Source organism: Microtus pennsylvanicus, chromosome 8 (genome assembly GCF_037038515.1).
Source record: "Microtus pennsylvanicus isolate mMicPen1 chromosome 8, mMicPen1.hap1, whole genome shotgun sequence".
NCBI lineage: Eukaryota > Metazoa > Chordata > Mammalia > Rodentia > Cricetidae > Microtus > Microtus pennsylvanicus.
The window spans coordinates 73,597,199-73,741,377 of NC_134586.1; the positions used below are offsets into that span (position 1 = coordinate 73,597,199).

Here is a 144,179-nt window from a genome sequence, read left to right on the forward strand (position 1 = left end):
TGTTTATCTGGGAGGCAAAACCCTAACTGAGAAACTGCCTCCATTATATTAGCCTATGGACAAGGCTGTAGGGTATTTTCTTGATCAATGATTTATAGGGGCGGGGAGCCCATTGTGAGCAGTGCCATCCCCTAAGCAGGTGGTTCTGGAGGGTATAAGAAAGAAGGCTGAGCAAGCCATGGGGATCCTCCATGGCTTCAGCTTCAGATCCTGCCTCCAGGTGGCTGCCTCGAGTTCCTGCCCTGACTTCCCTTAGTGATAAACTATAAAAAAAAAAACCAAACAGGACCTGGAGAGATGGCTCAGCAATTAAGAGCACTGGCTGCTCTTCCAGAAGACATAGGTTCAATTCCTAGCACTCATTTGACAGCTCATAACTGTCTATAACTCAGGTTGCAGGGGATCCAGCACCCTCACACAGATGTACATGCAGGCAAAACACCAGTGTACATAAAATACAAATAAATATTTAAAAACAAACAAAATAAACCCTTCCCTCCCCAATTATCTTAGTCATGGTCTTTCTCACAGCAGTTGAAAACAAACAGAAAAACTTGTGGTTCGAATAAGAATGGCTCCCATAGGCTCATTTAGGCTCTTGTAGACCAGGCTGGTCTTGAACTCACAGAGATCCGCCTGCCCCTGCCTCCTGAGTGCTGGGATTAAAGGCGTGTGCCACCACCGCCCTCCATAGGCTCGTATGTTTGAATACTTGATCCCCAGCTGGTGAAACTGTTTGGGAAGGATTAAGAGGATTCGGTTAGGGTTTCTATCGCTGTAGTGAAACACCATGATCAAGAAGCAAGTTGGGGAGAAAAGTGTTTATTTGGCTTACACTTCTACATTGCTGTTCATCACCAAAGGAAGTCAGGACAGGAACTCAAACAAGGCAGGAACCTGGAGGCAAGAGCTGATGCGGAGGACATGGAGAGGAGCTGCTTACTGACTTGATTCCCTTGGTTTGCTCACCCTGCTTTCTTATAGAATCCTGGACCACCAGCCCAGGGATGGCACCACCCCCAGTGGGTTAGACCCTCCCCCATTGGTCACTAACTGAGAAAATGCCTTACAGCTGGATCTTATAGAGAAATTTTCTCAGTTGAGGTTCCTTCCTCTCTGATGACTCTAGATGACATTAGACCAATTAGTACAGGAGGTATGGCCTTATTGAAGGAAGTGTGGTACTGCTGGTGGCCTTGGGGTTTCAATACACACACACACACACACACACACACACACACACACGCATACACACACACACGCACACACACACACACACACCCTTCTCTCTCTCTGCCTCCTGCTTGTGCATCAGACGCGAGCTCTCAGCTACTGCTCCAGCACCATCCCTGCCATGCCTTCCTGCTGCCATGTTCTCTGCCATGATAGTCATGGACTCTAACCTTCTAGATCCATGAACCCCAAATAAAATGCTTTATTTTACAAGTTGACTTAGTCGTGATGTTTTGTCCTAGTAGTAGAAAAGTAAGAGAACACTTATGAGACGTGGAATTGCTTTTCTTGTTTCCCGAGTCCCCTGTATGTGGCCTGTCTGATATGCAGTGCCCAGGAGGATGTTCCTTTCTCTGGTCTAGCATTAGATGGGAATCTCTGGGCTAAGCAACACTTGCCACTTAGGGAAGTGGATTTTCCTAGTGACCAGTCTGGGTGAATGGTGACATTACCCCCTCTGGTGATCCCAGTGAGAACAGAATAGGGACCCAAACCGGCTTGCACTGTGCCAGGGAGACACAGGAGGCATCACCCTGTGCTCCTGACATGCATTGCCAATCCAGAGACAGGTCCAGTTGGTGAATGTGGCCTGGTTCCCCTGCTCACATCTCCTTCCTCCTCCTCTCCACCAACACACACATGAATACATGCATATAAATACAGTTCTAAAGATGGAAACAATCAGCAAAGGACACTGTTAAAAAGGGTCAAGGGCAAACATACGTAGAGAATTGCTAAGTGCTAGCTATACCATGATACTCAGGAGAATTCCACAGTTTAAAGTCAGCCTGAGCTACACAGCAAATTCCAGACCAAGACTACATAGTGAGAACATCAAGAAAACTCCCTCTCCCCCCTCTAATCCAACTGATCCAATAGATCTCTCATCTATCTATCTATCTATCTATCTATCTATCTATCTATCTATCTATCATCTATCTATCTATCTATCTATCTATCATCTATCTATCTATCTATCATCTATCTATCTATCTATCTATCTATCTATCTATCTATCTATCATCTATCTATCTATATATCATCTATCTATCTATCTATCATCTATCTATCTATCATCTATCTATCTATCATCTATCTATCTATCTATCTATCTATCATCTATCTATCTATCTATCTATCTATCTATCTATCTATCTATCTATCATCTATCTATCTATATATCATCTATCTATCATCTATCTATCTATCTATCTATCTATCTATCTATCTATCTATCTATCTATCATCGTCTAGACACACGTCAGTTCATCTGGGAAAAGGGAATCTCAGTTGAGAAAATGCCTCTACCGGATGTAGGTGGTGCCACCCCTAGGCAGGTGGTCCTGGGTGGAGAAAGAAGAAAACTGAACAAACCTCGAGGAGCAGATCAGGAAGCAGTGCCCCTCATGGCCTCCACTTCAGTTCCTGTCTTGTGTTCCTGCCCCGACTTCCCTCAGTGATGGACTGTGAGCAGGAACTGTAGGCCAAAGAAAGCCTTTCCTCCCCAAGCTGCTTTTGGTCGTGGTCTTTCTCACCCTACAGAAGGCAAACTAGGGCATGAGGCAGTGACAGACACGGAGAGCAGCTGGGGAAGAGTGCTGGACTCCCCTGTACTTTGCACTTTTCTATGAATTTCTAATTATTTCAAAATAAGACAATAAAAACAAAAATCCCTTTAGCCCTCCTCCCCCAAAGAGGTATGCCCTGAGGACCATTCTGTGCACAGGCATTCATGTATGGAGGCCCACATCAGTCCTTCGAGATGCTCCCGAGATGGTTGTCTCCAGTAACGGGCTGAGGGGCCACCCTGCCCATGGTGGCTGTAGAACACCGAGAAAGCCACCTGCATATGGTGAGTGATTTTGTCTGGTCACAGTTTCCTATGAGGAGCCTTTGGGAACAAGGACATTAGAAGTTTGGCTTGGCTAAGGAAGGGTAGAAAAGTCCTGTGATGTCATTGTTGTGTATTAGATCACCTGTTTCGTCCCAGCCTGGGGACAGCTCTGGTAGCGAAGGTGTCACAGATGCCGGTTTCCAGGCAGTGGGGTACCGGTGCCCCGCAATGTGTCACTTGAAGTCATCAGTGAGTTCTGCTTAGGTTTCCAGCCACCACACATTTGCACACGTGCACACGTGCACACGTGCACACGTGCTTGGTTTCCAGGGCCTCTGGTCTTTAAAGGAGCGGAGCCCTGCCTGATCTGAGCTGGGTACTGAGGCTACAGTGCTCAGAGCATGAGTGGCCCTGGAAGATAAGGGGTCAGTCCCCTGAGAGTGGTGTGTCCAGAGCTGCAACACTGACCCCTTCACACCCAGGCAGTGTCTAGTCCTCCTTTCTCCATCAGAGCTGACACACCTTGCCTGTAGCCCTGGCTTATGTCAAGAGTGGCTGGGAGACACAACCCGCTACTGCCGCCAGTAGCCTGAATGCCCCCCCCCCCAGTGTGTGTGTGTGGGGGGGGAGGGGGGAATCTGTGCTAAGCTAAAGTGGGATCCTTGACTGCACCACAGAAAAGAATTTCAAGGCAAGGCAGAGTGAATCGGTGAGTTCATTAAAAAGGAGTTAAGAGGTAATACATTAAGACTGACTAGGCAGAGGAGGAGGGAAGGAGGGGAGGGAGGGAGGAGAGAGAGAGACTCCGAATGGCCACTAGGAAAAGCAAGTCCCCACCTAAGATTCTCAGAGTGGGTTTTCTAGAGGAAGTCACACTACCGCATCAGGACAGTGGCCTGATGTACAATCCTGCGGGTTCCTAAATTATGCCATTCAAGGGAGGCTGCTCACCACAAGCCTTAAAGATTAAGCAGGGTTTAAAACTTAAGTAAGGTTTAAGATGGGTGTGGTGGCTCATGTCCCCCTGTAATCTCAACACTTGGGGAGGCGGAGGCAGGAAGATCAGGAGTTCAAACCTCAATTGCACGGAGAGTTCTCAGCCAGCTTGGGGTCCTCGTGCCCTGGCCGCCCTGCTGTCACTCCCCCCCCCCCCCATCACTTTAAAAAGTGGCTTACTTCGGGGACTGCCTTTTGTGAATGAGTTTTGAGGTGGTGTTGTGAGGCATGTTTAGATTAGAGGTGAGGGAAAGCGCAGATCCAGTTAACCGGAAGGCCACAGGCCTCTACCCCAAATGCTCACCGTTGGTGTCTCCATCACTCCTGCTTGCCACCGATGCAGGAAGACAAGCCCAACCTCAGCTGGCAGTTCTGGCTGTATCGATTGTGCTGCAGTTTCTGTTCTCAGCCAGCAGGCCCGGCACACTGGATCCCAGTCTGAGGGACTCTTCCTTTCCCAAGACATTATTTTTTTTTTTGTTTCTATCCTGACTCACACATTCATATGTTGGAACTAGAGCTGCAGATAGGAGTAGACACACAGAGACACACAGAGACACATAGAGACACACACACAGACACACAGAGACACATAGAGACACACACACAGACACACAGAGACAGACACAGAGACATACACAGAGACACACACAGACACACAGAGACACACACACAGACACACACACAGACACACACAGATACAAATACACAGACACACACAGACACGCACAGACACAAACACAGAAACACAGACACACACACAGACACACAGACACACACACAGACACACACACAGACATACACACAGACACACACAGAGACACACACACAGAGACACACACAGATACACACACAGAGAGACACACAGAGAGACACACACAGACACACACACAGAGACACACACACAGACACACACACAGAGACACTCACACAGAGACACACACACAGAGACACACACAGAGACACACACAGATACACAAACACACACAGAGAGACACACACAGACATACATACAGACACACACACAGACACACACAGACACACACACAGACACACACACAGAGATACACATACAGACACACACAGACACACACAGATACACAAACACACACATAGAGACACACATAGACACATACAGATACACAAACACACACACAGACACAAACACAGACACACAGACACACACAGAGACACATACACAGACACACACTGATACAAATACACAGACACACAGACACACACTGATACAAATACACAGACACGCACAGACACAAACACACAGACACACACACAGAGACACATACACAGACACACACAGATACAAATACACAGACACACACAGACACACTGATACAAATACACAGACACGCACAGACACAAACACAGACACACACACACACACACACACACCTTTGGGCTATTCAGAGGACAGAACTTCAACTCAGAGAGGGTTAGTGAGCTGTGCAGACTCACACAGCTCAAGGACAAGGTGTTTTCACGCTGGGGATGGGGGTTGGTACTTAAAAGTCAGAGACCAGAAGTGCCCTTAGCACCCACCTCTCCAGACACCAGGTCTATCCTCCCAGCCACAAGGAACCTTCTCTCTCCAGCTTCTACCACTGTCCCGATGAACATGGGAAAGCTTCCCGGGCTCTGGGGGAAGAAAGGGGTCACGCAGTTACGCCTTCGCCTCTCCCCACGAGTGCACCCCAGCCCCTGAGGTTTGCTCAGAGGCAGATCAGCCAAGCTCCTGGCAGGCTGGGCCATTTGCGTGTGGGCGCTTCAGAGTCCCCTCCCCGCCCGCGTCCCCTTGCCCCCGCAGCTGGCGCCTTCTCCGTGCTTCCACCCACCCCCCTACAGCTTCCCTCCCGCCATCCGCCCCTCCTTGCATGGTCCCCCCACCCCACCCCAGGCGCCCTGGTCCCTGTGTGGGCTTTGACTCAGCGCCGGGAGCCTGGCTTAGGCAAACCACGCCGCACTGGACGCCGTTCAAGCTTTTACAGGCCCTCAAATTGGGGCTGGAGCCGGAGAGGAAATACTAAAATCCTGGGTACACAACTTCTGTCTGTGCGCGCCCGGGTTCCAGGAGAATCCAGGGACACATTTGCGCTCTGTGTAAGGGCTCCTTCCCCCACCCCAGCTTTTAACAGGAGAACCAGGACTCCTGGGTGTGGGGGAGGGGAGGGTCAGCAGAACTGATGAGCCAGCAGATTGGGGTGAGGAGCGCTGATGCCCACGTGTCCTGTTCCAAACCTCCAGAGCCATCAGCCAGAGACCTGCATGGCCCAGGCCCGTTCCCCAGTGGGTCTTTGGAAGCTGGGAGGTAAATAAACCGCTCATCACCTTGGCCCTCTGTGACTGGGGCAAGGACCTCTACTTGCTTATCTGTAACACTGGGACAAAATGGTAAGCCAAATATTTATGTTTGTTCCCATAGATCAGTTCGGCTTTCAGCCTTGGCCAGAGAAGCTTCTGCCCTGGGTGGAGACGAGTCTGGAGACTTAGAGAGGCTACGTGACGACCGAGGACGCAATCCTAAATAGGTCCATCACAGCAACCTCCTCCCCAAGGCTCAGAGGACATGACAGAAGAAGGGGAGGAAAGAACGTGATGCTGAGGGCGGGGAGGAGAGCTGGGAGGTGCTGGCTTCTGGAACCGGGGGCTTGGCTCGGGGTTCCCTGAACAAGACCAAGCCAACAAGACCAGCCAGTATTCCAGCAGGCAGCCCTAATTAAACTCAGTGGGTTACAAATTAATAATCATAATTTGAAAATTTGAGAGGCCATGAGGATGGGAGGCAGTGATTGGATACATTGTATACATGTGTGAAATTGTCAAAGAATAAATATAAAGTATTTTTTAAAATGGTCAGCAACGTTGGGGTTGCCTGTGAAGGTCTGAGATGACCGAGGTAGGAAAACAGCTGGGGTCCGGACAGAACAAGAGCTCATTAAATGTCAGTGTTGTGATTTATGTGAAACTGATCCCTGTGAGCCAGTTCTATATGCTGAGTGTGGGCTAAAAAGCTGCCTGTAGTGCAGTGAATCCTCATAGTAGCCTGGTGAATAACACGTTAGCACCATTATAGAAAAACTAGGATCCCTGGGAACAGAATGACTCACCCAAGGCCACCCAACTAAACAGTTGTACCCATGCAGTCTTCACAGCCCCGATGTGTTCGGGCACCATGAAACTGTAAGCCAAGAGGAGCTAATGGTTAGAGATGCTGAGCAGGCACATAGCCCTCACACCTGGGCCCACCCCACCATCCCCCACACCTGGGCCCACCCCACCATCCCCCACACCTGAATCCATCCCACCATCCCCCACACCTGGGCCCCCCACACACACCTGGGCCCACCCCACCATCCCCCACACCTCACATCCCCCACACCTGCCCCCCCACACCTGGCCCCATCCAGCTTCATGCCTGTCAAGTGTCCCCCACTATCTCTCCTTTTCCCCTAGTCCACAGCTGGGGCTGCTGGGAGGTACCCACCCTGCTACCCTCTCCAGACAGGATCTTCCTCCTCCCAGCTGCTCAAGACTCTCTGCTCCCTGCGCCTTCTCTCTCATCCTCTTGACCTTGACCAGGATAAGTTATTCTCATCATTATGACTTCTCCTCCGGACTCCTGCAGACTCTGTCCAGTCTCACACAAAACCGTGCCTGTCTTTTCTGAAAATGGGTTTTGTCTGGTGGTAAATCTGGGGGGTTGGTAACATTCCTCCGTCTGCTGATCCCAGTCAGAAGAACAGAAAAGGGACCAAAGCCAGCCCGCACTGTGTCAGGGAGGCACAGGGGGACATCAGCACATGCCCCCATACCTGCTGTCAACCCCAGGAACTGCTCCAGTCAGGGACACAGGGGGACATCAGCACATGCCCCTATACCTGCTGTCAACCCCAGGAACTGCTCCAGTCAGTGACACAGGGGGACATCAGTACATGCCCCTATACCTGCTGTCAACCCCAGGAACTGCTCCAGTCAGTGACACAGGATGACATCAGTACATGCCCCCATACCTGCTGTCAACCCCAGGAACTGCTCCAGTCAGTGACACAGGGGGACATCAGCACATGCCCCCATACCTGCTGTCAACCCCAGGAACTGCTCCAGTCAGTGAGTGCGGATGGCTCCCTCGACAGCCCCTCCTTTCCTTCCCTTTCTCCTCAATTGTCCCCTGATCAGGACCTGCCAGAGGGCTGTGTTTAGTCATAGGTAAAGGCTGACACCTCCCCGGGGTATCTGAGTGCCTTCTGGTAAGCTACCCATCCTGGAATTAGGGGAACTCCTGTCCATGCCCACACAATACTCATATGATCTGTGTCCCTGGACCCAGTCTGTGCCCACACAGTGGCTCTCCTAGACTTCTTCTGGATGGCACGAGCTGCTATCCTGTCCTCCCAATGGCCTGAAACCTAGAAATTCACTGCCAGGAGGCTCACTGGAGTTCAGTGATAGGCTGTCACTGCCAGGAGGCTCACTGGAGTTCAGTGATAGGCTGTCACTCCTGGCACTGTGCATCACTGAGGTCTGGGGTGACTCACTTCTCTCTCCTCAGTTTCCCCCACACAATTGCTGTGTCGACCTCAGTTCCTCAGGGCTGAGAGGCACGAGACGTTTGGAGCTGTAGGCACACACGGGGAACTGCAGGGTTTGTTTTTGTAGCAGCCGCAGTTGGGACGACTGTACCAAGCCTACCAACAAGGCCGAGTAGCTAAGCTTGACCGGATGGCTGACCCTGAGGTCGGAGAAATCAGCAGCATTGGGGAGGTTGGCGTGCCTTGATTTGGCACCTGCAGGCTTTGTAGCTTGTTGGCCCTCACCTCTACCCTGACTACTTTGTAGCTTTGACATTCTGGAGGACAGCCCATATCCAGGAAAAGGTTTTCTAAGCCTAGCACATCCTGTTGTGGACACTCCTAATGCTCAATAGAACTACAGGCGTGCCTTGTGGACCCACAGGGCTTCCCAGGCTCCCAGAAGGGCCCAACGCTGAGGACCTGTTGCTTGGGAGCCCAGGGGTACAGAGAATCTTGGAATATAACTCTGGTGCTCACACATTGGTGACCCAAGACCCTGCCGGTTCTACTGGGAAGGAAGGACAGCTTCCAGCCAGACACTGAGTTAGTAGCCTTCAAGTTAGTGGGCTTGGAGCGGGGAAAGTCTTCATGGTGTGGCAGTGCCATCTGCTGGCCAGGATGGGAAGTGCAGGAGACGTGCTACAGGAGGAGGTGATCTTAATGACAGACTTACCAGGGCAAACCCGCTGGGATTCTCTGGCCCTCCTGAACCCTGGAAAGACCTGGCAGGTGGAAAACTCTCTCTTACTTTACAGACAAGATGCTTTGATAAGCTCAGAAAAGTAATGGAAGACACTCAGGACTCCTCAGTCTTCAGATGGCCAAGCCAGCCCTGGCTTTGTAATGCTTCTCAGAACTCCACATAGGATTGTCTTGTGAAGGGCTGGGGATGTGGTAGATTGCCTGCCTAGTACTCATAGGTTCTATTCCCAGCACTGCGTCAACGGGGTGTGGTAGTGCAGCTTGGAATCAGTATTCAGAAAGAGGGGCTGGGAGTGGTTAGAAGTAGGCAGATCATCATTAGTTTCTTAGGCTGGACTAAGGCATGAGAGTCACTCGTGTGTGTGTGTGTGTGTGTGCGTGCGCGTGTGTGCATGCAAGCATGTACGTGTGTGTGCGTGTGTGAGTTTGTGAGAATGTAATAGGACACTTAGCATTTAAAATTTCATTAAAATCACAGTATGGTGATGCATGCATGTCTTTAATCCCAGTTGCAAGAAAGAGGCAGGTAGATTTGTGTGAGTCTGAAGTTGTCAGTCTGGTATATGAAGCAAGTTCCAGAACAGCCAGGGCTACATAGCCAGACCCTGGCTCAAAAAATAAAGGAAAGAAAGGAGAGAGGGAGGGAGGAAGAAGGGGAGGAAGAGAGGGAAGAGGAGTTAAAACCAAATTCAACCTGACTCACTGCGCTGGGCCTTTCTTACTAGCTTTGAGAAGTGGGAATATATGGACTCTTTTTTTTCCCCAGGCTGTGGAATACCCAAGATCCTGACACAGGGAATAAGGTGAGGAGGTGTGTTTAAGTCTTCACAGGGCTCACTGTAAGCTCAGGGAGGCTGCTTCCTGTGGTGATTGACAGCCTGAGACCTGGCCCGTGCCCACTGCTGGCCTTGCTGCCCCCACCCCGCCCCCCACAGCTGTTGCCTGTGGCTACTGAATGAGCGGCTTTCTCCTTTCCCAATCCCCTCGAGGTTCTGGGAAATGAAATCAGGAAAGGAAGATTGACCAGGGGAAGGAAAATGGGTGAGGACCAAAGCCAAGCGGTCACCCTGGAGAAGCTCCTGCTCCGGGCGGGGTTACAGCAGGAGTCAATGGGACAGCATGGGTCCAGGAATGACCCTGCGTGGGAGCTGAAGCTGGGACACACACCTCTGACAAGCCAGTGCTCGCCTCCTTCTAAAGATACTCGGATCTGGATAAGGAATGATATTCTGCTGTTATATTCTGGCCCTAGAATCTCCTAATAAGCTGGGCTTGGCTACCTGCCTTTAATTGGCTAATTCATCAGATAAGTAACAGGGGAAGAGGAAGCAGGTGATATATTCAGTATAGCCACATGTGGAAGAGGAACAAAGAGCTCCGGTGGTACCTACACCCTCCCCAACTTCTTCAGGGTCCCAAGGTTGAGGTTTCAATAGGAAAGCAAGAGATGTGTCTAACTAAGCAGTCTTGGTCAAGTTCCAGTCCCCGCATCATCACCACCCAGTCCCCGCATCATCACCACCCAGTCCTCTTATCATCACCACCCAGTACCCCCATCATCACCACCCAGTCCCCCTATGATCACCACCCATTCCTCTCATCATCACCTCCCAGTCCTCTCATCATCACCACCCATTCCTCTCATCATCACCTCCCAGTCCTCTCATCATCACCACCCATTCCTCTCATCATCACCACCCAGTCCTCTCATCATCACCACCCAGTCCCCACATCATCACCTCCGAGTCCCTCATCATTATCTCCCAGTCCTCTCATCATCACCTCCCAGTCTTCTCATCATCACCTCCCAGTCCCTCCATCATCACCTCCCAGTCCTCTCATCATCACCACCCAGTCCCCACATCATCACCTCCGAGTCCCTCATCATTATCTCCCAGTCCTCTCATCATCACCTCCCAGTCCTCTCATCATCACCTCCCAGTCTTCTCATCATCACCTCCCAGTCCCTCCATCATCACCTCCCAGTCCTCTCATCATCACCACCCAGTCCCCGCATCATCACCTCCCAGTCCTCTCATCATCACCTCCCAGTCCCCTCATCATCACCTCCCAGTCCTCTCATCATCACCTCCCAGTCCCGCATCATCACCTCCCAGTCCCTGCATCATCACCTCCCAGTCCCCACATCATCACCTCCCAGTCCTCTCATCATCACCTCCCAGTCCTCTCATCATCACCACCCAGTCCCCGCATCATCACCACCCAGTCCTCTCATCATCACCTCCCAGTCCCTCCATCATCACCTCCCAGTCCTCTCATCATCACCTCCCAGTCCCTCCATCATCACCTCCCAGTCCCCACATCATCACCTCCCAGTCCCTCCATCATCACCTCCCAGTCCCTCCATCATCACCTCCCAGTCCCTCCATCATCACCTCCCAGTCCCCGCATCATCACCTCCCAGTCCCGCATCATCATCACCTCCCAGTCCCTCCATCATCACCTCCCAGTCCCTCCATCATCACCACCCAGTCCTCTCATCATCACCTCCCAGTCCCTCCATCATCACCTCCCAGTCCCTCCATCATCACCACCCAGTCCTCTCATCATCACCTCCCAGTCCCGCATCATCATCACCTCCCAGTCCCTCCATCATCACCACCCAGTCCTCTCATCATCACCTCCCAGTCCCGCATCATCATCACCTCCCAGTCCTCTCATCATCACCTCCCAGTCCTCTCATCATCACCTCCCAGTCCTCTCATCATCACCTCCCAGTCCCTCCATCATCACCTCCCAGTCCTCTCATCATCACCTCCCAGTCCCTCCATCATCACCTCCCAGTCCTCTCATCATCACCTCCCAGTCCTCTCATCATCACCTCCCAGTCCCACATCATCACCTCCCAGTCCTCTCATCATCACCTCCCAGTCCCCACATCATCACCTCCCAGTCCCCACATCATCATGTCCCAGTACCCACATCATCACCTCCCAGTCCCCACATCATCACCTCCCAGTCCCCTCATCATCACCTCCCAGTCCCTGCATCATCACCTCCTAGTCCCCACATCATCACCTCCCAGTCCCTGCATCATCACCTCCCAGTCCCCACATCATCACCTCTCAGTCCCCGCATCATCACCTTCCAGTCCCCTCATCATCACTTCCAAGTCCTCTCATCATCACCTCCCAACCCGCATCATCACTACCCCATCCTCCTCTGCAAGGTGGCCCATGGAGTTGGTTGTCTCCTACCTTTTGGCGGGTTGTGGAGATTGTACTCAGGTCACAAGGCTTGTGTCAGGCCTGTGAGGCAAGTGCCATATCCACTGGGCTATCACACCAGCCCAAAGAGGCCAGACAGGTTGTCAGAGTGGGAAATCTCCCCCAGGATTGGTATCAAGGACCCAGCTTTTCCTTCTTCCAACATGAGACTCCTGAGGAAATTCCCCTCCCTGTGGACCAGTGTCTCAATCGTCTGATGCCAGTGGGAGGGACACAATGGATTCTTTAATATTTTCATTCCTGTCGGGATGGGTATAATGTGAGCCTCCCTAATGAGCAAGGGTTATGTGCCCAGGAAGTCAGGGTCACAGTGCTGATCTTGTCTGTCCTCTAATTGTAACTACACAGAGAACCTAGCGGGTCCTTCTGGTCACTGTGGCAGCCAGGTTAACAAATCCTGGATTTTGACTCTCTGACCAAAGGGCACTGCAGGGTGACGAGAGCATTGTGTGTCCAAGGCCAGCAGTCCCCAGGCCTCTTGGCCTGCTGGAGGCAGTTCATGGTGTATTTGAGAGCCCTCTTCTCCCCTAGGGAAGTTTAACTGTGCCAGCTGTGAGCAAGCAAAGCCCTTGGCAACCAAAACTTTCCACGTTAGGTTTGGGAGCGATCTCTGTGTTAAAATACTGTTCACAGCATATTAAGGATGGACCGATTGCTGATATTTCCAGTTTTTAATAAGTTAATGCATGGAAGTGTGTGTGTGTGTGTGTGTGTGTGTGTGTGTGTGTGTGTTCGCGTGCAGGCATGCATATACAGGTACACATGGAGAGGCCAGAGGATACAGGGTCTCTCACTAGCCTGGAACTCACCAAGTAGGCACAACTGGCTGACAAGTGACCCCCAGGGACCTACCTGTCTCCATCCCTCCATTGCTGGGAAGTCAAGAGTTATCACAGCAAGCTTCTTAAAAACGTGGATTCTGGGGGACAGAACTCAGGTCCCTTTGCTTGCGGGGCAAGGTCTTTACTGACCATCTTCCCCGCTCTCATTCTTCCCGATTCAAATGGAAATACAATTGAGACTTGTAATTTTGAGCAGAAGAGAAAGAAAACTTGACTCATTTTTGTACCTCTCCTCGGACTTTTGAAGAAAACTGGTCCTTCACTGTAGCCCTAAGCTTTGCTTCCTAGGTTTCCAGCTGAATGCTTGAAGGGCTTTGCTTGCTAAGGTCGTGGTTTTGCTTTGTTTGACAACTGAAGTACTTGCGCGAGAGAGGCAGCGTGCTAAATTTATAATGCAGTTCAAAGTGTTTAAGGGAATTAAATGTAATTCATTACATTTGCAAATGATCTCTAAGGGATTCCTGTGTCTTCAAGGCAAGCTAATTGCTCATTAGCTGGAGAACATTGAAGCACATTGTTCTTATGGTTCTGATTATAAACAGAACAAGATCCGCAGAGAGAACACAGCAACTTGAGGAGAACTGGGTCACGTCTATCTTAATGAATGCATCACTAACGGAAGACGTAGTCCTTTCTGGACTCGCCTTGGACGTAAGAAACCAATTCCCGGTGGCAGCTATGGAGACTAATGGCCACCCTGGTGAAGCACTTTACCCTGAAAGGCTCATTTCATCCTGCGTACAGCAGAGAAACTCAGGAGCTTAGGGACTTGCACAGCTGGGCAGATACTCAAGCTGGACATGAGCTTGGATCCTTGACCCCAGATGGTCTGTGTGTTTTGTTTCTTGACCACATTGGAGATCCCTGGAGAAGAGGCTGACTTCCAAACATCTGCACTCTTTGGTACTCTCAGGGGATTGGTTCTTGGATCCTAGGAGATGCCGAAGTCTACACTCAAGTTCCTTAAATAAAATGATGTACTATTTGCACATAACCGATGTGTGTTCTCATATGTGTGTTTATTTTATTATTTGCTATTATTTTTATTTTATTCTAAGTGAATGAGTGTTTTGCCTGTGTGTGTGTGTGTGTGTGTGTGTGTGTGTGTGTGTGTGTGTGTGTGAACCCTCTTCTGGCCTCCTCAGGTCCCAAAAATCAGATCCTCTGGAACCGGAGCTACAGATGATATGATTCACCAACCATGTGGGGTGCTAGGAATTGAACCCAGGCCCTCTGGAAGAGCAGTCAGTACTCCTAACTACTTAACCATCTTTCCAGCCCCATATTTTACTATATTTTGTGTGTGTGTGTGTGTGACCCCTCATGTGTCAGTACTACATAGCTAGTTGATGTTCTGTGTTGCTTATGTGATAACGAGGCATGGCCTCTACATGGTCAGTACCCACACAGTCATAGTAGGCCTGAATGAACAGTGTGCCCACATGACTCACGGCAAACGATGCTAAAACAGGACTGCTGGAGAGAGATGGAGAAATGGAGGGTCTGTGAGATGGCAGGAAGCTCCAGCAGGGTTTGCCCACACAGCTCTTCGCTGTACGAGTTAGGATTTTACCATGATTGGTTGTCGTGGAGACAGTCTCATGCATCCTAGACTGGCCTCCATCTCACTGAAGATGAGCTCTCTTCCTCCTGCCTTCACCTCCCAAGCACTGAGATGACCATTTTGGCCACCATATGTAGCTCATAAGGATTTTTGAGAACACAAAAGTTGAGGTCATTCGCCCGACTCTACCTGTGGCCTCTCTTACAAACCGGTCACTTGGGGAAGGATTCCTCTTAGGTATCCAAATACTTGTGCTTTTGCTCTTTGCTCACGTACATCTTACTTTAGTTATATCTCCTACACCTACATTTATGACCTCATCCCTACTTCTCTCTCTCCCATTGTTATGCTTTGTAAAAATGTCCTGCATTTATTTGTGTTGTATACATGATAGAACAGGTACACATGAGCCAGTAGGAGTCAGTTCTCTTCTTCCACCATGATGAGGGTCCCAGGGATGGACCCCAGCTCATCAGACTTGGCAGCAAGTGCCTTTACTCATGAGCCATTTTGCCTGCCTAAGGTTGTCGTGGTTTCTAAGCTGTTACTTCTTGTAGGCCCTGTAACTTGTACTTCCTTATGCCATTTAACAGCATCACTGCTGCCGTCCTGATCTGAGCCTGTGTCCAGAGCCTGCTATCCTCGGGTGTCAACTTCCAGGGCCAGGTACCATCCTATAGGTGGGCATTCCCCCTCTCGCAGTCACTAATGGAGTCGATTTGAAGGATTGGGTAACAGAATTCAATCATCAGGTGTGATGAGATGGCCTACTCGAGGGTAAGAGAACTGGGGACTGGACGCATGTCTCTGGTCTCACTGCAGAGAAGCCATGGTGAGTTGCCTTCTTGCTGGGGACTTAATTATTTCACCTGGGAACTGAGTTGTCCTGAGCTTTTAGAGTTTTATTGTCATGAGTTACAAAGTATCTGGTAGAGGTGTTGTGGCTTATAAACTGTTGTGTGACATCATGTCTGGGGAGACACAGCACGAATGTCTATTTATTCAAAGAGGAAAACAATGGCAGACCAAAATGATGATATAACAAAAGCCCAGTTTGACTAATTAATAAATTTATTGGGGTCATTAACAGGAATATGGATGAGGGGCTACTTACAGGACTATGGGGCGACTTCAGAGCAGCTGTATTCTGGACAGTTTGCCCCCCCCCCACAGAAGTGAGAACTCGTGAAAACTGGAACCTGGGGGCTCACTGTATGAGTTGCCAGTGGGTCAGAGATCCTCTCTCCTAGACTGCTCAGCTGGTTTCTGTCCCCAGCACAAACCTTGTGCACCTGGTGAGTTTCAGGGACTTCCTGAGACTTCTGAGTAGTTTCCTTCCTAACTTCCATTAGAATTTCTTAATGCTCCCTTCTTTCTTAGTGAGTTAGAATTTCTTCTAAAATTTAAATCTAATGTGGTGATTAGGAGAACATTTAAAACGACCCCCTTTTTAAAACTTCCCTAGTATTAACAAGCCTTTCTCTGATGCTTTCTGGGTTTTCATGAGGCTCCCGTCTCTGAAGAAAATGCTGCACAACATAAACATAGTTTCTGTACTGTGTCTCTGGCCATGTGGATCTATAAGCCACTGAAAATGCCATGGGAGTTCAGACTTCTTGGTTCCTAACCTGTTCACAGGGAGTCAGATCCCAAGAACCCATTTCTCTCGTCCTCTGTGTGTCTCTGAGGTTTGTTCTCTTTCTGGAGCCCCGTGCTGTCCCTGGTGTTGGCAGACACACTTTCCCACTTCCTACTTGTACTTCTACTCATCTGCCTAGCTCAAAAGTAGCAGCATTAGGGGGACTTCCTGGTTCAGCTTTGTCATGGAAAGAGCTTAGACGTCAGGCTTCCCCAGGCTGGAGATGTGGTAAAGCACTTCCTCAGCACATAGCCTTGGGGTGAGTCCCCAGTACCACATAAATTTAGGCACAATGGTGTAGGTCTAAATCACAGCATTTGGAAGAATCAGTTCAGGCCATTCTTGAACTACACAGCTATTCTGAGGCCAGCCTGGGCTACATGAGACTCTATTCTCTCTCTCTCTAAAAAAAAATTGTTGTATCCTCTCCTGTGCATAAATAGTGTGACCAGAATACAGGAGAGGACAGAGAGAAAGGAACCATAGAAGTCATCATGGCGAAGAATTTTAAAAACTTGAGGACAGATGTGAACAGCTCACACCCAGATGCTCACATGGCACTAGCAGTATAAACAGCAGTGGCTGCGTGGATTCTATGCTTCAGTCTATTGTATAAGTACAGACAACCAACAAGAAGCACAAAACCTTCAAGAGGCTGAGAAGCGAGGGTGTCAGAGAATACAAAGGAACGCTTTAGAGGAAATGGGTGGCAACTGCATCAGACTTCTCAAAGGAAGCCTGTAGTGTGGAGGCTGCTTGTTTGTTCCCAAGCACCCTCCCTCCGCTGTTTGTTTTCCCAGCTGCCCAGACTCCTAAAATAACCACACAGAAGCTGTATTAATTAAACCACTGCTTGGCCAATTACTTAAGCATATTGCTAGCTAGCTCTTACATCTAGAATTAACCCATCTCCATTATTTTATATTTTACCATGAGGCTCATGGCCTATCGACAAGGTTTCAGCATGCCTGTCTCTGGCCGTGGCTCCATGGCATTTCCCTGACTCCACCTTCCTTCTCCCAGCATTCAGTTTAGTTTTCCCCACCTAGGTCTGTTCTACCCTATGAGACCATGCCAATTTCTTTATTAACCAATGGTATTCACAGCCTACAGATGGGAATCCCACATCAGAAGCCAGCCAAGTAGACAATAATGATATAAAATATTTAAGTTTTTGAAAGAAAGCACAACCACTAGCATACCTTTTAGATTTATTTATTTAGTGTATATATTTGTGTTTGTGTGAGTTTAAGTGTACCGTATGGATGCAGGAGCCTGCAGAGGTCAGAGGGTGTCAGGTTCCCTAGAACTGGAGTGACAAGTGGTTGAGACCTGGGTAGGACCTGAACCTTGGTCGTCTCTTAAGAGCAGTAAGTGCTCATATCGGCCAAGGCACCTCTCTAGCCCAAGCCATTGGTTTGGTTGGTGTGTTATGGTGTATACGTGCACTAGCCTGGCAAAACTAATGTGGTGAAGCCTTGATGACCAGTGTAGTCTTCAGAATGGGGCTTTGGGGAACTGATTGAATCATGAAGATGAATTAATTTGTTATTAATCATTGGATCAATGTTTTAATGGAGTCATGGTTTGAGGGCATTATTGGAAGACGGTGGGGGGACGAGGAGGCAATACCTCACTGGTGGATGTAGTTCATTGAGGGTGAGATGCTTTTGAAAGGTACGTCTTGTCTCCACATGCCCTACCCTTCCTCTGTCTCTTTTTCCCTCTCCCTGTCTCTCACATCCCCCCTCTGCTTACTGGCCACTATGACCCAAAATAAACCTTTTCTCTTGCATTGGCTACTTTTCTTGTTGTGACCCAATACCTGAGGGAAATAACTCAAGGGAAAACAGGCTTGTTTTGGCTTAGAATTCTAGGAGATACATGCCATGATGGTTGGAGAGGCATGGTGGCGCTAAAGGGGGCAGCTGGTCACATTGCATCCACAGTCAGGAAGCAGATACTGAGCAGAGGTCTGCCCTGGTGACCTACTTCCTCTAGTGAGGCTGCATCACGTAAAGGTTTCACAAACTGTCCGAAACAGTGCCACCAGCTGGTGCCCAAGCCCTAAAACAATGGGAGACTCTCCACTTCAAAGGGCATCTTCTACATATGACAGGGGAGCTACCTGTGTGATCTCAACAATATGGCTGCCGAAACAAGACCTGAATAATGACAACTTCGGTTGACATACCAATGTAGATGGGCAAAATATCACAGGGCCCCAAACCCCAGACAAAGAGCTGCAGGCATTCAAAAACATTCAGAAAGGAAGAACTAATCTTTCCCAGGGATGAGGATATAGCTGGTTATTCAATACCAAGTGGTCAGTTCTAAACACACACACACAAAACACTAAATGAACACAGCAAGTCAGCAATTTGCATTATGTATATATAACACAATAATAATTCTAACAAAAACCAATAATTATTAAAGAAAAAGAGGTCATGAATTTGAGAGGAAATGAAAAGGACTTGGGAAAGGTTGGTGGGGGAGGAAAGAAGAAGGGAAATTATATAATTAAGTTAATTAAAATAAATTATTAACTAATAATCCAGTAAACTGCAGCATCTTTGAAGATGATTTTCTGTGTTTTGTTACAGTGATGAAAAAGTGACTGAAACAAGCATGACTCAAGATTCGACACAGGGACTGGAGAGATGCTCAGTCGAGAGATAATCTCAGTGGAGAGATGCTCAGTCGAGAGATAATCTCAGTGGAGAGATGCTCAGTCGAGAGATAATCTCAGTGGAGAGATGCTCAGTTGAGAGATAAAATCAGTGGAGAGATGCTCTCAGTGCAGAGATGCTCAGTGGAGAGATGCTCTCAGTGCAGAGATGCTCTCAGTGGAGAGATGCTCTCAGTGCAGAGATACTCAGTGCAGAGATGCTCTGTGGAGAGATGATCTCAGTGCAGAGATGCTCAGTGGAGAAATGCTCTCAGTGCAGAGATGCTCAGTGCAGAGATGCTCAGTGGAAAGATGCTCTCAGTGGAGAGATGCTCTCAGTGCAGAGATACTCAGTGCAGAGATGCTCTGTGGAGAGATGATCTCAGTGCAGAGATGCTCAGTGGAGAGATGCTCTCAGTGCAGAGATGCTCAGTGCAGAGATGCTCAGTGGAAAGATGCTCTCAGTGGAGAGATGCTCAGTGGAGAGATGTTCTCAGTGGAGAGATGCTCAGTGCAGAGATGCTCTCAGTGCAGAGATGCTCAGTGGAGAGATGCTCTCAGTGCAGAGATGCTCTCAGTGCAGAGATGCTCTCAGTGCAGAGATGCTCAGTGCAGAGATACTCAGTGGAGAGATGCTCTCAGTGCAGAGATGCTCAGTGCAGAGATGCTCAGTGGAGAGATGCTCTCAGTGCAGAGATGCTCAGTGCAGAGATGCTCAGTGGAGAGATGCTCTCAGTGGAGAGATACTCAGTGGAGAGATACTCAGTGCAGAGATGCTCTGTGGAGAGATGCTCAGTGGAGAGATGCTCTTAGTGGAGAGAAGCTCAGTGGAGAGATGCTCTCAGTGCAGAGATGCTCTCAGTGGAGAGATGATCTCAGTGGAGAGATGCTCTCAGTGGAGAGATGCTCTCAGTGGAGAGATGATCTCAGTGGAGAGATGCTCTCAGTGCAGAGATGCTCAGTGGAGAGATGCTCTCAGTGCAGAGATGCTCTCAGTGGAGAGATGCTCTCAGTGCAGAGATGCTCTCAGTGGAGAGATGATCTCAGTGGAGAGATGCTCTCAGTGGAGAGATGCTCTCAGTGGAGAGATGATCTCAGTGGAGAGATGCTCTCAGTGCAGAGATGCTCAGTGGAGAGATGCTCTCAGTGCAGAGATGCTCAGTGGAGAGATGCTCTCGGTGCAGAGATGCTCAGTGCAGAGATGCTCTCAGTGCAGAGATGCTCTCAGTGCAGAGATGCTCTCAGTGCAGAGATGCTCTCAGAGGAACGAAGATCAGTGGTTAAAACTTCATCCTGTTCTTGTGGTGGTCCTGAGTTCAGTTTCCGGGACCCTCATCCAGCTGTTCTCAATCTCCTGTAATCTAGGCCCAGGGAGATCAGATTCCTCTGAGAGCACCTGCACTGACATGTACAACACTCCCTGCTACACACACATACACACAATTAATAGAGAATCTTAACAAAAGGCAACACTATGGAACGTACATAAGTTCACAGGTTCGGAGGCACCCAGACCAACCTGTGTTCAGTTTTCTTTGCATCTTCCCTCCTGCTGTGGACAGTTTCTAAGATGCCCGGTGTTGGTGTTTTCTGTGCTCCTAGAGGCCCTAAAGCACTTACGGTGAGAGATGATTTGGAGCACCAAGTCCCTTGTGAAGGTATTGTGGCCTTGTCACTTGTTTTTCAGAAGCTGGTTGCATTTCTGTGACTCTGTGGTCATGGTCTCTCTGGTATCCTCTCATGCTTTGACAGATTGATCCAGCCTCTTAGATCTTTATGATAAACACACCGTAGCTCTCTTGCTTCTTGGTAAAAAGGAAATAGCCAGTTTCTAGGCTGTGCTGGTTGGATTTTTGTCAAATTGGCACAACCTTCAGGAATTTGGGAAGAGGGAGTTTCAAGAGAAAATGCCTCCATCAGGTTGCCTTGTAGGCAAGCCTATTCGGGGCATTTTCTGGATGGATGATTGATGAGGGCGGTGCCACCCCTGGGCGGGTCATCCTGGGTATATAAAGAAAGCAGGCTAACCAAGCCATGAAGAATGTGATGGCTATTCATGATTACCAACTTAACATCTGGAATTAACTAAAACCCCCAAACAGAGGACACACCTGTGAGGAATTTTTGCTTAATTTGAAATAGGAAGATATCTACTTCTAATGAAGCAGGAACACACACCTTTAACCCAGACTGAACTGGGGAAACCCACATCTAATCTGAGCCACACCTTCTGTTGGAAGCCTATATAAGGACATGGAATACGTGGGGGCCCACAGATGTGAGTCCTGTTCCACCTTGACTAAATGTCAGAGAGTCTGATCTTATTTTAACTCTTTCGAAGTTGTGACAACAGGCGTGGCTACAAACAAGAGATCCTGTCTAGGGGTGCTTACTTGGTGTTTGGAACATTGAGATGGACCACAGAGGTGGATCTGCTCCACCCTGACCAAAGGTCAGAGAATTCAAACCTATTCCTGCTCCTTCATTTTAAAACAGGGTTGACATAGAAGTGGCTGCCTACAGGATACTTGGTCTAAGGCATATTCACTGCACATTCTGCCCAAAACATCAGATTGCTTAACTCAGGAAGCAGTGGCTTGATGTCTCAAGTATTGAAGCCAGCAACTGTTCTGGTGTTCCTTGTGTCATGTTAAAGTGACCTTCGCCTTCTTCCCCACCCACCTTTGAACTGGAGTATATAAGCCTGTGGGAAATAAATACGGGCAGATTCAGCATTCAGTATTCACCGAGTTGCCCTCCTGATACTGTCCTATGTCTCTGTATTTCTTTGGTATCTCTGTCTATTCTGCCTAACATTTTAAATCCACACACCTCTACCCTGGGACATTCACACTCGTCGAGGCTAGACCTCGACAAAAAAGGATGCATTTGCTGTTTGTCTGCTTGCTTTCACCTTTCCAGCAGGTTCATCCCTTACTGGCATTAGAGTCTACTTCTTCAGGATTCCAGTGTAGACTGAAGATCAAGCTTTGCAGACTGAGCAACTGCTGGATTCCTGGGACTTTCCATTCATTGCCAGCCATTGTTGGATTAGCTGGACCACAGACGGTAAGTCATTTCAGTAAATTTTCTCTCTCTCTCTCCATATATAAAAGTTGGCTGAATTACAGCAAAAATTCAAGTCCCTGCTTCAGAGGGTGTCAGCGGTTAAAGTAAGGGCATTAATTGGTATGGAACAGGGTCCTGTAACTTGGAAAGCGATGTGTGGGAGGACCCTAGAGAGGCTGAGACCTTTGAACCCTTAGATTCTCAAGGGTTCATCTCATCAGAGGAGGCAGTTTCTTCACCTTCTGCTCCAGCCCGTAAAATATTTCCCTTTTCACCTTTGACCGAGGAAATTAATCCTTCATAGTTCTCTAAACCAGCACCAACTTTCTCTGAAGAAGATGCCAGGCAAGACAACACTGTTGTCCCCCATGGCACACCAAAGTTACCTCTTGGCGCTCAGATATAAGCTAAGCAGACTCCTAGAGGGAGGTGGTCCGTGAAGAGGTTACCACACACTACAGAGCTTAATGAGCTTGCTAATCCATTCAAGCAGCAGTCTGGGGAACATGTGTAGGAATGGACTGTTACTTGGAAGTATAAGATGAAATAAACTCTGTCTTCCCCAAGATGCTTTTGGTCAATTGATGGCAGAAGTCACAAAATAATCCCACACTAGTTCAAAATTATGACTAATAAAGGATTATTTATTTAGGAGAGACTTACAGATCACTGTCCTAGATAACAGTCCTCTGCACAAACAGGGAACAGGAACAGAGTCTAGCAGCCAGAAGCAAGAGAGTGGAGTGCATGCTTTATGGAGTGCATTTAGCGTAAGAGACCACACCCAAGTGGACTGGTATCTTAAAGGCTATTGGCTGAAGGTGCAGAAGGAGCTCTCACAGTACCTCCCCCTTTGTTTAAATAAGAGTTCCAAACCCAATACAAAACTATATACACTAGGAACAGATACCAAGTATAAGATTAGAATTACAACCAGCATAAACAATATTAAGCAAGGAATGTATGCTAAATCTTTTAATAAATATACTATCCTAAGGAGTTTAAGTCTTGTATTGGAAATGGCTTGGCTAGATCATAAGAGGACGGTAACTATGACTATCTAATCCTCAACCCCATCAAAAGCCTGAGAAGGGAGATAATATTACTTGAGTAGGCAGTCAAGCACCTTCCAAACTATGAAGCAGATGACAGAGACAACTGGCTGCCTGAGCAATCACCCAAAGTTTTATTTTCAATGTTGAAGCAATCAACTTTGGCTAATGCCTAGAGTAATTGTAGACCATTTCTAGAGGCAGGAAGTTTTTCAAAATTGTCTTACCCTGTCTTTGCAAGATATTACAGTCTTTTTTTTTGTATCCTGCTTGTCCAGTCAAGACATCGTGGACTCTGTCAGTGGTCGAAGCATGGGCAGTTTCTTGCCCAAAGGCCAGTTATGCCAAGAAGAAGACAAACTTCAAGTGGAATGTCTTTGGTGCTCAAATCTCAGGAATAGATCAGTTCTGCCAGGAGCAATCATGTCTCACGTCAACAGAATCCTAAGTTATTTAAATGACATGTTCTACAGATCTTTGAAGTCATTGAAGGTTACCTATCTATGAAGAATACAATCAATATGTATCTAAAGAACCTCATTAGTCTGACTAAAAGTATAACAAACATGAATGACTATTGACCTATAATGCTTAACTTAAAGATTAAGACTTCATATCAGAATATTAAACAATCTTTTTTTTTTTTTGATTTTTCGAGGCAGGGTTTCCTGTCCTGGAACTAGCTCTTGTAGATCAGGCTGGCCTCGAACTCACAGAGATCCACCTGCCTCTGCCTCCCGTGCTGATTAAAGGCGTGTGCCACCACCACCTGGAAATATTAGACAATCTTTAAACAACTGTGCTGTAAAGGAGGACAATGACATAAAAATGTAAATAATGTATAAATACCTTAATCAGAGGTAGAAATATATAATGCAATATGATAAATATATCTTAAAATTGTATCAATATACAAAATGTCTTAAAAAGAGGTAGAAATATGCATGCATACAATATGACAAAATAATTTTGCATAGGTGTACAAATATTATAAACAAATAATAAATATAATTTGAACTTGTATCAATATACAAGAAACTATACCAATATAAATTGTCCATAAATAATATCTCACAAGTATTCACTCTATTACTCACTATTATTACTATTATTAGTGTGATAAGTTCACACTAAGTTATGAATTAGCCCAATCAATCTTCCCTTTTTTTTTGAGATCTCTAGGCCTACATAATTTTCACCCCAACCCCCAACCCTATACGAGTAATAATCAACCCCTAAATGGTGTCTCTAACTGTGAGGATAAACTTTGTTGGGAGAGGGGACGTTGTTTTCTGGAATTGCTTCCTGCTGTAATTGTGTGTGTGTGTGTGTGTGTGTGTGTGTGTATGTGATGTTTTTTCTATGGGATCCTATAAAAGTAAAATGATGGTTAAGTTTCAAGATTGCTGTTTTGTATAATTACAAGTGGTATCTGAGTAGTTGATAGGGTCTTTTTGTTTGTTTTGAAATTCTTCTTTGGAGTTCTGGCCAGTATGTTGTAAGAAGGTGCACCATTTCCACAGCTGGTACCCAAAAACCAGTCTCATAGTAGTGCTATCAGCATCATGACATCATATCAGCCAGGTAGAGTCATTGTGGGGCCCCATCTTCTTCCTGGAAGCTTCAAAATTACTGCAGGAAAATTCACTGTTCATTGTGGAAAACTTAAGCATTATTCATATAGACACATACTCAAAAAAGATATGATATAAACAAAATGGACATGGAGAAAAGTAAAATATTTCCTTAAAATATATATTCTTTCTGTCCCATACCAGATGGCTCCTGACATGAGACAGAAATTCTGAATTTTTCTTTTAACAACATGCTTGTATTTAGAGAAGGATAGCCCTTGTCCAACTCCAAAGCCAGCTCATATTTTTAAGTAGAGATGTATATACATGTCCAAATAATCTAATTTTACTATGCAGATAATATAGCATCATAAGGCAGATTTCTCTTTGCTTGTTGATTCTTTCTGGATAGCTATCTTTTTATCTTTAGGCATCTAGATGTCCAAGGTCTCTCCACTCTTTGAAGATGAATATTTTCTTGCAGAGACAAGAACAGAACCCTGCCCCAACCCTTATGAGGTTTTCTTACCACCTGTATGGTTGTCACCTCTGCGGATGAGCCGTTTTTTTCTCTTTCTCAAGAGGTTTCTCTTTTTCATACCGAATCTTTATCAATTTTGATGGTATCCATAGCTTTTCTTCTCCTGTGGAAAGAAGAGCAAAACTCCTTCCCCAATGTAGCACATCTCCTCCATTGTGAGGTTAACACAACCTTGAAATATACTGGCTGATTTAATTCAGAAGTTCTTTCTATTATCCAATATCTCTCTGCTGCTGTTGTTCCTTTCTCATTAGCATTAAGAAAATTCAAGGTTAATAAAGCATTATGTAATCTATTTCAGGGGTATTTTCCATCCCTTTCGGTTTGTTTAATATATCCTTTATAGTTTGACTTGATCTTTCTGTAATTGCCTGACTTGTAGGATTGTTTGGTATACTTGTAATATGCTCTATATTATAATAAGCAAAAAAACTGTTTCATTTTATTAGACACATATCCTGGACCATTGTCTGTGTTTATTTGTGCATGTATACCCATAATAGCCATAACTTCTAATAAATGCTTGATTACTAAATCAGCCTTTTCTGTGCTCAAGGCAGCTGCCCACTGAAAATCTGAATAAGTGTCAATGGTGTGGTGCACATATTTTAATTTTCCAAATTCTGTAAAGTGGAACACATCCACCTGCCAGATTTCATTTCTTTGAGTACTTTTGGGTTACTCCCTGCTGGTAATGATGTTTGGTTACAGAAAGAGCAAGTAGGACAGCTCTTTATAATTTCCTTAGCTTGTTTCCATGTAATATAAAACTCTTTCTTTAAACCTTTGCTATTGACATGATGTTTCTTATGAAAGTCTGAGGCCTTCAGCACACTTCCAATCAATAATCAATCAATTCTTCATTGCCTTGTGCTAGAGGACCTTACAGACCTGTATGGGCTTGGATGTGTGCTATGTATATGAGACAAAACCTATTCCTGATTATATCTTGTACCTGTATGAATAATGAAGTCTGTATCATCTAGTATAAATTCAGCACTTTCAATATGTAAGACAACTCTTTCTGCATATTGCAGAAAGTAACAATTTTGAGAGATTTGTTAAAATCCCTTAGTACCATGAGAAGAGCATATAATCCTGCCTTTTGGACAGAATTATAAGGGCTTTGTTCTACCTTACTTAATTCTTCTGATTTGTAACCTGCCTTCCCTGATTTATTTGCATCAGTATAAAATGTATGAGCTCCAGTTATTTGTGCATCATGTACAATTCAGGAAAGAATCCAAGTAGTTCTCTTTATAAGGTTAATTCTATCGCTTTGGGGATAATTGCTACTAATTTCTCCCCCCAAATTAGCACAAACTATTTGTCAATGTTCATTGTCTTCCTACAATTTTTTAATTTCATCAGCAGTAAAAGAAACTATAATTACTGCTGGGTCTATGCCTTCTAATTGACAAAGTCTCAATTTTCCTTTTACAATTAATTCAGAGACTTTTTCCACATAAGTTTTTAGTTTTTTACTTGGTTTATGTGGTAAAAAGATCCATTCTAAATATTTTCCCTTTGCATTAAAATTCTTGTAGGGGAAATTCTGGAAGGCAATATGACTAGAATATAATTAAGATTTGGATTCACTCTATCTACATTTGCCTCCTGTAATTTCTCTTCAACAATCACCGATTCTTTTTCTGCTTCAGCTGTTAATTCTCTGGGACTATTTAAGTCTTTGTCACTATCTAAGGTTTTGTTTAAATGAACTGTTAGGTCAGGTGTTATCCAAACAGTTGGTCATAGACTGATATCTCCTAGTAATCTTTGAAAGTCATTAAGAGTCCACAATTAGTTTCTCCTTATTTGTGCCTTTTGTGTTTTTGACTCATCCTGCAGGTCTATTCCATCATTCAGAATAGTATGGTTTTTTACAATAGGCACTGGATTGTTTAATTTTCCTGGTGAGACATGTTTTCCATGTTGCTGGGAATAACTGGACCTTGTTTGACATTGAGAGGCCCCCAAGGAGTTTCCTGGTAGTATCGGTTGCCTTGTCTGTCTCTTGTTGACCTACATTTGTCAGTCCAATGTTGGCTTTTGCCACACCTCCTACATATACCAGAAGGATGAGTCCTCCTATTCTTGCCATTCCTACAGGAAACATTATTACTAATAATTCCTTGTCTACAGTATCCTCTTAGATGCCTTATTCTTCCACAATTAAAATATTTGGCATTTTGGTGTCTCCTAATACTATTGGAAATCGCTTCTCCTACCCAAAGCTTCAGTACTATAGTCAAATGTTTTAACATTCATTGTATGCAGGATCCATTAATCTATGTGTGATGATCTAACCTTTAAAAGCCCAAGGATCTTTGTACATTCTAAGTTGACATTTTCAAAAGCCAAGGATTCAATTAGTACAAGCCCAGCTTCAGGGTCTGTCACTCCTAATTGTATAGCCTTAGTCAATCCTTGTAAGAAGTCAGTAAAGAGTTCTCTCTGGCCCTGTTTAGCCCTAATATATGGCTCAGTCATCTTTCTTGGTTTTTGAATCCTGTCCCATGCATTTAAAATTGCTGTACTACATAGGGACAAGGTGTGTTCATCATAGCGAGCCTGTTCCTGAGGATCAGAGTTATGACCCACACCAAGAATTTGATCTTAGGAAGTCTCAAATCCCCTGTTGCTCTAAAATTTTTGCCTCTTCTCTCCAATAACACTTCCAAAGCATCTGAGGTCCATTTTCTATAACCACTAAGATCAATTGAAGCCAATCTTATGGGGTTGCCTTGGTGCTTGAAGACCACATTTTCACCATTTCCCTGACAAATGAAGAATGTAGCCCATAAGAAACTATTGCTTATTTTTATTTCTTTTAGATCACTCATACATATTGGTTCCCATGCATATTCTTTGACTACCTTAGGGTACTTTGTGCCAGATGGTCTTTCTGAGAAAATTACCTAATATGCAGTTGAAACTCTGTGTAAGTCATCCAGGGGTCTGGCATATAGTAATGATGCTAAATCCTGTCCTTGCACCTTCTGTCCCTGCTCATCAATTTCAAGAAATTCCTCAATCTTTTCTATTCTTTTTACTACTGCCTTTTTAAAAGTCTGAATCTCCTATCCACTGTTCTGTTCTAATGTCCTCACTGAGGATTCCAACTTGTTTAGGAAAGATAATGTTCCATCCTTGGATATATCATAACTTTTCAACAGATTATGAAAGTTAGATTCAACAGCACAAATTCTTTCAGATAATTTCCTCTCCATAGTATTGAACCATTTTTAATGAGATAATATTGAAAACAAAGCTAATTAATTCCTAGAATCAAGTAATAGGAAGGAAAATAGGGTAAGTCTTGCACAATACCTTCTATAATATAAGCAAAATGTTTATTGAACTCCTGGATGTTATCAGTCATTTTTCATAATTTTTAGATCTTACCTGTCATAAGACAATTACAATGAATTGGAGTAAGTGTAATAATTGTTATTGGTCAGCAGGTGTTGCAGTTGCAGCCACACGGCCAAGAGATGCCAGCAGCAGTGAACAGCACATGCTGCTTACTTAGGTATTAAAAATTATGCTTTGTTTAACAAATTAAGAACAGATATTAAGGCGATCAAATGATTTCGAGAGTTGGGGCCTAGGATAAAGAGGAAACCCAAAGTTTTCTGTCAGTGTGAATTGTGGACTGTGTGCACTGTGAGGATTGCAGGCAGCAGTGTGTGGGAAGGCATGTAGGTTGCAAGCCGGGGAGCACTGAGCAGCATCTGAGGGCCGGCTAAAGCTGTGGGTGGGAGAGTCAGTGCCCAATGTGCCACGTGGCTGGTAGACTGATCCCAAAAGAGTGTGGACTGGCCCCCACGTTTGGGTGCCAGATGATGGCAGAAGTCACAAAATAATCCCACACTAGTTCAGAATCATGAATAATAAAGGGTTACTTATTTAGGGGAGACTTACACACATCACTGTCCTAGATAACAGTCCTTTGCACGGGGAAGAGGAACAGAGTCTAGCAGCCAAAAGTGAGAGCTGGAAGCAAGAGAGTAAGTGCATGCTTTACAGCTGCATTTATAGTATAAGAGACCATGCCCAAGTGGACTGGTATCTTAAAGGCTGTTGGCTGAAGGAACAGAAGGTGCTCCCACAGCAGTCAGTATTTTATTAAAGCAACAGAAAACCTAACCTAAGACACCTTGTCTTAAAAACACATGGACACAAGGGGACAAAAACAAGGTGGTGCATACCTTTAATCCCAATGCTGGGGAGGTGGATGCAGGAGGATCCCTAGGGCTTGTTGGTCAACCAGTGCAGCTGAACCCATGAGCTTCAGATTCAGTGAGAGACCCTGGCCCAAAAAACTAAGATAGTGGCAGAGGAAGATACCTGATGTTGATCTCTGACCTCTACATGCATGCTCAACACACATACAAACATACATACTTAACACAAATGCACACACACAACACACATATGCACATGCACAACACACACATGTACAACACAACACACATATTCAACATACAACACATACATACACATGCACAACACACACATGCACAACACACAAATGCACATGCACACACAACACACACATGCACAACACACAAATGCACATGCACAACACACACATGCACAACATACATATGCACATGCACAATACACAAATGCACATGCACAACACACACGCACAACACGCAAATGCACATGCACACACAACACACATGCACACACACAACATACATGCACAACACACACATGCACAACATACATATGCACATGCACAATACACAAATGCACATGCACAACACACAAATGTACATGCACAACACACACATGCACACACAACACACATGCACAACACACACATGCACACACACACGCAAGTACATATTCTTTCAGTGAAAACCTATTAACCATAGCCTCTTCCTAGATGTCCTTTATCAGTCTGAAAACATAGTTACAGCAAACCAAACACTCTTTCAGCAGCCACATGAGCAGCAGAACTCTGTTGTTTGGATCTAGGGTTTTTCTCTCCAGTCAGGGAAGAACAGGCTATGCCGAGATGAGCCTGAATTTTCACAGGCAGACTCCATTGCACAACTGGATTTGGGAACGTTGAAAAGGCAGTATGAAAGGTGTGGGTTTTTCTTTCATTTATTGAAAGTAGATGTTGTTTTATAGAATATATTCTATGATGTTCTCTCCCCCAGTTCCTCCAAGACTTTTCCCACCTTTCCTTTCATTGGAATCCACATCCTTTGGGTCTTTTGTTGGACATCTAAAGAATAATAATAAAATAGAACAAAAGCAAACTGGAATAGGACAAAACAGGCAAACAAGAAAAAGAGCCAAAGAAAAAGCATGGAATACACATGTAGATGCAGAGATACACATATTCATACACACAGGATTCCCCCAATACTATAAAACCTGATGCCATAATATATACACAAAGGACCCGTAAGATGAAAACAAACAAACAAACAAAACCCTTTCCAAACCTCATAAGACAAAGAACATCCAAAGATGCCATTGAGTTCATTTTGTGTTGGTCATCTACTGTTGGGCATGGGACCTGGCCTTAAGAGTGGTTTATATCTCCAGTGAGACGCCATTGGAGAGAACTGAGTTTTTATTTCTGAGTGTTAGTCATTAGACATGAATTCTGGATTAGGGGTAGGGACTTGTGTCCACTTCTTTCAGCACTGGGATCCCATCTGGTGCCAACCCATGCAGGCCCTCTACATATCTGCCACAGTCTCTGTGAGTTCATATGTGTACTGGTCTTGCTATTTCTAGAAGGCCTTGTTTCCTTAGTGTCTGCCATCCCCTCCATCTCTTAAAATCTTTCTGCCTCTTCTTCCATAAGATTCTCTGAGCCCTGATGGAAAGGAATTCATGGGGAATTCCCATTTAGGACTGAGTGTTACAAGATCTCTCACTTTCTGCCCATTGCCTAGCTGTGGGTGTGTTTGTTCTCATCTACGGCTGGAGGAAGCTTCCCTGATGATGGCTAAGCAAGACACTGCTCTATGAGTAAAGCAGAGTGTTGTGAGGAGTCATCTTATGGCTACATTCCTTTAACAGAGCATAGTGTTTGGTTTTCCCCTAGACCCCTGGCCTATCTTGTCTCCAGTTCTTGACCACTAGAGCAATGTTGGGGATAAGTTTCATCTTAAAGAGTGGACCTTAACTTAAATAAAATATTGGTTATGACTTCCCACAAGCTTTGTGCCACTTTTGCACTAGCCCAGCTTGTAAGCAAGTCATCATTGTAGACTGAGGACTTGATAAATTGATTGGTAGTTATCTTTCTCCTTTGGTAATGCACTGAACACTCAAGTACCATGAACACTCATCAGTAGGGGTGAAGGCTCTGGACAGGCACTAGCTCAACTTCTCTATGTTCAATGAGTTGCGTAGTTTCTGTCTTCAACAATAGGGTCTTCTTATCAGCTCAAGGAGAGCAACCAATAGCTTTGGCAATAGTCTGGGTTGTTTGGGAGTTTCCACAGAACATCTTTGACCAACAACTTCATTAGATATAATCCATTTCTGGCACTGGAAACTTGATGATGGCAAGAGATGTCTAGTTAGGGCTCCATCTCCTGTTTTTAGTCAATTTCATTTAGATAATCTTCATCCATGTATATTTTTAGAAAGCTTCTATTGTATAAGTTTTCTGCATGACCCTTAGTTTTAGCCTTTCCTGTATTCCCTCCTTTGCCCCCTCTTTCCTCCCCCTTATATTTTATCTTCCTGTTCCTGTCTTACTGTTCATCTATAATTATTTTATTTCCCCTTCCTAGGGAGATCCATCCCTCCCCACTAGTTCCTTACTCTGTACCTAACTTCTGTGGTTATACAGATTGTAGCCAGCTTAGTAAATATTTAATAGCTAATATCCACATATAAGCAAATACATGTCATATTTGTCTTTCTGGGTCTGGGTTACCTCATTCATGATGATATTTTAAAATTTACATCCATTTATCTGTAAATTTCATGATTTCATTTTTAAATGACTAAGTAATATTTCATCATGAAAACTTTTTTTAATCCATTTACTTGTTGAAGGCCATTTAGGCTGTTTCTACTTTCTGGCTATTATGAATAGAGATGTAATGAACATTATTGAGCAAGTGTCTCTATAGTAGGATGAAATATTCTTTGGGTATATGTCTGTGGTGGTCTGAAAGAAAATGGCCCCTAAAGGGAATAGTACTATCAGGAGGTGTGGCCTTGTTGGAGGAAATATGCCACTGAGGGGGCAGGCTTTGAGGAATACTACCCAGTGTGTCAGTCAACTTCCTGTTGTCTCTGAATCAAAATGTAGGACTCTCAGCTCCAGCACCACATCTGCCTGCATGCCCCCATGCTCCCCACAATGATGATAAATGACTGAACCTCTGAAACTATAAGCAAGCTCCCTCAATTAAATGTTTTCATTTATAAGAGTTACTGTGGTCATTGTGTCTCTTCACAGCAATGAAAACCCCAAGACAAAAGATGGTACCAGGGACTGGAGTATTACTGTGCTAGGCCTGACCATGTTTTTGTTTGGAGTAATATGGATTTTGGGAGTTTAGATTAGAAAAGCAATGGGATGCTTTAAGCCATACTAGTAGAAACATGGAAGACAGTGGTGCTGGTAATGATTTGATGAACTGGCTCAAGAGATTTTAGAGGAGAAAAATTTTAGTGTGTTGCCTATAGATTGCCTTAGTGCTATTTTGGTGAAAGAAGTGGATGCTTCTTTTCCTTGTCTGAATAGTTTGCCCAAGGCTAAAGTGAAGAATTTTTGGGTTAATTCCATTGGCAGAGGAAATCTCAAAACAGCCTAGTGTAGACCCTGCCATGTGGTTTTTGGTGGTAACTCTAATAAAGGTTTATAATTAAAAGGAGAAAACTGAGCAGGGAAAATTACAAAATGTAAATTTTGAGGAGAAAAAGAGCACTAGGAAGTGGAATGGAGCTAAGTCCTGCGTTAAGGAGATAAAGAGACTAAGAAATGGAATAAAGGGAGTGGCGACCTCAGGGCAAGACCCACCCAAATAAGTTTCCAATTTGTGAAAAGGAACTGAAGAAAAGTAGTTTGGGAGGTTCTTCTGTCTGTGTGTTGCTTTTCTTGGTTAATAAATAAAGAAACTGCTTTGGCCTGTTGATAGGGCAGAACTTAGGTAGGCAGGGAAAATTGGACTGAATGCTGGGAAGAAGAAGGCAGAGTCAGAGAGGAGCCATGGAGCTGCTGCAAGAGTAAGACATGCCGAAACTTCAGCTGGTAAGCCACAGCTACGTGGCAATACACAGATTAATAGAAATGGGTTACATTAAGATGAAAGAGTTACCCAATAAGAAGCTAGAGCTAATGGGCCAAGCAGTAACTTAATGAATACAGTTTCTATGTGGTTATTTTGGGGCTAAGCTAGCCAGTCAGTCAGGAACCAACAAACGGCTCACAACAAGCAGCCTCTCCCTACTACAAATTGGTGCCAACGTGGCGGACTAAATCCACACAAAACCTGAGAGGGCTTGAAAAGGAATTCTAGACACAAAAAGCAAAGTTTAGCCATATTTTTATTTCAGCTGGAAGCTTGCCACAGCTCTATTAAAAGAGGTTTTCTTGATTTAGCCATAGCAGAAAAAAAGCCATGTGGTTTTAAAAACGTGGCTTCCTGGGCCATGCTGCCAGCGTGAACACTGGCTATGGAACATTTGAATAGCATTTGTGGGCTCAGATGTTTGTGTTCCTACTTGGGGTCAGGAGGAAAGTAGCTGAGACCATGCCCATGGTTCAGCGCTCCTTACAGGGAGTGGAATCAGGTCTACTAGGCATGCATAAGCAGGAAAGCATGGTGGATTCCTGCCGCCATACACAGAGATATATTCAGGCTGTGCAGTGTGCTGCATGGCAGATTTAGCTATTACTCAGATAAAAAGGGTTTATGTGCTGCACACTCATTTTCAGAGTTAAAGTTCTGAGTGCAGCTCCTACCAGACCTGGAAGTAATGGTACACCCACCATTTTAAAAGCGGAGAGAGGAAAAGCCAGCATCTAGAGCAGCTGCAACCAAGCTGCTTACCATTTTAAAAGCTCTTCAGGACAGTAAGAATTACAGATAATGCAATAAGGACAGATTCAGACATAACAGAACTCTAAATGGGTCACAATGTTGGATAAATGTATGTAGCCTTGGGAGAGAGAAGAAAAAGAGTACAGAGAGTTGGAAAAGAAGCAAATCATTTTTAAAAAGTCTTTAAAGAGACAGAGTACAGACAGTCATAGATTAAAAGGAGAAAAGAAAAATAAGCCACATAAAGATGGACTATACACAGTGAGTCTGGATTATGTATATTATTGTGTTATTTTTGAATTTTTTTGACTGTGAAGGAGCTAAGTACACAGAGATATTTCATTGTATGGGCTGCTAAGCTAAACCAGCATGTATATTATAAAAGTATCTTGATTTCAGAATTTGAGTCTAAGAATATGTTGCTTTGGAAAAGAGGTTCTTCTTTTGTTTCCACAGAGGATGAGAACCTGTGGATTGCTTCCAGACTGGTGTGGTTTCATGGAATAAGGCCCCCTGAAAGGTGGCGTTGAATACTTCTCAAAAAATTACTTCACCCAACTGATGGCTGAGATGAACCTAGCACACAGGATATAGCATAAAAGACCTGATTAACAGTGACCCCAATCAGCAGGAAGCAATATGAACAAAACTAGGCCCATATTCCCAACTATTGTTTATAAATTTTTTTATATTTAAAGGAGGATATGCTATAGGGATGGATACTCTGCATTGGTATGGATCTTGCTCTATTGATACAAATTTAAGGTCAGGCCAGGCGGTGGTGGTGCATGCCTTTAATCCCAGCACTCAGGAGGCAGAGGCAGGCAGCTCTCTGTAAGTTTGAGGCCAGCCTGGTCTAGAAGAGCTAGTTCCAGGAACCAAAAGCTACAGAGAAACCCTGCCTTGAAAATAAAAAAAAACAATTTAAGGTCAGTTTTGTTATATGTATATTTCTGCTCTTGATTAAGGTATTGTGTTTGTGTAGCTCATTTAAAAATGTAATGTATAATTAAGAAATATAAATTAATAGATAATCATCTATAATAGTTAAGCTTGTAGTCATGTTAGATTTTCTAGATGTATAGAGATATATTTCAGTTAGATAGGTATTCTTCAAATCTTTCAGAGACCTTCAGAATATGACATTTAAAATGTTTTAATAACTTAGGACTTTTCATGACAATGAGACACATCTGCTCCTGGCAGCACCAATCTACTTCAAGAAGATGATGGGTATCAAAGAGCTTTCTTAGGGAGTTTGTTAGCCCTTTGGGCAAGAAACTGCTCTTGCCTGGACTGTTGCATAAATTGAACATGCAGGACCCACAGAGCAATGACTGCTGAATTTGCCTAAAGGTGAGATGATCCTTCGAGGTTCCTGCTTCATGAAAGAGTCTGCCAGACATTCTTCAGGACACAGAAGAAAATGACTGACGAACTGCCAATATAGGCAGACCTGTCTTTGAAATTTCCTGTTTCATGTAAAAGTTTGCTGGATACTATGGGCCTATAGGCTGAAGATGGATGCCCCAATGGTACAGAAAAACTGGGTGATTGTCCAGGCAGCAAGATGTCTCTGTCAATTCTAGAGTTTTGGAAGTTGCTTACAATGTACTTTCTGTTTACTTAGGTAATATTATATCCTTCTGGGGTCTTTGATGGAGTTGAAGATTAGATAGTTGTAGTTATAGTTTTCCTTAGTTATGGTAAAAGATAAAGTAGATATAAATATTGTAACTGTAATTTTTGCTAGAATTTTACTATGTTAAAGCCTTCCTTTTTGTTTAAACAGAAAAGGAGAAATGGTGTGGGAGGTCCTTCTGTCTGTGTGTTGCTTTTCTTGGTTAATAAATGAAACTGCCTTGGCCTGTTGGTAGGGCAGAACTTAGCTAGGCAAGGAAAACTGGACTGAATTCTGGGAAGAAGGCAGAGTCAGAGAAATGCCATGGAGCTGCCACCAGAGTAAGACATGCGGAAACTTTAGCTGGTAAATCACAGCCATGTGGCGATACACAGATTAATAGAAATGGGTTAAATTAAGATGTAAGAGTTAGCCAATAAGAAATTAAAGCTAATGGGCCAAGCAGTGATTTAATGAATACAGTTTCTGTGTGGTTATTTCAAGGCTGAGCAGCTAGGCGGCTAGGACAAACAAGCAGCTCTCCTTCCAACAGAAAAGCTTAGAGCTGGGTATGGTGGGGGGAACACCTTTAATCCCAGCACTGAGAAGGCAGAGGCTGACTGATCTCTGGGTCTGAGGCCAGTATGATCTACAGAGCAAGTTTCAGGTCAGCCAAGCTTAGGCAGTGAAAGACAGAAAACTGGTAAAGATATAATTGAATGAGGGGGGCATGTTCTAGCCCTAGCAAGTAGCAGACCTTGGCCGCACTGGTCATGTGGTTCTGACTTTAGAGTTAAGGATAGAAAAAAGAGTTATGTAATAAAGCCACTGAGGCCAGGCATGCATTAGGGGTGTCCCTGAACGGAGACCTAATTGAAAGGCCATTGAACAATGCTGTGAAGCCTAGACTGCCTTGGAAGATGTTTAAAATGCCAGAGCTGTGGGATACCTGTTGAGGAGAGCTGATAACAGGGAGTGGAACCAGCCTAAGAGAAAGACATGTAGTGCAGCAAACAAAACTGAACTGAGTTGGAAATCTGAAGAATGTTGTGACATCAGATATAGAAATACCGAGTTTGGAGATTGCCCAGCTGGCTTTTGGTCTTGCTTTTGTTCAGTATTTCCTCACTATGCTTCCTTCCCTGAGTTTTGGAATGGTAATGTATATCCTGTGCCATTCATTATATGTTGGAAGTATGTGATCTGCTTTTTTAATTTGATTTTTGCAGGGGGATTACAGTTAAGAGATTGCCATGCATCTCAGAAGAGACTTTGGAATTTAAAACAAGTTGAGACTGTTATAGACTATGGGGACTTTGGAAATTAGACTGTATTCATTTTTTTATTATGATATGGCTATAAGTCTTTGGGGGTCAAGGAGTAGAATGTGGTAGTTTGGAAGAAAATGGCTCCTAAAGGGAGTGGTATTATTGGGAGATGTGACCTTGTTGGAGGAAGAAGGTAACTGTCGGGGCAGTCTTTGAGAATTCCTATGCTGGGAATACAACTCAATGTGTCAATCAACTTCCTGTTGCCTCTGAGTCAAGATGTAAGAATCTCAGCTCCAGCACCGCTGGATCTGTCTGCACACAGTCATGCTCCCCATCATGATGATAATGGACTGAACTTCTGAAACTGAAAGGGAGCCCCCTCAATTAAATGTTTTCATTTATAAAAGTTAGCATGGTCATTGTGTCTCTTTGCAGCAATATAAACATAAGACACTGCCCCAGAGTGGTACAGTTGGATCGTGAGGTAGATCTATTCTGTTTTCTGAGAACTGATTTCTGCAGTGGCTGTCTGTGCAAGCTTGCACTCCCACCAACAACAGATGAGTGTTCCCCTTATCCTCACCAGCAGAAGCTATCACTTGCTTTATTGGTCTTGGCCATTCTGACTGGTATAAGATGAACTGTTTTTTTTCCATTTTTTTTATAAATTAACTAATTTATTTTTTGAATGATCTTCTCTATTTTACATACCTATCCCAGTTCCACTTCCTCTCCTCCTCCCACTCCCCCACCTTACTCCCACCCCATCCCCCATCCACTCCTCAGAGAGGGTAAGGCTTCCCATGGGGAGTCAACAAAGGCTGGCACATCACTTTGAGGCAGGACCAAGGCCCTCCCCTCTATATTTAGCCTAAGCAAGGTATCCCTCCAAAAAGAATGGGCTCCAAAAAGGCAGTTCAAGCACTAGGGATAAATCCTGGTCCTAATGACAGTGGCCACAAAAACTGCCCCATGTTGGGCGCCATTCTGTAGTAGGAGCTGCGGGCCTCTTCCCACAGCCCAGCTCCTGGCCACATGGCTAGCTTATACCCCGAAATAACAACACACAAACTGTATTCATTTAAACACTGCCTGGCCCATTTCTATTAATGTGTATAGCACTGAGGTGCGCTTACCGGGAAGATTCTAGCCTATGTCCATCCTGGGTCGGAACTTCATTGAGTCTGCCCTGGACTGGAGCGGCAGGGCGTCTGAGCTCACTTCCTCTTCCTCCCAGCATTCTGTTCTGTTTACTCCACCCACCTATGTTCTAACCTATCAGGGCCAAGCAGTTTCTTTATTAGCCAATGACCTTCCCCCATCACCGTGTGACCCACGTGCATGCATGGTTACACCCATGTATGACCCAGCTAAGCCCTTACACTCATGTGTGAGCCCTGTCATCTGCGTATGACGTAGTCACACCAACCCCCTGTGTGCATGTGCTAGGCAGGTTTTAAAAGCTGGATGCGCCATCTTCCTCTCTCTCTCTCTCTCTCTCTCTCTCTGCACAGTGATTCCCCAGGCTTGTACATGCCCCCTCTAATAAACTCCTAAACGGGTTTGTTGTGTGTTCTATGGTTCCTTCGCACTCGCGCCAGGTACTTTCACCAATAGCTCAGTTCAATTGTTTCTGTGGCTATCTTCATCATGGGACTCCTTTGCTCATATTATCGTTCCTCCTTCCCTTTGATTGGTCTCCAGAAGCTCAGCCTGTGGAGACCCGAAAATGTGAGCCTATTTCCATGTTGACCAAAGGTCAAAGAGTTGGAACTTACCTCTATTTCTGCAAGGTTATTGTGTGTCTACCTCAAACAAAGGTCCCACCTAGATTTAGGTCAGAGAGTTCTGCTCTTTCAAGGTCATTGTCTACAGGTGTGACTAACAGCCAGACCTTGTACTCCAGAAATAGAAAAGTAGATATGTTCCTATCTCAAACAAAAGTCTAAGTATCCAACTAAGGTTCCAGTTCCCTTAAGGAGATAACACTGGATTCCACCCAGGGAGTGGTTTGCCTACAGAATGTTTTGGTCTATGGTGTGAGTGTGACTTGTTTTGTTCTAGCAACAGTATGTTTAACTATGGATATATGGATATAGCCCATGACCTTCAACTGAGCTGTTCATTTCCTTGTACTGTTAATGCAGTTATTTTTTTTTGTCTTACTCCTACATTTGGGGGTCAGGGATATTTTAAGCCATTGGAAATTAAACACAGGAGAATTTCAGTACACACTGGAATCCCCCCCATACTATCCCATGTTTCTGTGTTTTATTATTTCCATTCGCATCTTTATATTCTTTACTATATTTCTAAATCCCCACACCCCTACCCTGGCGAGAGGTATTTTAGCCGAGGCTGGTCCCCAACACCGGCCACTGCCTAGTTGTGAATCTCTACATCTGGATAAAAGTTCTGTGATGACAATTAAGGTAGTCTAAGATGAATTTCCAAAGTTGCTTTGCATTTCTCTGATGACTAAAGATGGTGAACATTTCTTTACGTACTCCTCAGTCATTTATATTTCTTCTTTTGAGAATTCTGTTTAAATCTGTATCCCACTTTTTAACTGGGTTGTTTGTTTTCTTGATACCCAGTTTTTTGAGTTCTTTATGTTTCTATATATCAGCCCTTTATGGTATGTGTAGTTGATATTTTGTCTGAATGAAGGTGTTCTTTGCCATACGGAATCTTCTCTTGAGGTCCCTCTTATGCTTTGTTGGTCTTAGTGCCTGTGATAATGGCGCTCTGTTCAGAAAGTCTTTCCCAGATGAGTTCAAGGCTGCTCCTTCTTCTGTCAGGTTCAGAGTATCTGGTTTTATGTTGAGGTCTTTGATCCATATGGAGTTGAGTTTTGTACAGGGTGATAAGTATGGATCTGTATTGATTCTTCAACTTGTAGACACCCGGTTTGACCGGCACCATTCATTGAAGAAGCTGTCTGTTTTTTTCTAGTGTGTGGTTTGATCCATGGGGATAGATGTTCTTCCAGAAAGAGATGACAGAGAAAGAGGGACAAAGACAGGAGATGGGGAAGAGGACCTGTAGCTAAATGATCATATAGGGAAGGCATAAAGTTAGAAGGCAACAACAATGCTACCCCCAGAAAGCCGACAAACTCATGGAAACTGAACAGTCAACTACTGAACCACACCTGGGTCAAGGAAGAAATTAAGAAAGAAATTAAAGTCTTCCTTGAATTTAATGAAAATAAAGAGACAACATACTCAAACCTATGGGACACGATGAAAGCAGTGCTAAGAGGAAAGATAGGGTAGGAAGGTGAAGCTGCTGGAGAGGACAGGAACCAGGGTTGGAACCCTGCAAAAAAACAGGTGTACATATGGCTTCATGACACTAGGTGGCGCTGCACACCAGCTCATTAGTAACAGTCACTCCCGCCGGTTTTCTTTTCAAAAGTCTAGTGGAGTCCAGGTGAACTGAGCTCCCCGCCAAGGCTTTGCACAGGGGAGAAACTGCTGGAGGGCTGTGAGCCGCCTCACCTTCACTTGCGAATTAAAGCAGAGGTAGGCTGGGGCTTTCATTCTCGGCTCTCAAAGGATCTAGATCTGTGGTACTCAACCTTGTGATGACCCCCAACCATAAAATTATTTTCATTGCTACTTCCCTAATCGTAATTTTGCTACCCTTATGAATCGTAACATAAATATCTAATATGCAGGGTATCTGATATGCAACCGCTGTGGAAGGGTCGTTTGGCACCCAAGGGGTCGAGTAAAGCCAGATAAATGGCTAACAGAATCCTGAGTCAGGAGGCAGCCTGAAGGACAGTGAGGCCCAGTGTTGTCCAAGGTGAAGTCAAATCCCTTGTCTCCGCCAGCACCTCCCCGCCACGCTTAGCTCCCACCAGCACCTCTCAGTTTCGCTCAGCTTCTACCGGCACCTCCCCGCCACGCTTAGCTTCACCAACACCTCCCCCCCCCCCCACGCTTAGCTCCCACCAGCACCTCCCCGCCATGCTTAGCTCCCACCAGCACCTCCCCGCCGTGCTCAGCTCCCACCAGCACCTCCCCGCCATGCTTAGCTCCCACCAGCACCTCCCCCCCCCACGCTTAGCTCCCACCAGCACCACCCCGCCATGCTTAGCTCCCACCAGCACCTCCCCGCCGTGCTCAGCTCCCACCAGCACCTCCCCGTTCCGCTTAGCTCCCACCAGCACCTCCCCTTAGTTCCCGCCAGCATCTCCCCGCCGTGCTCAGCTCCCACCAGCACCTCCCAGCCATGCTTAGCTCCCACCAGCACCTCCCAGCCACGCTTAGCTCCCACCAGCACCTCCCAGCCACGCTTAGCTCCCACCAGCACCTCCCAGCCACGCTTAGCTCCCACCAGCACCTCCCCCCACACTTAGCTCCCGGGCCCTCACAGTTTCTTCCATCCTCAGTCACATACTGATTTTTAAGTATGAGTTAAGGGACTCCCCGTTACTATTCCCCGGAGACTTCCGCTGCCCTTTACCCTGACATTGATCTTAGGTTGGCCTGCGAAGTTTCAGCCCTCAGGGGAGGTCATATGCAGCCTGCACTTGTTTTAGTTTCGGTGACGTCGTGAGAGCTGCCATGCTATGCGTGGATCAAGTATATCCGGTTGTGAGTTGTCAGGCTGCACCTGAGGTTTCATTTCCTCTTCCCAGCACGAGAAGCCGACTCTGCATGAACTTACTTCCAGCCTTCTGCTTCCTACTGACCACCCCGTGGCGGCCTCAGCTCAGACTTGCTGGACGTGGGATTTTGTCCCATGGTTAATGACCTCCAGCAGCCAGGAGACCTGACCCTGGGTCCAGAAGTTTGTATTAAGAGAGAGAGAGAAAATGAGGGGTAGGGAAAGGGCCCAGCTGGCAAAGCGCTGCTGTGCTAGCGTGAGGCTGGGAGTTCAGATCCCAGAACCCATGGGATGCCGGATGTGGGGTCCCAGTGCTGGGAAGCAGACAGGGGTCCCCAGAGCAAGCTGGCAAGCTGGACTAACCAGTATTGGTGAGTTCTGGGGTCGACTGAGAGATCCCGCCTCAATGGCTAAGGTAGAGAGAGATGAAGGAAGAATCTTGATATCAATCTTGGGTGTACATGTGCATGCATACACACATATACCAGCACACAGGCGCTCTCAGACACCTGCGAACACCCCCCCAACACACCCCCTAACGCCCACACACACCAGCCTGCCTTAATGTTGCTTACCTCAACTTTACATGTCAGAGAGACAGGAAAGAGTAAACAAGGCAGGCACTGGGCACTGCAGAGGCAGGCCGTTTGTCTTCTGAGGTCAGAGTTCCTGTGGGTGGTCCAGCTTTACCGCCTGCATGGAATTTTCCCAGATGCCAATGCTCTCATTACACTACCTTTAATTCATTACGACCCTTCCCCCCTTGCCATGGAAACTCTGTCCAGTGGGTCTGAACTGTGTTTTTGCAGCCTGTCACAGGGACTTGGCTCTCAGAGGAGACTGATGGTGGTCATCTGGCAGAGCAGGGCAGAAGCCCAGGGCGGTATCTTTAAGAGACCTATGGGCACTAGACACAGCCAGTCTGTCTGGAACTGTGGGTAGAGCCCCACAAACGGCATTAACAACGGAACGGAGAGACAGCCAGAGCCATAGAAGAGATGATCCAGCAGGGGACCTCCACCCAGTGTTGTGTCCACCGTCCAGGTCTGTGAAAATCAAGCCATCATCAGTGCAATTTTGGTTCCCAGTTTTGGAAAACATGGGTGCATTTTCCATGGGCAGCTCACATAGGGCTTGTATTCTGCCTCTGCCAGAGCAATGCCAACTGGAGGGAAATGGACTCTTGGGTCAGATGGGCATGGAAGGCCCTGGAAGCCGCTGAACTGACTTCGCACTGTGGGAGGTTTTGCCTTTCTGGTGTGTGGTGGCAGGTACAGCTTTGTACTCCCAGAACAGAGGGTCGTTCCGCTAAGAACGTTACCGATTATTTCCTTAGAGACCCCAAAAGTAAATGTAAAAAATCCAAATAAGTAAGTCTTCTAACTCACACTGAAGTGAAGGACACTTAGAATCTGTCACCTTTTAACTGTGTTTAAGACTGGACAACAAAGGACAGCTCTCTGTCTGCAGGAAGCTGGGACAAGGACAGACAGAACAGGGCTGGGATTTCAGCTGCCTCGGAACCACCACTCAATCTTCCTGAAGAGGGTGGGGAGCGAACCCAGGAGTGGGGCGGGGTGGGGGTGGGAATCTGAGGGTGGGGAGCGAACCCACGAGGAGGGGTGGGGTGGAAGCAGCTGATCTGAGGGTGGGGAGTCAACCCAGGAGCGGGATGGGGTGAGGGCAGGGTCTGAACCTGGGGAGAGTACCGCAGGCAGTTTGAAGCGTTTCGAACTGAGATGGCCCAAGAGCAGCAGACCATGGAAAGTGACTCTGGGGATAACCTAAAAATAACAAAGCAGATACACTAATGAGTATGGTGTCATGTTGTCCAAAGGCACCACTGGGACATCTGATCAGCTCATGGATGGACAGACAAGCCACGCCAGGCTCCTCTGCACAGACTTAGAAGGTTTGTGAAACTGGATGTCTGTCAGATGCTTCCTCTGTCTTGTCTTGACTTCCCTTCAGCTCACCTCTTGAGATCACAGAATACAGAATGTTCTCCAATGGACGAAACGTGATATACATTGGTCACAGGCAGAACTGGGGAAGGAAAAACCATTGATAGGATATTCGATCTAACAAAAACTCTTCTGTGTTGAGTCCAAACTCTTGGTGTAGGTTTTAATCTTTAATCTTGATTATTGGCTCTCTCTCTCTCTCTCTCTCTCTCTCTCTCTCTCTCTCTCTCTCTCTCTCTCTCTCCCTCTCTCTCACATGCGCGTATGCGCATGTGTGTGTGTGTGTGTGTGTGTTATGGTTTTGGTCCCTGGTTCCTTTAAGAGACAAGCCACGCCCACTCCCTCCCCCATCCGCTGAGGCAGGCTGATCTTCAGCTTCCTGCCTGAGCTCGCTCTCTTTTCCATCTTCCTCTCCCAGAGGCAGCTTCGCTTCTGCCTCTCTCCCCACTTCTCTGCTTCCCCCCTTCTCTCTCTTCTCTTCTCTTCTCTTCTCTTCTCTTCTCTTCTCTTCTCTTCTCTTCTCTTCCCTTCCCTTCTCTTCTCTTCTCTTCTCTCTCTCTCCCCCTTCTCCCTTCCCCCTTCATGACCCCCTGAATAAATATTCAACCTCACTCTGCAAGTCGTGTCTATCCATGTTTCTGTCTTCTGTCTGCCCGCCATGTGTCTCCCTGCCTGGGACCAGCCACTGCTTGGGGACCAGCAGCCGTCTCTGCCAGGGACTGGCTGCTCTCAGGGCCTGCCGCCACATGGCCCACCACCACCGCTCTGGGACTGGCAGTCGTCTCTGCCTGGAACTGGCTGCTCCCAGGTCCCACTGTCTGCCGCCACATGGCCCGCCACCACCATTTGGGACCTCCAGCATTTCTGCTGCCTACCACTGCCAGGGATCTTGCAGCATTTAAAAAAAAATTATAAAAGTGTGTATGTGTGTGTGGTGTTTCCCTGTATGTGGACTGGTGAAAGATAAACTATGAACTGTGCCTCCCCCAAATGTGTTGAGATAATTTCAATTGTGATGGTAATGGTGTTGGGGGTAGATGGCATCTGAATGTGTTAGGGGAAGGAGTATTTGGGTATTGAAGCAACATTGTCCTCTTTCATTTCTGATGCTGGGATGAAATAGCCTGACCAAAAGCACCGTAGCAGGGAAGGCTGAAGGAGCCTCTTGCTCTCCCAGAGACTGGAGTGCCGTTCCCAGCGCCATTGTTGGACTGTTCACAGCTCCAGGGGATCCAATGCCTTCCTCTGGCCTCTGGGGGGACCTCCAATCATCTTCACTTACCCTCTCCCCACACAGACACACACCCATACACATAACTAAAAAATAAAATAAACTGGGCGGTTGTGGCACACTCCTTTAATCCCAGCACTTGGGAGACAGAGGCAGGCAGATATCTGTGAGTTCAACGCCAACCTGATCTACAAAGCAAGTTCCAGGACAGCTAGGGAAACAGAGAAACCCTGTCTTGAAAAATAAACTAAAATAAAAAAGTGACATGTCCCCTCCCCCACCACACAAATACAACCACAGGAATGTAGACAGCCCGTCCTGAGATTCTCTTCCCGGTGACTCCAGGTTGTGTCAAGCTGACAATCAGAGCTGCCAATCACACCATCTAAGAACCAGGAAGTCTGTCCCCTTGCCTTCAGATTCTTTTTTGTGTAAGCCCAATAGTCTCCCTTGCCACAGTGAACCAAGCAGACCAGGAGCCAGGAGCATGTGTATGCAGGTGTTAACTGCACTTTGCCTTTTATTGAGCTGCACACTGGAGGAGCAGGAAAGAGCTGTACCCTCCATTACTGTAAAGAGACAACTGCCTGACTTCAAATGACAAACCTGTCCTAAATACTCCCAAGCTTAATCGAGTAAACAAGGAATGCTCCGCATATAGGTAGACAGATGTGTGTTACAAGTGAGTTATAAATTTTAGTTTCTAAATCTGCTTTAAGCAGTTCATTACAGCCAGGCAGTGGTGGCAAATAGCCAGGTAGTGGAAGGCAAGGCAGGCCATCTCTAATTTCAAGGCCAGCCTGGTCTACAGAGTGAGTTCCGGGAAAGCCAGGTTGGTTACACAGAAAAAGCCTGTCTTGAAAAACTGAAACCCCAAAACAAACAAACAAACAAACAACGCACACACACACACACACACACACACACACACACACACACACACACACACACACACACGGAGGAAGCTCATTACAACTGCCTGGAAGAGAAAACAGCTTCCAGGCCAGGAAGCTGGCTTTGTTTCTGTTGCTGTAGTAAATTCCCCGGTCATGCCAGGCCACACAGTCCACATCAGGGAAGTCAATGCCTACAAGAACTGTCAGGCTCTGAAAAGCCAGGTGTATAATCTGTTTTGCAAACTTAAGCAATAATGCTTCCCCAAAATGTATGGCTGTGTGTTCAGCTTTGAAACAAGTCGATTGAGCTTTAATGCCTTCTTCTAATACGTTACCAGGACAATTATAGATAACAAGTCCCTTTGAGCTAGGATTCTAGGCAGGCACTCTTCATTGTGTATGATCTTAGACCATTACTGCCCATCTTTAAATTCCACCAAAGATGTGGAGCCAAGTACTGGGGCTGGGATGCAGCTCAGATGGAAGGTGTGCTTGTCTAACATTCATGACCCCAGCACCCCAGAAATCAGGGGTGGTGCACACCTGCCATCCTAGCATTTGGGAGCCGGGTGTAGGAGCTTCAGAAGAAGTTCAAGACCATCCTTGGCTACGTAGAGGCCAGCCTGGGCTACGAGAGACCAGGTCCCGAATGCCTGAGATAAGCAAGGGAATAAAGAGTCAGCGAAGAGTGGGTGGCTTAGTTACAGATGACCACAGGGAGTCTCAGCTCCTCACAGGGAACAGCAGGTTTCTTCCCACTCCAAATGCTCAGCCTAACAAAATACCTTTTTTGCTTCTGTTTGCGGGCACAAGCGCACACAGCACACACGTGGAAGCCAGAGGACAATTTGCAGGAGTAGATTCTTTGCTTTTGCCATTTGAGATTCGAAAATCAAAATCAGGCCTGATAGGATCTCTTGCACTGAGTAACAGGCAGTGTAAAGCTGCCTTTTCATTGGCCACTGTCCTTACTCAGCCTTAACCGCCACCCCCTGCACACTGCGATTTCGCTATCTGTCTGGTCATATGACAGTTTGTTGGTTCAGGATGCCTCCTTCACACTCAGGAAGCTAATATTTTAAATGGACTTGTCATTAATGCCTACTTTTATTGGAACTGAGTTTCTTCAATATGCTGAACACAACCCAGATAACAAGACTAAGTAGCAATAGATTGCTGGTTTGGGACATCCTGGGTTTTAGAGTATAGTAGGTCTCTCCATATAGAATTCTACTTTCTGTGGTTTTCAGAGCCCTGTGGATGACTATGGTAAGAAAGTATTAAGTAGAAAATTCCAGAAAATAAATAATTCATACATTTTAAGTAATTTCGTATTGTATTACTATAATTGCTCTATTTTATTATTAATTGTAGTTAATCTTTTCTAAAAACAGTTATTTGTATTTTATGTTAATGGGTGTTTTGCCTGCATATTTGTTAAGTGCACCACCCCATCTCCCAACAGCTGCACCACAGCCCCCACCCATCTCCCAACAGTGACATCTCAGTCCCCACCCATCCCCCAACAGCAACATCTCAGTCCCCACCCATCCCCCAACAGCAACATCTCAGTCCCCACCCATCCCCCAACAGCAACATCTCAGTCCCCACCCATCCCCCAACAGCAACATCTCAGTCCCCACCCATCCCCCAACAGCAACATCTCAGTCCCCACCCATCCCCCAACAGTGACATCTCAGTCCCCACCCATCCCCCAACAGCTGCACCACAGCCCCCACCCATCTCCCAACAGTGACATCTCAGTCCCCACCCATCCCCCAACAGTGACATCTCAGTCCCCACCCATCCCCCAACAGCTGCACCACAGCCCCCACCCATCCCCCAACAGCAACATCTCAGTCCCCACCCATCCCCCAACAGCAACATCTCAGTCCCCACCCATCCCCCAGCAGTGACATCTCAGCCCCCACCCATCTCCCAACAGCAACATCTCAGTCCCCACCCATCCCCCAACAGCAACATCTCAGTCCCCACCCATCTCCCAACAGCAACATCTCAGTCCCCACCCATCCCCCAACAGTGACATCTCAGTCCCCACCCATCCCCCAACAGCAACATCTCAGTCCCCACCCATCCCCCAACAGCAACATCTCAGTCCCCACCCATCCCCCAACAGTGACATCTCAGTCCCCACCCATCCCCCAACAGTGACATCTCAGCCCCCACCCATCTCCCAACAGCAACATCTCAGTCCCCACCCATCCCCCAACAGCAACATCTCAGTCCCCACCCATCCCCCAACAGTGACATCTCAGTCCCCACCCATCCCCCAACAGCAACATCTCAGTCCCCACCCATCCCCCAACAGCTGCACCACAGCCCCCACCCATCTCCCAACAGTGACATCTCAGTCCCCACCCATCCCCCAACAGTGACATCTCAGTCCCCACCCATCCCCCAACAGTGACATCTCAACCCCCACCCATCTCCCAACAGCTGCACCACAGCCCCCACCCATCTTCAGGCATTCATTCCAAGGTTCTTGGATAGTACTTGGATAGTACTGAACCTTAGCTGTGGAGGCCCCAAAAAGTAAGCCTATTTCCATGTTATCTCTATTCCTCCAGGGTTATTGTGTTTCTACCTCAAACAAAGGTCCCACCTAGATTCAGCTCAGAGAGTTCTGTTCTCAAGGTCAACAGATGTGGCTTATAGCCAGACCTTGTATTTCAGGAATGGTGAAGCAGATGTGTTTCTACCTCAAACAAAAGTCTAAGGATCAAACTGAGGTTCCTTTAAGGAGATAATGTTGGATTCCACCCAGGAGTAGTTTGCCTACAGAATGCTTTGGTCTAGGGTGTGACATGGTGACTTGTTTTGTCCTAGCAACAGAATGTTTAACTATGGATGTAGCCTGCTACCTTCAACTGGTCTATTCATTTCCTTGTATCATGTTAATGCAGTTTTTTTAAAATCTTACTCCAACCTCTTGGGGTTGGGGTATTTTAAACAGTTGGAAATTAAATGCGGGCGATTTCAGTATTCACTGGCAGTTCCTCTGAATACTATTCTATGTTTCTCTGTTTTATTATTTTATTTGCATCTTCATATTCTTTACTAATATTTCTAAGTCCCCACACTCATATCCTGGGTGTAATGGTCTGTCCTGTCCCATTAAGAGACAAGCCCCTCCCCCTCCCCTCCCTGTTCACCACTGAGGCTGGCAGATCTTCCTCTTCCAGTCTGAGCCCTTTCCTTTCCATCTCTCTCCCAAAGAGATAGCTGCTGCCATAGTTCCTCTCCTTCCTCCCTTCCCCCATCTCTGCTTCTTTCCTCGTCCCTCTTCTCCCTCTCTCCTTCCCGTCCATAACCCACTAAATAAATATCCAACTTCACTCTGCATTGCGTTCCTCCCTGCCTGGGACTCGCTGCCCCTTGTGGCCTGCAGGCCACTCAGAGGCTCCCTGCCTGGGATGGCTTTGTGACCTGCAGCATAGTCTCATGGCCTGCTGCCCACTGCTGCCACTCGGGGACCTGTAGCACTTTATTTAAACCATTACATTGGTGCTTGTGACCCGGCCAGGCTCTCCACGTTCCCTCTCACTTGTGGGCAGACTGGCTGAGGAAATGTGGATCCCTGGGCTCTGGAACCAGGTTTCTTTACAACAGCTCTGCATTCTATCTGCCTGAACGCCGACCTCTACGCACACCAGCAGCTTCAGTGGTGAGTTTTCCCCTTCCAGTCCCCAAACACAGCCTTCAGGGCTACGGCTGAGTCCTTCACTGATATTCATCTCTGATTACTTTCCATAGCTAAAAATGTGACCAGACAACCCAGGCTTGGTTCTTCTGCACTAGTTTTGCACACACTGTGTGGTGCATTCGATTTGGGGGCCCAGAGTCCCTCGGATTTTTTTTTCTCCTTTCTTTTTCTTTTCTTTTGGACCACTAGTAAGTGTTCCCTGCTGTGAGAGATTGCTTGGAGTGGCCTCCAGCCTCTCTGGCTTCAGAGTCATGTAGACCGGAGCCAGTCAGGCTTTAACACCCTGCCTGTAGAGCAAGGACGCTCTTCTACAGACCCTGTGGTGTTCACCACCGTTTCACACCCCACCTATAGAAAGAGGACGCTTTTCTATAAGGCCCTGTGGTGTTTTTCATGGGTTTTCATATTTTCAGCTGTGGTATAAACCCTCAAACTATGCTCTGCCGGTGTCCTACCAGCTCTGCTTTTCCTCAAACTGTCTCTGTCACCACTATCGCTGGTGCCGTGGATTGGTTGGATCCACGAGGCAGCTGTTTTCAATTACAGCCTTTGCTTCCCACCATGGTTTGTAGCATGGCAGCTTGGCAACAGGGCAGATCATGCCTCTAGGTAAAACTCCCGCAGCTCAAAAAACGTGGCTTCTCCATACAACATGTGACCACCACCATTTTGACTGAGGTCAGGTGACTTCACCAACATCTTAACTGAGAGCCAGGTCAAGTGACCAAGTTCCACCATATTTACTGAGCTATTCCCTGCCTGGTTCCCCAGTGTTAACTCTGTTACATGAGTGATGTTACTGTTATCTTAACTGAGGTTAGGTGACTTCACTGCCATCTTAATTGAGAGCCAGATCAGGTGATCAAGTCCTCTGGTGCTGACTCTGTTGCATGTGTGTTTTCTGCAGTGGCGTGCCTTTGGTAGGGCTCACCAAGAGTGTCCACTTTGCCTAATTCCTGTTCACAGTGTGTGTGTGTGTGCATACATGTAACTTAAATACACCTATGTTTACTGCTAAATGTTATAATTGTCATTCATTGTATCTCATTCCAGACTACAAAGCAATAAGTCTCATGCTTAAAACTAGTATGTACTTTTAAGTCTCTTACCAAAAATACTATATATATAATCCAACCCTGATTTAAAATATATTAAGCTGTTCTTGACTATTGTCAGTTCTGCCATTAATCGTCTATTGCAAGCAGTTTTTTCTTCTTTTCATTTTTTACGAGTGTAAATCTTACCTGCTAAGTTGAGAGTCAGGACAGTCAAGCTCTGACCCTGCCCTCCAGGCAGATTCTATACTGTAGTTATACCTAAAAAACAGCCCTCAACTGCTCTGAGATCTGGGGAATATGGCATTTAAATGCTTAATTATTTAAAAAAAACTTTTCATAACAAAAAGAGACAGGTTGGCTCCTAGCAGCAGCACTCTACTTCCTCCAAAGAAGAAAGAAGACAATTGGGCACAAAACAACGTCCATCCACACTTCGTTTCAACTGCCAAGCACTGATCACTGGGAAAAACTGCCTTTCATCTAAACTGAATATCACCAGACAGTAAAAAGAATTTCTGGAATCGACAGCCCAGTTCTCTCTCTCTCTCTCTCTGGATCAGGATGTAGCTTAGCGCTCAGCTACTTCCCTCGCACCCACCTGTCATGCCAACAACTATGCTTCCTACCACGATGATAATGAACTAAGCCTCTGGAACTGCCAGCAAGGCCCCAGGTAAATGCTTTCCTCTGTAAGAGTTACCGTGCTCACTGTGTCCTTCACAGCAATAGAACAGAGAATATGACAATGACCTTGAGGAAGAGGGAGGTCATTTCGGCTTATGGTTTCAGAGGGCTGTAGTCTGTAATGGCAGGAGGCACGGCATGCTGGAAGGAGCCGGGAGCGGCCTGATCACATTTTCATCAACACATGGTGTCAGGAGGACAAGACTATAATCCATCAAGGCCCACCTCATGATTTACTTACCCAGCAAGGCTGAACGTCTTAAAGGTTCCATAACTTCCCCACACAGCAATCCGAACTGGGGAGCAAGTGCTCACACCCCTGAGCGTGTGGGAGACGTTTCACGTTTAAACCAGCACACTTGACATCTCACTTCTAGGCAGAAGAAAATCTATAATCTTGTCTTCCTTCATGTGGTACTGAACATAGCCCACTGAAAAATTAACTAATTCATTTATAGACAGGACTTCATATATCCTGGGCTGGTTGTAACTTGCTATGTAATCAAAGATGACCTTGAAATCCTGAGCATCTAGCCCAGTGGTTCTCAATCTGAAGGTCATGACCCCTTTGGGGGTGGAATGACACTTTCACAGGGGTCACATGTCCGATGTCCTGAATGCCAGATATTTACATTATGATTCATAACAGTAGCAAAATTACAGTTATGAAGTAGCAATGAAAATACGATTGGGGGTCAGCACACCATGAGGAACTGTGCTAAAGGATCACGGTGTCAGGAAGGTTGAGAACCACTGCCCTAGCCTCTACCTCAAGTGGGCATTAGAGGCCATTATGCCCAGTTCATGTTAGGGGTTGGATCTAGGATTTTGTGCATGCGAGGCAAGTACTCTACATACTGAGTGACATCTCCAGGCCCAAATATGCTTTTTAGAAAAATAGCTAAAAGCCCATTGCTTAGTCTTTGTATCACATTATACTAAATAATGAGGATTTTTTTTTGCTCAGTAGGTTGCAATTTCTTTCTTCCTTCCCTTCTTTCCTTCTTTCCCATCCTTCCTTCCTTCCTTCCTTCCTTCCTTCCTTCCTTCCTTCCTTCCTTCCTTCCTTCCTTCCTTCCTTCCTTCCTTCCTTCTTGGTTTTTCGAGACAGGGTTTCTCTGTGTAGCCCTGGCCATCTTGGAACTCACTTTGTAGACTACTCTCAGAGATCCGCCTGCCTCTGCCTCTGATTAAAGGTGTGCACCACCACAGCCTGAGATTGAAATTTCTTAATATTGGGAATTAGTAACAATCTTACTCAGACAATGCAAATCAAACAGTTAAGCCTGCATTTTGCCTGTGGAGAACATGGCCAAAACCACCTGTGCGTGCATGTTTAATGACTAGTCCTCCTTCCTGGCTTTGCTTAGTCTTCCATTGAGTGTTAGCTGCAGGTCTGGGTTATTTTTAGCCATATAAGTTTGCTGCTTCGTGTACACAAATTTATGCTCTGTAAAGTGACCTTGGATGGCATAACAGGAATTAATAAACAATCAGAAGGCTGGATAATGATGCCTCACCCTCCAGAGGAAAGGGTACCTGTATGTGTTCACACCCCCTGAATGCACCTGTCTTCTGTAAGTTGCCTTGGTCAGTGTTTCAATTTTAATTAAATCAGGTGGGGAGATTGCAGGGGCTTATTGGCCTGCCCGTTTGACCGGCTTGGCAAGTCTCAAAAATTAGAAGGCGCATAGCAAGTGCCTGAGGAAACGCTCTCACAACGCCTGTGAGCTGGCGGACTCCACCAAGCCTTGTTACTTACCTAGGGCATTTGCTTACTGTCTGTGAGGAGCAGAGACAAAACAGATGCGAAAGGGAAAATGGGGAGGGTGGGTGGCAACCACTAAGACGAGATCTGAAAGTTAATGGAAGCTCTTAACCTTTGGATATAAAAATATCCCCTTCCTAGGCTCATGCGAGAGAATGCATGGTCCCCAGCTGGTGGCACCATTTTGTGGATCATGGGGAGGGTGGGTGGCAACCATTTCAGACGAGATCTGAATGTTAATGGAAGCTCTTAACCTTTGGATATAAAAATATCCCCTTCCTAGGCTCATGCGAGTGAACGCATGGTCCCCAGCTGGTGGCACCATTTTGTGGATCATGGAACCCCTGCGAAGTAAGGCCTAGCTGGTGGACTTAGGCTACTAGGGTCAGACCTTGATGATTATAGACAAGCCCTGCTTCTTAGTCCTCTGGCCTTCCTGATCTGTGAAGAGGTTGTCCTGCAAGCTCCCATTACCAGACAGCTGCTCCAGATGCCATGCCCTCCCCGCCATGATGGCTGTGACTCATCAACCGAGAGCTGGAATGAACCTCACTTATCTTAGGTTGCTTCTGTCAGACACTGTACTATCAGGTGCAGGCTTGCCTGTCCCTAGGTCTCTGCCACTTTAACAAAGTTGCCTCAGCAAGTTCCAAGCCTCCTTTAGGTAACAAGTTGCTCTGGCTCCCTCCCAGAACTTAAAGACTTCTTGCTGAAGACATCACAGGCTTCTACCACAGGACATGGAGGAGGCAAGTGGGTGCTGACCTGGACACCTCCTCCGTGAAGGAAGTGCCGTCTAAGCTAAGGGAGGAAGTTAACAGTCCTGTCCACCTGGAAAGCTGAAGAACCCTGACGACCAGTGCAGAAAGATACCCTGTTGTCAAACAGTGGCGCTTACATGGTGGGGATAACCAACCGCTGTCTAATTAGATGGAAGGCTCAATAAAAAGAAACTCGTGCTTGCTACCATAATCCTAGCCAAGAATCCACGGCTGGAGAGCTCACAAACCCCTCGACGAGAACGTACTACTGCCATTTGGCTAAATCAAAATATCTTCCAGCTGTATTCTAAATCCTTAACCCTTACACCCACACCAGAGTGCAGCTCTCACCTCATTAAATAAGTTTCTTCGCAGCTTATGAAAGCGTTTATAGAGATCCCACCAGGCCAAAACGTGGAGACTCAGTGACTGTGGGTACTCAGCAAGGCTCAGGTACATTGCAGAAGAGGGGCAGAAAGTCTGTAAGACCGGAGGATTAGGACACCCACTTCACGATGGTATCCTCTAAGCGTGACGGGGAAGCTGCGCCATGAAACCTTGACAATACGGCTGCCTACAAAACCACACCGGTCAACATGCCAGCTTGTACAGGGAAAATTCCAGAAGGTCTCACGCTTAGATGAAGAACTACAAGCAATCATTGACCGTTGACAGGGATGAAAAGCTCTGATAGGTTTTGCAGTACTAAGTGTTCAGTCCTAAGCTCATTATATAGGGCAACATACACGCACAACACACTGTGCACATATATATGTGCATGTGTGTGTACAAATATGTCTGTCTATGTGTGTGTGTACATTTAACGATAATTACAGAACTAATAAATTTGAGAGGGGTAATGGAGGGGACATAGAAACAATTGGAGGGTGAAGTGAAGTCATGATGTAAATACAGTGTATTACATACAAAATTCTCAAAAATTAAAATATGTGTATGTATTTATGTCTTAGGGTTTTTATTACAGTGAAGAGACACCATGACCACGGCAACTATTATAAAGTAAAACATTTAATTGGGGCTGGTTTATAATCAGAGGTTTAGTCCATTACTGTCATGGCGGAAAGCACAGCACATGCAGGCAGACGTGGTACCGGAGAGGTAGTTCAGAGTTCTGCATCTGGATCCGCAGGCAGCAGGAAGTGACGGTGACACACTTGCCAGGCTTGGGCTTCTGAGACCTCAAAGCTTGTCCCCTAGTGACACAGGTCCTCCAACAAAAATCACAACTAATCCAACAAGACCACACCTCCTAATAGTGCCACTCCCTATGGAGCCATTTTTATTCAAATCACAATACACACACACACACAGACACACACACACACACACACACACACACACGGTTGATATTATCATTGTGCCAAGCTCTAGAATTACTCTGTAGACAAACACCTGGGCATGTCTGGGGGATTTTCTAGACTGGGTTGATGTAGGAAGAGCCACCCTACTGTCGGTAGAACCATTCCATGGGTAGGTCCTGGACTTCATAAGAAATAAAGACAGCTGAGAGGAGCGTTTGTCTCCCTTTATTTCCTGACTTCAAAGGAGTCCCATTATGTGATCCTGGCTCCTCACAATTCTACTTCTCCCAGTGCTTACCTGTGACTCCTCAGTACCTTTCTTTGAATAAATAACTATCTTAAAACTTAAACTAATTTTAATATTAGTAATGTTTAAATTTTCCACAGTGAACAATAAATTTTCCTAGCAGCAATCTCTGAAGTCTCCAGAAGGAAGAGGGGGCTCTACAACGATTCTACCTGGTTCATAATGATGCCATTAAGCCAATAAACACCACTCTGAGAATGTCTTTGGACTACAAATTGCTAAAGACAATTGTAAGGTGGCTAGCTGTGATGGTCCACCTTCTAACAACATACTAGCCAGAACTTCAGATAAGAACTTCACATAAGCCTACCTACTTCTCAAAGACTGATTACAAAGGTTACAGCTAGTTCTCTTGAGACTTAACTATTGTTTTTTTTTTTTTAAAACAGGATCCTATAGAGATACTATCGCCCACTAGACAGCAGGAAGCAATTCTAAGGAAACGACAACCCCTCTCCCAACAGATGTAGTCAGAAGTTTCTGTCCTGCCCAGTCCTGCAGCTATTCAGTCTCAAATAAATACACAGATGCTCATATTAACTATAAACTGTCTGGCCTGTTAGCTCAGGCTTATTATCAACTATCTCTTATAACTTAAATTAACCCATAATTCTTGTCTATATTTAGTCATGTGACTTGGTATCTTCTTAATAAGATATTCTCCTCTTGCTTCCTCTGCATTTGGCTGGTGACTGACTCTCTGCCTTTCTTCTTCCCAGAATTCTCCTAGTCTGGTTGCTCTCCTATACTTCCTGCCTGGCTACTGGCCAATCAAAGTTTTATTAAACTAATATGAGTGAGAAATCTTTACAGGGTACAAAAGCATTATCCCACACACAGCAAACAGATTTTGTTTTCTCGGGGTTATGGATAATTGTCATCTGTTGGGAACTGGTTATACATTGCAATAGGGTTGCGGGTGGAACAATGAAGTTTAGACTCAGGATTCTCTTTTGGATAAGAAAAAAAGGGAATAGGTAGAATAGGATAGAATAATAAGGTAGATTAATGTATCTACTTGTAAACTATTTTTAGCAACTATTAGTTTTAGACAATTTACATTGGTATAAATTCTTTTATATTGATTCATATGTGAAATTATTTTTTGTATTTCTAAGATAATTTGTATACTGATACAAATTCAAAATCATACTTATCATATTATGTAAGTTTCTATTTCTGTTTACAATGTTTTGTACATAAATATAAAATTATCCTTGTCATACTGTATATTTCTACTGCTTATGATATTCTGTATATTGATACAAATTAAGGATATTTTTGTCATGTACATTTCTACCTCTGATAAAGGTATTTTATACAATGTTACAATTTCAAGGTCATTGTTCTCATGCTGTACATATGTTTAAAGATTGTTTATTTTTATAATATGAAGCTTTAGTCTTTAAGCTATATAGGTCATTAAGAATTACAGGTTAAAGCCAGGTGGTGGTGGCGCACATCTTTAATCCCAGAACTTTGAAGGGAGACTGGTGGATCTCTGTGAGCTCAAGGCCAGCCTGGTCTACAAGAGCTAGTTCCAGGAAAGGCCCCAAAGCTACAGATAAACCCTGTCTCAAAAACAAAACAAAACAAAAAAAGAATGACAGGTTAATAGTCAGCCATGTTTGTCATACTTATGTTAGTCAGGTTCTTCAGATGCACAAGATGTACTCTGCATAGATAGGTGATCTTCAAATACTTCAAAGACCTACAGAATATCACATTGAAATGTTTTAATAATTTAGAATTTCTGTTGTTGTGAGACATGACTGCTCCTGGCAGTACCAATCTACTCCCAAGAGTATGCAGACACTCCATATGGAGCTTGTTTTCTTCTTGGCAAAACTGGCCTATCAGGCAAAGAACTGCCCTTAACTGCTGATAGTAAGCACACTGTCCAATTTGGACAAGCAGGATTCAAAGAAGAGGCTGCTGAACCTTGACAAGACAGGGTGGGACAGTCTTTTGAATTTTTCCTGCTTCTGAAAATGGTCTGTCAGATATTCTAGGTCTACAGCCAAACTTGGTTGACCCAATGTTGGGTGACTGTCTAGGTAGCCAGCTGTTTCTGTCATTTCTTGCATTGTTTGGAAGTCATTTGCTTGCACTTTGTGCTTACAATTACTGCTTACTCAGGTAATATTATTTTCCTTCTTGAGTCTTTGATGGGGTTGAAGACTAGATGATAAGTTACTATCCTCTCTTACATTAGCCAAGGCATATTAGGTACAAGACTTAGACCTTCAGAATAAGACAGCTATTAGAATAATCTCTGTTATTTGCCTATTACCTATTGCGTGGGTATGTAGTATGTGTTTTTTTCCTTGATGTTATTCTTGTTGGTTGTAGTTCTATTTTTATATATGTTATTACTCTTTCTCCTGGACAATACTTGACCATTGTTCTTATTGTATATAGTTTTGTATAGGTATAGAACCTTCTTATTTAGACCAAAAGGGGAAGTGTTATAGGGATTTATTCTGCCAGTAGCTTTGGGGTACCTGCTTAAAGGCATGGCTTCTTGCCTGTGGTCATGAACTCTTAAAAGGGGAGAGAGAAATCGCATAGTCTCTTGGATTGTGAAGACTTGAGACAGTTGGTGTGAAGCAGTGTGTGGCTGGTTCCCAGCTCCCTCAATCCCGTGAGCCTGTTCTCCCCAGCACTCCTCAATATATATATATATATATGTATCTTTGTGGTTCTTGCTATAGAGTGGGGCTGTGTGGTATTCAAGCTAGAATGTTTTTTAATAAGTTATAGAACTAGAAGTTTAGAAACACTATCATATAAGCAAATTATAGTAGGAGACTGTTCATTTGTTTCCTGGCCACCCAGACCTGAAATAATCACAAGGAAAACTATATGAACTGCAACATTGCTTGGCCCATTAGCTCAGGCATTTTGTTAACTAACTCTTACATCTTAAATTAACCCATTCCTATTATTTTGTATTTTACCACAAGGATAGTGGCTTACTGGTAAGGTTCTGGGGCCTCTGTCTCCTTCAGCAGCTATATGGTGTCTTCTTGACTCTGCCTATTCTCTCTCTATATCTTTTCCAGCCTGACTATATTCTGCCATGCTATAGGCCAAAGCAGCTTCTTTTATTAACCAATGGTAGTAAAATATATTCACAGCATACAGAGGGGAATCTCACATCAGCAAATTATATCTTCCAAAGTAGAAGCCAAAAGAGACAAAACCCCCAGAGAAATACTACACTATTTTGCTCTGCAGTCCCTCTGAGCTGTAGCTTACAACCCTAGAGATGGGTTTTGTGTTGATATGGCTTGTCCCCTTTCCCAACACTCAGAAGGGAGACAGGACAAGTGTTAGAATGCACTGGGGACAGGCTTCCCTGGGGCTGCAGGGCAGTGGAATGAACTGAGGGAGATGTCAGGGAGCATGGGCAAGGAAAGACTACAGACAAAAGGCACAGCAGGTGGATGCAGAACAGCTGCCCACACCTTCTGACACCAGGCTACTAAAAGGCAAGCTAGAGCTTCAGGGCAAGGCAACCTGTAACTACAGAGGTGGTTTGAATGGGAATGGTCCCCACAGACTCATTATTTGAATGCTTTGTCCCCTGTTGGTGGAACTGTTTGGGAAGGATTAGAAGCTGTGTCAGCTGGAGTGGGTTTTGAGGTTTAAAAGGCCCCATTCCCAGTTAGGCTCCTTCTGCCTCATGTTTGTGGAGCAAGATCCAAGCTCTCAGCGACCATGCTTGCTGCTTTGCTCCCGTGTTCCTCATCATTGTGGTCATGGACTCACCCTCTGAAACCCTGAGCCCCAAATTAAATGCTTCCTTTTAATAAGTTGCCTTGGTCATGGAATTTTGTCACAGTGTTGAAAAATAACTACAACACCCATCACCAGAGGGGCGCTTGACTTGAATCAAAGAGCTAGGGGAGTAAGGTGCCCCAATTCTGTCCTCACATGCAGCATCCAGGGCGAGGGTTCCACTTAGCAGAGAAAAGAGATTTTCCTAAAATGAACAAATGAACAAACACTCAAAGTAACTAGATCACAGGGGGTTCTGCAAAAGCTTTTATTCTTTTTTCTTTCCTTCTTTGACATTGTTTGGTATACACTGTCAAGCATTTGAAAATCTTTTCTTTCTTCCTTTCTTTGTTTTCTTCCTTCCTTCTTTCAAATAAACAAGTTGTAACAATGGGAGGATCTCATTTCAGTGCTTCAGCATTGTGATCATCCCTGGAAAGGTTCATCCCCCATGGCTCTGGATAACTGAGGCACTGTTATAATTTCGATGTACCACCTCAGACAAACAGCAGTATCTTAAATAACACATAAGTGCTTTGGAAGGACAGAAAAAAAAATTCTCTAGAAGTTTAAAAGTATCCTGATGGTGTGGAGAGACATGGCTTCTCCAGTCTGAGGCAACTTCACAGGACTCAGCAAATAGTGTCTCACCAGCCAGCAACCTCCAGGCCAGCTGCTCTGGCTGATTGCTGGTGAGTCTAAGACGAACCGGCAGAAAGGGGTTATGAACTTGTCTAGTGGTCCCGACCTCCTGCAGCTGCCAGTGGTCATGAGTAAGCCCTTCATCCAAGAAGTAGGAAGTGTCTCTGCCGTCAGTTCCTCCAAACAGAGCAGCAGAATCCAGAATCAGGCACCATGGCCGTCATCAAAGGGCCAGAGAGCCCTCTGCTCCCACCTCATCACCTGCTGCTCACTGTGCAGAAGACATGCGTACAGTGTTTGCAAGTTAAATTATTTCCTTATAATACAATAAAGGGTCATTTGATATGATTCTCTTTGAAAAGTCTTTCCAATCCTATTCTTAAAATTAACTTATAAAAATGTGCAAAACCCAACACTGACTTCAAATAAATAGGGCAAAGATGTGGGAAGAGCTAAACTTTGTTGGTGCTTTTTTTTTTTCTTTTCTTTTTTAATGAAAAGTTTAAAAACAGCAGCTGCCCATCAAGCAGCGGCAGGGTGAGTGAAAGTGGAGGCTTCACCACCGGTCCCAGCTGCATTTCCAATTGAGGTTTGTTGTGCTCAAAATTCACGATGGATGCCCCCACTGAGGTCCTTCACCACACCCTCCTTGATCAACTTCAGGAGGAACTTGGTCTCTGTGGTCACATTGTGCATGGCTTGAAAGTTCATGGCGCCCATGCACTGGCTGTCGAAGTAATGCAGAGGGATCCTGGGCCGACTGAGGTCATATCCAAAACCTGCCAAGCTGACCTCATCACACAGATGTGTGGCTAAGACGATGGCAATGACACCGATGGTGGGGATGTTCTGAAAAGAACACAGACCAATTTATTCCATTTATTCATTTTTAAAAATAATACTTTAACTCATTTTTAATTATTTTTTTTCACACAGAGTTTCATTGTGTAGGTCTCTGGTTGTCCTGGAACTCACAGAGATCTACCTGCCTCTGCTCACCAAGTGCTGGGCTTAAAGGTGTGCACTACTACACCCCGCTATTTTTAAATTTTTGAAATTATAACATAATTACATTTCCCCCTTCTCTTTCTTCCCTCCAAACCTTCCACATATTCTTCCCTGCTCTCCTACAAATTCACAGCCTCTTTTTTCACTAGTTGTTACTGCATGCATGCATGCATAATACATACAAATATACATACACACACACATATTCCTAAATATAACCTGCTGGGTCTGTGTGTTATTTGTATATATGCTGTAAGGATCTATCAGGTCTATTTCAGAAAGGACCCTCTGTGGTCCTTCCCAGGGCATGGTTTGTGGATCCCATCCCTCCTGTGGGGCACATTCTCCCTCATTAAATTCTCATTTCTCCCAGATACCCAGTTGCTGCTTGTGTCTCACTAATGTTACAATTTGCTGTTCCTAGACCATTTTTATATATACAGCAGATAAGCCAGACCTGAAATAAGGACATTTATTCTTCCTTGATTTTTAAATTGTAATTAACTAACTCAACTATCTTTTTATATTTTTAAGATGTATAAATGTATGTGTGTGTGCGTGCATGAGCACTTGACAGGCATGTCTCTGTGCAGGCCTGGAGGTCAGAGGACAACTTTCAGGAGTTGGTTCTCTTCTTCTCCCTGTGGGCCCGGGACTGAACTCCTGTTCCGCAGCAGGCGTCGTCACGCTCATCCTTCTGGTTGTTGTTTACGATAGGGTCTTGCCATGTAACCCACGCTGGCTTCTACACCACAACCTCCCACTTCAGCCTGTGGAGTGCTGGAGTCCATGTGTCACCCTGCCCGGCTACATTTACTCCTTTCAAAATAGATTCAACTAACTTTGGCTCAGCAGGCCCACGGCTCATCCCATTTTAGCTTCTCACTGTTGGCACCCCCTCTGTCTGCCAGCATCCTGCCATGCCTCCTGGGATGTGCAAGCCTGGCACAAGCTTTCTGGATCTTCACTCAAGTTTTGGGTAAAAGCAGCACTATAACAAGCCCAGAGAGCTTGTGGCTAACAGTCCTGAGGGCTGTTGCTGGTCCAATTGCAGGCCATTTCCCGTATCTGTGATGTGTGAGCCCAGAAATGTTTCATGTATTTCAGGAGTACTTGTTCATACACAGCAAGGCATCCTGGGACTTGGACCCACATGTACTGATACTCTTTTGTATTTCATGCATGTCTTATACATGTACTATAATTTTATAAGTATTTAGTGTTGTTGTTTTGTTTTTGAGACAGGGTTTCTCTGTAGCTTTTGGAGCCTGTCCTGGAACTAGCTCTTGTAGACCAGGCTGACCTCGAACTCACACAGATCCACCTGCCTCTACCTCCCAAGTTCTGGGATTAAAGGCAGCGCCATCACCTGGCTTTTTTTTTTTTAAAGATGGAGTTTCTCTGTGTAGTCCTGGCTGCCCTGCAACTCACTTTGTTGACCAGGCAAGCTTCAAAGTTTTAAAGACATGGGTCAAGCTACAATAAAATCATTTTCCACACCACCGCCTTCTGGCAGCACATGTTAACTTCAGGTTAACAACCTACCCAATAGAAACCTAGAACACAGAGGTTCTCAAATTATCTGGGTAACTTTGAAAATATCCCCATGTACAGATCACAGCACTGACTACTGAAGTCTGAACATCTGGTGGGGCCAAACTGAAAAGCACTGTCTTAGGGCTGTCTTCATTTATCACCGTCTGTGAAGCATTGGTAGCTACCAAGTCTTAGTATCTTTTTTTTTATATTTACTTATTATGTATACAATATTCTTTCTATGTGTATGCCTGTGGGCCAGAAGAGGGTTCCAGACCTCATTACAGACGGTTGTGAGCCACCATGTGGTTGCTGGGAATTGAACTCAGGACCTTTGAAAAAGCAGGCAATGCTCTTAACCACTGAGCCATCTCTCCAGCCCCCAAGTCTTAGTATCTTACAGAGATACAAGATACAGAACCTTTCAGATTAATGAAGTGCCTCTTCGTGCCTGGGGCCAAGATGCCTTTCTTAACATTTCAGTAACATGTGTGTTACTGTACTGAAGAGTACACTAGAAGAAGGCTAATTCAACCACGAGAAGACCTGACACCAAGGGGCGGAACGATAATCACACGGGGACCTGTCTGATCAATGAGTAGGTTTCCCTACTAGAGATGCTTCTAGGGGTATAGATGAGCCCGCACAAAACTTAAACCTATTTTCTTTTGTACACAGAGAACAGTTAAGTGAGCAGTAACAAATATACCTTGTCTTGGCCCCAGAATCTCAGCTGAGGCTCCGAGTACTGAAGGATGTCAAAGGCAGTTTCTTTGATGATAAGTGGGTTCAAAATCCTGAAGTGTTTGGCCTGGAGTGGGATTTTTTCTGCCACCTGCTTCCAAAAGAAGAGCCGAACCCAAAATGGCTAAGGAAAGAATGCAAGCAATTATCAGGATACTTACTAATGTTCTCCTGTCAGCAGAAGGTAAGAAGGTTAATGATGAAGGTCATGAGCACAGCTCCAGCTGGCCCTGCACCCTGCACCCCAGAGCACAGTCATCTAAATGTATGGAAATCTAGTACTTCCGCCCAATAATGTAACCCCGAAACTCACAAATTACAAAGCTGCTGCAGACCTGAACAGAAATGACAGAACCAACTTGTTTGCTTGAGGAAGAAATTCCCCAAGGATGACCTGAGCCAGGGCTCTTTTACAATCTACAGCGTTCCCAGGAAGGTCAGTTAACAGGCTCAACTTAGGGGTGGTAAGTGCGGGGAGTGCCTTGTTGGATGGGTTCTCACCACATACCTACTTTCCACTGACTTTATTTCCTAATCTCATAAAATTGCTTAGCAACTGACTAGAGGTCACTTCATTTTCCCATCAGAAATTCTATGCAATAGAAACTCCAGAAGGTCACAATCATCCACAGAGAACCAGGCTCGGGACATGTAAACTGTTCCATCATGTGGTATGGCCTACTAAATTAAAAAGAATGTCCATTTAGCCACGTATTGTGTGTGTGTGTGTGTGTGTGTGTGTGTGTGTGTGTGTGTCATAGCACATGCATGGAGGCCGGAGGAGGATCTCTGGGAATCACTTCTCTCTCTCTATCATGCACCACCTGGGGATTGAACCTGGGGTGCCAGGCATCTCCGTGGACCCTATCCTGTTAGTTTTGGAGATAGTTATTTATTATCAGCTTGATAGCTGAGCTCTGAAAATTATTTCACTTTAATGCATGGGGCTACATCAATTAAATAAATCAATTAAGCAGTATTAACCGGTTATGGGACAGACCAGCAAGAGGAAGCTGAGCCAGTAGAGGCCTCCGCTGCTGCCCTTGAGGATGCTTTGGATTTACTCCAATGAGAGGATCCCGCCCGCAGCATTTTGGAGAACATCTTTGGGATGGTTATTGTATAAACTTCAGCACAGTTTACATTCATCCAGCAAATCTCACTTCTTGAACTAAAAGTCATTCTGTCCATGTCTGCAGAACAAGGTAATCAACCTCACAATAGGAAGCGGGGTCTTAAAGTTGATGCTGCCTTTTAGTGCGAACACCATTTTCACATGAAATTCTCTTTGTAGTTTTGGTTTACTTATTTATTTGCTTGCTTCTAAGACAGGGTCTCATGTAGCCCAGGCTGGCCTCAAACTCTACACAGCTGAGGATGGCCTGGAGCTTATCCTCCTGCCGCCACCTCCCAAGTACTGAGAACATAGGTGTGTGCCCCTTTAGCCGGTTTTATGTGACAACAGGGAATGAACCCAGGCCTGTGCATGCTCGGCGAGCACTCCACAGACTGAGTTACACTTTCAGTTCTATGTGCCAAGTTTTAATATTAATAAGGTTCTGAAGCAAATGTGCAGGGGAGTTCTGAGGGATTTCTACAAAGAGGGAGAATATCATTTCAAAGACCAAGCAAAAGTTTGTATTCTACAGTGAATATTTAAAAATAAAAGTCCATAATTTCAATCTAAGATGCCCTCACTTTTACCAATGCTGGATTTCCAGAAGAATTCTGAGGGCTTACCAGGGTTTCATTTTTTATCATCGCTTGAAGCCACTTGAAATCAACACTCTTGAATAAAACGGTAACAAACAAGTCATTGGCGCAGTACTCCACCTCCGACAGCGGGGCGCCCTCTGGGTAGGTCATCCTTATGGTGGTTTTGTTTCCAACGTGTTCAGAATAACCCTCAATTGGTGCACTGTTTAACCTAGTCAAACAAAGAGGAACAATTGACAAAGGAAGTCATTAATCATCTTGTCACACTGTGTGACATCCCAGCATCCTATGCCACGGCCTTCATGAATCAGGACACTGTTGGAGCAGGCGTCCCTCCCAGTGACCTCAGGAGTCTGCACATCGCTGCCCTTCAGGGCGCTGGCTAAACATGGCCGCAAGCCCATGCTGGAGCACCAGAACATAACCCCAGACTGTCAACTTAGGCAGTTCTGTCATGTCCTGGTATTTTAAGCTAATCCAAACATAACATTTGGGGCTTTCCTGGATATTACTTTCTTTGAAAGTCTCCCATTTGCTCAGATAATTAAGAGTTCTTGCCAGAATCCCAATGTCTCCTGAGTACTTGGGGTTACAGAGCTACTACTGTGCCCGGCTAGTTAATGGTCTTCTGAAATCGCATAAAAATGTCAGCCACATAATTGTGTCTAACCTTGCTATCTCATGCTACTTCCTCTTCCTGATCTTTAACACCCCTCCCTTGGTCATTAAAACTGGCTACTGGACAGGACAGTTAAATGCCAGAGCACGCCACTGGGCCAGACTGTTTTCCTTCTTCTGCTTTGAAAAGGAAAGACACCACTGATATATATATATATAAAGTCTGCAGATTAGGTCTGTAGGTACTAATGTATGGATATAACTTATTAATTGCATTATGCTAACTTTCTGAGTCTAAGTATCGTGTCTCTGTTCTCAGGAAAATCATACTCAAGTTCTAGGGCTTGTTATTGCAACTTTCAAACAGGGTCAGGAGAGAGGAATAGTACAGACGGTATCTGATCTTTAACAGCTCAACTTAAAATCTTCCAATTTTATGATGGCCCAAAGCAGTGTGCATCTGACAGACACCCCATGCTGAACTTCAGATTTCGCTCTTTTCCTGGGCTGCTAACATCTGTGGAATGATACGTTTTATGATGCCACAGGGTGATAGCCAGGTGGATCGCATATCTGTGGTAGGATACGTTTTATGATGCCACAGGGTGATAGCCAGGTGGATCACGAGGGGAAGAGACTGACAGTCTACACTAAGCTCAGATGTCTAACAGGTTAGGTGGAGTCAGTGCCTCCCCACTTCTCCCCTCCCCTTACACGCATGAGTGGGTTGACATGGGGAGTCTTCCTCAAATGCTCTCCAACTTATCGCTTGAAATAAGGTCTCTCTATTGAAGCCAAAGTTCACCAGGATGGCTAGTCTAGGTAGCCAGCCTGCCTCTGCCTTCTGAGCCTGGACTTATGGAGCATGGAATCTACAGGCTGGCTGTCATGCCCGGCATTTACTCAGGAGACCTGAGCTCCAGTCCTGCAGCAACAGCCTTACGCACTGAGCTGCCTCCCTTGCCCCTTAATGCAATCCCAATGGAAAAGTACGCTGGGCGTACAAAGGGAAGCCTCAAAAAAGCCAAGGGCATCTGTATAGATCCAGGGAAAATAAGCAAATGGAAAGTATGTGGTCAACCAGGGAATCTGGGAGAAGGTAAATGAAATGATTTGTACTATTCCCACAAAATTATGAGAATAAAAATGCTTCTTAGCCAATCTTTGTCTTTCTAAAAGGGCTCCAAGCACCCTTCACTGTCCCTGGCACACTGGAGCCTCTCTGTGCAAGGAGCCCTTGAAGTCCTCACGCCCCAGTCCTGCCACCCCAGGGCATCAAGCCCCTTTTCTGGCCCCTCCCAGCTATCAGCCCCCTCCTCACACCAGGCAGGGCTCCTCGTTCAGCCGTCCCCACCTGATTCCTTTCTGAGAAGACACACACTGCTATCCTTCAGAGCCAGCCTGAGGTGCAGCCTTCTCTAGCCACCTCTGCCCCGGAACTGAAGGTCTGCACTGCCAACACTGGTCCCCCCCCCCACACCGGCTTTCCCACAGCCTAGCCCTGCGCTGCCGGACAAGTGGGGGCTCCCGGCCCTGCTCTGTACGCTACTTGCACACAGGCGTTCACTGATAGGCTCAGTGGGACCAGGCGCAAGGGGCTGGAGCCTCCAGAGCGGCACCTTTGTGTCTTTCACGGCACCTGCGAGGGGGGACACCACCATCCACTGGGGTTACTCTGAGAAGAAAGCGTGAGTGTAGGGGCCGGCACAGCCACTGACCCCCACAAGCCTAGCCCGCTCTGCTCCTGCTCTCTGCGGTCTGCGGCTCCCTTCTGTGTCCTCCTACTTTCTAATCCTTGCCCCTTAGAACACATAACCATTCACCGACTCCACCTTGCTGCAGCCCTCGGCTTCCTATGCGCTCTCCTGAAGTAGCCATGGCGTTTATGAGCACTGAACATAACCCTGTCTCTCACTGCTCTTAGCACATTGTCTCCACTGTGGATGAACCCCACTGCTTCTAGAGTACAGATGAGGAAACTGAGGCATCACGGAGTGGTTGGTCCAAATCACAAAGGTCCCATGTGAGCATCATCACTTGGAGGTCAAAATGTCTGGAGTGGATTTTATTATGTCCCTCACTAACCTGTTCCTTCCGCTTCCGGGTGTCTAACAGCAGTTTCTAAGGCCAAAAGCGCTTGGAGTCAAAATCTTGGTATCATTTGACATTAGTTTTCAAACCATTAAAAGGGGCTGCCAATTTGAGTGACTTTTCAGTATGTCGCTCAGATTCTGCCCTCTGTCACTGCTCCCCCTTTCTGTGTGTAACCCCCAACCATGAGTGTCAGTCACACCTTCCCCCAGGCTCTGTTCCCATTCTCTTGTCTTCAATCCGCCCAGACTGAATTAGGACCCAGCTCCTGTGGTTAGTTAATGCAGTGTACTAAGGGTTGGAAAAACAGACACAGGCTTTGGAGACACCGATTCTATTCTAAAAAACTTGTCCAAGGAATTAACTAATCAGAGCTGGCTAAAAAGACATGTGGCTAAAAAAAAAATACAAAGCAATTTCATAATGAAAAGTAAAAAGATGAGAACATTCTAATGTCTGGCAAGAGAGTCACCCAATAATTTATCTTCTTCTAAAGGAGTTCTAAGATATTAATGACTTTAGAAACTAATCATAAGTATAAGGCTAAACAAACTACTTTGTAAAGTAGGGCTGGAGAGATGGCCCAGTGGGTAAGAGGACTTGCTGTTCTCCCAGAGGACCACAGTTTAGTCCGAGCACTCATCCTGGGTGGTTCTCAAGAACTTCTCATGTTCTCTTCTGGCCTCCACGGGCACATGTGTGCACGTTCACATACACACTCACAGATAAACAAAATCAGTCTTTCAGGAGGGAGAGAGACACAGACGCAAGCACATGCCCAGAGCCACAGTGAGCAGCAGCACAGCAAACCAGCAGCGGCTGGCCGCTCGGGCCATGGCAGTGCCATTCTCTCCCTGATAATGCACACTTTACATCTATCACTGGAAAGCCTTTCTTCCCTCACTGTCACTGATACAGAGCCTCAAGTATTGGAAGCAAGTATTCTACCATTCCGCCACACCCCTAACCTAGGGGAAGAACTTAAGCACAGTGTGGTGGAGCATACCTTAATCCCGGCTCTGGGGAGCTCCATGCCAGCCTGGTCCACATAGTGAGTTCCAGGACAGTCAGCTATCTAGAGAAACCATGTCTCAAAAGACCAAAATCCAAACAAATAAGCCAATAAAAAAAATCCCCTTTAAAGAGTTAGGTGAAGTCAGAGAACTCCAGAACAGCTGTCTACTGCTTGCGTTGAGTTCTAACTACCCGAGGGGCCTTCTACCCTAGCCAGCACTGTCTCCTAGGGCTCGCTATCCCAAGCCAGGCATCCCCCATCCTCCTCCTGTCCTCCACCATCCTGTAGCTAACACCCTCCCTAGCTAACACACTGTTTACCAAGCCCTCCCATCCTTCCAAACGCCCCTCTTCTGAAAGGCTTAGCAAGTGACTTCAGCCCACAGCATACTCCTTGAATCTAGCATAACCAATAAATAGTTTGGGACACCTGGCCATTTGTGGCTCTGTTTCACAAACCCAGGAGTTGAAACAGAGATGCTGAAAGAGCTTCCAGGGTTCCTCTCTGTCCCCGGAGCTGCACTGGCCCAGAGTAGGGGCCTAAATTCTAGAGAAAGCTGGTTTTGAGTGCAGATACCTTATCACCACATCAAACTGGTTGAGGGCATGGCCCAGCTCTAGTCCATGGAGGATGCCCCCGTTCCCAATAACCACGCAGCGCTGACAGTGCTTGGCTCTCAAGTGTTCAGGAAAGTCACGCTCAGGCAGCAAATCCAAGAGGCTCTGGACTTTACTGGAGAACTTCCGGAATCCAAAAGGAGGGTCATACTTGAGCTCGGCTTCACTGGCCCTGGGAACCTTCTGCACAAAGGGCTCCAAGTTCATGCTGTACCTGTGCTCAAATAACTGAGCCATGGCTTTCTTCGCGAACCTGGGCCGGCATTCCTTCTGTAAGACTTGCTGGGCGTATCTCTGAGCTCTCTGAAAGGGGAGGACCAACATGGGCTTTAGAACCTCGGCAACATTAGAAATAACACCGTGTAGACACTCAGCCCTGTGATGCCTGGAGCCACTCTCGTGTTGATTGCCATCTGCTAATATAGAGCATTTGCCTTTTAGGGTTAGCTTTAGCTCAGGAACAGGACGGAACTAGGAGGCCACATCACATGACAAGAATAGAAACTCCACAAGGGTATTGATTTTATTATGCCCGTGAGACAAACCAGTCACATGAAGACGGGCACTAAGAAGACTGCACTTACCTACAGTGTGTGAAGTGGTCAGGTTTACAGAAGCTAGATGTTGGGGACCACGGGCCGGGGCAGGGGGTGAAGAGGCAATGCATCTAACAGGCATGGCGTTTCAGTTTTGCACACTGAAAGGCTCTGGAGGGCCAGCAAGATGGCTCAGTAGGTCAAGGTGGCTGCTGCCAACCTTGACGATCTGAGCTCCATCTCTAGGACCCACATGATAGGAGGAGAGTTGACTTCCAAAGACGGTCCTCTGACTTCCATTCTATGCTATGGTGCGCGCGCGTGCGAGCGCACACGCCACATGCACGCGCGCGCGCGCGCGCGCGCACACACACACACACACATACACACACACACACACACACACAAACACAGAGATCACACACTCTCTCTCTCCTCTTCCTCTCTCTCTAAAAAAGAAGTTCTAGAGGTCTGTTTCATCATGCTGAATTGGGGCCAGTAATGCAGCTTAGTGGTAATCTTTGCTTGACATGTTGCAAGACTTTGGTTTGGTTAACTCTGCACCCCAACGGTTAAGATGGTTAAGATAACGGTTGTGTTATGTAATTTTCTGTTTGCTTTTTTTTTTTTTTAACCACAGCAACAATAAAGAGCTTCACATTTTCTATCTAGCAGGGCAAGAAACAGTCTTATTTATCAATAGGATTAACTGGCTTTGGACAGTCTAGAAGACAAATGACCTTCAGTGTTATCAGGGAACAAGTGTCCTGACACACAGGACTTGCTGGCTCACTCCCTGTTCCCAGAGCTAATGGCTCCTATCAGCAAAGCACAGCTACTGTGGACGAGGCCCAAAGACGCCCCACATGCTCAACAGCCTCGCCTGCCTCAGGCCTGCTGCACCTGCCTCACAGGCCTGCTCCATACAGCTTCCTTCTGTGTGCACTTGAGTACGGGTGGATGTGAGGCACGAGGTCCCTTGCCCCCCAGGACACCTATTCCTAGGACCTCCTCTTATCTTTAAACCTGTCTGTGAGTCAGAAAGATTCTCACTGCTGTAGTCTGAAACATCACCTCAGCTGGTTTCCTCAGACTCTTAGGATTTTACTCTTATTTTTATTATACTTTATTCTGTGCACATGTGCATGTGTGTGTGGGTGCCTGTGTCTTAGTGTGTGTGTGCATGCATGTGTGCAAGTATGTATTTGTGTTCGTGTGGGGGGGTGTGGGGACAACTCATGGGAGCCAGTTTTCTCCTTCCTCCACGCGGGACTAAGGGACGGCCTGACTGTAAGGCTTGACAACAAGGAGGTGTCTTACCAGCCATTATCTAATATTTGTAAAATCTATTTTTGAGGGGAACATATTTCTCTCATTTTAGTAGAAAACCTTTCAAATATTTTAACAGTACAGCCTTGAAAATTTATTTAGTACCCATAAAGGGCACAGCATGTGCATTTTGGGAACTGACTCCATTTTGGAAACGAGGAACTGAGGGATAATCCCCCAGCCTCATACTCCTCGTGGGTACCCTAAGATGACGTCACTGCTGAGGTCCCTGTGGTTTGGAGGTGGTACGACCAGTAGTGGGCTGCGCACATGCCACGGCTTGAAACAGTGGCTTCTACACCCACGGGAAAGAGCAATACTCCAGAGACTGGCGCAGGTAGGGACTGGCATCCTCCCCAGGGATCCGTCAGAAAGCCGAGCAAGGAATCTGTCATAACCATGTGTCCTCACAAATACCAGGCAGGTGAGACTCCATCCCTCATGGGGTCTTAAAGCCAAACTGGGGGAAGCAAAGCACACAGAGCCGCCCCTTTCTTCATTCACCTCAATAGATTCCAGGTCTGGAGGTCATAAACAGCCATTTTCGAAGCCCCAAAGACTCAGTTAACCCCTGGGATACACGCCAGAGGCCCAGGGCAGCTCCTCTCCGTCTAGACTGGAAGGAGGTTGCAAGCAAGCTGGAAGCATGTGCACAGCTCTCTTACGTTGCCAAATCTTTCCTTTGGAAGTTTCCTTCAGAGAGGAGTGAAATTTCATTCCATTCCCTGTCCCGGCAAAGGATTCAGTTTCAAGCTTCAAATTTAATCAAGCAGAGCCCAAGGTCCAGCTGTCACCTTCTGCGGTAACTCTCCCTGTGCCTGCTTCACAGCCGGCAGGCCATCTGAGGGAGCGAGCAAGCATACACGGCTAAACGGCACTGGGGATGCTGTAGCCACAGCAAGTCCCTCCTCACTTCTGGTTCCCTTGTTTGTAGCCACGCTGAGCTCTGAACGTGTCGCAATCACAGGGGCTAACTTTTCCAAACTAGAATGTACTTTGGCACCTCTCTTCCTTTCCCTACATGGGTTCACAGCTCAGAAAAATAATTCCAAGAAGGAACAGCTTACTTTAAGGAATGGAGCACGGCAGCTAAGTGAGGGAGGGCTGATTGGCAAGCGCCAGCCCCTGGCCTGGGTGGCACCATCCACGCGGCCCTGAGATTCAGAGAGCTGATGTTATTCTTACAAGATACAAGATACTGTGTCAAATCTAGGGATGGAAAAAAACCTTTAGTTCTTCAAAATCTCCAGGTTGAGCTTCTCAGTACCCACAATGAGAAGAAAGATACCATAAAGGTCCAGCTGTTTAATGGTGTGACATTTGCCATGAAACACAACATGAAAGTTCACCGAAGGGAATTAGGTCAAGCTAATTCCCGCAGCAGAATCTCCATGCCATTTCCACTCTTTAACATTAAGGACCATGTTTCTTAGAACACAAACAAGCAGCACACTTGTGAGCACACGGCGGAGCTCCATCCACACGCCTGCTGATTCTATAATTTCACGAGAGGAGGGAATTTAGGTCAAAGAACTTCGGGTTAACTAAATATGGGAAGACAGCTCTTGGGACCTGGGGGCAGTTACTACGGAAATGCTTGTTTCCATATCTGTAATTGCACACTGGCTTCTTCCTCCCTTTGAGGACCAAAGCATTTTGCCCAGTGTCTGGCAAAATCGAGGAGCCAAGTTTTCAGGCACAAGTTACCTGACTACAGCCTCACTGTGAATAAGCAGACAAAACTTAAGGAAACTCAAGGGAAGGATGCCACAGCGAGGCCTCTGTGTGGAATTAGGTGAGAACTGATTATAAAGGGATCTGAGGGAACTAACTAGGGTTAGAACACCCCAAGATGAATTTAGTGCAAACGGTGTAATTCAGAGACTAGTCCTACTGTGTGCATTCATACTCACCTGCCAGGACAGAAAGGCTGGGTAGCTTCAGGTCTACTTAACCAGCAGTATCATCTGGGTTAAAGCAGTGGACACGGGGTGGGGACTTCAGCTTTTTCATTTTGGGGTGTTCTGTGGAGAGGGAAGTGGTACCAAAGACAGCAGAGATGTGTGCGGGGTGCCGCTGCCCCAGGTCTAGGACCAGCTGGGCAGGGTGAGCCTACAGACTGCAAACACACTTAGTGGGGTCTGCGGAGCTGAGAAAGCTGAGGAACTGGGCCACGATCATTAACCATACTGCACAGAATGCTGTCCCCATGGGGGTCTGTGGTCTTTGGCTCCCTGAAAAAAGAGTAGGCCAAGTTCAAATCACTCATTCAAACCAAGCCTAAATTAACATAACATGACAGTCTCTCCTCAAATACCTTTTAAGCACAATTTCAGTCTGCGTACTCCCGATATGCCTGAACGTCACTTCAGAGACGACCGCTGGTCTTGTCAACAGCAGGCACATCAATGGGCACCGCTAAGTGAGAACACACAAACTACAACTCGGCGGCTACTCTCCCAGCCCCGCAGAATGAATGCCAGCCCAGTACAGCTGGGGACACTAGTATCTGACAGGGCAGGCAGAGTACCGCTCATGTTTCGGGAAGCTGGATGTAGCCAATGATGCTAACAGGGCTCGCTCTTCTGAGACTACACACGCACGATCTCTCAAGTCTGGCCACGGGTAAAGCCAGGGGTGCGGTGCACATCTGCGGTCCCAGTCCGTGCTGCACAGCGTATAACAAACCAGTGCTATCTGCTGTGCTTCTGAGGCCCCTGTCGGTTCCATTTCCCATCTCTTTTCCTGCTGTGCCCACCTCAAGCCCTCCATGACAAGCTGCACATACTAGAAGATCAGCGACATCTTGCCCAGACCTTTCTGAAAAGTGGGGCAACCTGACAGGGTTAAACTGGTTTTTCAATGTTGCTGTTTTGTGTGTCCCTCCCCCAAGAAAGGTGGGAACAGTGAGCCAGCTGAGCAGGGAAAAGTGCCCCATAAGCTCAACCTGAACCTGAGTTCAATCCCTGCGTGGTGGACAGAAAGAGTCAACTCCTTCCTGTAAGTGTGCTATGACCTCTATGTGTGTCTGTGTCATGTATGCATCGACACACACACACATTTTTTTAAAGATGTTAAAAGAGCTCCTAAGAGTTTAAGGCACACACAAGAGCCTGCCTTTACCACATGGCATTGGCATAAAAGGAAACAGGTGAATCAATGGAATTCAACTGAAGACCCAGACATAAATCCATATACCCATGGACACCTGAATTTTGACAAAGGAAGCTAAAATTATACAATGAAAAAAATAAAAAAAAGAAAGCTTCAAATGGTGCTGGTCTAACTGGACGTCAGCATGTAGAAGACTGCAAATAGATCCGTATCTATCACCCTGCATGAAACTCAAGTCCAAGCGGATCAAAGACATCAACATAAAACCAGATACATTGAGCCTGATAGAAGAGAAAGTGGGAATAGCCTCGAAAACATGAGCATAGGAGACAACTTCCTGAACAGAACACAAGATCAACAATTAATAAATGGGACCTCATGAAACTGAAAAGCATCTAAAAGGCAAAGGAAATTCAACAGACAAAACAGCAGCCCACAAAACAGGAAAAGACAGAGTGCTAATATCCAAAATATTAAGAAACTAGAAATAAAAAAACCAAATAATCCAATTTTAAAATGAGGTACAGATCTAAACAATTCTCAGCAGAGAACTCTCAAATGGCTGAAAAATACTTTAAAAAGTGTTTAACATCCTTAGCCATCAAGGAAATACATCTTACACCTGTCAGAATGGCTAAGATCAAAGACACAAATGACAGCTTATGTTGGAGAGGAACAAGAAAAACACCTCCATTGCTAGTGGAAGTGCAGACCTGTACAGCTACTTTGGGAATCAATATGGCAATTTCTCAGAAAATTGGAAATTGATCTACCCCAAGACCCAGCAATAGCACTCTTGGGCATACACCCAAAGGATGCACACTCACACCACAAGGACACTTGCTCAGCTGTGTTCATTGCAGCATTATTCCTAATAGCCAGAACCTGGAAACAACCTAGATGCCCCTCAACTGAAGAATGGATAAAGAAAGTGTGGTACATTTACACAACAGAGTATTAGTTAGTTGTAAAAGACAATGACGTCAGGAAATTTGCAGGCAAATGGATGGAACTACAAAAGAATCATCTTGAGTGAGGTAACCCAGATCCATAAAGACAAATATAGTTCGTATGTACTCACTCATAAGTGGACATCAGAAATAAAATAAAGGCTAATTATGCTGTAATCCACAGACCCAGAGAGGCTAAATAACAAGGAAAACTCAAGGAGGGTATGCATGAATCTCACTGTGAAGGGAAAAAAGAGCAGGCATCACTAGCGGATGGGGAGGCAGAGATGAGAACAGGAGGTGGGGGTGGAGGAGGAGAGCAGTGGAAGAGATGACCGGAAAAATGTGACATTTCAGGGTGAGATAGAAACCTAGTGCAAGGAAACTCCCAGGCATCAACAAGGATAACCCAAGTAGTCAAGACTCCTAGCAACAGCGGATATATCACCTGAACTGTCTGTCTCCTGTAAACAGGCAACACTTCCAAAGGAGGGACTGGGACACCAACCCACCCACACTATCTTTGACCTACAATTTGTCTTGCCTACAAGATGTGTTGGGGTGGGCTGGAGAGATGGCTCAGCTGTTAAAGGCCAGGCTCACAACCAAAAGTATAAAATGTGTTGGGGTAAAGGTGTTACGGAAATTGTAGGAGTGGTCAGCCTGAGACCCATGCCAATGCCACAAGAGGGAGCCTACACCTGACACTGCCTGGAATACCAGGACCCAGAGGATGGACGACCCAGAGACTCAGGATAGAACCAAACATGATGGCAAAAAGTCAATAAAACTATTCCTAATGATATTCTGCTACACTCATAGATTGGTGCCTAGGCCAATGTTGTCAGAGAAGCTTCACCCAACAACTGCTGGAAACAGATGCAGAGCCACAGACAAAGATTAGGCAGAGCTCAAGGAAGCCTGCAGAAGAGGGGGATGAAAAATTGTAGGAACCAGAGGGGTCAAGGACACCATAACCCCCCCCCCCCCCGAATCAACTAATCTTGGCTCATAGGGACTCACAGAGACTGAACCAACAACCAGGGAGCCTGCATGGGACTGACTGACCTAAGCCCTATGCATATATGTGACAGTTGTGTAACTTGGTCTTCTTATAGAACCAAGAAGGGTGGTAAAAGCAATTGTCTCTGACTGTTGCCAGCTTCTGGGATCCTATTCCTCATACTGAATGGCCTTGTCAAGTCTTAATATGAGAGGAGCTTACTGCAACTTGATATGCCATGTTTGATTGATAGCCATGGGAAGCCTGCCCTTTTCAGAACAGAAATGTTGGGAGAGTGGGGGAAACTGTGGTCAAGATGTGAAATAATAAATAAATAAATATTTTTTAAAAAGAACCTGCACCAGATAAATGGTGGTGGCACACGCCTTTAATCCCAGCACTCAAGGAGGCAGAGGCAGGTGGATCTCTGTGAGTTTGAGGCCAGCCTGGTATACAGTGGAAGTTCCAGGACAGCCAGGGCTACACAGAGAAACCCTGGCTCAAAAATAAACAAAACAAAACAAAAAAGAACCTATGTCTCAAATAATACACTTGGACCTCGGTTCTCCCATGGCTGTCACAGGCTTTCAGGGGCTATGTGCACATAACACTCCCCTAGTCTCTCTTCCCCAGTGGAAAGCCTTAGCACACTTTCTCCTTTATTCTTCCCTATATTTTGAAATTTGAGGATTTTTGTTGTTGTTGTTTGGTTTTAGAAACAGGTCTTGCTATACAGTGCATGCTGGCACCAATCCCTGCTTCAGCCTTGAGTGCTAGGATTACCATCATGGACTACTATGCCCAGCTCCAGCGTTGGTTTTCAGCTGGAAAGACGAACACATTTTGCTAAATGCAAAAAGCCAGCAACAAAAGATGGTGGGCTGTATTTACATGAAACAGCAAACAGCCTTAGAAGCAGAGAGATTCAGTTGCCTGGGCAGTAGTAACTGCTAATGGTTCTGGAGTTTCTTTGGGGGATGATGAAAGGCTCCATATACATCACCAAGCAGCACCGCGGTAAATATGTGAAAGACCCTGCACCATATGCTTTAAACAGTGACTTATGATGTGCGAATTGCATCTCAATAAAGTGGAGAGAAAGAAAGAGGTTGAGGGGTAACAAGAAAGAGCAGCTCCACCCAGTGCACACAACAGGGGCAGTGCTGGGCTGACGGGAGGCGAGGGTGGCCTCAGGGACTTCCATGTGCTCCTGAAGATAATGAGAGACCAAGAGTCTTGGGGGGGGGGGCAAGATGCAGCAGGTTCAGTTTTCAGAAATTCTACTGTGTGATCACAGGCACGCCTGAGGCAAAGAACAGATAACACCGAGAGCAGAGACTCCTGAGAGCCAGCTTGCATGCAGGGCTTTCCTTAGACTACTGGGAACTGTACGAACTTAATTCCACTCAAATGATTTACAGTTCGGCAGACTTGTGACACACTTACATGAATTAATATGGGAGGGAGCGTAGCAAAGGGAAAAGATCTCAAGCCCTTTCTCCTGCAGTCTGGTTACTGGTCCAGTACATCTTTCCATCATTAAGGCCGCATAGGCAGGTCTCATCATTTGCCCCAAATCAGATCTTTCAGGCTAGGCCAGTGCTCCCTCCCTTTTGGTCCTGAGTCTTCTTTTGGTCTCTATCAAGAGTCATTAGGGCCCAGAAGAACTTTAATGAGCAAAAACTACAATGATTATGGGGCTGGCACTGTTCTTCCAGAGGCCCTGGTGTGATTCCCAGCATCCACCTGGAGGCTCACAAACATCTGTAATTCTAGTTCTAGGGATCCAATGCCCTTTTCTGGTCTCTGTGGGCACTGCACACTTGAGATATAAGGCATATATGCAGGGAAAACATCTATATACATAATTTTTTTTAGTTACAATAATCAGAGCAGGAGCAGGGGTGATGGCTGAGGGTCAAAGTGCTTGCTGCACACGTCTAAGACCCACGGGAAAACCAGGCATGGTGTGCACACACATAAATGCACATATGTATAACTGTCTGACCTCTAAAAAAGCAAGCCGAGCACCCTTGTAGACCATGTAGCTTGGAGATGGGGGATGACAAGCGTACTCCATGCACAGTGCTATGAGAAAAAGCATCTACCCTGTGCCCGCAGCGTGTTCAGCCTCACGTGAGAGACCAGTCTCTCCTCTACTACACGGACTCCAGAGTCACCACATCTACTCTGTGCCCGCAGCGTGTTCAGCCTCACGTGAGAGACCAGTCTCTCCTCTACTACTCGGACTCCAGAGTCACCACGTCTACTCTGTGCCCGCAGCGTGTTCAGCCTCACATGAAAGACCAGTCTGTCTACTACACGGACTCCAGAGTCACCATGTCTACTCTGTGCCCGCAGCGTGTTCAGCCTCACGTGAGAGACCAGTCTCTCCTCTACTACTCGGACTCCAGAGCCATCAACTGGCAGGCAGGCAGTCACTGGCACACATGATTCAAAGGACAGGAAAATAAGGTGCATGAGAAAGTGGGGAAGCTCAGCAAAGATTCAGACAGAAGAATCCACAGTGATCCAGTAAACCCCACCAAATGCCATTATTTTAGGCCTTTCCCAGGAGACAGAAAACAGACAGGATGTTAGAAACCCTGGTCCAAGAGCACTGTGAAAAGCCTTGGAACTGAACGGGCTTCAGGGAATGTCTGCAAGGCCAGACAGATTGGCAGAGGAAGGAGCTTCAAGCAGAGGACACTGGACACTGGCCCCAAAGTGGATGTGGAACACTGATGAAACAAGAGGAGGCAGCAAACGTCGGAGGACAGGGGGACGGCAGGAAGACAAAAACCCGTGACTAAACAGGGTTATGCTCCTCCGGCTTGTTTAACTGTCTGGACACAAAAAAACTGGAGCACCTGAAGAATACAGACTAAAAGTAGAAACAGGCAAATCCAAATCAAAAAAAGGGAAGCATCTACACAGTATACACCACACTGCCCCCGACATTTCCCAATTGGGAAAACTTAGGCCCAAGGGATCCAGTACCATTGGATTGGTTTGGTTTGGTCTGGTGCGACAAGGCCTTAAACTCAAAGCAGTCTTCTTGCCTCTGTCTTCTAGGCACTGCGACCACAGAGTGGTCAGGACCCTGGCCTGACCGCTTCATCTGCAATCCCCGGTCATCTCAGCTGTGACAAAGGGAGGTGACACGCTACATATCCAGAGTGATCTCGAGGCTCACTGGGTTGGCCGCATGAATCAGGGCACACACCAAGCACTGACCGAGACTAACTGCACTAGCGTCCTACGTTAGACGTGAATACGGGCAAGCGGGTCAAACCTTCAGGCCACCGTCTGTGGAGACATGTTGGATGAGGCAGGACAATGGCACAGTGAGTCACACTACATGTAACACCTGTTCCTATTGGAGCTCACTCCCGCCACACCACTTGGTTTTCAATCACCTCGTCTTTGACCTTGGGCCGAACACTTCTGCCTAATTTAACCACTCAGTTTATCAGTGAACTTTGTATTTAATGTATCAAACCACTTAGAAACATCAATAAAAATTTAAAAAAAAACTGAAATACTATGTGAAAGTCTTTAAAACCTGTCCTTGTGCTCACAGATAGCACTAGGGAAACCAGGAATGTTAAACACGCCGTGCTGTCTCTTCGACTGTGTTCTGTCCAGAAGGCTGGGAATGGAGGTACTAATAGCTTAGGTGATGCACTATTAGTATGGCCAGAGGACCCCCAAACTCCTCTAACCAGGACCAAAGGTGGCTAATAACCCGGATGACCTATGCACTATCTGAATGACCAAGACCACACCCATCCTTCCTCGGGCACCTGAGACAAGGCATGTAAACTGCCTTTAGAGCCCTTCTTCATGGAAGAAGTGACATGTACACCTCCTGTGTACATGGGATTGTGCTACACCAGAAACCTTTTTTTCAGATTGTACTATACTTAAATATGACTACAGTAAACTGTGCGGTGTCAGACTCCAGAAGTCTGAACCAGCACCAGCCGCTGAGTCATGCTGAACTGGACTTCCTTCATGACTGCCTAGAATCACTGCTCCACTGGCTGTGCTGTTTGCAACGCCCCCCCCCCCCCCCCCGCCCCAAATAACTGAAGCCCAGGAGGACACAGAACAGCAACAGAATGATTTCATCAGCTGTGCTGGAAGGATGACGGGCAGCATTGCGACAGATGAACTCCTGGGGGTGAGACTGGCTTTTCCTTTGACCTAGTCAGCTTTAACTGCCAACTGGACACGGCCTATAGTCAACTGAGAATGCTGTCTCAGCTGAGGGACTGCCCAGACCGGACTAGCCTATGAGCGTGTCTACAGGACCTGCCTTGATTGTTAATTGACGTGGGAGGGCCAGCCCACTGTGGGAAGTACCATTCCCTGGGCAGGTGGTCCTGGCCTGCGTGAGGAGATTAACTGAGTATGAGCCTGGGCAAGCTAGCAGGCAGTGCTCCTTCATGGCTTCTGATAGTGGTCTTGGCTGGGAGTGAGTTCCCCTGTTAGAAGTTAATTCCGCATGGAATAGCAAGCAGGTCTGCCTTAAGAGTCCCTGCCTCGACGCCCCTGGAAGGGACTGTAACCTGGAAACTGAAATAAAGCTTTCCTACTCTAAACTGCTTTCGGTCAGGTTATTTTTATCACAGAAACAGATATGAAACTAGAACATTCCTTGTTCAGATTTTCACTAGCAGGTCTATGTCCCACAGTAGAGGTGGGCTGGCGGCGGTGTGTGTTTGGAAACGCTGGGTTTAAACCACATGTGGTAGCTTACCTTTATGTGGTCAGGGTCCACGTAGTCCATTCTTTTCATGTCACACTCTTCAGCAGTGTGACTCAGCTTGAGGTTGTAGAGGAGCCACACTGCAAACACAACCAATGTACACCTAGGAGGGAATCAGGTACAGTAATGCAGGCTATGACACCCAGAGAAAAGCCTAACTAAGTGCAATCCTAACTCAAATGGAATAAAAGCAGAATCTAAGGCAGTGGTTCTTAACCAAGGGGTCAGATAGCCCTTTCAGAGGGGTCACATGTCCTGCATATCAGACATTTACATTATGATTCATAACAGCAGCAAAATTACAGTTATGAAGTAGCAATGAAAATAATTTTATGGTTGAGGAGTTGTATTAAAAGGTCACGGCATTAGTAAAGTTGAGAACCGCTAATAAAAGGTCACCAGAACACTAAAGAAAGGTGTCATTTCCTGGTGAGATAAATTAGTCATTTATGATTGTGTTTGTTATAAGCAAATACAGAATCTTCTCATGCCCCCAACTTTTTTTTGCAAGGACAGAAAAATCCAAATAATAAAATCCAAATTACAGTGTTGATGACAGAATTAAACTGAACAAGTAATATCTGAACTACAGAACCACAGAATCTTTGCTTCCATTGTTTTTTTTTTTCTGCTTCTTTAAATACTGTCAGGCCTTTAAAAAAGAAACAATCTAGGTGCAGGGAGAAGTGGAAAAGCCATACATGCCGTTATCATGTGTGAAGTTCTCAAAGTTTTAAAAAAAGAAACAATCTCACATGGTGGCGAACAACCACCTGTAACTCCAGCTTCTCTCCTGGCTTCTGGCACTAGACACACTGTGCACAGGCACACTTGCATACAAAACATTAAAAAAAAATCAGTCTACTTGTATTTCTAGAGAATTCTACACAAAATGAGTAATTAGAGAGCACTAACAGTTACACTTAAGTGCATCAAAGAGCTCTCTGCAGCTCTCATAAGTTCACACTAGCTTATCATCGCACGTGTGCATGTGCGTGCACACACACGCGCGCGCGCGCGCACACACACACACACACACACACACACATAGACACACAGTCCTTGGAGTGTCTAGATTTTGTTCTAAAGATTTCAATGTTTTGCTCTTGTTATTCTTTTTTTTTTCTCGACAGGGTCTCTCTAAGTAGTCCCAGCTGTCTTGCAGCTTGCCAGGTTAGACCAGACTAACCTGTACCTCACAAAGATCCTCCGCCTCTGCCTTCCCAGTGCTGGGATTAAAGGTGTGCGCCCATTATGCCCAGCCAAGATCTCAGTTTTAATAAGACCCCAGTAACAACGATAAACGAAAGGTTAAAATGTCTAAGCCACAGTTTAATATCTATATCCTTAAGCCTTATTTGCTTCTATTTTATGTGTATGAGTATTTGCCCACATATATGTATGTTCACCACATGTGTGCCTGGGCCCCAAGGAGGCCAGATGAAGGTGTCAGATCTCCTGGAACTGGGGTTACAGGAGGCTATGAGCCACTACATGGGTGACGGAAATCAAACCCATGTCCACTCAAAGTTCACAAAGTACTCGGGAGACATGCCTCCAACTCTCCAATCTATGTTTTTATAAAAACAACATTAAGGAATAAGCTTTTGAGAAAAATCATGTATTTTCTTAAGGCAGAGGCAGTTTTTAAAATAAAGCCCCTAGCAATCTCTGCTGGCTCTAACGGATGCAAACCACCAAGGAAGCTGATCTGAGGATGACAATGCATGAGGGAGGGCTTGCTGGGAGCCTCTGAGACTTCTGGAGTTCTCCCTTCCACATGCTGCACCATCACCTTCCCCTGGGATTGGGGAACACGGTCAGGATCTGGGACTGCCTATGAAAAATCTATCTTCCACATACAAGTTCCAGGTAAGTTAGTTCTTCAGAGCCAAAGGAGAGCATGGGACAGTGAGAACGCACCTCACTGGGCGCTTGATACCTTTCCGACTGTAATCTCATGAACTCAGTAGACTGACTCCTCTCTCTAAACCCGAGAGTATATGGCATACCTGCAATACTGTGTGTGTGTGTGTGTGTGTGTGTGTGTGTGTGTGTGTGTGTGTGTGATATCTGTGTAGGCATACCGCGTGTGTCACAGCTTGTGTGGAAGTCAGAGGATTGTATGTAGGAGCTGGCTCTCTCCTTCCGCCATATAGCTCCCAGGTCATCAGGCTTTTTAGCTGGTACCTTTACCCTCCGAGATACTTCCTGCCTCCTATCCTTATTTTCTTATTGACCTAGAACTTTCCAAGCAGCCTGGCTGGCTAGTGAGCTTCAGGTTCCAACCATCTCTAAGACTTCCCCAGCCCTGATTATAAGCACATGCCACCTTGCCTGGCTTCTTTAATGTGGTTCTGGGCCCTGGGGATTGAAACTATGTCCTCAGGACTTTAGCGACTGAAGTATCTCCCAGTTCTCCCGCCGTCTTTCCCACCTGCACCGCACCCTGTGTTGTTGTTTGTTTTTTGAGACAGTCTCGTGTATCTCAGGATGGCCTCAAAATCACTATAGAGATGCAAAAGACCTTAAGCTCCTGATTCTCCTGCCTCCCAGTCCTAAGTGTTACAGGAGCACACCTCAGCTATGGAATGCAGGAGTTCAAATCCAGGACGTCTTGCATGTTAGGTATATGCTCTACCACTGAGCTGGATTCCCAATTTGATTTTTTTTTCTTTTACTGAAAGAGCTTTAAAGACATCCCCACATGTGTGTCATGTGCCTCCCTTTGCTGTGCTTCCTAGCATGGGTGCCTAGGTCCGTCTGGTCTGAGGTCCTACACCAGGCACCTGATTTAGTGGTAGACGTGTTGTAAGCCTCATAAACATACCACACCAGCTGGCTGGGCCTGAATGGGATCAAAGTCTTTATTCATAGAACCGTTTGCTTCCTTTCCCACATCCTAAATTAGTCTCTCTCTCTCTCTCTCTCTCTCTCTCTCTCTCTCTCTCTCTCTCTCTCTCACACACACACACACACACACACACACACACACACACTACATAAATATAAATAGATTTTTAAAAACAGGGCTGACAAGACAGCTTGGTGGGTAAAGACACTTGCCACCACGCCTGACAATCTGAGTTTGAGCTCACGGTTCACATCAAGGTGGCCAGAGAGAACTGACTCTACCTATCTGCCCTCTGCCCTTCAAAAGCATACTGCTGAGTATGAAAACATGCGCACAAAATGGGATTTAATTTGAAGAAAGAAAGAAGGAAGATTTCAACTTGGTTTGGTACCAAAGAAACCCACCAGGTTCTTCCTTTGCTAATTCTCCTAGGTGCTGGGATATAAGGGGCACCTGGCTTCAACATCTGCTGTCTTCTCTAATGCTCTATATTTAGTGGTACCTAGGAGTCTTGAGGATACCTCACTTTGCCGGATTTACATTAGCTCACAATAGCTAAGAATGCCTCTTTTGCTAAGCAGTGGCATGAAGAACAGGCATCCAAGCTGTTCTCAGTCATCCAGGCTCCGACACTGAGCAGCTGCTAGGAATGGTGCTCCCATCAAACCCACCTATTAAATGTAAGCAGCGCACAAACCCACTCCTCTACACACCGAGTTTTACTCAGCTGTGGCTGAACCCACTTCTTGAACCCAGCGGTTTCCTCTAATAACTTCTCCAGGTACAAACTTCTCAGAATCTAATGCTGTTGACCTGGAGGCTGTGCTTACTTGAGAATGTCTTTTAATAACACGCTGGGTCTTCTCATCTTGTTCTGGGTTCGGGTGTACCATTGCAGGGAGGTCCTTGAGCAATCGCTTCTCAGCTTTACAGAGGGGAACTCAGTTGGCATTCCTGGGAGGAGAGAGGGAAAGAAAGAGAGAAGCATCAGTCAGGTGATTATATATGGAGAGACTGTAAAGTGATAAACCTGGTGATAAAGGGGATGGGTTCATGATACAATGTGGATGAAACTAGAGGGAGTTACAAGGAGCTGATGCTAAAGGGTTACACACTGTATGCGGTCTAATACTCTTCAGATGACAAAACCAAAGAACCAGAGACCACTGGATGTCAGGAATTAGGGGGAAAAGGAGGTGTGCTAGTACATGTTTATAACCCCAGCCTTTGGGAAGCTGAAGCAGGGTGATGGTGAGGACAAAGGCTACATACACTTTTCTTTTTTTTTAAGATTTATTTATTTATTATGTATACAACATTCTGCCTCCATGTATGCCCACATGCCAGAAGAGGGCGCCAGATCTCATTACAGATGGTTGTGAGCCACCATGTGGTTGCTGGGAATTGAACTCAGGACCTCTGGAAGAGCAGCCAGTGCTCTTAACCACTGAGCCATCTCTCCAGCCCGCTACATACACTTTTCAGGAAGAAAAATAAATAAATAAAAAAAGGGAGAGTGGGGTGTGGCACCGTGAAGGACTCTGAGGTGATGGAAATGTTGGCCTTGATGTATCCTTGCTGACGTGACTGTTGAGACACAACACTATCCTTTTGCAAGATGCCATGGGAGGGGGGAGGTAAGGGTACAGAGAATCTACAGATTGTCACATTATGAATCTATAACAATTCCAAAATTTAAAATCTGAATTTGGAGTAGGGGACTGGCAAGATGGCCAGTCAAGATCATAGGTCAAGGCAAGTCTGATGCCAGCAAGTCTGACAACCTGATTTTGATCTCTGGGTCCCACTCAGTAGAAGAGAATCAACACCTGAAAGTTGTCCTCTGCCCCCTGCAAATGCACTGTGACACATGCACGTCTATGTGTGTCTATGTGTGTGTGTGTGTGTGAAAGAGAGAGACCAACTGTTTTTCTCTAATATCAGACATGGATCTCATTGATATTTTCTCCTAATTCTATACTGTTGACCAAAAGAGGGACACACACACATTCACACACAATAATAAAATTAAAAATTTCTTCAAAAGGCCTTCCTTTTAGCTATCTATACAGAAATGTTTAGAGATGACGCAAATGAGAGAGCTTCTTTACAAAATAATAAAACAGGAAGAGGGAAAAATAAACTTGGCCAGTATTTAAAGCTTGCTTCAAATTTGGTGTAAAAAATGCTGGTAGTAATCTTATTCTCAACTGTTGGGATTAACATTTTCTGGAGGCCCCAGTGAGATTCAAACCACCCACCCAAATTCTAAAGTCAAACCCTCACTCTGGAACTTGGGCTGAGAGGTCACTGCAGGAGGCAATCACCTTGAGGCGTCTCAAGGATCCAGGGCGGCCATGGTTTTACAGACTTAAGTAAGATGCCATACTGAGAAAAGCAGCAGCATCTACCGAGGCCTCCTGGGGAGTCACGGTCTGGTTCTGTTCTGTGAGATCCTGGTCTGCAATGTGGAGGGGGTTCAATGGGACCCCAATATTCTCCCATTCAGGGAAAACAGTGAGACACCAGGTAAATAGTGAAGCCCGCCTGGTTCTGGTTGGCTGGAAAGTTTTGTCTGTCTGTCTTGTTGTTGGAAAGTTCTGTCTGTCAATGGGGCTGTGCTTCTGGAGTGTCCGTAAGTTTTGTTGTAAGCATGGAGCTGAGAGAGCAACAGATCAGAATCAATTAAATGTACGGCTGCAGAGTGGCGACTACATGTTCATTTCGGATTGTTCTTCTTTGAGTGTGTGAGCTTTCTGTGTTCTGCATTCTTGGTTATATTTTTGCTGTTTCTGCTGCTGCCAGCCACCAGTCACCCTTGCCACCATGGCAGCTTTTATGGCCAGGGCTCAGAATTTATCTCTGAGCTTTCTGGCTACTGGATTCAGTTTAGAAGGGATCAAACATCTTTTGAGTGTGTATAATATTAAAGTTGTTTTTATGTTCCTCCATTTCATTGAAAAACTGTCTCTGGATTGGGTTATGGCTTTCCCTTTTTCAGACGCAGGCGTGCTTTTAAAGTCTCTATGTCCAGGGTCAGGGGAGCAACCTGATGCTCTAACAGGGAGAATAAAGCAAAGTAGAATAGCCAAAAAAAATTAGACTATTGGTTTATGTGAACATTCTGTACTTCCAAACTTGTAACTTTATTGGGTATGGTTAAAAATCTGTAAAATCTGTGGGAAAAAGTTAACAAAACTCGTAACAGGGTTGATAGTTAAAAAATCTATGCATAGGTAATCTTAACCACGTGGCACGGGGCCACTTTGGAATATAAACAACAAGTGGTTTGCCACCAACTTAGATGTTGCCCCCATCAGGAAGTAGGCAGCCATCTTTGCTAGGGTTGGAGAGGATGGATGTCATGTGACTTCACTGCCATCTGGATTATAGGTGACCACACAGCATAAACCAACCAAGGAGGCAACAGGTCTCCAAGACAATTTGGATTAGGATGGATTTTTTTTTTCTTTTTTGTATAAAAATTCCTGCCCTGAGCCGGGCGGTGGTGGCACACACCTTTAATCCCAGCACTTGGGAGGTAGAGGCAGGCGGATCTCTGTGAGTTCGAGACCAGCCTGGTCTACAGAGCTAGTTCCAGGACAGGCTCCAAAACCACAGAGAAACCCTGTCTCGAAAAACCAAAAAAAAAAAAAAAAATTCCTGCCCTGAAAACAAAGCTATGAAAATAAGGTTTATGAAAGATAGGATTTTAAAACAACGCTTGTTTAAGAGGTATCAAAGCTTCACACATTCATATGCAAGGAAAAACCCTGTGCTGGCAGCCAAGTCAACCAGGTGGTGCTGGTTTTAAAGCTATGGCTACCACGGAGAAGAGCTGATGCTTGTCACTGTGCAGCAGTGCTGGACTTCCTAGGGAGAGCCCAGGCAAGGACCCTAGAAGTTGTGGGGATGTCCGGGCCAGTGACAGCCACCAGAAACAGCACCTGCTATGAAATGGAGCTGGCTGGGCCCAGAAGGCAGGCTTTGTGAGCTGCTGAAGCTGGGCCAGAGAGGTGACCCAAGCCCTCAGCAAAGTCCAAGGATTGTGGGCAAATCCCAGCTGTTAAGCACAAAGCTTTCTGCTCTGTTTGGAGCTTGGCTCTGCCAGGTCCAGATGTGGCTGTGTCCTGCTTCTTCCCTCTTGAAGTTAAAAAAAAAAAGGTTTTTGATTTTACTTTAGTTTTGATATTGCAGGAGCTCATAGTTGAGAGACTTTAAACTTCTTTAAGAGGAAATTTTGGAGTTTAAGTTTAAATTTAAAAACTGGATTTATTTGTTTTATTTTGTTTTTCAAGACGGGGTTTCTTTGTGTAACAGAGACCTGGCTGTCCTGGAACAAACTCACCAGGTTGACTTTGAACTCACAGAGAGCCACCTGCCTCTGCCTCTTAGTACTGAGATTAGCATCACCACACCCAGCTAAAACTGGATTTATTTTTAAAAAAGGAAAAGCTCTTAAAACATTTAAATTTATAAGGCTATGTGACATGTTAAATTTATAAAATGTTTTATATTAATAATATGTGATTTAAATAAATAAATGGCTAAAGAGTCAGGGCCACAGCTATGAGCACCAAACAGTAAATACCAGAAACTGGGATTCTCCTATCTAACGATGCAGCAAGTGTGTGTGGCACAGAATCAGAGAATGCCTCTCCTTACCAGAGGTCTATTCGGTCCACCCTGGCCTGACCTAAGAACATGTCTAGAGGCTGGAGACAGGGCTCTTCCAGAGGACCTGAGTGAAAGCAAGCGGTCCCTTAGATGAACATGGGGAGACTGACTCTCGAGTCATTTCATTTTCCTTCTTCTCTTCCCTGCTTTCCCTCAGCTCCAGCTATAACACAGCAGATACGCTACACTGGACGCTACACTGGAAATACTTGCTACCATTCTGTCTCATTCTACTTGAAGGGCATTAAAGAAAAGTGCCAAAGACCTTATTAGGAAACCTTTGCTGAAGTAATGCAGAAGCCTTAAATGAGACGTCACAACGCCAAGACCCTGGAAAGTCTTCAAACTCTACGGTAGGCCTACTGAGCAGTGTTTACTGCTGTTCCTGTGGGCGTTTAGAGCTACAGACACAGATGGATTCGCAGACGGGGAGGCCTGGCTCATGAGCTTGCAGAAGAAAACGATACATCAGCAATGGAGACAGTGGCCATTCGTGTGATGCCTTGGTCAGAAATCTGGCTTCACTTACCCCATGTCCTGAGAATCTGAGAGAAGTTAAATTTAAAGATAACGGTCTGTTCTGGCAGAACTTTCGAGACAGAATGGTGCATTCTGGCTGCTGCTGAGGGTCATCCAAGAGCATCCTCAGGATCAACACATGAAGCTGATACATCTATGGTCCAGCAAGGGCCTGGCTACATCTTAAGCTGGCATCAAAACTTGACAATGCCATACCATCCTCCACACGGTACTGGTGTTCAAAGTCTAAAAACCCCAAGACTAAGGGTGTTATGGAAAGCAACTGAGGCTAAGGGTGCATTTTGAGAGGCCAGGAAATAGCATTGTGTGAAGCTCTGAAGGTGAGACTTCTGTTTCCAAGGAAACCTCAGGATACTGAAGATGTCAGGACTGGCTCATCAGTCAAGGAGAGTGGCAGGGGTGGAGTATAGCCAGCCTCAGGAAGAACCCGCATAAGCAGAGGTAGACGAGCTGGAGGGGTGGGTAAATCCAAGTCTATAGAAGCCTGGATGATTTTATCATGGCTCTAGATGCTGGACACGGAGCTGCAGGTTTGCTGTCTACCCTGCTGGGTTTTGATTTTAAGTGAGACTGTTTCATGCCATTCTTCCATTTTGAAATGTTTATTTTTGCACCAATACACAGCTTGTTTTTTATTTTTAAAAAACACGCCGGGCAGTGCTGGCGCATGCCTTTAATCCCAGCACTCGAGAGGCAGACGCAGGCAGATCTCTGTGAGTTCGAGGCCAGTCTGGTCTACAAGAGGTAGTTCCAGGACAGGCTCCAAAATCTACAGAGAAATGCTGTCTCGAAAAATAAAAAAAAAAAAAAGTCACAGTGAAGAGACTTTTTTTTCTTTTCTTCTCCCCGCCCCCCAACAGGGTTTCTCTGTGTAGCCCTGGCTGCCCTGGAACTGGCTAGGCTGGCCTTGAACTCACAGATATCCACCTGCCTCTGCCTCCTGAATGCTAGGGTTAAAGATATATACCACCCCTACCAGGTGCCTTTTTTTTTGTTGTTTGTTTTTCTTTGTTTTTTTTTTTTGTGTGTGTGTGGTTTTTCGAGACAGGGTTTCTCTGTGGTTTTGGAGCCTTGTTTTTCAAGACAGGGTTTTTCTGTAGCTTTGGAGCCTGTCCTGGAACTAGCTCTATGTAGACCAGGCTGGCCTCGAACTCACAGAGATCCTCCTGCCTCTGCCTCTGCCTCCCGAGTCCTGGAATTAAAGGCGTGTGCCACCACCACCTGGCTCCGGTGACTTTGTATTTCTTAAAGTGATGGGAGTTGTTCAAGTTGAACTGTAGTTTAGGCGATTAACCTGAGACACTGTGGACAAGGGACAGAAGGTTATGGCTTAAAAGTGATGTGTGCTTCAAGCCAACCTGATAAGGGATTGTCTAGATCACATGGGCCTGTGGGCGTGTCTATGGGGATTATCTTGATTGTGTTAAATAAGGTGAGAAGACCTACTGAACTGCACACAAGTGGAGAATGCTAGCTGGGCACAATCATACACGGGTGTGTTTTTCTCTGCTCGACTATGCATACACTGTGGTCAACAGTCCCGAGTTCCAGTCATTGTGATTTCCCCGAAATGACAGGCTGTAACCTGCTTCTTTCTGGGCTGGTGAGATGCTCAGTAGGTAAAGGTTCTTGTTGTCAAGATCGACCTGGGTTCAATCCCTAGGGTTCGCATGGTAGAAGGAAAGTACGGACACCCAAAAGTTGACCCCTATGTGTGTCAGCATGCATGCCTCACCCCTAATAAGTAAGTATAAAACAAACTTTCCTTAGATGCTTCCATCAGAATAATTTATCACAACAACAGAAGCAGAATTATGGCATGAACCAGTCAACTGCTGGTACTCAGTGCAATTAGTTTCTGGACCGTGGAAACACTTGAGCTAGACTCCCAGGCGATTCCATCCCCACCCTACCTGCAGAGACTGCTTCCATAATCTTCCCATAGACACTGTCCTCCAGCTTTAGTACCGGGGGCCATACTATTCAGACTTAATTTTTTAAATATAATTTGACTCTTGTCCCCTCACTTGAATATAGTTTCTTCAGGACTAGTCTATTGTCTCTCCTGGGCTCTCCCAGCTCTCTTCTCCTTCTCCAAAGTGCTTGGGTTCCCCAGGGCATCAAGGTTACCCTATCCTTACTTAGGCTACTGGGTCACAGCCCCAGCTTTATGGCTTCACTGACTACTTCATTTATTAAAAGCGTATCTTTGAAGATACTTTTCTACTTACACATAAAAAATGTAATGGATTTTTGAAGAGCCTATATGTCTGAGAAGGAAATAATGCTTACTAAAGCCCTGGTGAGGAAATGTGATCACGAGCACTTGCTGCTCTTCAGGGCTCTAGTTTGGTTCCCATCACCCATGTCAGATGGCACACAATTGCCTGTGACTTCAGTTCCAGAGAATCTGACACTGTCTTCCAACCTCAGGCACCTACATGCAAGTATGCACAGATACACATACATATGCACACACATGCTGAAGGGGGAAGAGGGAAGGTTGGAGGGAGGACAGGAGGGAGAAAGGTGGAGGACATAAAAAATCTTTTTAAAAAAGCAACAGGGGAAGCTTCTAGTCCATCTGTAGAATATTTTATCTTCAAGGAAATTTAGTCAGAATTTACTGAAGGCCAAATATGTTATACGTACTATAAAAGGCAGCTGGAAACAGTGATATTATTCAATATCACTGTCTACACTTCCATTAGATGGAAAGAGAAAGTCTAAAAGTGAAGCTTTCTTAATCAATGATGAATAAGTAAAAGTAAATTATTATTGATATTAATACCATATTGCTAGAATTTATTATTATTATTATTCATATCTTATTCGATCAAGTCACAGGAAACTTAAAGGTTACATGCTATATAATTCCAATTATGTACATACATTTTGTTTGTTCTGTGGTTTTGGAAGCAGGATCTCTCTACAAAGCCCTGGCTGTCCCAGAACTAACTCTGTAGACCTGGCTGGTCTTGTACTCAGAGATCCGCCTGCCTCAGCCTCCTGGGCACTGGGATTAAAGCCGTGTGTCACCATGCCTAGCATTCTTTTTGTTTAAGATTTATTTATTTATTATGTATACAACATTCTGCCTCGATGTATGCCCGCACGCCAGAGGAGGGTGCCTGATCTCAGTACAGATGGTTGTGAACCACCATGTGGTTGTTGGGAATTGAACTCAGGACCTCTGGAAGAGCAGTCAGTGCTCTTAACCTCTGAGCCATCTCTCCAGACCCCCCCCCTTTTTTCCCATGACAGATGGCTGCTGGGAATCGAATTCGGGACCTTTGGGAGAGCAGGCGATGCTCTTAACCGCTGAGCCATCGCTCTAGCTGCTCATGCCTAGCATTCTATGTAAAAATTTATAAATCTATAAATTAACTATATATAATATATTTTGAAATTACATCAGGAGAGAGCTTGAAGGAAGGAATCAGTTCCCTCCTTCCATCACGTGGGTCCTGGAGAGCAAGCTGAGGTCACCAGGCATGGTGACAAATGAGCCACATCACCGGCTTTGGAAACGAGAGAATTTTAGGAACGGAGGAAGTAAGTGACTGGGCTGCCATACAAAACCAGCAGCAGGAGGAGACTTCAGGATCTTACAGGGTGGCTGAAGGGAACCTAGAGAAGCGATGAATCCGCGGAGACAGGACACCAGTTACAGGCACCCTCAAACTTTCACGAAATTAAGAATCAGCCACTGAGACAAGAGTAGAATGGATACTTCAGAGAAGTAAACAATGAAATGGCGAACTGAGCTTACGAATAATTGCTGGCGTGAGAGTAGACAGGGTATCCACAGAGTGGGAAGGGTAAGCCTACATTTGAGCTGACCGAATCCAAAAACACCTACTTCACTGGATTACTATCTGGATTTAGCTCTCCCAAAGACACACCTGGGTAAGTAGACGTACTGTAAAATCCAACCCATCTTTCTCCCCTCCACTGCCCAGGAAGAGCAGAGCTTGGAACAGCAGGGGGAACACACGTACAGAAGGGCTTACATGAAGGCCTGCTAGGGTGATACTGTTTCAAATGACATCTGAAACTGAGAAATCTGTCAGTGAATCAACATGGCTGGAGTGGGCTGTCCAGAAAGGTGAGCAACAGACATGGAGATGCTGTCTATCAGGGTGGGAGGTTTATGAGAAATGCATTGTACAACAGGGGAGCAATTAGCCCAGGGAGGTTACATACATGGGAATGGGAGGTTTATGAGAAATGGATTTCACAACAGGTGAGGAATTAGCCCAGCTGGCTGAACGCTGCACCCTTAGCAACTCTGAGGCAAGACCTAGGTACTCATTGCAGTGTTGGCACAGATTGAAGAGGAACCTGGGGCACAGCCTGGGGTGGACCAAGAGGAAGAGGGGGCAGCGGTAGGTGGACTAAGAATGGCAAAAGGAGGATGGTGAAGAAAACACACCAAGGATCTGGGTCCCAACGACAGAAAGGAGACACAAGTGTCAGGTTTGGTGTTAGTCGGACCGCCTGCCTGAAAGAGTCAGAGTTTACCCTGGCAGGACGGCCCAGAAAGCCAGCTTTTTAAAACGGTGCAGCTTTTTTGCTGGTTTTGGCTGAAAACCGAAAAGCATGCATTCAGCTTTTCATCAACACCATTTAAGTGTTTCGTGGTAGGACCTCTTAAAAGAGCTGCAGGGTTTTTCAGCTAAAGCTGAGTCAGGAAGCCTCTCTTAGATGAGAACACTTGCTTGCCTCTAGCAAGCAGAGCAGACCCGAGAAATTGCTGCTACCAAGAAAACATGCTTTACTCTATTCTTTCCCAAGCTTTCTCAGGCTTTCTGTGGATTCAGTTATCCACATTGGGTGCCATTTGTAGTGAGGATTTTTGTAGTGATGGGGCAAGCAGGCTTGCTTTTCGTCCCGCTCGGCTCCCACATGGCTAGCTTTACACCCGAAATAACAACACACAAATTATATTCATTTGAACACTGCCTGGCCCATTAGTTCCAGCCTCTTATTGGCTATTTCTCACATCTTGATTAACCCATTTCTAATAATCTGTGTAGCACCACGAAGTAGTGGCTTACCGGGAAAGATTCAGTATGCCTGACCTGGTGGCTGGCTCGATGGTGTCTGCCTCACTGCCTTCTTCCTCCCAGCATTCTGTTCTGTCTTCCCTGCCTACCTATGTTCTGACCTATCAGGCCAAGCAGTTTTCTTTATTAATTAACCAATGAAAGCAACAGAAAGATAGAAGTTGTCTTCCTGTGCCTCTGTCTTACCTGTTATAACCCCAGGAAACAGCTGTTGGAGTTACTTCTGTGAAACTGTAAACACCCCAAGGAGAAAACACTGCACGGCAGACAAGCTTCCCACATTAAAAAGGCCTTGGGTGCTGTCTTAGGGTTTCTATTGCTATAAAGAGATATCATGACCATGGCAACTCTTACAAACAAATATATTTCATTGGGGCTGGCTTACGGTTCAGAGGCTTAGTCCATTTTCACCATGGTGGGAAGCATGGTAGCAAACGGGCAGATAAGTGTTGGAGAGGTAGCTGAGAGTTCTACATCGGGATCAGAAGGCAGCAGGAAAAGACAGAGACACATTTCCTCCAACAACGTCACACCTATTCCTGTAGGAGGGAGGCTGCTTGTTGGTTTCTGACTGCTCAGCCCCGAAATAATCACACAGAAACTGTATTAATTAAATCACTGGTTGGCCCATTAGCTCTAGCTTCTTATTGGCCAACTCTTACATATTAATTTAACCCATTTCTATTAATCTGTGTATTGCTGTATGGCTGTGGCTTACTGGCTCAAGTTCCAGCATCTGTCTCCAGCAAGACTACATGGTTTCTCTCTGACTCCACCTCCTTTCTCCCAGCATTCAGTTTAGTATTCCCCACCTACCTAAGTTCTGCCGTGCTATAGGTCCAAAGCAGTTTCTTTATTCATTAATGGTAATCACAGCACAAGAAGGAAATCCTACATCATATTCCAACAAGGCTGCGCCCCCAAATAGTTGCTGCTCCCAATGAGACTATAGGGGCCATTTTCTTTCAAACCACCACATGTGTGCACCTTAAACTTCCCAGTAATTGTGCAAATGCATCTAGTTCCAGTAGAAGGGAGTGTGGTGATGATGACATGTGAACGGGGCACATGAAGCTAATGAGCTCAGCCCAGAGGCCTGGCTACTGTGGGAACAAGAGCAATGATTGGTGCTGGGATGGGGTGCAGGCAGGAAGATGGCAGTGCTAGAGTCTGTATTGGCTGGTTTTATTCAACTTGACACAACTTAGAGCCATCTGAGAGGAAGGGGCCTTAATAGAGAAAATGCCTCCATAGGATTGGGCTGTAGGCAAGTATGTAGCACATTTTCTTGTACTGATAGCCAAACTTGGTAGTGTAAAAGTCACCAAGGTGGTACTGGTTTTGAAGGCAAGAAGGGGCTATGGAGAGCAGCTGAGGCTTGGCACCATAGGAGGCCAGGAGAGGCCACTGATAAAGGTGCAGCCTCAGTAGCAGTTGAAGACTCAGTATTAAAGGGATCATGCACCGAAGTTGAGAACTAGCACCATGAAGAGAGCCTATGAGAGGTTATTGGTGAAAGTACAGCCCAGTTGTAGCAGAAGACCCCAGTGTTTTAGAGATGCCAGTACCATGGGATGACCATCAAGAACAGGAACAGCAGTGGAGTGGAGCCAGCTGGAATCTAGAAACCAAGCTCTGTGCTGCAGAGGGCAAACTGGAGAAGTGACCCAAGTCCTTTGCTGGAGCCTCGAAGATCATGAGTGACCCCAGATACTGGAAATTGAGTGATTTACACATTTGTTTTGATCTGATTGTGACTTCCCTGGTTCTTCCATCTTGAAATAAGAAGAGTACCTAGCTTATGTTTTATTTTGTAGAAGCTCACAGTGAACAGACTTTGGGTTTTAAAAGAAGAAACTTAGAATTTTTTAAAAAGAGACTGAATTTTTAAAGTGTTTAAATTTGTAAGACTGTGGAACTTTTTAAGTCTGTAAAATGTAAACCAGGCAGTGCTGGTACAGGCCTTTAATCCCAGCACTTGGGAGAGAGGCAGGTGGATCTCTGTGAGTTCAAGGTCTGCCTTATCTACAGAGCTAGTTCCAACAGCTCCAAAGCTACTCAGAGAAACCCTGTCTCAAAAAAAAAAAACCTAACAAAAAATGTTTTATTCTGTAATTTTTTTTATTAATGTGTAATCTTGGGGATGAACGAAAGTAAGGATTATGGCTTAACTGAGATGTGTTTGTGTTGGAGAAGGGCTGCTTTGTTGGGCCTGGCCATCCAGCTAGCTTAGACTCAAAATAATCACACAGAAACTGTATTAATTAAATCATTGCTTGGCCCATTAGCTCTGACTTCTTATTGGCTAACTCTTACATATTAATTTAACCCATTTCTATTAATCTGTGTAATGCCTCGTGGCTGTGGCTTACCAGCTAAAGTTCCCAGCTTCTGTCTCAGGCAGTGGATCCATGGCTATCCCCTACTCTGCCCTTCTTTCTCCCAGCATTCAGCCTAGTTTTCCCTGCCTACCTAAGTTCTGCTCTGCTATGGGTCCAAAGCAGTTTCTTTATTCATTAATGTAAATCACAGCACACAGAGGAAACTCCCACATCATGTTTGTGTGTCAACTTTACAAGTGTTCAGTTGTGCTGGGCAGTTTTATGTCAACGACACAACAGAGAAACTGTCTCCATAAGATTGGGCTGTAGGCAAATCTGTAGGGAATTTCTTAATTAGTGATTGATGGAGGAGGGCGCAGCCCATTGTGGGTGGGCCAACCCTGGGCTGGTGGTCCTGGATTCTCTAAGAAAGAAAGCAGGCTGAGCAGGCAATGGGGAGTAAGCCAGTTAGCAGCACCCCTCTACAGACTCTGCATCAGCATCTGCCTCCAGGTTCCTGTCTTGTTTGAGATCCTGTCCTGACTTACTTTGATGACTTCTTGGTTGTCAACTTGACTACATCTGGAATTAACTAAACCCCAAAGTGCGGCACACCTGCGACAGGTTTTTGCTGAATTTGAAATGGGAAGACACACTTCTAACCTGGATCTTTGAGGTGGACAGACACACCTTTAATCCTGGAACTTTTGAGGTGGAGACCCATCTCTAATCTGGGCCACACCTTCTGCAGGAACCCTCTGTAAGGACGTGGAAGACGGAAGCATTTGCTCTTTGCCTGCTCGCTCTCACCCTGCCAGCAAGTCCATTCCTCACTGTCACTAGAGCCAACTATTTGGGGGACTCTGGCATACTCTGAAGACTGACTCATTCTCTTTGTTCCATTACTCTAAAGAACCCTGACTAATTCAGTGATGAACAATGATGCGGACATGTAAGACACTTTCCTCCCGGAGCTGCTTCTGGTCATGTTGTTTCATCACAGAAATAGTGACCCTAACTAAGACAGGGTCCCCCTGCAAACTGGCGAACGGTGGCTGCATAAGATATGCAGCTCTTCCCCTTTCTGCAGAACCACCCTCTTTCTGCAGCCAAAGTCAGCCCCTAACTCAATGTGAGAGGCAGGCTCACATGTGAAAGTCAGCCCCTAACTCAATGTGAGAGGCAGGATCAGGAGAGGCAAACCTGAGACCCCTCCCAGCTTCCACTTATATCTCTTTGTTCAGAGCTGCCACGGCCTCCCCAACATCAGAGCAGCCGCAGCCTCCCCAATAGCAGACCTGCCGTGGCCTCCCCAGCATCAGAGTTGGCTGAGGTTTTACGTAAACTGGGCTTGTTGCTTGTCCAGGTAAATTCAGTTCAGATAAGGATCGAGGGTCATTTAGATAAGGAAGATAAGAGATAATAAAATCCCAGTGTGGAAGAGCAGTGCTCAGACTTAACTTGGAAATATCTACCTTGAAGGAGTGGAAGAGAAGGAAAAAGAAGTATTAAGAAAAAGAAAATCTACCCTGGGTGTGGTAGGTCCTACCTGCAATCCCAGCAATCAGGAGGTAGAGAGGAGAATTACTGCAAGTTATCAGCTTGGGGTACAATGTTAGAATCTGTCACAAACAACAAGAGGGGGGTAATAAAATCTGTGCCTCTACAGGCTTTAGATAATTCTGGTCCCACCATTTTAGATGAATACTAGTTCTTGGACAAAATGCTCTTTAAATTGCCTACCCCAAGAGCAGGGGCTACCAGAAACACCCTGATGCACCCACAAGAAAGGTGATTTGTCAGTTCCATTGGTCCTGCTCATGCACAAAGGAAGGACACAGAGACAAAACAACGGCTGAGTGCCTGCTTCTAGGGTAGAAAGCAACAAGATCTCAAGGTCGGCAAGCAGAGTGTGCTTCCGGGAGAGGGGGCTGCTCAGCAGGGTGTCTGAGATGCCCAGAACAGAACAGGCTGAGAGCTGACTGTGGGCAGGCACGGGCAGGCACGGCAATCAGCGGCATGGCAGCTAGCACAAAGGGGCCAGGCTGCAATAGGTGCCAGAAAATTCTAAATGAAACTCTCCTCTACCCTTACCCCAAAGGGAGAGGCAGCTTGAAGCAATGATGGACAAAGATATTTCCCATTTGCCACTATGCTAAGTAAAATAAGCTGGGCATAGAAAGACAAATCCTACATGACCTTACATGTGCAATTTAAAAAAACCACCTCAAAAATACAGACACAGGTAATTAATTCAACAACAGTTACCACAGGCTGGATTAGGGGAAGGAAACAGAAGGCAGATGGAAAATATAGAATGAGCAAGTATAGACGTCTAATGTAACATGTGAGGGCTAAAACCAATGCTGTTAACTGGTGTGGGGCACATGCCTGTAAGCCCAATACTGCGAAGGACTGCTGTTGAGTATGAGGCAGGTCTCGGCTGAACAGAGGTCAGGGCCAGCCTAGGCTTGTCTTAAAAAACCCAAATCAAAACACACAATTTTAAAAAGGAGATGAAAACGTATGTGGGACTCCTCTTAGGTAAGAGTGTTTCAGCGGCTCTAATCACACACACGGTGAACGACTGTGAGCTGACAATCCGTTACTTTGTTTACTACGGTGGCCACTATCTCATGTTTATGTATCACAGAACATGTTGTAAACTTCTCAGAGCCACAGTAAAATCACTCAGGAGCACACACCAGTCCTGTGCCTTTCCCATGCAAGCCCTTGACTTTTCTTCCCATTCTAGAAGTCGACCTATCCCCTCCCTTGCCCAAGTGATGTCCATTCCCATACAATCTAGGTAGCTAATCACAGGCTAGCTATAGCATACCCCCCCCACACACACACAATACACATACACACACAAGCTTATATAGGCTAGCTATAGCAGTACCCCCCCAACACACAATACACACACACAAGCTTATACAGGCTAGCTATAGCAGTACCCCTCCCAACACACAATACACACACACAAGCTTATACAGACTAGCTATAGCAGTACCCCCCCCAACACACAATACACACACACACACAAGCTTATACAGGCTAGCTGTAGCAGTAACCCCCCCCCATGAGCTTACTTAGAATCCTAGCCTGTAACAACACAGAGACGAGGCATTCAATTGGCGTTTTCCACCATTGTGCAGACCTGTGCAGCCCCATTCATCAGCATCCTGACCTCACTGAAGGTCAACAGCATCTCTAAACCTCCCTCCTTCTGCTCCTCCTGTGTGTCGATAACAAATGTTATCTGTGGAGCTGGACTCCACTGTTAAGTGTGCTCACCACTCTTGCAGAGGACCTGGGTTTGGTCCCCAGCAACTCACAACCACCTGTTACTCCAGTTCCAGGGGACCTGAAATCTTCAGGTCTCATGGGCACTGCACAAACTTGGTGCACATAAACTCCCTTAGGCAAACACATATACACATAAAAATAAGTAAGTAAATAATCTTATTTAAAATGTCTTTTGGGGCAGTAGGATAGCTCACACTTGCTTCAAGGCCTCAAATCCTGAGTTTGGTCCCCAGGTCCACATGGTGGATAAACCAGACTCCAACAAGTTCTCTTCTGGTCTCCAAACTCCCGCCACAGTACTCATGTCTACACATATACACACACTATCGCAACACATAAAATGTAGCAATTGTTTAAAAATGCCCCTAGGAACATATCCCTGAGGAACAAAAGCACCCAGGCACTGCTGGGACAGTTATTATACATAGTAATGTCTCAACACTGCCTCATCAGAAAGTCGAGAAGGATAATTAGACTTAAATGCAAGACTAACATCAAGAACTGAAGTGAATGACATCTGCATTTCAGTATCTAATACTTTGTGTTAGGGTTGGAATATACAATTTCAAGGCATCTTGGTTCATGGAGAGAGTGGTTCGGTCCTCACCTGTCACTGGCCTGAATCTACACACAGACGTAGGCTATACAAAGCCACTAACAGTCAGGGCACTGCTATGGGAAGACAGCACCCATTCCCAGACCCAAATGACTTAGGTCAAGTACTCCATCCATCTTACTCCCATCCTGATATAGATATGAATAATTTGCATTGGTATGGATCTTGGTTTGTTGATACAAATTTAAGGTCAATTTTGTTATATGTATATGTATTTCTGATCTTGATTAAGGTATTGTGATTGTGTAGCTCATTTTAAAATGTAATGTATAATTAAGAAATACAGGTTAATAGATAATCATCTATAATAGTCAAGCTTGTAGTCATGTTAGTTAGATTTTCTAGATGTGCATTTATATATTTCAGATGGATAGGCATTCTTCATATCTTTCAAAGACTACAGAATATGGCATTTTAAATGTTTTAAGAATTTAGGACTTTTCATGACACTGAGACACATCTGCTCCTGGCAGCACCAATTACTTCGCGAGGAAGATGGGCACTGAAGAGGGTCCTTAGTCATTTGGGCAAGAAACTACTCTTGCCTGGACTGCTTCACTGGACATGCAGTACCCACAGAGAGATGACTGCTGAACTTGCCTGAAGGTGAGATGATCCTTCGGGGTTCCTTCTTAATGAAAGAGTCTGCGAGACATTCTGCAGGATACAGAAGAAAGTGGCTGAACTGTCTTTGAAATTTCCTGCTCCATGGAAAAGTCTGCTGGATACTATGGGCCTTGGGCTAAAGATGGATGCCCCAATGGTAAAGAAGAACTTTGGGTAACTGTCCAGGCAGCAAGATGTCTCTGTCATTTCTAGAGTTTTGGAAATTGCTTATAATGCACTTCCTGTTTACTTACGTAATATATCCTTCTGGAGTCTTTGATGGAGTTGAAGAATAGATAGGTAGTTATAGTTTTCCTTAGTTATGATAAAAGGTAAGGTAAATAGAAATATGATAACTGTAATTCTTGCTTGATAACTAAATTGTTATATGTAATTTTACTATGTTAAATTTAAAACCTTTTTTATTTAAACAGAAAAGGGGAGGTGATGTGGAAGTCCCCTCTGTGTGCTGTGATTAACATTAATGAAGAACCACTTGAGGTTGTAAAACATGTGAATTCCTACACTTCATGCCTAGAATGTAACACCTGACAGGATCAGATGAGGACGCCCATTTTCAAGTGAATTCTCTCATGTCATGTGGGCACAGCACTTAAAAAGAAAACCCCTTTTCAGCAAGCTTTTCCCAGTAAACACATGGAATGAATGACAGGTTTCAGCTCGAAGACTGTCAAGATTCTTCTCCAGAGTGAGCCAAGTCGTAAGGGTCTGTCTCCCCCGACAAGCAAGACCACTGTTCTGAGATCTGTACCCTGCTCATTCTGGCTAACTAACCCTCTGTGATCCCGAGGGATGTCTTTAATCCGCACAACTGGAATTCCCCAGGTGTGAAGGTGGATCATTACCATCACTCAAATCTCTGCTCTTCACAAGTCTGAACACATTAAGGCGATGCTTTCTGAATGCTTGGAATGTCTCTAAAGATTCATTCTCCAAGATGAGAGAACTCAACTAATGAGCACAGATGTTGTCTCTCCAAGATTTTTACCAAGAAGCAGTTACTCCCTCACGCCTGGTTCCTGTGCTTCCCTTGATTAAGGTCTTTGGCAAACAGCTTTTCACCCCTTAACCTGCCCACCCCTTTCCTGCTTGACTTCGCTGCACTGGAGAGTCTGCCACTGGCAAACATCCGTCTGTCCGCCTGCTCTCCACAGTAGCAGAGGCGATCCCTAGAGTGAGGGTTACTCTTTTACCTCAGCATCCTAAAATAGAGCCACCGTGCAAAAAGCACTTACCAAGCACTCACTGGCTGAAGGCTGACTCAGGAGAGAGTGCACTGACCACTGGCTTGCAAGTGGCCCCACACTCGAAGTGCACCCAAATTCAAATTCACCTGCCATCTCCTGTCCAAATAATCCACAGCTAGGTGCTTCTTCCTGTTCTTTCGTTTTGAAATGTAATCCTGTTTATTTAACTTCATTTCAGCATTCTAACCATATAAAAAAATAACAGAATGTTGAATACTGCATTTAGGTAACAGAGGATTCCTGAACTTTGTTGACACAGTAATTCTTTGCTTTGCTAACAAGGATGAGTTCTATAGTTTGTTTAAAAATGGTTGAAAATCTACCACACTTAACTAAAGAAAAAAAAATCCAAACGCTTCTCATGCCGGCTGACCCTCCTCTCTTTCCCACAACTAAGAATGTCAGCAGAATGCTATGCCACTAGATACAAAAATCAGACAACCTGAGGCTTAACGGATGCCCACGGCAGCATCAACAGGTCCAGCTTCACAGCACATGCCCTGAGCTATGCCCCCTCCAAAACACACCTTCCCCTCACGGCTTCCACACCAAACAAGACATCTGTCTGGGTTGTTTTGTTCTCTTTACCAACTATGGGTACGTACAGTTGACAACTCAGGATTTCCAGCCAATAGCCTTACAGTTAACACTAACTGATGGAGGAAGGTCATTGGTTAAATAAAAAGAAACTGCTTGGTCCTCATTGGTTAGAACATAGGTGGGAGGAGTAAACAGAACAGAACACTGGGAGGAAGAGGAAGTGAGCTCAGACTCCACAGCTCTCCTCTCCGGAGCAGACGCCTCAGAGAGACGCCATGCTCTGACCCAGGATGGACTTATGCTAGAATCTTCCAGGTAAGACCGGTGCTCACAGATTATTAGAGATGGGTTGATCGGGATATCAGAATTAGCCAGTAAGGGCTAGAGCTAAAGGGCCAAGCAGTGATTAAAAGAATACAGTGTCCGTGTAATTATTTCGGGGCATAAGCTAGCCGAGCAGGCGGATGGAGTGTTGGGGACACAGCCCCGCCGCTCTTATTACTACAACTAACTTATGAGTTGGAAACAAAAAGCCAGGACACCTTCAAAGTGCAGAGCGAGGGGACCATGAGAATGCCTTCTTATTTTATAAATATTTGGAGCTATGTACAACTTCACTGATAGTTTCAGGGCGCTCCAGACACTCACAGCTACTTCACGTGAACCACTGACACTTTGAGAAACTACGATATGATCAAATTTGTAATTAAACCTACCAAGGGCAATAGACATGGCTCACATAAGAGAAGTGTCAATAACAGCACCCTGTTACTTACGGTATTCACAAGGAGACAGTTTTGATTCCTTTTCTCTCACCCTTTTTCCGGCCTACTTCAGCAGGACTCTGGCGTAATCGAACACCCCATCCGACTTGCAACAACCCTCTCAGACTTCTCTTTCAGCTCTGCGCCGCCTGATCTAAGGTGACTTCACTACCGCTGAGTTCACATCTCACACAGCCTTGCTGCTACATCCAATGGAGATGCCAAGATCTGTGGATTTGACCTTGGGGTGGGATTCAGAGCAGAATAAAAAAATCCAGACGGTGGTCTTTTGCAGGTATTAGGGTCCTTCTTCTTCTTGCCTCCTTTAGCTGGTCCACAATCTTTCATTTCCTGATCACAGTGTACTTTATCTGCCTTTGCCATTTTATCAAACTTGCATTTCTCTTTGCTGGACATTGTCCTCCAACTCTCAGAATAGACTGGAACCTTGGAGGTTTTCCTCTCATGATTTTCCCTGCATATGTACATACACAAAGAGGGCACTAACAGACATCTTGCCCTCTGGTTTCTTGGGGTCCCTTTTAGTCACCTGACTGTATTGTTTTCTAGTCTCATTGGATATTTCTCAGGTGTTGACAAACATGACTGCACGAATGTGTGAGCTGAGGGAGGGGCAGGTATACAAATCAATGGCTGTCGCATGTACCAGTGGGGTATGCCTGGGAGAAAAAGCAACTAGCTCTCTTTGATGCCAAGACCTTCCCAAGAAAATAGGATTAAAATGCTCAACTATCTGTCAATTTGATGTGGGTCAAGAAGTAACCACTGAAGTAAGTTTACTCATCTTCAAAGAAACAGGGCTGGGCACAAACCTTCTATTGTTCCTCTCCCTGGGATGTAGAATTCTCACTCATCTAGCTTTCAAACAGCAAATGGCTTGGGTAGTTGGATTGGCACTAAAATGTTGGGGCCATGGAGGGAGAAAATGAAAGCGAGAATAAATGGAAGGAGTCAGACTAAAGACACCCCCCCCCCCAAGAAGAGAGAGTGGGATTTTTTTTTTTTGAAGTTCAAACACACATAGAGAATGCAACAATGCTTACTATGGGCTGGGCTTGAGAGCAGCTAAACATGAAAGGTGGGGAGGGGAAGCTTTGGCAAGTGAGAACTGGGAAGAAAAGGTAGGAAAGAGGAACAAAATGCATGTCACAACCTTCCTTCCTCTGACCCGGGAGCTCAGCAGTTTCAGGGGAACTCTGCAGAGGCCCATGAATCCACCCACCCACGAGTTCACCCACCCACAAACTGTTCACAAGCCCCAGCTTGGAAATACTCCTCTGAATCCACTGGCCCTCACAGCTACCTTTCCACTGAAGCCCAGCTGGAGCAAAGGTTCCTCAGACTGCATTTAAAAGGGTCGGGGATGCAGGGTAGCACAAACTGGAATCCGTCTGGAGGGGGTGACAGATGGGAGGAGTTTAGGGGTAGGAGCTGAGGGTGTATATCAATTACTAAAAATATTCTAGAAGTGTGAGATTTCTACTGAAAGGTACAACTCAGGTTCTCTCAAAGCATGGCGGGTACTGCTTTTTGCATTTTAGGTCTTGTTTTGAGGCAGTTATCGCCCCACTGGTCCAGATGCAAATTGAGGACCCTCCTGCTCAGCCTCCTGAATGATGGAATTACAAGAGTATGCCACAATGCCAATGTGGGCAGACCACCTTTAATGGGAAACTCTGGGGTTGGTCCTTATCTGCTATTGAGGGCTGGACCACAGCATCTTACGGTGTTTGGGCTTAAACACATTTCAAAGTCTGAATGGGAAACTTCTCTTACAGGACTGTGGTAGGCTCAGTTTAAATCAGGAAGCGGGGGAGTGGCGGCAGCCAGAGCTGGTTGACCAGCTGACCCTGAGGCCAGCCACAAACCAGGAAGGCTCTTAGAACAGTAGCCGGAACAGGCACGGCGGAAAGAACTCTGCAGCAGAGACTGGGTCCTCATTCTGTTCCCCGCAGAGGTCAGGAGAGAAAGATGCCGAGGAGCAGTGGCCACACAGGATGCAGACAAGCCCGTTTCTGCTGCCACGGTGTCAGAGCACCCTGAACTGTGGGCCGCAGAGATGTCCAATATGAAGAATTCTCATCTATCCTTCACCCAGATCCCCCATGGCTTACATGTACACCGCCATTCTGTTAGCGCAGAAAATGCATAATTTATTAATACACCTGGAAGCAAGTTGGAGGCATCATGACACCCTGAGTATTTTATTTTTCTAGAAACAAAGTCATACCTTATACAAGCACAGAATAATGGTCAATGTCAGAACATGAATTGATTCAAAACTAGACTCTAACATAAAGGTTTTAAGAGGGAAGATTTCTCTGGTAGTGATGGTTTTTGAACACAAACAGCAACCCAAAAAAAAGTTTTGTTTTTTTTCCCTTTTCCAGGACACAGTTGAGGATCACATGTGAGGCCCAATGTCATGTCTCCCTGGCTTCCTTTAACCTAAAGCAGTTCTATTATCTCTTATGATTTTGACATTTTTTTTTTAAAAGTACGGGCCAAGTATTTTATAGAATGTTCCCTAGCTGGGGTTCATTAGATATTTCTTCATGATTAGATTCAAGTTATGCATTGGGGCCAGAGGAGCACAGTGGGAGGCTGCACTTTTCTCTCAGTAGTTTTTCCAGAGGTGCATGGTGTTGAACTGGCCTGGCGCTGGAGACGTTTCATGTGAAGCTGGTTAGGGTGGCAGAAGTCAGAATCCACTATCAAGTTGCTATCTTTATGAATGAATAAGTGACTTGACAGGAGATACCTAGTGTCTTAGTTATTCTTCTGTTGCTTTGAAGAGGCACCATGACCAAGGCAACTTATTTTTTAAAAAGCACTTCAGAAGGTGACACCATGACCACCATGGCGGGAACTATGACAGCAGGCATGGGGTGGGAGTAGTAGCTAAGAGCTCACATTCTGGTCCTCAAGCTGAAAGCAGAGAGAAAGAAACTGAGCCTATCACGGGCTTTTGAAATCTCCAAGTGTACTTCCCTAGGACACACCATCTCCAATAAGGCCCAACCTCCTAATCCTTTCTAAACAGTTCCACCCGCTAGGGACTAAGCAAGAATTCAAACATACAGGCCAGTGGGGGGGGGGGCATCCTGGAACTATCACACCTAGGAACTAAGTAAAGTTCCTGTTTCTTCATCAGATCTTTCTGTTTCAGTAGCCACTGGTAGATAACAGAATAAGGATAAGGCTTGTCAGAGCACAGTGGGTGAAGATGAACTAGCATCTGGGTCTCCTATCAGATTTACTCCAAGGAACTTCAACTCATGCTCACTCCTAGTACGAAAACTAGGCAGGAGCTGGAGAGATGGCTCAGTCGTTAAGAGCACTCTCGTTTCCTGCACCCACATAGGGGCTCACAACCATCTATAACTCCAGTTCCAGGAGATCTGAGGTCCTCTTCTGGGGACCAGGCATGCATACATACATGCAGGGAAACACTCATACAATAGAATGTAAAATCTACAAAACAAAGAAAACTTGGACTAAAGGGTACTGTGCCACACAACAGCTTCCACGATGATTTTTAATTTTATTTTACTTTGGTGGGGATGTTGCAAGGGCAGGATGGATATGAAACGATGGGGAGATGAATGGGATCAGGATGTATGGTGTGAAATCCACAATCAATGGAAAGTTAAAAAAGAAAGAAGACTAGATGCCACTTAGATAGGACATGGGATTATTGTTGCATGTCTGTTAGAGACTTCCTAAAAAGTCCAGAAGCAAGAAGAGATGTGGGACCCAGAGAGTTGACACCAAGAGGCACACCAGTGCCTGGTCTGTTTTAATGAGCAATGCCGAGGAGGCTCAGTCCATGGTTCTGCCTCCCCCTCCGGCATGATGATGGCTAGGGAGTCTAATCTGCTTTATTCAGGAAATACTTTTAAAATCTTAAAAAAAAATTATTATTCTGTTTTAACATTTCAGCCCATTCTCCACCCCACTCTCTCATGTTCTCATGAGGCCAGAGAAGGACATAAGGTGTCTCCCTCTATTGCTGCCTGTCTTGTTCTTCCCATTTTGTTTGTTTGGTTTGTTCCTGCCTGGGCCCAACCCCAGCCGCAAGGTTACCAGACTCTAGCTACACCTAGTTTTTAGGCAGGTGCACAGTATCTGAACACAGGCCCTCACATTTGTACAGCAAGCTTTTTCCCCACTAAGACATCTCCCCAGTCTCGAACTCTTGTTCTTACAAAGTCAGAGAATATTTGACAGAGGAAAGGAGATTAGGATGATGTTGACCTAGAGCCCAGGGGTGCCCACTGCTAGCGTTCTTGGCTATATCCTTTCAGCCTCTGTCTCATGCATTTTACATGAGCAGGGTTGAGTTGTCTACATTAGCCTTCTGTGACTGGAATTCCACCATGGATGAAGACCCATATCAATAGCTAGAAAATGCCAGTTTCCCCAAGGATGGCCAACAACTAGAATGCTTACAGAAGCACAGGAGAGAAGGTAATGTATAACACAGCCAGCCTTTGGGTATTAGGGCTTACATTTCCCATACAGCCTCAGTTGGGAGGGGCTGGTCTGCATGGGTATGGGATTGGCTTTGTTCTCCCTACACCTCAGTTGTTTATTTATTTTTTTTTAACTAAGTAGTTTTAAATCCAATGTGATCCTCCTGTCTCAGGTTCCCTGGGGTCATAAACCACCACGTCCAGATTTATAATCCTTTAAATAAACATTTAACAAGAAAATGTTACATACCAGAAGCTGAGACTAGGAAAATAAATAGGGCATAATCCCTTTTCTCTTTCAATGACTACCTGACCAGGAACTCCCCATATACTCCAAGCAGCAACAATGAGATAGTGGGGCTGATGGGAAAGGAGTACATGTCCAGTAGAGGAAAAGGGGGGTGGGTGACGAGTGAACAGATGTTCCAAGGGTGACAAGGATTGTGTTCTGGATGGAAAGAAGAATATGTTGACAGCCCAGAGATGTGCTGAGGCTGGATACCAGGGGATCTAAGGAACAGTGGTCACAGAGTCAACTAAGAACACCAGGACATTCATTCAACAGTTCTAAGCAGGACAGTGGTAAGGACAACCCCAGCAGGGCAAGGCCAAGGCACCGGGTGGTCAAAGGGTCACTGAGCTCATGGCTATGAGGGGTGACTGAACTGCTGGGTCAAAGGCGGAAGAAGGGAACCAAGCAGGGGATATCAGGAAGTAGGATGCCTCCGGAACTTGGTGACTGAGCTGGGAGGAGCAGTTCTTAAACTAAGAGAGCACCCAAGAAGGTTCTGAACCCTGCATCAACTCTCAAAACTATTTAGTGGCAGAAGTGGGGGCACCTCTCAAAGAGAAAGAGGAAGAGTGAGCAAAACAGGATGCTGGAAGAAATCCATTCATAGGACTTCTCCTTCCTTGTGGGCCCCCTTAACAAGGGCATTATATGAGAGCTCTTGGGCGGGGGACCCGGCATGGCCACACCATCACCCTCAAAGAATCTGCTACGATAAAACAAGTCTGTGGCAATCCCTGCCTGTCCTAAACATAGCAAACTCCAGAAGCGAAGTTTTAAATGGAAGATTTCCCTATAAAAGGAAAAGATAAGTTTTGGCTGAACAAGTCATACTTCATAGGAGAAAATGAAAGCCAGAAGAACAGACAGTTCGAAAAAACAACTGTGAGGCCAGCACAAATAAAGGTTCATTATCGGGACCTTCCCCGCATGCTTGAATTCATTGGAAAACAGATGAGACAACGGGCAGGCACCTTATAATGCCACCAACCCGCATCCCAGAGAGAAATGGCAAAAGTCATGGTTTTAAGATGGTAGAACATGACTATACCACCAAATAGGGCCTCAGATATGCTCCCAGAGAACCAGGCTGATGGGGACGGGTGCTGGGGGATTGCTAGGCAGCTCTGACATTAACCAATGCCAATAAAAACTGTGTTTGTCCTATGGGTGTAGAACACATCAGCTAAAACCCAAATCAGGAAGCAGCAATGCAGTGACAGGCACGGTGCAGGGCTTGACAGGACCTGGCAACTGAGGGACAGGAGATGAAGACCAAAGGAGCAGTCTGGGCCACATGAAACAGATTGTGCTAAGCTAGTCCTATCTCTGGAGCCAGCACCGCATATTTAAGTCTGACAGAAACGACTAGAAGGCATTCACACCCTAATCATGCACCCTTTTATTTTTTTGATTTTGTTTGTATGTCTCTCTATATAGTCCTGGCTATCTTGGAAATCACTTTGTAGACCAGGCTGGCCTCAAACTCACAGAGATCTGCCTGCCTCTGTCTCCAGAGTGCTGGGATTAAAGGTGTGCATCACCACGCCTGGCATGAACCCTTTTATCTTGAACCATTTTTTTTTTAACAAAACAAAATTTTCTTACTGTGGTGGTTTGAATGAAAGTGGCACTATTAGGAGGTGTAGCCTTGTTGGAGGAAGTGTGTCACTGGGGGTGGGCTTCGAGGTTTCAAATGCTCAAGTCAGGCCCAGTGTCTCTCTTTCTTCCTACTGATCCAGATATAGAATTCCCAGCTCCTTCTCTATGTCTGCCTGTGTACCACCATGCTTCCTGTCATGATGATAATGGACGAAACCTCTGAAACTGTAAGCGAGCCTCAATGAAATGTTTCTCTCCTTAGGAGTTGCCGTGGTCACGGTGCCTCTTCATAGTAATAAAAACTCTAGCTGAGACACAGTTTACAGTTTTATACTTTATACAAATAAACTTTAGTCATTTTTATACCCATCCCCTCCCTGTTTCCTCCTGCTCACGTTCTTCTTCCCAACAAATCTCCCTTCCAGCTTCATGTCCTCTTTTGTGTGTGATCCACTGAGTTTAAATAGTGTTTCCTGCCCCAACAAAGGCAACTGATCAGTAGCTATACCATGGAAGAAAATGAAACCCCTTTTCCAAAAACTTTTAATTATCAATAGTTCCTCAGGGAGGGAATTTATCCCTCACCCAGGATAAAATGCTGAGGGCCCAATCTTGTTTGGCAAAAGACTTTAAGCCAGCACTTGGGCAGACTCCCAAACAGACATAGCAGGTTCCAGGCACATATGGAGCTCACATCTGGACATACAGTGAGAAGCAACAGACACGGCCTTTTCTTTCAGAAGCCCTCATAATCCCACCTAAAAATACAAACAACAAAAAACAAAGGTTGAGAACAGACCAGCACATCTATCTCCGAGGCCTTCCGTCTCATGGTGTTCTGTGCTGCACACTGGGGCAAAGTGTTACAAGTTTTAGAGATGTGGGGCAGAGAACCGGTAAAGGGGCTTCCCGAAGAAGAAATGCTTCTCTGCCGCTGTCTGACTAGGAGCTAGAGCAGGGTGCGGGAGGCAGATGTCAGTGTAGCGACAGCACATGCTGGTGGAGAAGTCTGTGTCAAAGGGTCCAGCCCAGGAGGGATGATACGCTGAGCCCGACGAAGAAATGAGCAGGTCCTACCTGACTGCTGAAATTATACTGGAAGAATAAAAGGATTTTCTAAGTGGAACTGGATGTTGAAGAAACCTCTCGAGGTTGGCCATCCCCTCATGAGGCAATACCAGATAGAAAAGTGCTGTGGAGACCCAGGGGAGCAATGATGTGGCCCCTGGAGGTGTAGAAACCTGGACAGAACTACCTCAGCCACCTCAAAGCAATGTCATGAATTATGACAGGATCCCTTCTGAGGGATGGGAATATGATGTGGGATTCCCCTCTGTTTGCTGTGAATACCATTGGTTAATAAAGAAGAGCCAGGTGGAAAAAACTAAACTGAATGCTGGGAGAAAGAAGGAGGCATCAAGGAGAAACCATGTAGCCCCACTGGAGACAGACACCGAAACTTTACCCAGTAAGCCACAGCCACGTGGCGATACACAGATTAATGGAGATGGGTTAAATTAAGATGTAAGAGTTAGCAAATAAGAAGTTAGAGCTAATGGGCCAAGTGGAGATTTAAATAATGTGGTTACTGTGTGATTAGTTCTGGGCTGAGCAGCCAGGAACAAAAGAAGGGACCTCCTCCAATAGGAATACATTATTTGCTGCAAAGACATGGGAACAGTGGCCTCATTTACAATCTTCAGGCCTAGGTCTAAGTCCTAGCTCTGAACTCTGGAGTTTCTTATATCTTTTTATCTTAATACCCTCATTTGTAAAATGGGAGGGGCAGCGGAACCAAACAGGGCTATGGTGAAATCAGCTAATCCACGTAACAGTTCTACAGCAGGTGAGGAGAGAGTGAGGAAACTATGTCTACAGGGGGCGGGGCGCAGGACTCAAGGCTTAGTCTGACTAACAGACCACAAAGTACTCATTAGGTACGACAAACGGCTGGGGGCCGTGTCACTAGGTAAATGCAAGTTTAGGCGTCAGTATCGTCAAGAGAAACGGAAACTTGAACCAACCTGTTTCTTTTTATTTTTTAAGAGTTATTTTTATTATCACTCTTAATTTTATTCTATTTTGGTTGTGAGTATGTGTGTGTGTATCTGTATGAGTGCAGACGTGTCATGGAGTGCATGTAGAGATCATGCACGTGGAGAGTCTTCATTGTGAGCTCTCTCCTTCCAGGTTATGGGTCCTGGGGATCAAACTCAGGTTGTCAGATCAGGCAGCAGTGGCCTCTGCCCCCTGAGCCATCTTGCCAGCCCCTTACTTTTACTTTTTAACTTTGTGTATATGTGCACATGTGGTATCATACCCACAGGAGCTGGAAAAGGGCTTTGCATACCCTGCAGCTAGGATTATAGGCAGCTATGAGCTGCCCGACATGGCTGGTGGGGATGGAATCCCGGTTCTCTATTAGGACAGCAAGCGTTCTCACCACCAAGCCATCTCTCTAATACCAGTCTGCTCCTCTTTACTTTTTTAAAGGCAGGCTACTAGGAAATTTTAAATTACAGGTATGACTCAGGTTCTTCCCACTGGAGAGCACGGGAAGGTAAGTGGCGGCCTGGGCCAGCAGAAGCCCCAGCTGACTAAGACCTTGACTGCAGAATATGGCAAGCAAAGAGAAGGAAAGACCCGAGCCACTCTGTCCTGATCTTGCTGCTTGCTGGAGTCTAGATAAAGAGAGAGGAGAACATAACAGGGGTGAAGAACAAGAGGGAGGGGATGAGGGAGCAGAGGCTGGAAAGAAGACAGCCGGAAGGACACATTCTCGATGCCTAACAGAAAAACTGTCTCTGCTCAGTTAATATATATATATATATATATATATATATATATATATATATATATATATACCTGCCATTATGAAAATGACAGTCTTTAATAAAACAGCCCAACCCAGTGCGGTGGCACACGGCTTCAGTTCTGGCACTTAGAAGGCGAGGCAGGAACCAAAGTTCAAGGCCAGACTGGGTTTTATGAACCCTTATCTGAAAACGAACAAACAAAAACTAAACTAAAAACCATAAAGAATTTTAAAAGTGATGTGGGAGTGTCATACAGTTTCCATGTAATTATTTCGGGTAAAGCTAGCCATGGGGGCGGCCGGATGCCAGGGACACAGCCCTGCTGCCGCTCCAATTTCAACAGAAAAGTGTCCACAACATTCAAAAAGCTTAAATATCATTCATAAAGTAGACCTGTTAAATGCTGTTTGTTGAGCTGATCAAACTCAATCACACAATCTTAAATTATTATAATCCCAGAGATTATTAAGTCTGAAGGGGAAAAAAAAAGAGAATTCACGAGTATAAATGTTGATTCATGACCTAAAAATTTACTCCTGGGTATTTTTCCCTGATGTAACTGAAGTACAAAAATGCTTCCTATTGTTGAAAACCTCAAGTAAGACAAAGGCTTTTCCTGTAGGTAAACAGAAACGTAGTGGTTGGGTGGGTGGAGGTTTGCAGCAAGATGGGTGAAGACTAGGGCTAGAGACACTCTTAACATCAAGAGGATCCTGTAGCTCAGAGCTTAAGCTCCGTCTGCCCTGTGCTTGGACCAGAGGAGAGCCTGGAGCCTGCAGGACTGCTTGCTCTTCCTGAGGCCATATAGAACAGGACCAAGCGGAAACTTAGCCTCCTGTAAAAACAACTCCAGCACCATCACCTGGAAACGATCACCTTCATCATTCAGGCTGTAGGAGCTCCCACCATTAATTCTAAGACTAGAATAAAAGAGCTTTGCCTGGGGACCCCCAAGAGAGTAATAAACCCATAACCCAGTGATCCTACTGCTCAGCACAGATTCTACCAAAGTTAGGCACTAGTTACAGCAGCACTATCTAGTGCAGACAAACACTAGAACGACTAACCACAGACAAGACACACGAAACTCCCCTGTGATCACCACCAGCAACGAGAGTGAGCATGCTCTAACTACAGGCAGCACGGGAGGCCTCTGTGCTCACAAAAGGAGACACACACTGCAGGTTCCCATTTACGCACAGTGTGAGAAGGCAGGCAGGCCAGGGTTAATGCTGAGAGCCAGTGATCAGATAAAGCACGGGTCCTGGTTAGATCAGAACTGATCCTTGATCTCAAGGTGGCACACGTTCAATACAGAAACTTGTTCAGTGATACACGGTAGGTACGTCTATTTTCCCTGAACCCACACGTTTCTAAGACGTCGTCATAAGAGAAAAGAGTACTCATTCCACTGTGTAGGTTCTGAAGATTTAACTCAGATCATTGGGCAGCAGGCAACTCGGTGCACTGAATCATCTCATTGGCTTTATGTATGCAGGTATAAGCTTGCAAGTATAAGACTGTATACATATCAAGTCAGGGTCTCATATACCCCAGTTGACCTTGAGCTCTTGACCCTCCTGCCCAAGTGCTCAGATTAACAAGCCTGCACATCACCCCCAGATGCAGGTATCTACACCTTATTTAAACAGGAACAAATCTTGTTTGGTGTCTGTTGACTGAGTTTTCTGTCCTGCCTGGTTCCCTCAGTCATTAAGTCCCCAAAAAATCACACAGAGGTCTCCATTAACTATAAACTGATTGGCTTAGGCTTCTTATTAACTCTAATAACTTATATTAGCCCATTATTCTTGTCTGTGTTAGCCATGTGGCTCGGTACCTTATTCGGTGGGGCAGTCACATCTTGCTTCTTCTGTGACTAGGTCACAACTGTGGAAAATGAGCTTTCCTCTTCCCAGAATTCTCCTGGTCTCGTCGCCCCGCTTCCACTTCCTGCCTGATTGTCTCGCCTATATGTCCTGCCTAGCTACTGGCCAATCAGCGTTTATTTAAAATATAACTGACAGGGTACAGCCCATTGTCCCACAGCAGGTGTCCAGGTAAGCTAGTTTCGACCATGAGCTCTCTCAGTTCATTTTCTCCCTCCTTCGCACACCCCACTTGCTCCCTCTAGGAACTGCTTGAACTGGGTTTCTCTTCCAGGAGAGCCCTTGGGCCACCATCCGTATTTATGGCTTCCTCCCACACCGGGTCCGTGAGTCACACCCCTCCAGTGGATGCCTCCGCTAACTTATGCCACCCACGCTGATCCAGCCCTTTCTTCTCATCCTCAGCAGCTGCCATGTATATTCCTAGTGGTTTCTACACCAAACCTTCCCAGCTAGACAAGCTGTGTAGAGCACGCCCTTGGAGGATGACGACCATCCTCCTGGTTCCAAAAGCAGCACAGAATACAGACCTCCTCGGAAGCCAGAGAGGTGTGGAGGGTGACTCTTCCTACATGTCTTTGTTAGGATTTCTACTGCTGTGATACCATGACCAACAGCAACTGGAAAGAAAGTGTTTAATTTCATCTTACAGTTCCATATCACAGTCCACAGCCAGAGAAATTAGGGCAGGGACTGAAACATGACAGGAACCTGCGGGCAGGAGCTGATGGAGAGGCCAAGGAGGAACACTGCTTACTGGCTGTCCTTCAGAGTTTGCTCAGCCGGCTTCCTTATACAACCCAGGATCACCTGCCCAGGGGTCACACCACCCACAATGAGGTGGGTCACTAATTAAGAAAATGTCTCTCACAGGCTTGCCTACAGGACAATCTGGTGGGGGCATCTCCTTCAACTGATGTTCTCTTTCCCCAGATGACTCCAGATTGTAACAAGTTGGCCTTAAAAACTACCCAGCACACCATTTATGTCCCAAGAGACAGCTGCTACCTCTCCACTGCTCCGGCCAGCCCAGTAAGGGGCATAAAGAAGTAGTGTAGCAGAGTTCCTCCTTGCCTGTTTCCCTAAGCATTCACCCCTTAACCTATGTTGATGACATGGGCATTAGCAACGTATGACAAACTGAAGGAATTTTCAGAATCCATGTGCTTTTAGAATTTCCTGCCAGCCCCCCAGCACTCTGTCTTTCGTCTCTCCTCATCTTACTCTGTTTAAACCAGGCGTATTGGCACAGGCCTGTAATCCTAGCACTAAGAAGATGGAGGTCAGAGGATCAGTGTTCAAAGCCAGCATGGGTTGCAGAGTGAATTCAAGGCCAACCTGAGCTACATATACCCAGCGCCAAAACCCAAACCAACCAACCAATCAAACAAACAAACAAAAACCAGCCATCAAAACCCCCAGTCATCTCCTTCATATCTTTTCAAGTCTCAAAGACACACTATCAACACTAACCAAAATTTCCACCTTAAAGAACCGGCATCAACCACATAGCAGACATGGGTGTCAAGAGACAGTCTGACCACAGTGCTCTGGAAGTTCGTATTAATCCTCTCTTGTCCAAACACTTGGAAGTAGACGATTCCCAGCTCTGCAACTAGAAATGTTAGACACTGCTCTGAGCTGTCAGGATATAGAATTACACAAATGAAACCCAAATCTGTCCTGTCTGGTCCTTTCGTTCAACAGACTGCAGGCTCCAGCATGTGTGCCCATCTGCAGGTAGAAGAGGATTTACCGTCAGAAACCAAGGGAAGGCTTGGCTAGACACCAGAGGGCAGAAGATGAGAGCGAGTCTCCTTCCTTTGTGAGTCTAAAACCTAGCTCAGCCCTTGGCTGCAGGAACCCGCAACTAGTCCGTTCCAGAAAAAGTATAACACATAAAACCACTTTTGGGGGAAATGACCCTTTTAAGAAAATGACACCATATATAAAATATATAAAGACTAAGAAGTAAAATTTCATTTTCAAGTCAATTAATGATTCTACAGAGTTTTCTTATGATATATTTATTTTAAATGGTTAGAACCACAACCCCAGTGGCCTGGAAGAGACCTCAGTCTACAGCAGGTTAAGCTTTCCAGTACAGAGACCAGGAGAGCAAGTCGTGTCCGCCCCCCCCCCCCCCAGGAGGATCAGTGGATGCCAAGGTCATCAGCTGGTGTGGGGTAGGGGTTTGCTTCTATTCATAGGGTCCTACCAAATATTCTCTGGGGGGAAAAAACAAACAAACAAAACAGCACACAAAGAACGCACCCCCTCCTCAGGCCACTGTTTAAAATTTCCAGGGAATGAAAAAGGTCGCCCCAACGTGTCTCCTCCGCAGGACTGGCCGCAGAGACGGGGGCGGGGAAGGTCACCAGCGAATTTCTACCAGCAGAAATCTACCCACTTGCATGCACAGGGAAGGTTCGGGAGCCACTAGTGACCTGCAGAGGGTTCCCCCAAGCCAGTCACGGTGGACACTGAGTCAGTTCGGCTCTGCTGGCTCAGAAGGTTCCAGCAATGAATTAAAACACTCCAAACCAAACCTCCTGGAAAGGACCACCTCGGCTGGACCTGCCACACGGGTCGGGTCATCCTTACCCGATGCGCCGCTTCCACACCTGTGCCGGCCGCGGGGGCGCCTATCTTAGCGGCCCGGGGCCGCGACCCTCCGCCCGCGTCCCCCCGCAGGCGCGTCCGGCGTCGCAGGGCTGGGGAGGAGTCTCTGGGCCCGGGGTGTGAGTGGGCAAAGGCGGATCGCCGCTGCCTGGGTTGCGTGTGTCCGCTATGCCGACTGGGGGCTGCGCCACGTACCTCGGCAGGCAGGTGCCGCTGCTTGGCTTCGCGGCTTCTGAGGCCGCCGCTCCGCGCCGCCCGTCGCCTCCGGGCGCATGCTAGGGAGGGAGCGCTGGCTAGGAGCCAGCCCCGGGCCCCGCGCCCCAGCCCGCCCCCCGCGCCGCGATCGCGCCCATTCAGCCTCGGAGAGTCCGCTCCCCGGCGCGGACGCGGAGGGGGCGGGACCGCACGTCACGAGGACATGAGAGGCCAATCACAGCGCGCGGGGCCCCGCCGCGGCCCCGCCTCCGAGCGGGCAGCCCCCTCCGCCCTGTGGATCAAGGGGGAGTAGGGCGCATCCTGCCGGGACGCAGCTTGGGCGCCAGGAGGCCTGGGACAGGGGTGCCCCGCTCCTGGGGCGCTCTCCACCTCTCCATCTAATCAAGGCTTGTCCGCGATTAGATGGTGGAAGGCGGCTCTGGGAACCAAAGGTGGCTTTGGACCGGTTGTGGGCTTTCGGTTGAGCATCCGGTTAGAAATCGCGGAGCCAGGGGAAGAAGGGGCTTGACGTCGTCACGTGCTTTATTTGCCAGCTGCCCTCTGGTCTTTAGACAGTTACCGGTTCTCGGTCCTGTGTCCCGCGAGGCAAGCACCAGGACAGGCTAGACCAGCGGTTCTCAACCAGGGGTCCCCTGAGACCATCGGAAAATACAGGTGTTTACTATTCATAACAGTATCAAAATTACAGTTATGAAGTAGCAACAAAAGTCATTTTATGGTCGGGGTCACCACAACATAGGGAACTGTTTTAAAAAGTTGTAGCCTTAGGAAGGTTGAGAATCACTGGACTAGAGGGACGTGTCTTGGGCCCTGCCAGGACTGCCTTATATTGTACCTAGTGTCATAGTGCTTGTCCTGAGGTCCTTGTAGGGGTGAGTAACTTTCAAACCACTGGAGGCATTTAGTGGCAGAACCAAGATCAGAACCTGAGCTTGGAGCACTCAGATCCATTTATCTAAAACCTCCTGATGCCCTCGCCTCTCACACCTTATTCTGGAAAGGAGCTACCATACCATTTTTTAAACTCAAATTTGGGGAGTTAAAATTGCTTAAAACTGGACTGGATCTCCCTTTTAGAATATTTCTTCCCATGATCCTCTAGAAAAGCCGACAAGAAGGAGATCCAAACCACAAAGTAAATGATATATGAATGATGCCAAGTTCTTCTGAGGATGTAGACCCTTTGTTAGTGCACGTGTATTGGGGAAAATGCCCTGGCGGGTTAGTTTTTGTTAAGCTGGAACAGCTTGCCTTCAGTCTCGAGAACATTTAACCCCAAAGGGGCATTCTGACAGTCTGGAGGAGACATGTCCTCAGAATCCAGCTCAGTTTTCTTGATTGCCACATATCAAACTTCTTTCTGAGGCTTCTGGTCCCATGATAGGTCTCATGGCTGTGTGTCAGCTGACAAAGCTGAAGCTTTGTAGTGAGAGCTAGGATCGGGGTTTTACAACGGCATGTGAGGCTGTAGAAACCGGAAAAGGACCTCTTTCTCCCAGCTCCCACAAACCAAACAATACCTCTCTCATTTTGAAGAACAAGATCCTAGACTCCAAGCCAAGAGTCCTATCACTTTTTCCTTTTCAGCAGCTCGAACAGAGCAGCAGGTTTGGACACATCTTGGTTCTTTCTCCAGGGTGGAGAGCAGAGCTGGGATGTGTGGGTGGGGGATGCTATCTGGGTAGTCAATGCCAAGAATGAAACACAGGAAAGAATAGGCTGGCTGGATTCTGCTTTCATTACAAAAATAAGAAATCTGGATGATTTTAAGCACACTGGGAATATTCTAGAAGAAAAAAAAATGGAAGAAAGTTTGACATGGGGCTGTCTAAATCCAGTGGGTTGGCCAAGGCTAGTCAGACCGAGCAGCTGCCTGGAATGCTGAGCACCTCACCCCCTCGCTACTGGAGACCAGCCTGGTCAGACATCCTGGGGTATCTGCCTCGGTTCTCCCCACAGCTCCCTGTGCAATAACCATTGCCCTGGGAGCCGGAAGTACCCTGATGCAAGGCAGGTCTAAGTTAGGGGCAACGAAGAATAAGCTGTGAACTCTGCCTCCTGTCTTAGCCTCACAGACATCTGTCTCAGCATTCTGCTCATTCGCCTGGTTCACACTCTCTAAGACCCCCAAATAATATACTAGACTCACTCACTAGATCTCAAAGTTTTACTGGCTGGCCTTTGAGAGAAGCTTCCAGGCTCTGACTAGCATATGGAAAAACCATTAATAAATCAAGGACAGCAAACTACAGTTGTATATTTATTTTTTCAGTGCTGGAGACCAAATCCAGGGCCTTCCACTGACTGGACCACCACCATGCAGATTGACTGGACCACCACCATGCTGACTGACTGGACCACCACCATGCTGACTGACTGGACCATCACCATGCTGATTGACTGGACCACCACCATACTGACTGACTGGACCATTACCATGATGACTGAGGGACCACCACCATGATGACTGACTGGCCCATCACCGTGCTGACTAGACTACCACCATGCTGACTGACTGGAACACCATCATGCTGACTGACTGGACCACCACCATGATGACTGACTGGACCATCACAATGCTGAATGACTGGACCATCACCATGATGACTGACTGGCCCACCACCATGCTGACTGACTGGACCATCACCATGATGACTGACTGGAACACCACCATGCTGACTGACTGGCCCACCACCATGCTGACTGACTGGACCATCACCATGATGACTGACTGGCCAACCACCATGATGACTGACTGGCCCACCACCATGCTGACTGACTGGACCATCACCATGATGACTGACTGGACCACCACCATGCTGACTGACTGGACCATCACCATGATGACTGACTGGACCACCACCATGCTGACTGACTGGACCATCACCATGATGACTGATTGGACCACCACCATGCTGACTGACTGGCCCACCACCATGCTGACTGACTGGACCATCACCATGCTGACTAGACTACCACCATGCTGACTGACTGGAACACCATCATGCTGACTGACTAGACTACCACCATGCTGACTGACTGGAACACCATCATGCTGACTGACTGGACCACCACCATGCTGACTGACTGGACTACCACCATGCTGACTGACTGGACCACCACCATGCTGACTGACTGGACCACCACCATGCTGACTGACTGGACTACCACCATGCTGACTGACTGGAACACCATCATGCTGACTGACTGTACCATCACCATGCTGACTGACTGGAACACCACCATGCTGACTGACTGGAACACCACCATGATGACTGACTGGACCATCACCATGATGACTGACTGGACCACCACCATGCTGACTGACTGGAACACCACCATGCTGACTGACTGGACCATCACCATGCTGACTGACTGGAACACCACCATGATGACTGAGTGGAACACCATCATGCTGACTGACTGGACCATCACCATGCTGACAGGACCACCACCATGCTGACTGACTGGACCATCACCATGATGACTGAGTGGAACACCATCATGCTGACTGACTGGACCACCACCATGCTGACTGACTGGACTACCACCATGATGACTGACTGGACCATCACTGTGCTGACTGGACCACCACCATGCTGACTGACTGGACCACCACCATGATGACTGACTGGAACACCACCATGCTGACTAGACTACCACCATGCTGACTGACTGGAACACCATCATGCTGACTGACTGGACCACCACCATGATGACTGAGTAGCGCTCTGCCACTGAGCTATACCTCCGGCCTATGTTTATCACCTTTAATGGAGTAATGCCTATTTCTTTTGGCTTTGGAGGGGAGGTGTTGTTTTAGACTTGTTTTTATACATGGTGCCACCACGGCTGGCCTGGAACTTGGAAGTAAATCAGGCCAGCCTTAAACCCTCAGAGCTCTGCTTGCCTGTGTCTGCTGAGGCCTGGGTTTAAAGTTTGTGCCACCAAACCTGATGTAATAAATATTTTTAAACAACTTCAGCTTTAATGTCTGATTGGGCAACAAACATGAGGTAAATTCTATATTTAAAAGGTTGTTTCTCCCTCCCTCTGGCAGCTGCAGTAATTTCTAGAAATAGAAAGGATTCCTATCACAAGCCACAGGAACCAGAAGGACTGAGAGGAAATGCTTCCATTTCCTGCTAGCTGTGAGCAGCCTCAGAAGAAGTGGAAGAGATAGCCATGTGGACTAGAAGAAGAGGCCTGAAGGAGAAGACCATCCTGTGGGAGCACCGAGTATACAAAGAGTAGAAAGATTACATTTCCTTTCTGATATTTTTTAGTTGCTGGATTAACCCTGTCCTGAAGCCCTCCCTCCATGCCTCTGTGCATTCCAGTCACACGAGGCTTTGGGCTCCTCTGTGAACTGAACCAACCACCCTCGAGCCCTCCAAGTGAGACTCTGTGTGTGCTTATTTGTGCACGTTCCTGACTAAATAAGTGCCCGAGCCCTCAGCTCATTCTGCTAGAATTCCTTCATTGTGCCATTAGTCATGTGATACAAGTCAGCGCTGGAGTGAACTGGGAAGGTGGCAGAATGTGGGAGAAAAGGGACCTGCCGCAGAAATGGGGTCAAAACAGTGCCACGTCGGCCTGATAGCAACGCTGTCTCTGTGTGTAACCCTGACTGGCCTGGCACGCTAGGGAAAGCAGGGACAGAAGGTGCCTCAAACCCTTGGCACTGCTCCTGCCTCCAACTCCCTGGGTGCTAGATCATAGGGCCTGTACCACCATAACCAGCATAGAGCATTCTCACTCTCCTGGACTGTTCTATATATTTTTAATTTTTACATATGCATGCATTGCTTTTACTAGGAGGAACAAACCAAACATAGGGATTCCTTTTTTGAAGCCCCTGGCCAAGGGCACAGCTTCAGAGGGCAGTTTAGGTAGGGATAGGACAAGGCAACTCTCAAGTTACATGGTCAGCAGAGAAGAAAGAAGATCTCTGTGGTGCAGATGGGACCAGAAAACAAACTCCCTTTCAGGCATAGCTTTGTCAAGATTCCAGCCATGAACAGGAATGCTCCAGGGATAAGGAATCATCAATTATGCTTGAATCAAATTGGCTGGGATATTTGCAGCTGAAAAAAACACAAAACAAAAACAGAAAACATGGAGGAGACCAATGTGAAGACTGTGTATTAATACTAGAAAAGGACTTAAGGAGTATATTAAATGATACATTTTTTAAAAGGAAGTCACTGGGGATGTAGCTCAGTTGCTAGAGTGCCTGCCTAGGATGCATGAAGCTGTGAATTCAACCCCAGCATCACATAAATGGACATGTGCTGCCTACCCATCACCTCAGCCTTCAGTAGATAGGGACCTGAGCATCAACTGAAGGTCATTTTGACTATTACTGAGTTCAGACCAGCCTGAGATACACAGTACCCAGCCTAAATGTAAATGAAGAGGATCTGCTGGGTATGGCCATGCCTTTAATCCCAGCACTAGAGGCTGAGGCAGGCAGGTCTCTGGTCAAGAGTTCAAGGTCAGCCTGGTCTGCTGAGTCACTTGTCTCAAGAAAAAAAAAGAATGAAAGAAGGCAAACACAGATTGCATGCCAAAACTCAAAAGGGACTGGAAAAAAATTAAACACTTGTGGGTGTCAGGGCTCTTGAATCATGAGTCATCTTTTATTCCTTTTTTAAAAATTTTATTTAATGTTGTTATCATGTTGTTTTTTTTACAATAAATAAAAGCTTGAAGATCACTGGAACAATTCACTGAGGTCTCAGGCTTCTCCAGATGGCCTGTTTCTTTTTTGCATGCCAAATGGCTCTCTTCCCACAACCAGGACAGAAGCGGGGCTTCCCCAGAGGCTGGTGCCTTCAAAGCAGTTTTGACTGCTGCTGGTGTGACCGTTCTGTGGGAAGGCAAAAGGAACAGGGGACAGGAGGTGCCTCAGCCCAGACTGAGGACTGTGTGATGTGGGGGTGGAAAGAATTCCCTCATCTTCTGACTCTACCTTATCCAGGGTTCAGAGGCTAAGTTCTTTTTACTGAAGCAGCCTTTATGATGTGAATTAATCCCAACTGCCATCCCAGCCCCTTCCCGGGGCCCCAACTGTTGGAGTTCTGTGGCAGATAACAAATCCAACTGTCTGCTGCCCTGGGGCACAAAAGAAGTTGGTCCCTTGAGGTTTTTCTAGGAATATTTCCTGTGAGCCAGATAAACAAAGTGAGGGAAAAGAACTTGCAATAAAACACCATGGAAAAGCTGCCCGTGGGCAGAGGGAGGCCCTGATGGAGAAAATGCCCCCACATGGACCTAATCCTCTGCCAAGTCAGACAGGTCTTGAACCCCTCTGTCAGTCCGTCCCTCACCCATGTATTTGTAGAGCGCCTGTTATGTGCCAGTCCGCAAGTCCTCTCAGAACTTGGTTCAGTCGATCTTCAAGACTCTTGGGATACAGCCTTCTTAGCCCCATATTTTAGAGGAATCTACGGCAGTGGAAGAAACTGCTGGTGCTTACCAGTTGAAGAAGTAGTAAAGTCAAGATTTGAACTTACATGCTGAGAAGCTGGCTCAATTGGCGAAGTGTGGCCCCGGGAGCACGAGGGGCAGAGCAGAGTCAGCAGCGCCCATGTGAAAAGGAAGCTTGGAATCCCACTGCTGGGGAAGGAGAGACAGGCAGCTTCCTGTAGCTCATTTTTCAGCCAGCTCATCTGTTTGGTGAGTTCCAGTTCACAAGGAGAGAATGCAGAAGAAAAAGAAAAGAAAAGAAAAGAAAAAAGAAAAGAAAAGAAAGGAAAGGAAAGGAAAGGAAAAGAAAAGAAAAGGTAGTGCACCATGGTGATCCAAGCTTAATCCCTGCACTCAGGCAGAGGCAAACAAGTCTCTGGAATTCAAAGCCTGCCTGGCCTACAGAGCAAGTTCCAGAACAGCCAGGGCTGTTAGAGAAACCATGTTTCAACAAACAAAACAAAAGACATTTTCAAGCAAGTGAACAAACAGGCCAGTCACAATGGCAGTGAGGTCTGAGGGGGTGGGCTGAGAGCACAGGGCCAACTCTTGGGCTGTTAGAGACTAACATGCTTCCCAGCGTGACACCACTCTGCACACATTGACATGAAAGGAAAGATCTTCGCTAGCGCGTGTCCAGTTCAGCCCGATGCCCAGGGAAGAGCCAGCCTCAGACAGAAGACATTGCTAACTTATGTACGCCTGAGACTTCTCCATTACACACACTCCGTCATCTTTAAATCTCTTTTGGGTCCCTGCCCCAGGTTACATTTTGAACAGTTCATATGGAGACAGAAGACCACTTGGCCACTTGGGCAGATGGGACATTTACACAGCAGAGATATTGCCAGATTTCATAAATACACCAATGCTGTTCTTTCTGATGATGCCAGGTCATCCTGCCCACCTGGCAGAATTATGCTTTTCCTGATAAGTACACAAGGGACTTCAGGACTTAATGGCTGCTGTGACCCTGTGCTGTCCCCTTGAGCCACCTGTTAGAACATTTACACCCTAGTGTGGTAAACTTTGCTTGTTGCCAACAGAGCTGGTTAGCATACTACTTATCTTTGGGGTATTTTGGAGGCGGTGCTCTTTTAGCTGGTTTCCACTTTGTATGGTTCAGTGTGTCATAAGCGAATCTGTTAACAAATCCTTACATCATCAACTCTATGGCTTTTTAGTTTCTTTTACATCAGGACCAGTGAAATTGAAACTGGTTTTCAAGAACATGATAGGCGTTTTGTCTATTGCTGTATAACAACACATGACCACAAATTGACATCAGAACAACAAAGTCTGGGGCTGTGGAGATGGTCTAGTGGTCCGAGCACTGGCTGCTCTTCTAGAGGACCCAGACTCAGTTCTTACAACTTTACGGTTGCTTTACAGAAGCTGTCTTCCAGCCTGTGCAGGGACCGCTTATTGTCAGTGCACATATAAACGTAGACAAACACATTCATACATGTAAAATAAAAATAAATAAGCGTTAAAACAAAACAACACAAGCTTGTTATCTCAAAGCCTAAGTCTGGCTTTGGTGTAACTGGATTTCCACCCAGGATCTCATATAACAAAAACCAAGGAGGTAGCTAGGGCTTCGGCTCTTAACTTGGGCTCAGTCGTCCAAGTTCACACATTTTGGAGGAATATATTTTATGGAAGTCACAGGATTGAGGTCTCCTAATCTTCCTTCAGACTGGTAGAGATGATGATGCGCAGACACGTTATGACAAGTTTGATTACAGAGACCAGCCCCAGTCCCTGATACCTCCTCCAATATCCTTCGGTCGGCTTGGTTAGTTTGTGTTAACCATGGGGATGCTCTTGTTCTCTCGACTGGGATAGTAGATCTTTATGACAGAAGCTTCATGCTTCTTGATCATACTCCAGGACAGAGAACATTCCTGGCTTTTAATAAATATTTCTGATAGGAGTCAGTTGTCTTCTTCTTTTATACCTGTGCCCAATTCCCAAAGAATCTGATACATTGCTCCTGCCTCCGCCCCCAGAAAAGCTGGGTTTCCCTTAACTGGAGTAGAGTAGGATGGAGCCGTGTTGGAGAGACTGGGTCCCATGCCCAGTTCCCCTGAGATCCAAACTGGGGAAGTCTGTGCACGCTCAGGAACTGAGTACTAAATGCTACAGCTGTATGCATACTAAAGGAGCTGTGGGCAAGCTTGTAGAGCTTGTAGCTAACCCAGCCATGATGAGCACAGCCCCATGACTCCTGGCACAGTAGTCGGCCAGAGCCAGAAGGAAAGGCAAACAGTACCAAGATACCAACTTCGATCAAGGAGCGGGGCCCGTGGCCTATTTTCCTGGCACCAGACGAGAGGTTAGCATGAGTCATGCAGTCAAGTGGATAGACCCATATTGAGCAAACTGTGTTTAATAATAACTCCACTGATGTCTATCATAGGGACATCTGTGAGACCTATGTGGATGGCAAATTCTCCATCAAGAATGGAGGCTGAGAGGGTGGAGGAAAGGAGTTGGAAATGAAAAACACAACCAAGCCATCAAACACAGAGACATGTGATCTCTGCTGGCTCAGAAGAAAATGTCGTCATCCTCCATGACCACATTACTTGGATAGACAAAGGGAGAAAAACAGCAGTCCCAGAAACACAGGCTAATGATATATCCGCTTGCCTCCCTCACCGATGGGCAGATCTTCTAGGAAACAGTCTATAAAGCGATCCTCCCTGCCAACCGCATTGGTTTGTCTGTATCCCACATGGGACCTGCTATGCAAACAAGGACCGTGAAGCAGGTTGTAGGGACCACGAAGCTTATGTTGGCTCAGTGTCGTGAGGTTGCTGCTCTGGCCCAGTTTGCTTCTGATCTTGCTGCTGCCGCACTCAGCAACTCTTAAACTGTAGTGTGGGCCTGACTAAGGTGTTAAAAGGTGTTTTCCTGTCTCAAAATAAAAAGTTTAAGGTAGAGGGTTAGGTTGGTTGGGAATGTGGGTCAGTAGTAGTGTGCCTGTCTACTATCTCATACGCACAAGGCCCTAGTATTGCACCCCTCACTCCAACCCCCAAATCAGAATGTGAAAGATATTCTAATTAGCCCCAGATATGTTGTGGAATATTGCTTTAACTAGGCAAAGATGTGTTACATTTGTTTCACCTTGCGTGCCTAAGGCACCTGATTGATCTAATAAAAAAGTGAATGGCCAATAACTAGGCAGAAGAGGGATAAAAATAGGGGGAGGAATCCAGGAGGGGGAGGAGAAGAGAACAAGGGAGGGAGACAGGGGCACAGACAGGGCCAGAAGCCAGGCAGCTATGGAGATGGCAGGAAGGCAAGGTGTACAGAAAGAGAGAAAGGTAAAAATCGGGAGGCAGAGTGTAGACGAAGAGAAGCAGGCTAAGTCAGAAGAGCTGGTGGGATAAGCATAACGTAAAGCCGAGCATTCATAACTAATAATAAGTCTCCCTGTCGTGCTTTGGGAACTGGCTGGTGACCTAAAAGAGAGCCTGTCACACAGATGAATGCCCATCCCGGCAACTTCTTGTCATTTTTGTTGATTTTTGAGACAGCTCCTCCTCAATATACAGCTTTGGAGGACTGAAATTTACCAGGTAGACCAAGCTGGCCTTAATTTTATGGCAATCCTCCTGCCTCTGCCTCCCAAATCCTGGGAGTACAGTCATTTTCCATCACCCCCAATTCAACGGTGTGTATGCACATGTTAGTATATGTGCAGGTGTACATGGAGAAGCCAGAGATCAACCTCAAATACCGTTCCTCAGCAGCCACTCACCTTGTAGTTTTGTTGAGAATGGCCTTTCACTGGCCTAAAGCTAGGCAGGTAGGCTAGGCTGGCTCCGCAGGGAGGCCCAGGGATCTGTCTCTGCCTTGAATTTCTGGGATTACAAATGTGTGCCACTATCCCTAAATTCTTCACATGGGTTCTGGTGACAAAACCCATATCAACATGCTTGCTATAGCAAGCACTGGCTGAACCATCACTCCAGCACCAATTATTGTTTTTTTTTTAATTACAGAAAATGATAGGGTCATAATTCAGGTCCCGGACAGGGCAGGCCTAGGTCTCACCAGCCTCTCATTGATCTCCAGAGAGGCCGTCATGCAGTCTGACTCTTCCAGCTGAGGTCCTTACGCAGGCGGCTTCAGCTCTGTGCCCACCACTGGTGGCACGCAAACTGTTAAGGGGGTGTGCTAGCCTGCCCACAGCATGATCAAAAACAACTTGTGTTCACCCCTCCAGTCACACTAGTGACCAGGCCCCTCCCCTGAGAACCTTCAGCTGCAGGGTTCCACCCACAGAACACTCTAACTGCCTTAACTGCTGGACCCTGTCTCCACCCTACAGACTAAAAAGCCCAGTGTCTGGACATGAAATCCCACCAATCTCCACCCTGGAAAGTTCCACGCCTTTCCCAGAAAACTCTATGGAATCCCTGCATCCTGTTCAGTTTGCTGCTGTTTCTCACCTGAGCAGAGAAACACACCCTCCTGGTTTTTTCTCTCCCAATAAATCTCTCGTGTGACATTTGCTATGTGGTATGACTGTGGTATTCCTTGGCTTCCAGCTGCCAGGATACCTTTCGATCTGAGCTGTAATGCTTACAGTTTGGGGTGGGGGAAAAGGCTTATTTGGCTTACACCAGCCGTCACTGAGGGAAGTCAGGCCAGGAACTCAAGCAGGAGCAGAGCAGAAATCATGGGAGGAGGCTACTTCCGGCTCGCTCTCCCAGGTCTCTCCAAGGACCTGTACACTGGGATGAAATTAGTTCCCCTTTCACCCAGAGCTGACAGAGTGGCACAGTCTTACAGAACTTTACCTGAGGAGATACCACACACAACTCACCCCTAGATAAAGAGCTCATGACACACCAAAGCACAGATCCCACCAAAGTCCAACTTGGTGACCCATGAGTTTTCTGGGGTTCCTTAAAGGAGGATGGCTCAGAGGTTACTTCCAAGAGCAGAAGTGACTCAAAGACAGCTGTATCACTAAAGCCCACTGCACTACCGCCCCCGCCACCCTGTGTGTGTGTGTGTGTGTGTGTGTGTGTGTGTGTGTAGGCAAGCACATCACTGACTGTTCCCCCCAGTCCCTGAGCTTGGATTGTCCACATCAGAGAGAAGATTGCTGTGCCAGAACTTGGTACTCTATATCACTGATATTATCACCCCCACGGCTAAGGTCCCCAAGGTCCTGAAAGCTAAGGCTGTTTGGTGCAGGAGCTGGACACTTTTGTGAATTCTTACTTTCTAGGGTCTAGGACAGATGTCCCGAGGGGCTACACCTGCCAGAAACCAGCCATGGCATCATTTACCACAATAAGGGTCTCCTAGTCACTTCCCAAACTACCCTGGGTATTGAGTCCCTCGGGTATAAGAGGGAGATAATACACCAACGAGACTCATGGGAGAATACCATGAGATCAAAACAATGTGTGCAAGTGTTGTTAATGTACTCCAGTGTGTGGCTCAGATTGATTATTCCTTATCCAAGATCCCCACCGTTCTTCGGGCCCTCCCTGTGAAATGAATAGGTGTTGGTAGCCAACAGTGAGCTTTTGCTATTTTTCTAGAAAATTGTTTGCACTAAAAACTAGACTTGGTTCATAGATAAGAATAGAGGACATGGGGAACATGAGTTGGCCCAGCAATTAAGAGCACTTGCTGCTCTTACAGAGGACTTGGGTTCAGTTCCTAGCGCCCACACACGGCAGCTTACCACCTCCCGTAACCTGAGTTCTGAGACATCTGGTATCTTCCTTCTTCTGGCCTCTGTAGGTACAAGCATGTACAAGGTGCACTCACACTCAGACACATATGCAGAAAATAAAAATCAATATTCTTTTAAAAAGATAAGTGGATACACTAGATATGGTGGCCCATGCTTGTAGTCTATAGTTCTTGGGAGACAGGAGGATTGCCATGAGTCTAAGGCCAGCCTGTCCTACAGTGTGGACCCTATAAAGAGGTAAATTTTAAGTTCCCAGGCTGACTGTGGGGAGGACATTTCCTGAGCTTGCTTCACTTTCCTTCCCAGGATGCTTTGCTGGTGCTCCCATCTCTATCCTTAAAGGGATGGGCTGTGTTACCGACCAGAGGCAGCCTGTGCAGAAGGCCGAGGAGAAGGAGTTTCCAAAGATAAAGCATTGATCAGGGGACCCATCCTCATCAGTCTGTGGGTGGTGGGTGTTTCCTCCAGGCTTCATCAGCAATAGGAGGGAAAGAATTCCTTCCTCTGGTTAAGGGAGAGCAATCTGCCAACATGTTCCGTGACATCTGAAGTCCCCTGATGTATCTGGGTGTTTGTTTCTGCTCACATGGGTTACAGCTGTTTTCTCTCTCTTGTTTTTTCATCACCCCTGAGTCCCATCCAAGTTCTTATTTCCTCGCCAAAGCACTTGATTCCTGTTTCCTAGCCTCCCGTTGCCGTCTCCTCCTGTAAATACAGACGCCAAGTAAACAGTGTATTGGAGTTTGTCAGTCAGCTTCGTTGCAGCCCAGCATCGCCTCTCACAGCGTCTGGCTCATAAATTAATTTGTCCTTAAATCGAACTCAATTCCACACATCACTCCTCCATCTCCAAAGTCTCACCAGGCTCAGGATAAGTTCCTGAATTCCCATCCACTGAGCCCAGCCTTAGAAGCCTTTGTCCATTTGGTTCCTGAGGGCAGCATCTAGCAGAGCCAGCGCCAGACCCAATAGTTCTGTGAGCAGATGCAGAGTTGGGCAACAGCGCATCGCTCAGAAGGGAGACTGGGCTTTGGGTATGATATCTTGATCAGGTACCCATTGATCTCACTTGGCCTTGCCACCCTCATCTCCTGCTCTCAATTTGTCCTTCCTTATCTTTGACCCAACACTCTGCCCACAGCTCACCCAGCAGGCGCCACACCTTTCTGGTTCCGTGCATTTGTCATGCCAACCCTTCTATCTTAGTCATTTTCTAATTGTGTGTATGCATGTGGTATGTACATATGTTTGCATGTGTGTGGGCACAGGTGCCTGGGCATATGTGTGGTCACTGAACTTTCCAATGCAGCTAGACTAGCTTCCCAGCTTGCTCTGGAAATTCTGTGTGCAGCTTCTGCCTGCTCTAATTACAGGTGGGATGGGCTGCCAAGTCCACCCAGCATTTATGTGAGTGTTGAGGGTCTGAATTCCTCATACTTACATGGAAAAAGCATAGCCAGTGAGCCAGCTCTGCCCATCTCAGCCCCAGCACCCCATAATTACTTTCAAGCATGTTCAGATGTCACCTCTAAATCAGGATAGAGCCTGATTGTATCTTAGAGGCAGTCTTATGAAGCAGTATTTCTAGGTTTCTTCTCTGGGGCTACTTAGTCTCCCCAGAGAGAGAAGGTCTTCTGGGCTCTTGCCTGGAAAGTAAGGATCAGACTTCCAGCATGTTCCCACCCCTAGCAGCGAAAGGGCTAGAAGCTGCTGAGTGTGGTAATCAATATCTGTCTTCGATCCCTCTCTGTAACTTAGATTCCATCATCTTCCTGTCCAAACCCACACTGTCTGCCTCCTCGAGGCGCAGACTGCTGACTTCTGCTGAGTTGAGGCAAGGCAGGCATCCAGCGGAAGGAGGAGCAGAGTACCAGTCCAGCAGCTCCTCCAGGGGTGGCCCAAAGGGTTCAAAGTAACCTCTCCACACAGCCACAGTTACCGCTCAAGCAACCCTTTCCTGGTCGTCTCCGTTTTAACTCCCTGTCAGTTGCTCGCCGTGTTCCAGAGTTCTTGGGGTTCCCTCCCCTCTTTGCATATGCGCGTGCTTGTGTGCAGTGCCCAAAGGACACACACAGTCTTGATCCTCGGGTGCCACACATCTTGTTGCTTGGTTTTCTTGCTTTGTCTTGTTGTTGTTGTTTTGTCTTCAATTGGCCTGGAATGTATCAGGCAGGCTAGGCTGGCTGGCTAGCAAGTTTCAGAGATCTGTCGCTACCTTCCCAGAGCTGAGATTGCAAGTGTATGGTACCACACCTGGCTTTTTTACATGCATTCTGGGGATTGAACTCAGGTCCTCACACTTGCAAACATTTGCAAGGCAAACAAACATTTTACTGACTGAGCCATCTCTAAAGCCGCTCTTCAAGCCTTGAGGTGCCTGTGGCTGAGGGTTTGGTTTGTATGATTTGCTTAGTCAGGTAGGTGCTCCTCATCTGCTTGCTTTCCTGGTTCCAAAGTGCTACTCCTATTGTTGTCCCATAAAATCTTCCCCACAAAGCATCACTGTAAGCCGTACAGTGGGCTAGCACGTGGAGGTGTATAGACTGGGTTGCCATCCGCTTGCCTTGCCTCAGCTTACTCTCGCACCTGTCTTGGGCCCCAGGTCATGCCAAGAATTGTGTCTCTAACAAGCCCAGTCTCACACAAACTTGTTCTTGCAGCAGAAAAAAAAGTGACAAAGATTGTTGCAAAGAGCGGGGCCCCTTGTTTATCCCTGCCGCCTGGCTAGCTTAGCACCCAAAATAACCACAAGAAACTGTATTAATTAAAACACTGCTTGGCTCATTAGCTCTAATTTCTTATTGGTTAATTCTTACATATTAATTTAAACCATTTCTATTAACCGGTGTAATGCCACGTGACTGTGGCTTACCAGCAAGATTCTAACCAGCGTCCATCTCAGGCAGAAGATCCATGGCATCGCTCACTCTGCCCTTCTTCCCAGCATTCAGTTCTGTCTTCTCTGCCTACCTAAGTTCTGCCCTATCAGGCCCAAAGCAGTTTTTTTATTCCTTACCCAATGAAAGCAACACATGAACAGAAGAACCTCCTGCACCAAAAGATCAAGACAAATGGGCAGCTGAAAGTGTGGAAATCTGGATGACCCCATGTAGGTTTGAGGATTTGCTGCTAATGCCTGACTTTAATCCTGCCATTTTGGAAGCTAAGGTTTAGCTACTTCTACGCCATTTCTTCTTCTGCTCACCATGGTGACCAGGCTCCATGGTTTTCCACTTACGTGGCTCCCTGAACTTCTCATGTGCGGTGTTTGCCTCCACCAGTCACATTCAAGGTCCTGAAGAAGGGCAAATTCGCAGAGGATTTTTACCCCAAATCCCCAAACTGTGTCCCCCAGCTTGGAGTAGGCATAGAGAATAGACAGGTTCACCTACACCCTTGGGGAAAATAAGAAAAGATACTTGGAATTCCTGCAACACAGAAAGTCCCAATGTCCCTAAGAAGACTGTGTCTCTTCACTCTGAGCCCTGTGCTGTTTCACCCAAGCGGCACACGTGGTGGCCTTGGGTCCAAAACTACTGCCTCTCAGCTGAACTCAGGCTAAGTCTGGCCTGTCTTCCTTTCTTTAGTTAGGAGAGGCTTTGGTGAGATGAGTCCCAGCAGACAGGGGAGGCAAGAGAGAGTGTGCTTTCTCAAGTATATACTTATTTTTTTGAAATAATGGGATTTAGTAGGGGAGAAGTTTAGATTTACAGAAAAATTGAGCAGAAAATACCAGCTAGTCCCCTCCCCACTTCTAACTTCCCCGTTAGTGCTGTGAGCTAGCAGGACACATAAATGCTTGTCTGCGAACCGGTACTTATTACAAGTCCAGGATTTGCATTAAGGTTCAGTCTTGGTGTTTCCTTCTACAGGTTGTAACAAACATGTAAGGCCATGTGTCCAGCATACAGTATCACACAGAATAGTTTATCACCCTCAGAACCCTTTTTCTGACTTAAGCTTCCCTGCCCTGCCCTGCCCTGCCCTTATGAACTTTTTAACCCTGAATGTTCTGCCCCCTGACAACCCTGACTACATCAGTGCCCTCTCCAGAGGTGGAGGCTAGGAGGAACAGTATGGTGGTCAGCCTTCATCATCCGCTTGACTGGTTAGAATCACTGAAAAGACACACCCCTAGGGTGGCACCATTCTGCGGGGCAGGACCCCATACTGAATAAAAAGGGGAAAAGAGGGGAATATGAGGTGAGCTGCAGCCCACATGGCTCTCTCCCTTCCTGCCTGGATCCAGCACGGCCGCCTGTCTCCTGCTGCACAGGAGGCCCTCAAATTACACACCAAAATAAACCCTTCCCATGGTGGTTTGACTAGGAATGTGTGTGAACGTTTGGCCTGTAGGGGGTGGCACTATGAGGAGGTGTGGCCTTTGGAGGAAATGAATCACTATGCAGGTGGGGTTTGAGGCCTCATAAGCTCAAGTCTGACCAATGTGACACAATTCTTCCTTATTCTGCCTGTGGATACGGATGTAGGACTCTCAGCTCCTTCTCCAGCACTGTCTGCACACCACCATGTCCCACCATGATGATGATGGACTGAACCGCTGAATCCGTAAGCCAGCCCCAATGAAATGGTTTCCTTTCTAAGAGTTGCGGTGGCCATGGTGTCTCTTCCAGCAATAGGGCACTGACTAAGACGCCTCCTTGCTTAAGTTGCCTCTTGTCGGGTGCTTTGCCGGAGCAATGGATGACGTATCAGGTACAAGCGAGAAGGGAGCAAGAAGGGCTACACCTTCCTTGGCGGCCAACTATCCTCCTCTAATTCCCTACAGAAAGGAGCCCAGCCAACAAAATCAAAGTGGAACCCACTACCTAATTCCTTTCCCTCCTCCCTCTGCCTCCTCGGGTCCTAGGGAGGGAGACGAAGTTGGCGTTCATTTAGAAAATGAAAGGCCAGCCCGCGGAAACAGAAGTCTTTTACTCCGCGGTGACGCATTAGAGTGTGTTTATAAATACACACTTTACTATTTTACTAGAGCACTGGTCGACAACGGGTTTTGTTATGCCAGTGAAGGACATCTGCTAAAAATAAAGTCCGTGAAGATTGTTTGGCCTTCTACAATTCTGAGAAAGAGTTTCCACTAACAGACTCCAGTCCTGTTCCTTCCAGAAACTGACTCTGGTTGTCTCATGTGGACCACAAAGACATAACCACATGGGCAGGACCACAGGCAAATCAGCCGTGCTTACGAGTGAGTACCCCTCCTCCCACGCTGACTGTGCTGTGGTGAACATCGTCAGCATCTTAAGGCAGGCTGACTTCTTGGTTACTCAACCCCTCTATGCCCATAAACACAGGAGGGCTCGGCCATCTACTATCGATCAGAAGAATGCTGGCCTTGGAGCTGGCCAGGGTCTTGGAGGCCCCTGCCATGAAGGGGTCCCAGGTAAGGTTAGCTTCATGGTGTGGGACTTCAGCAGTTTTGCTGTGACTTAGCTACTTTTGTGGCTCTATGATAAAATACTCTGAGGAAACCACTGTGAGGAAGTGGGGGTTCATTTTGATTCACGTGGTACAGTCCATGTTCGGGGAGTAGGAGCGGCAGCAGCCTGGGACAGCTGGTTGCTTTACAGAGCAAATGAAGCAGAGGGAGAACAAAGGGCGCTTTACCCTTTTCATACAGCCCATGCCCAGCCTACAGAGTGCTCCCTCAAGGAGTGAATCTTCTCTTCTCAATTAACCTGTCAAGATAATCTGCCATAGGCATTTCCAGGGCCTTTAGGTCTCATCAAGATGGCAATTGAGATTGAGCACCATTCATAGTTCTGTGAGTTAGAAGACGCTTATGATCAATAAGACTGTATAGTTGGTTGAACACTATGCTCTTGCTGGTCTCAAACCAATTAAGGATGACCTTGAACTTCTTACCTTCCTGCTTTCACCTCCAGGGTGCTGAGATTCCAACCCTGCGCAGTTAGGATTGGTTCACATTGCTCTGGTGGTTGAACACGAGATTTCACCTGCACGCCAGGCAAGCACAGTACAAACTTAGCTACATTCCTAGCCCCTTATTCAGTTTTTAACAAGGAGGCCTCTAGTTTTACTCTGCACAGTATCCTTCAGTAAATGGCCTTTGAGAAGCTGGACCAGATTGGGTATCAAAAAACGACTCTCTCTCTCTCTCTCTCTCTCTCTCTCTCTCTCTCTCTCTCTCTCTCTCTCCTGGATGCTGGATTCGGTTCCTGTTCCCTGCTTGTGCAGACTGTGATCTGTGAGTCTGCTGTCTAAATAAAGAACCCTTTATTATACTCAGTTCTGAGCTAGTGTGGGACTACTCTCTCTATTCTTGTTCACCTACAGGAGAACACTCGAGAGTGGGAACAGAGAGGACTGAACACCGCTATAAAGCATTCCAATCTTTTAATGGCTAATAGCAACTAGAACATACCAGCTGCGTCTATCCTGCATGTGGGTAGCTTGATGTGACAGTCCGAGAAGGGGCCCACACTCACTGAGACAGTCCTTAGAAGGGACTTCTAGGGTTAGTGAACAAGGTTCAGAGGGCTGATCTGAGCCATGTTAGTGAGACACTTTCATGTCCCCATCTCTGCCCGTGCCTCCCCTTCTTCATCTGCACTTTGAAGAAGAAAGCAGAGCCGTGCTCCCTGTGTGGTGGGAGTGAAGCAGGGCATCTGTTCTATACATTAGGACCAGGGCCGAAACTGGCGAGATGTTACACATTCCAACACGGAAGCCTTCATCCGTAGAGAATGTGACTGCTTTCATGACTCTGCAATAAGATTTCATTCCCCTAAGAAATAATCCAGGCTTGCTGGGCAGTGGTGGTGCACACCTTTAATCCCAGCACTCGGGAGGCAGAGGCAGGCGGATCTCTGTGAGTTCGAGGCCAGCCTGGTCTACAAGAGCTAGTTCTGGGACAGGCACCAAAGCTACAGAGAAACCCTGTCTCTAAAAGCAAAAACAAAAGAAAAAAGAAAAAAAAAGAAAGGAAGCAAGGAAGGAAGGAAGGAAGCAAGGAAGCAAGGAAGGAAGCAAGGAAGGAAGGAAGGAAGGATGGATCCAGGCTCAAAGCCGGTCCAGTGGGTAAAAGCACTTGCTGCTGAACCTGATGCCGTTTAACCCCCTCAGGATGAAGGAGAGAACCGAGCTTGCAGTGTCCTGTGACCTCCAATTGTACACCGTGGCATACATGTGCCCCCCACCAGCATACAAATGTAATGAAGTAAAGCTATAGCTCTGAACCCAGCACGGCTGGTGCAGAACATGACTGCTCTGCCCGTCCCTTCTATCAGCTCCCTGCGTCAGGGCTGTCGTGAATCCTTAGCCATGCTGCTCCTTCTGGTAGACCCTAGATGTAGCCTCCCAAGCATTTGGGGCAGTGACCAAGATCATAGCAGGTCAAGACCATGGAAACAGACTTGTAGCCACAACAACACCAGTCTTTTGTCTGCTCCAGCTAAAATGTTTCAGCCAGTCTATGGGACGTTGTGTTAAAAAAAAAAAAAAAAGACTTTGTCTGTTTTTTGTCTTGGATCCCTAGGGCAGAGCTTCTAAATCCTTGGAATGTCCTAAGTGGTAGGAGTGTCTTTGGTAGTCATGGTGGGCCCTGGATCACTCCCAAGTTTACACTAACGAGGTGACTAATGGTGGTTATTCTGCATGGGCTTGAACATGATCTATGGTTGTCATATTTTCAGTTTTGAATGTGTGGGTTTACTAAGCATAAAGCAAGCCAAAGTAAAGGAATAAACAGAAGAGATAGATGGGTGGATAGACTGAGAGACAGACGTTAGACAGCAAACATCAAATCAGGCGCTCAAAACATGCAGTTTTTAAAAACCAGCTAGGAAACCCTCACTGAGACAATTGGTTGGGGTGTCTGGTGAGTACCAGAAAGAGCGGAAGTCTCTCAGGTGAGACTTTCTAACCAAAACAAGTAACAGCAGAAATGGACCACCACCAAAGGGTGCAGACACCCAGCAGAAATTGACTGGCCAAGCCCCGTTGTGGCAGTCAGTTGGAGTTCCGATAAAGAAAACCCTGGCCAGAACAGAGTGTCCCCTTGGGCGAAACTTCCTAGTGAAAGCAAATAGCAACAGACACAGATCCATCACCAAATCAGGGGCTCACAGACCTGCAGCAGAAACCAACTAAAGAAGCTGAGGCAGTCGCCTGGAGTTTCTCTCATGAATGAGTTTCCCAGGGCTGAACTTCCGGCTTCCCTTTCTCAACGCAGGCACTTTTATATCATGAGATAAACAATAGCAACACCTGTTGGAAACCGTTTACCTTCTAGCTGCTTTCAAGGGCATAGTGTTTTTACTCTGGGACTGCTTTGCTGTTCCCTCCCTGTCAGAGTTAGGAAGGAAGCCCATTACCAGACAGAGGTCCTATAGGACATCTGACATCAGCACTCTTGGGTCTGAAGTTAGAAGCGGAATTCTGCTTCCAGACATAGCTTCTCAAGCAGTTTTAACAGCACATCGTAATTTATCAGTACAAAGAACATTGCAGTGATCCCTTCATATCTACAGGATGAAGCTAGTGTGGTCCCTGATGTGGTTAGATGGTTAGGGCTTTGAGTCATGTGATGTCAGTGAAAGGGAGAGAGAGCCAAAGATGGTGTTCAATCTATCACTCCGGAATCATGAGGCTCCAATAAAAACTCTGGACACGAGGTCCAGGTGCTATGTTGTGGGGTAACACCTCCTGGTGGAATCTGGAAAACTCAGAAGCACTGCACAGGGGACACCCTTAGTCCTCATTCTAAGGCAGGGTTCTCAACCGTCCTAATGCTGCAACTATTTAATAAAGTTTCTCATGTTGTGGTGACCCCTAATCATAAAATTATTTTTGTTGCTATTTCATGCTGCAATTTTGCTATTGCTATGAATCATAACGTATGATATGCAGGATATTCAGATATGTGGCCTCTGTGAAAGGGTTGTTCAATCAAAAAGGGGTCGTTTTGATTGAGAAACACTGCTCTAAGGATCTCTTCTTTTGATTTTCTTTAGATATGTTCTTTAGAATAAAACTGAAATCAGAGCAGGAGAAGGAGACCCACATGCCTTCCTGGGACAACATGCTCCAGGCAACATGGAGGGGGGGGCGGCGTCCCTGTCCTGTCCTGTGGAGAGAAGCAGATCTGAAGAGGTCAAGGTGGGGAGGATTAGGCTGAGGTGGGGAGCTGTGTGCACCCGGGTGGTGAGAGCATAGGGTTGCACAGAGTTGGCCCTGCCCCTCACTGGCTGCAACACTGGGAAAACTGGCCCTGCCCTTCACTGACTGCAGCAGTCGGGGGAGCAGGTCGTGCACCTTCCTGGGTAGCACAGTGGCGCTGACCCTGTTCGTGCGTGGGAGCTGGTCCTGAAAGCATGAGCAAGACAGATCTGCTCCTGCCCCATCTGCCATATGGTGACACGTGTGAGGGAGAGATCCCTTGTCCCATGCCCCTCACCATCTGCAGTAGGTGGGAGAACTGCCCCCACCCCGGGTCATGAGAGCAGAAGAGGTGGCCCTACATCTCACTGGTCGTGGCACTGGGAGAGCAGGCTCGGCACCTTGCCTAGGCAGCGCAGTAGAACTGATCCTGTTGGCCAGGGCCTGGGTGAGTGAGCTATGGGGGTATGAGAGTGGGGGGGAGAGCTGGTCCTGCCCCTCACTGACTTCAGCAACTGGGAGAATGCCCCCTGCACCTCACCTGGGCAACACAGAAGAGCTGGCTGGCCCTGGTAGTGTAGGTGTGGGTGTGCCAGCCCAGCATGTGAAAACAGAACTGGCCTAGCTCCTTGCTGCTTGCTACAAAGGGTTAGCTAGCCAGGGCAATGCTGGAGAGCTTACCCCGGTGGTGAGGATGGGGGACAGCTGGTGGACAGAGTCAGAGCTATGAGTTGGCCCACCCTAAATATCCACTCCATCTATGATCTGCTGGAGCGCATGAAGGGCTGGTCCTGCAGATCTAAAACTGCAGGATCTCCACAACACAGGATAGCCAAGAGGAGTCCCAGTGAGGACCCAGTATCGACCCAGAGGCCTCAAACCAGACCAATGACTGCAATGATCACGAGCAAGTAAAGATGTATGGACTAAAGGGTTAACTGTGTGACACACTGTGTCACTACAGCTCCCATGCTGAGAATTCGTTGTTGTTCTTATTCTTTTTTTTCTTAAATTTTACTTAATTTTATTTGTGGGGGAGGCTGCAGGGGCTGAGGGTGGATGTGAGGGATGGAGAGATGAGTGGAATTGAGATGCATGGTGTGAAAGCCACAAAGAATCAATAAAAAGTTAAAAATAAATAAATAAAAATAAAACCGAAATCATGCAAAGGACACTTGTTGCTTTTCTACGGGACTTGAGTTCAGTTCCCAGCACCCCTATCAGGTAATTTCTGATAACAACAACAACAACAACAATAATAATAATTCCAACTCCAGGGAAACCCAATACCCTCTTTTGTTCTCTTTGGAAGCCACACAAATATGGCATCCATTCACAGACATACACATATATAAAAAAAGTCTTTGAAAACCCACTGAAATCACATATATAATGTGGGTTGGGTTTGTTTTTGCTTGTTTGGTTTCTTTGTTTTTCAGTCCTTAGAGTTGTTCTAGAAGTACCAAATGAAAGAGGGTAAGGCGAAATCCTGACTATAGAGGCAGCTGAGTAGCAGCCCAGGAACGCCCAAGATCGTAACTGACATCAGGAACAATGGCAGTCTTTCGCGGGACTGTGTCCTTACACTGTGGAGTCTGCTTTTGCTATGAGTAGCAGGTGTTAGGGTTGCAGCTCCGCTCAGCAGATGTCAAAGCCAGAGAGGCAGCCACATTCCCCCAAGGCTGTCAGAGCAACAGGAAGGCTGGCACGGAGGGTCTCTCTGAGGGCAGTGACCCTCTGAGACCTCACCTGCCTTTCCAGTGAGGTCCCTCCACTAAATCTCAGAGAAGCGGAGCTTTGGGAATGCTGCGAGCCGTGTCTCCCCAGACATTCATAGGTATGTTATGATATAGCAAGAGGCCTTCACTAGTTGCTAGCACCTTAATCTTAAACTTCCCAGACTCTGGAACGAGGAACCAATAACTTTTTATTTAAAAATAAATCTTCTTATTGGTTAGAAATGACTTGAGCTGTGGTCCTTTATTGTAGTACCATGAAATAAATAGACCTGCAACTCCCTCCTCCCGTCTCTGCCTCACTCAGTGCTCTGAAATGCTGGCCTTCATGACCCACCTCATCCAGGCTCCTTTGTTCTGGCTTTCTGGCCAGGCTGAGGGTCACCTCGGCCTCTCAGGTTCAGAGGAGGGGAAAGCTTCCCCTAGGTGCTGGCCTGGGATGCTCCACGCCTTTACTCCTTACAAGTTTCCTATGCCCTGCCCATAACTTCCTACACGGTTTGCAATGGCTCCGATATGAAATGATCTTCACACACCCGTGTGTTAATGGCTTGGTCCCCATTTGTGTGCTGTTGGGAGGTAGAGGAAAAGCTGGAAGGTAGGGCTTAGCTAGAGGAAATTGATGTTCTGTCCCTCCTGGGGCTCATAAATTCTAGATCCAGCCCCCAGGGATGGAATCTTCTGAAAGCCTGGGTGTGAAGACATCTTACCTTTCTCGCACTGTTTTTCTCAGGAATCTGGAACAGTGATTGACGCCCCATCCTCCGTTACCAGTTCCTCAGATACTAAGTTGGTATCAGTTGCTTCTGCTCTTGACTATCCAGACACTCCTGAGATGACACATATTCCCAGGATACCCTAAGATCTCCCATGCATCACTAGTGACCCTATCCTGTCCACTGAGCACAGCCAAGGGACACATGCCCCTGTGGCTCTGTAAGACTGCCACCTCCTGCTCTGCTGCGCTCTGTGAGAACACTGGGTTCCTTCTGCCGTAAATGCATGGGCCTGAAGATGCCTTTCAAAGCAGTAGGAATGCAGGAGTGGAGCAGCGGGGCTCTGGCTCAGGGCACTAGCCTTGAGTGTGTGCTAAGTCTGCCACTAAATAACTGAGTTTAGGGACCCGACCCTCTTGTTTAGACTTCGCTTCCTTTAAGTCTAACTTACGTTTCTCGTAAGAGACTCCTTCCAAGAAAGTTCAAAATGTCAATAAACAGGTGAAAGAATAAAGAAAATGGGGTATCCATACATAATGGGAGTTCTATTCGGTGTTAAGGAAGAATGAAATTAGATCATCTACAGGGGAATGGATAGACCTGGAGCTCATCATGCTAAATGAAGCAAGCCAGACTTCAAAGATAAATACCACACTTTTCTATCATGTATAGGACAAAGATTTTAGTGTTTCCGTGTATACATTTCCCTTTCTACCTTCATATCACATATGCAAATACGACAGGAAGGGAGAAAGGTGAGCACATGGGAAAGGAAAGGGAACAGGAGTCGGGGGATAAGACTAGGTGTTTCATAACAAAATTTTTCCCGGAGAAGTCAACACATGCATCTACTCATCCCAGACAGGAAGCCCATGACAGACCAAAGTATAGACACCACCAAGGTCCAACTTGGTGGATACTTAACTCAGGGATACTTAACAGGGGGGGTATGGGTGAGTGGTCACTTACAGCAGCAGAAATGACTCAGAGACAGCGGCATCACCAAAGTCCACCCCAGCATGGGTGGCAGGTGACAAAAGCCGGGATCCTGGAGCGCGTGTGTCCCTTCAAGTGCCTCAGTTGCTCCAGGCCTCTCCTAGGCAGCTCAGCAGATTTCCGCTTCTCCCAGGCTGGTCCTGGAGTCTTCCCTGCAGCGTGGTTTGTCCGAGAGAGACTCTCAGCAATTACAGCGTGTTCAGGGAGGGAGGGGCCTGGTGAATCTGGTCAGTTCCAAGGACTTCCCGAAGCTATTTTGAGGTGTTTACCTTCCTGCTTAAAGAGCTTTCCGGAAGGATGGATGGTCCTCTTCTGCAGGAAACAGTTACACAGCAGTAGGTAATCGAGGACTGAACACGAAAATACATTCCTTACAGGTATGAAAACCTCATTATAAAACTCATAAATCTGTCCCTGATGTATGTTTATAATAACAGTGATTTTCTTATTTTGATCAATTAAAAATAATGTTTCCCAGTTTTTAAAACTGTGGAAAATAATCAGATGAGAAAATTCAAAGTTCTCTTCTAGGCCCAACATTTTAAAACTTATTTTACTAATAAACTTATTTGTTGAGACAGAGTACGTGCGCGCTCGCACCAATACGCCACAGCACATAGGTCCTGAGGACATTTAGGACAATCCCATCTTTACATTGTTTGGTCCCAGACATCAAAGTCTTGATAGCAAGTACCTGTGCCTGCCTTGACCCACTGAGGCATCTCACCAGCCCTAAGCCAATTTTTAAGCATAAAAATCAATCCTGTCTTGTCCGTGTGCCAGGGAGGCTCCGGTTCCAAGGATTAATGGAAACCGGACGTTGAAAGGCCCGTGTCCTGCTAGGCCTCCCGTGCGGTGCATTTGTTTGGCTCTCCCAGCCCCACTCCAGCACCTTCTCACTTCCACTTGCTTCTGACAATGCTCCTGTGAAGGAAAAAGAAAGGGAAATTTTAAGTCAGTTGCTTTAAACGCAAACCAGCCCAGCAAACAAAAACATGGAAAAACTGCAGGAGCACCCCGGCAACTTGGCGTGGCCTTTCTGAACGGATCGCTGGAGTGTCACTCAGGCCTAGCCTGTGGCTGAGGCTGGGCCCTCAATTCCTCACCCCAGAGGCGTAGTCCTGGACAGAATCACAGAGTAGCAATTCATAGTTTGGGCTCTGGGATCAAATGTGTATGGGTTCAAATCCCACCGCCACCAATTACTAATGGGATGATCTTGAAAAAAGTTACTTAATCACACTGAGCTTTTCCTTGTAATCTGGGAAATCATGAGACTATAGTATTAAGAGTAATAACAGAGGGCTGGAGAGATGGCTCAGTGGTTAGGAGCACTGTGGCTCTTTCAGAGGACCCAGGGTATGGTACACATACATATGTGCAGGTAAAACACTCATTCACATAAATAAATAAGGGTGGCTCTTTCAGAGGACCCAGGGTATGGTATACATAGGGTATAGTAATATACATATGTGCAGGTAAAACACTCATTCACATAAATAAGTCTTAAAGGATAATATCTACTTGATAGAGTTATCATGGGGATTAGGGGTAGAAAACATTGTACGTTTGGCTCAATGTTTAGAATCTAGAAAA

At 46.2% G+C, this 144,179-nt stretch overlaps 1 protein-coding gene across 4 annotated transcripts; it reads right to left on the bottom strand.

Annotated features, from left to right (window-relative positions):
* Positions 1-59,841: 59,841 nt before the first annotated feature.
* Positions 59,842-117,969, bottom strand: St3gal5 (ST3 beta-galactoside alpha-2,3-sialyltransferase 5). 4 transcript variants are annotated; one of them, XM_075983836.1, is made up of 7 exons: positions 117,772-117,969; positions 84,983-85,106; positions 81,290-81,401; positions 69,552-69,895; positions 65,276-65,462; positions 63,501-63,659; positions 59,842-61,096 (listed from the first exon to the last, which is right to left on the bottom strand). In XM_075983836.1, the coding sequence occupies exons 1-7, from the start codon at positions 117,848-117,850 to the stop codon at positions 60,848-60,850; spliced, it is 1,254 nt and encodes a 417-aa protein (XP_075839951.1). In that variant the 5' UTR covers positions 117,851-117,969; the 3' UTR covers positions 59,842-60,847. The 4 variants fall into 4 exon arrangements, with proteins under 4 accessions (XP_075839951.1, XP_075839953.1, XP_075839952.1 ...); XM_075983838.1 differs by having other exon boundaries at positions 117,559-117,810; XM_075983837.1 differs by lacking the exon at positions 117,772-117,969 and adding an exon at positions 114,906-114,987.
* Positions 117,970-144,179: the final 26,210 nt, after the last annotated feature.

Coding starts and splice junctions, on each gene's coding strand:
- St3gal5 (XM_075983836.1), bottom strand. CDS start 117,850: ATGCGCCCGGAGGCGACGGGCGGCGCGGAGCGGCGGCCTCAGAAGCCG. Junction 63,660..65,275: donor TGATAAAAAATGAAACCCTG/GTAAGCCCTCAG, acceptor TTCTTTCCTTAG/CCATTTTGGGTTCGGCTCTT. Junction 61,097..63,500: donor GATTCTGGGGCCAAGACAAG/GTATATTTGTTA, acceptor TGTTCTTTTCAG/AACATCCCCACCATCGGTGT.